The sequence below is a fragment of the Armigeres subalbatus genome, chromosome 3 (assembly GCF_024139115.2).
Source record: "Armigeres subalbatus isolate Guangzhou_Male chromosome 3, GZ_Asu_2, whole genome shotgun sequence".
Classification (NCBI taxonomy): domain Eukaryota; kingdom Metazoa; phylum Arthropoda; class Insecta; order Diptera; family Culicidae; genus Armigeres; species Armigeres subalbatus.
In genome coordinates this window covers 213,059,505-213,203,683 of record NC_085141.1, presented here as the reverse complement: position 1 = coordinate 213,203,683, position 144,179 = coordinate 213,059,505, and the positions used below count along the sequence as shown (strand labels likewise).

General features: G+C 41.1%; 6 protein-coding genes across 6 annotated transcripts in view; 3 read left to right on the top strand and 3 right to left on the bottom strand.

Moving 5' to 3' along the window:
- The first annotated feature begins 17,847 nt into the window (after positions 1–17,847).
- On the top strand, positions 17,848–18,516 carry LOC134225036 (turripeptide Pal9.2-like). The gene is made up of 3 exons (XM_062704792.1): positions 17,848–18,001; positions 18,072–18,254; positions 18,323–18,516. Exons 1-3 carry the CDS (start codon positions 17,974–17,976, stop codon positions 18,379–18,381), a joined length of 270 nt encoding a protein of 89 aa, XP_062560776.1. The 5' UTR covers positions 17,848–17,973; the 3' UTR covers positions 18,382–18,516.
- Positions 18,517–30,034: 11,518 nt separating this feature from the next.
- LOC134219352 (jerky protein homolog-like) lies at positions 30,035–32,233 on the bottom strand. Its single transcript, XM_062698070.1, has 3 exons — positions 32,166–32,233; positions 30,549–32,057; positions 30,035–30,495 (listed from the first exon to the last, which is right to left on the bottom strand). The coding sequence occupies exons 2-3, from the start codon at positions 32,044–32,046 to the stop codon at positions 30,035–30,037; spliced, it is 1,959 nt and encodes a 652-aa protein (XP_062554054.1). The 5' UTR covers positions 32,047–32,057; positions 32,166–32,233.
- Positions 32,234–50,225: 17,992 nt separating this feature from the next.
- Positions 50,226–80,234, bottom strand: LOC134225027 (ubiquitin-conjugating enzyme E2 L3-like). Its single transcript, XM_062704769.1, has 4 exons — positions 80,129–80,234; positions 79,797–79,892; positions 51,074–51,260; positions 50,226–51,019 (listed from the first exon to the last, which is right to left on the bottom strand). The coding sequence occupies exons 1-4, from the start codon at positions 80,153–80,155 to the stop codon at positions 50,868–50,870; spliced, it is 462 nt and encodes a 153-aa protein (XP_062560753.1). The 5' UTR covers positions 80,156–80,234; the 3' UTR covers positions 50,226–50,867.
- Positions 80,235–83,296: 3,062 nt separating this feature from the next.
- Positions 83,297–84,477, top strand: LOC134219264 (coiled-coil domain-containing protein 86). The gene is made up of 2 exons (XM_062697987.1): positions 83,297–83,591; positions 84,175–84,477. The coding sequence occupies exons 1-2, from the start codon at positions 83,371–83,373 to the stop codon at positions 84,464–84,466; spliced, it is 513 nt and encodes a 170-aa protein (XP_062553971.1). The 5' UTR covers positions 83,297–83,370; the 3' UTR covers positions 84,467–84,477.
- On the bottom strand, positions 84,468–128,644 carry LOC134219259 (DNA replication ATP-dependent helicase/nuclease DNA2). Its single transcript, XM_062697970.1, has 10 exons — positions 128,253–128,644; positions 125,612–125,959; positions 125,315–125,542; positions 124,148–124,784; positions 122,733–122,924; positions 99,387–100,060; positions 99,128–99,321; positions 98,627–99,062; positions 98,380–98,559; positions 84,468–84,824 (listed from the first exon to the last, which is right to left on the bottom strand). Exons 1-10 carry the CDS (start codon positions 128,502–128,504, stop codon positions 84,528–84,530), a joined length of 3,438 nt encoding a protein of 1,145 aa, XP_062553954.1. The 5' UTR covers positions 128,505–128,644; the 3' UTR covers positions 84,468–84,527.
- Positions 128,645–137,739: 9,095 nt separating this feature from the next.
- Positions 137,740–144,179, top strand: part of LOC134219236 (chorion transcription factor Cf2) — an 8,826-nt gene continuing 2,386 nt past the window's right edge. Inside the window, exons 1-3 of the mRNA XM_062697942.1 lie at positions 137,740–138,076; positions 138,140–138,364; positions 138,700–139,057. Coding sequence (XP_062553926.1) covers positions 137,945–138,076; positions 138,140–138,364; positions 138,700–139,057 — 715 coding nt within the window. The 5' untranslated portion in view covers positions 137,740–137,944. The remainder of the gene's footprint in view (positions 138,077–138,139; positions 138,365–138,699; positions 139,058–144,179) is intronic.

The following is a 144,179-nucleotide window of genomic DNA, read 5'->3' as shown; positions in this document are numbered from 1 at the left end:
GATTGGTGCTGGTGGGGTTTAGTGGCATTCCGGGAACCCCCGGAGAAGTGGCCCACTTTTCGATCTGATCTGAAAGCCATCTTGCGACGTCTCAAACTTCATTTTGCGAAACGAGTAAATTCTATTTTGAGGAACTGGAGTGGTGCTGGTCAGGTTTGGTGGCATTCCGAAAACCTGGTTTTCCCGGGAAAGTGGTGGCCAGCCGTGCGGTTAGCAGCGTCAGTTGTCTAGGCGCTTGCCGTAGAGTGTGAATTCGATTCCCGCACTAGTGAGGAGAAAACTTTTCGAACAGCGAAAAATTCATTAGTTGTTGTGTGGAAGTCCTGTCCGTTGTCTACTGCTAGATGTTAGAGTACACGTGCTCAATAAAGCGTACACGCTTAAAATCAATAACACAGAGATATGTTTGCTTCACACAAAACGGACCTAATGGAGAACAGCACCTAGATGAGCGACAGTTACACAGCCACAAAAATAGCTCGTGTGGTTTTATTCAAGCTTGGATTTCAGTATTTGGATCATCATGAAACAAGGAATCTGTACAAACGTTTACGGAAAGGACCGTTATCACGACCGTACGAGGCATTTTTGTGCCTATGTAACTGTCGCTCATCTAGGTGATGTTCTGCATTAGGTCCGTTTTGTGTGAAGCAAATATATCTCTATGTTATTGATTTTAAGCGTGTATTTCAAAGTTCCTGAGTGGTGTTGATCAGGTTCCATGACATTCCGGGAACCTGGTCCCCTCGGGGAAGTGGTCATTTTTTAATGTGAACTGAACTGAATAATATTTCGACATATTTTCAAGAATGTTTACTGCTGGACTAATAGTTCAAGATCCGAACTACATGCGCTGTAGCAAATACTCTCGAAAAATTGCCGAAAATGTCTTCAAAAACGTTAAAGGGTCGTTTTGCCCCCGGGGGTGCATATTACCCCAGTTTCCCTATTGGTATTTTAGAAAAAAAAACTGGATCTAATTGCATATATAATATCCGATATATTTGTCAAATCAATATCATCAGATATCAACGGTATTCGTCGACCATTGGTCGACGACCAATGATCGCAATAAAAATGTTATCGATATATTTATATAACTATAGGAATTGAATCAATTTTCCGGGAGAACATAGGACCACAGTTAAAATGATAATAGTTCGGATGTCCATTCCAGTACGAATCTATCTCTTTTGAGGCATTTGTTGTCCAGCATAAGTAGATTTTGCTTGGGAAAAAATGGAAATAAGATCCTCATTGATTATCTTGGGCGAACAAGTGGATACCCCTCGAAGAATATTTCTCAGAAGTAGATCTTAGGTTTTTATCGCTAAATATTAGCTTTTTATGCTAATATTTAGCGATAAAAGCTAAGCATTCTTTAGGCAACATGTGTTTAATGAATAGACATCGAAGAATAGATTATTCTACGATGGCGGCACTTGTAAATCAAAGTTGCCTACAAATAATTAGGAGGGAGATTATTATATTCCGGAAATACCCAGAGCACGAAGTATGTTTCAGGCAGATGGGCGCTGAACAGGAATAAGGTTTGTTCTAAGTCAAAAAACAGATTCTGTCAATGATTGGCAAAAAATGTTATTCTTGAAATCAATTAGATACCTATTAAATTATTTGTTTGCATTGTTCCAACAAATCCTAATATAGTAACACACACGCATCGTGACACCGCAGAGCCTAACTAATAATATGCAATTGCAAACGTAGAATAAGAATAATTAGTGATATGCAATGATGATCCAACACGTTATCTCCTATTAGGTATGCCAGCAAAGAAAGGAAAGTTTAGTTGAAACGGATCGTAATGATAGTGAAAAATACCGAAATAAACTGCCATTCTGTTCCCGAATTATTTTAGACATGGAACTGGAGTTCGTTGAATGTGTTGCAGCAATGTAGTGAAATTAGATCCAATAGTGCTTGTTTTGATAACCAACAGCAAATGACTGATGTAGAGCGTGAAGCAGAGTCGAGAAAAACGGTCGAAATGTCCATCCATGCATGGTGTGGCCGTTGTTATGCAATTTTAGGTTAGCTGGAGCTTTGATTCTTTCCCACCATACGATATAATTAGATGAAGTACAACAGTAAGATGAAAGTCGAGTAACAATTGAAAACTACAAATTGAAAATATATTTTTATTTAATTTATTTTGAGCACGGTAACCCCATGCTAATCTTGCTTAGCAATGCATCTACATAATTTATTCTTAATGAGGATATCTTCGAGACAGTTTTTCTCCGTTGGGCGTAATATCAGCTTTGTTTCAGATTCAAATAATCCAACATCAAAATTATTTCTCATAATTTATAGAATTCAATCTACTACTAAGTGCTTAAGGTTACAAAAGTAAAATTTAAGAAGCCTTTCCCGTAAGGACACACTCATAAGAATTCAATCAATAATTCGAATAATATGCCAAATATATTTCAATCATGCCCTACCCTAATTAAAGTCAACCAAAAAACAGCGCTTAACTGCGTTCAAATTATTGTAATGGATTGAAAATGGAGTGAGACACTATTTATGTGTTGCTGATTGAACATACCTCGGAACCAGTCATTAATTTAAAAGGTTTTATGCCCAACGGAGTAAAATGATCCAATTTATATAAGTCTTTTAAGTGGCTTTCGTTCTTTTAGTCTAGTTAAAACATATTTGTTTCCGATATCAGAAACGTATTCATTACAATTGCGCACCAACAAGTTCTGGTGTGTGACTTAAGTTACAATTTCAATACCAAACTAATTGTATTTTTTTAGTTGAGTGGCCTTTCGATTAATTTTATTCAGCTTTTGGATGGAAGCGTATACATCAATTTGAAAGGAATTTCTACTAGAAGAAAGGTTACTAAGTCTAACCGATACCTATTTATGATGATAAACCAGTTAAGCATATACAAACAATTACAAAAATATACTTAAAGGCGAAACACCGATAGTACTAACACATAAAACACCTATTTAGTGACTAGATTCGTTAGAACAAACGTTTTCCCTTCTTCTAAGCAAAAGCTTCGTAAAGGTAGTGTCCCCCCATGTCATCCATGAAGCACAGTACATCCTACTGTAGACACTAAGTGCAACTGTGCACAATAAAATATGTTTATTATCCAATTACTCGAGAGAACCATCTCGTGTTTGAATCATGCCGCCTCAGTAGTTAGTTTTTTCCTTTACGAAAGTTATAATTAGATTACACAGCGAGAATACGGATATGCGCAAATAAACTGCCTGATGTGTGTGTAACATAGCGATTGGATACTAAAATGATGATAAATCACGGAAGTGTGAAAAGGTATGAATTGTTGACGATGTGACGAGTTGCTGGAAGCCACAAACCTAACATATATGTACCGATAAATCGGGTAAATTAGACAAGCGGAACAAAGAATCAAGTTCTAAAAATAAAACCAATAAAACATAACCTACCGGCAATCTAAGAATGGTCGATTATTGCTGAGGGGATTTAATTGTTAGAAGGTCTTTTGTTGAAGCGAAGGAAATATACATTGTTATGGTCATTGATTTGAATGCGAGACATGTTTAGTACGTAGAGATTGAATATCAACATTAATTAAATACAGCAAAAACAATATCGATGTATATTTATACACTTTATTGAATAAACATTTTGAATGAATTGTCACAATTGTTATCATATTATATATCACATTTTACCACTTCATCGGTCAATTGCCGTCAGAAACCGCCACATAGCACTTACTCTCATATATTTGAATCTGCATATACCAACACCAAATCTTGAGACGGAAGCTTTTCGTCTCGTAGCGTAGCACCTACTTTTTTTAATTTATTGAATCGTCTTCGATGGTATCGTACAGACTAAAATTAAACTACATTCTTAATCATAGTTTCAAAACAATGCTTGGAAGTATTAAAATCAAACAAATCACACACAACGTTGAAATTTATCAAACAGGAACTTAAAGGGCTGTTATAGCCATAATTTGTCAAGTGCATGAAGACAGCGACGAGAGAAGCGTGCCGTAACCTACGACTAGGAGCGATGAGTTGGGACTCCGAGAGAAGATCCGTGCAATCTATGTATATCCTTTGAGGATGTCGTGGACCAATAATCTTTTTAGTTTTAATCGTCTTCTTGGCAAAAGTTCAAGATCCACCAGCTGACAGCGAGCAGGATAGTCTGGTTAATTTGCAAGGTCGTTCCACGGTAAGTGACGAAGTGCAAAACGGATGAATGATTTTTGAATACGTTCAATACGAATGATTGGCGAAGTGTGGCATAGATCCCAAACAGGGACAGCATACTCAAGAATGCTACGCACGAGGGCGCAGTACAGTGACTTCAATGCATATACTGTAAACTGCGATGCATTACGACGAATGAATCCGAGAACTGTCCAAGCCTTAGGGGCCGTACACTAATTACGTAAGCATTTTTTCTGGGTTTTTCGAGCCTTCCTCCCCCCCATGTAAGATTTTACCCATACAAATATTTTTTTATCTATATGAAGCGTAAGAAAATGACAGAACCCCCCTCCCCCCATAAGTGCTTACGTAATTAGTGTACGACCCCTTAGCAGTAATTATACAAATCTCGCTTAACTTTTCAAAAGGACCTAAGTAACATTTTTTTCATGAATTAATTTGAATAGCGCAATCAACAGAACAACATGAACGCTTTTGATTGCAGTACTCAAATTAAATCATGAAAAAAATGTTACTTAGGTCCTTTTGAAAAGTTAAGCGAGAAATATGCTCACTGAAACGCAGTATAAAATCCATTACGACTCCCAAGTCTCGGATAGAAGCGACACGGTCCAGTTCCATTCCATCGATGGTATAGGTAGTTGAAGATAGGCATCGGCAGAAAGTGATCACCTTGCACTTCTTGATGTTAACGGACATGAGCATGAGCATGAGATGATCGTATGGTTCGTAGTTGCTACTCAGTGATTGACCAGAACTAGCGGAATTGCACAGGAAACCAAAAGATGGGACTTGGGATTAGCACTCCTTCCTTAATGTGCACGTTCCGAAAGCTCTACTTTTAATGGGTCAATAGCGGCGCCGGCCACGTCCTTACGATCATCGAGGGAAGGGAAAAAATGTTATTGTAATAACCGTTGTTTTAGAGATCGACGAATCGTCAAATTATTTGAACTGATATCTCGTCAATAAATATGACGTTTACATAAGTTACTGAAAATCGACAGTCAAGTTTGCGATCGTCATAGGTAGTTCGAAGTTTGACTGAGTTTCGGCAAATCCATCTGTCAAACATTTAGGCTCTAACGTGCGTTGGAAAAGAAAAACACGTGAGGAAGCAAGAGCAATCGGAAAATAGAATTTTCTTTGGTAAGATTTCATTCTGATTTCAATTTCCTGTACGGGCAGGAAGCTATATAATCTGTTAAAAACTCACACATTTTACGTCGATTTTGACATTGGAAATAATGAAAGTTATGTCCGTATTAATTTTAACTCCAGCTGTAATTTAAACAAGATCGATGGAAATTGCAAGGAAATTGCATGAAGGAGTCAAACTAAACACATTATTCATTCATTTATTTAGTCTACATATAAACAGATAACACTGAATCAACAATTTGACGCCACAATACACGGTTCGAGGCCGCATCTCTCCATCCTCGAATACGCCCCACGCTCCCCAAGTCATTCTGCACCTGGTCTGCCCATCTCGCTCGCTACGCTCCACGTCGTCTCGCACCTTTTTTTTTTTTTTTTTTTTTACAAGGGAGAATGCATTTACACACTAACCCAGTACACGTGCATTGTAGTTGCCAAACTACCACACGGAAGTGTACTGGAGTGTCGGACTCGACCATACCGGTAATACCGACTAAACTCCCTTGGGCTCCACCATCGTTTCCCCCAGGAACTACCTCGCAGTACTACTTCTGGGGGGACGGCAGTACTAAGCGTACTCGCTCATTATCGCTCACACAGGCACTCGTCCCACGCGAGACTGACTTGGGTTCACTATTCACTCCATTTGAGTCTTACTTGGATGCTCTCCCGGGCGCTCCGCTGCCATGCCTCGAGGTGTCAATAGCGGTAACTGCCTGGGCCTACAGATATTACGCTACGACACTCCTGCCTCAGCACGAGCAGATCAATCACACCACTGCCGAAGCAGACCACACGCTACCCTGCCGAAGCAGGGACACTCCCCATGCACCACATATGCACAACTGTAGGTGTGTGGGTACAACCCACTGCTACCCTGTGTAACGAAGTAGAAATGTCCCGAGCGGAATATTAAGACGCTTCTACCACGATATATGAAGCGTTCTACGATGTGTTAAGCGTTCTATGCCGACGGCGTGGCACTGGGTTTTCGGGGTTTTAGTTCAAACACTCAATTACGATTGGAATAAGACCTTTTTATTTATGTAACACTATTTAGTTCTTACAATTATACTTTTCTTCTACTATGTAACACTTGTTTCTTATAATTACACTTTTTCCCTAGAAATTAAACTCAAATATTATCCATTTCAACGGATTTCGCACTATTTTCCGTATGAAGTTTTCACAAGTTTCTAACACTTTTTGTTTATCGATCCTTATTCTGAGACTCTAACACCGATTTTCGATTTTACCGCGACGGACTTTTTAACTGTTCACTTATGTTTTTTCCCAAAGTTAATTAATTTAAACTTAGATCTCGATTCGTGCACTAGTCACGAGTGTCGAGGTGTCTAAGGGACAACCCTGATTCAATTGGAGTGTTCGGTAGGCCGGCTAGGGAAACCTAGAAAGCGCCGAATTCCAATAAAGGTGCTGCTGAATATTTGGGACTGACCCCGAGCTCAATTGGAGTATTCGGTAGGCCGGCTAGGGAAACCTAGAAAGCGCCGAATTCCAATAAAGGTGCTGCTGAATATTTGGGACTGACCCCGAGCTCAATTGGAGTATTCGGTAGGCCGGCTAGGAAAACCTAGAAAGCGCCGAATTCCAATAAAGGTGCTGCTGAATATTTGGGACTGACCCCGAGCTTGGAAAAGCGCACGGTATTTATAGTCAATCCGAGTTCTGAATTTCATAATGATTTCATGAATTGCATCAGATTGGACTTTGGACCCCACGAAAGGTCCAAGAATCCTTAAATAACGTAACCATTTTCCTCATCCCACATTTATTTGTTCAGACTATGTGGTTTTAATTTCAACTTCGTAAATATCCTCAATTTTTTAGCTCCCATTCATTACTCAACTTTGCATTCTTTATGGATGCTCCCTAAAGTTCTTTTGCACGAAATGCTTGATAAGCTTATTTGAAAAATCCATAAATTCCTGAAACAATTTCTTTTTATTCCAAATTTTACAATAGTTATTTAATTTCTTGTCATAGATTAGCTAATTCAGCCTTAATATTGGACTTCCATACTTTACGAAACTTTGCCCCCTTTTTTGGATGTTCCCTTTGAAATTCTCTTGGAAAAATTCTGTTCTCTTTCCACTCTCTAAAACTCTCTTATTTCGAGCACACATTCAAGTGGCTACTTCAATTTACTAATGTATTAATTCATATATTTTTTGTATAAAATGAGTATCTCTAAGTCCTGCCCCTTTCTTTACACCTAAACTTGAACATTGCTGTCTCACAGAGTAATGTTCAACAAGTCCCAAATGTTTCATAATGCATGATACTACTAAACCAACGGAGTTGTGAAAACATTCACTTAAAAATTTGTATGCGAACCCAGCATGGGTTCTTTGTAAAACAGCGCATCATACCGCCGAGCTATTAACAGCTACCGCTTGTATTACTCTTTGATTTTAAGTATACTCTTAAAAATCAATCAATCCATATTTTCTCTTTCTTTCAACTGGGCTTTGAATTAAATTCCCTTTCCTAAAGAATCATTACCCCTTCGGGTCGGCTCTTCCTTTTCCGAACCACTCAGACCCCAATATCAATATTTCCTTTCAAGTTTATATTGGTAAGAACAAAATCATGTTCTCTCTGTTTTTCATACTGGGCAACAAACCCCTTTATATCAATACACCTGTATACGTGTATGTAGATTCAATGAAGACTCTTATTGTCTCTATCATTTTGGCTAGGTTATTATTCCGCGCTCCTCACCCAAACAAATTCTTTCCTAAGTGTCCTATACATATGCGCCAATGCATCATCATCAATGACGATCGCGACTATGTACCGCTATATCGTGCACTGTCCAATATGTGAGCACGTTTGAACATGTCAATCCACCGCGCTCCAGTTAAGTAAATCTGACTAAGCTGTTTTCGACGGTTTCGCCAAACCGTGATAAGGGTATGCGATATTTCACATAACTTTTAAATTGATGAAAAGTAAATTAACCCAACAATTCCTACATGCAACATTTTTAATTTATGTTGATTGCTTAAATTACTTTGCGTTGAGTAATTGAATATATTCGGCCTTGTTTTTACAATATCTCACTGCCATCAGTATTTAAAATTGTTTTAGGAAGGTGTCGGCACATAAGGCTGTGCATATCCTTCCATCCCATCGAGTTGAGCATATATAGAAGATTTTGCTCAATTGTTTGCGCCGGAAAATCCGAGTTAATATATCGACCATTTCAATTTAACGGTCAAAAGTAACATGAATTATACTGTCAATAGTGATTTTATGCCACATTGACCCTTAATAACGTACTTGTCGTTCCATTACGTTGGGAAAGGTAATGAACGTTTTCCCTGCGTACAATAATTGCCACTAATAAAATTGAAATATGATGCTCCGTATGTGAATCGCCGGGCGTTGGCCCCTCACCAGTGGCAATGTTTTTGCCCTCTTGTATGTATATTATTTCGTATGCATGATCGTTTATTTTAATTTGTTTTGGATCAGCTGATCGCAAGTAAATGGGTCAGCTGAGTCTGTCTCAAAGTTTTACGCTTTCTTCTATGTTTGGCTTGAATATTCCTACGATATATCCCGTGATCCGATATGAGGAGTGATGAAGGATCTTAAGGCCGTTCACCTGCCGCCGAAGCAGCTTCTCCAAAGACCATTCACTCCATGTGACCCTTTTTCGGGTGCTCACTCTAACACTCCACTGCAATGCCTCGAGGTGTCGATGGGATACCTCGACTCCTACCTCAGCATGTGCAGTCCATACTCAGACTTCTGCTGCGCTTCGAGGTGACAATAGCGGCGGCGACACGCTATGACACTCCTGCCTCAGCACAACCAGATCACTCACTCCCTGCCGAAGCAGCTCACGCGCTACCCTACCGAAGTAGGTACACTCCACAACTCACTCTAACACTCCACTGCCATGCCTCGAGGTGTCGATAGCGGTATGTAGGGACCAATCAACGATACTACGCTACGACACTCTTACCTTAGCATGTGCAGTCCATACTCAGACTTCTGCTGCGCTTCGAGGTGACAATAGCGGTGACGCGCTATGACACTCCTGCCTCAGCACAAACAGATCACTCACTCCCTGCCGAAGCAGCTCACGCACTACCCTACCGAAGTAGGGACACTCCACATGCCAATTGGCACTCCCTGGGCTTGTGCTTTGAGCGGCACACGGTCGCTTTGATAGAGTCCGCTTACGGGCACTTGTGGTTTTTTGGGAGGGATTTTAGCAGAGCCCACTGCTAAATCCCACCACGCCCTAGGCAGTTCTCCCTGACTCGCAGACAGCTGGGGAGGGGTCGTCAAGCCCTTGGACATCATGCTGTCCCTGCTGTCCCTGCTGCCCCATCGTCTCGTACCTGCCGGATCGGAAGCGAACACCATCTTTGCAGGGATGCTGTCCAGCATTCTTGCAACATGCCCTGCCCATCCTACCCTTCCGGCTTTTGCTACCTTCTGGATACTGGGTTCGCCGTAGAGCTGGGCACATTATACATCGTTTGAATAATCAGGAATCTACTGACTGGTCCTGTTCTCTATGGAATTGTGGAAAATGTAACATTAAATGGCTGCCAGAGAGAATCTTGTTCATTTTGGTAGGCAAATCAGGTATCATGTAGCATTTTCATATAGTTTTTCACACAAAAATGACCAAAAATAAAATCGTATTGATTAACCCTTTTTTTGTTTTGATTCATCTGAAAATAAATAAAAATAATTATTTACTGAACTACTGTCGAGCATTTTACGACCAATCGGTAATTCAAACTTTCACCGAGATTTTAACCGAGATATCAGCTGTTGGTTTCTCGGCAATTTATTTTGCCGGCCTCGGCGAAAAAAAAAAAGTGTGCACACATGTACGCAGCAATCCACGTGGTTTTTGGCGCTTTGTCAATTCTAAAAGCAAAAACCCATCGATACCGTTTACGTTGACGATACGGTTGCTTCGACAACTTCGGAGGCCTGTGAGCTGTTTGCAAGACAATTTGCTAGTGTTTTTACGACTGGATTTGCTTCTCAACAGGAGGCTGACAATATTACGGCTGATGTCCCCAATGGTTTGGTTGATCTGGAAACATTTGTTATCACACCAGAAATTGTTGTAATGGCGGCAAAAACTGAAATGCTCCTTTTACCCGTGACCGCAGTTTACCCGCAGTGGTGTTTCGACGCTGCGTCAATGCCTTGGCTGAACCGTTATGTGACATTTTTAATCGGTCGTTTGAACAAGCAAACTTTTTCAGCGTATGGAAACAATCGCATATCTGCCCCATTTTTAAGGATGGCGATCGACGGAATGTTATGTATTATCGCGGAATAACAAATTTGTGTGCATCGTCAAAACTTTTTGAAATTATTGTGAGGTGTGCTCTATTGGATCGAGCTTAGAATTATATTTCCTTTGATCAGCACGGATTCATGCCAGGTAGATCTGTAACAACGAATCTGATCCACTTCACCTCAAATTGCATTGCTAGTATGGTGATCAAAGCACAAATGGACGTTATCTAAACTGATTTGAAAGCAGCGTTTGACAAAATTGATCATACAATCCTTCTGTGCAAGTTATCTCGCCTTGGTGTATCTTCCCGATTTGTGTCATGGTTCAGTTCCTACCTATCGGAACGAGTTTTGCGGGTGAAGCTTGACAACAGTATTTCATCAGCGTTCTCCAATAAATCCCACAAGGCAGTAATCTGGGATCGCGTTGCTTTTGAGAGCTGATTGCAAACTAGTGTATGCTGACGATTTAAAGCTGTATCTTGTTGTGAAATCCGTGGATGATTGTTAGCGTGTACAAAGTTTTCTAGACCAGTTTTCCGAGTGGTGTCATTGAAATAAACTTGTAATCAATGTTGCCAATTGTCGTGTCATCAAGTTCCATCGAATTTTGTATCCCATCCGCTTCGACTACAATATCGCAGGTGAAATTCTGGGAAGAGTTAACCATGTCGTTTGATTTATAACGCCCAACGATCGAGTCACATGCCACTAGAAGACTAGGATTTATATTCAAAAAAGCCAAAGATTTTAATGACCCGTACTGTTTTAAAGCATTATACTGCTCACTCGTTCTACAAATTTGAACCGGCAGCGTGGAGCATTATAGGTCAGATGCGTGGCAGATTTTAAAGTGACTCGCCGATACAAAAGTGCTGTTGGCGGTGGCACACACCTCTAGGAGGAATCGAATCCAACAGAAATTAAATTAATTGCCTGCGAGATTTGGTTTCAGGACGTGTGGACAGGGGATTAAATTTGATTTCGTTTTAAATTGATTTTTGTTCAGTTTGATTTTGTTATGTTTGAAATTTGAATTGTAATGTTTACATACTGAAATGTTATTTAAAACGTTGTGGATTTCCATATTTTTCCAATGACAGTGATATTTTGTAAAATTTAGAAAAGTTTACGTAGACTTCAAGGGGAAGGCAGTTGGGAAAAGTCTTCGAATGTCTACTAGGGGGAAGGGGGTTTGAAAATGTGAAAATTCAGTCTACGTGGTTTGTGCACAACCCCTTAGCTGAATACTATAGAAGTTAGAATACTAGGTTCTTTTGTCAGTCTGGTATGTTTACATCCCCACCACAAGTGTTTTTCAAGAGAACAGATAGCATAGATTGGGATTTTTAAAATGTGAATAATCATGTAAGCATTCATTGGTGAATAAACTGCCCCCCAAAAGTCTGAAATCTCGAAAGGCTAAAAGTCTCACAAGGCTGTGAAGTATCAAAAGGCTGAAATTGTGGAGAAATGAATCCCAACCGTACGGTAGAGTACAACTTTAGTGGAGAAATAATAAATAATGAACAAAAAATAAGAATTAAAAAAAATAATAAAGAATAAGGATTAAGAATAAAGGTTAAAGAATGACACAGAAAAATAAATAATATAAAATAACGTAACAAGGAAAAAAAGATCAAAGAAGAAGGAAGGTAGATGAAAGAAGGAAGGAGAAAGAAGGAAGAAGAAAGAAAGAAGAATAAAGAAGGAAGAAGATCGTTGGAAGAAAGAAGAAGGAAAAAGGAAGACGGGAGAAAAAGAAAGCCAAAGAAAGAAGGAAGTAGAAAAAAGAAGGAAAATAGAAAAATTGAGAAGCGAGAAGTAAAAAAAAAGAAAGAAGGCAAAATAAGAAAGAAGAAAGAAGAAAAATAAGAAAGATGGAAGAAGGAATAATGAAGAAAGAAAAAGGAAAAACTTTCTATCACTCATCCTCTCTCACCCACTCAATAATTTACTCTCTCTCTCACTCGCTCTAACTCACTCGTTAACTTACTTACTCTTAATCATTCTCACTCGCTTACTTACTCACTCGCTCTAACTCATTCTCACTCTATCACTCTCACTCACTTACTCAATCTCACTCACTTTCACTCATTCACTAACTCTCACTCACTCAGTCTCACTCATTTACTCTCTCTAAAGCCCCAAACGCAATTCAGCGGAACAACGATGCAAACGGAAAATTCGACACAAAATAAATTTCAAATCTGCCGATTTCGTCGCCGTTCCGCTGTATTGCGTGGGACCTCAACTCACTCGTTCACTCACTCACTCACTCAATCTCTCTCACTCACTCTCTCAATCTCATACACACTATGGTGGTTCAAATAATCGATTTTGCTCCACAGTGCTCATTTGATTCTATACCATGTTCTGAGTGTCCTCTAAAAATTAAACTCATTTGGTTAAAACTGATTTAGCACAAGCCGTTTCATGCTTTGCAGTTTGCATGCAAATTAGTATGGGGAATTTTTTTTTTCATCATACTGTTAATGACATTTCCCCATTAAGCGCAGATTAAAAAAACCTACATAGCTAAAAGGAATACTCAACAGCTTTAACCCAACGAAAACCGCATGTTGATTAATCGCCCTAATAATTAGTAATCGATTTAAGACAGGTTGCGAATTTTTAGTCATGATCTTTAAACTTCTATGAGGGCATCACTGAAATGTGCAGTGCAACATAGTAGCCTGAATTTGTGTGTGCTATCTTTCGTGCCACGAGCAGCAATGTTGCCTGTTGATGAGTTATGCAATTAGCTCCAGAAAACCACGGTATAGATTGAATTCGATTACTAATTATTGGAACGATTAATTGAGATGTGGTTTTCACTAAGTGAAAGCTATTGAGTATTCCTTTTAGCTATGTAGGTTTTCTTTCTGCCTGCGCTTAATGGGGAAGCGTCATTAACAGTATAATGAAAAAATAAAACTTCCCCATACTAATTTGCATGCAAACTTGAAACAGCTTGTGCTAAATCAGTTTTAATCCAAATAAGCTTAAATTTTCAGAGGACACTCAGAACATGGTAAAGAATCAGATGAGCGCTGTGGAGCAAAATAAATTTTTTGAACCACCCTAATATCCACTCATTCACTCAATCTCACACATAAATTCATTCTCACTAACTCACTAATTCTTACACACTCACTCCCACTCAATCAGTCACTCTCACTCTCTCACACTGATTCATTCTCACTCACTCACTCCCACTCAATCACTCACTCTTACTCACTCTCTCTCACTCACTCAATCTCACACACACACTCTAACCAGGCCGGTGGTGATAGCGGGGGACTTCAACGCTTGGGCCGTGGAATGGGGAAGCCGATCCACGAATCAACGGGGGCAGATCCTGCTGGAATCACTGGCCATGTTGGATGTGGACTTGGCTAATGTCGGTACCAAAAATACCTACAGCTGGAACGGTGCCGAGTCGATTATCGACGTTACGTTCTGGAGCCCTGGCCAAACGAGTAGTTCGAACTGGAGGGTAGATGATGGCTACACTCACAGCGACCACCTGGTGGTTCGCTACAGTATCGACTATACGACCAGCATTCAGCGGACGGAAGAAGGGGCGAGGCCTAGTCCTCGTATGTGGAAGACATCATACTTCGACGACGAGGTGTTTAAGGAAGCGCTCCGCCGCGAGCACAATACTCTCGGTCTGAGTGGCGAGCAGCTGGTAACAGTACTCTCGCGTGCATGCGATGCCACCATGCCTAGGAAAGTCCACCCTAGGAATGGGAGACCACCGGCTTACTGGTGGACTCAAGCAATTGCGAACCTGCGCCGCGCCTGCCTACGGGCAAGGAGGCGGATGCAGCGAGCACGCACAGAAGAGGAGCGTGTTGAACGACGGGTGGCGTTCGTGGCTGCTAGAGCCGCTCTGAAGACTGAGATTAGATCAAGCAAAAAGCCTGCTTCGAGGGCCTGTGTCAAAGTGCCAACGCGAATCCATGGGGTGACGCCTATAGGGTCGTAATGGCCAAGACACGTGGGGCGATGGCCCCTACAGAGCGGTCTCCAGAGATGCTGGAGAGGATCATCGCGGGGCTCTTCCCACGTCACGACCCAAGCCCCTGGCCTCCCTTCGTGGAGCTGCCAGGAGCCAGGGTGGCCGACGAGGGAAAAGTAACTGTGGCGGAACTTGCGGGGATTGCACAGTCTCTTAGTGTAGGTAAGGCGCCAGGACCGGATGGTATCCCGAACCTGGCCATTAAAGCGGCCATTGCCGAGGCTCCCGAGATGTTCAGATCTGTCATGCAGAGATGCCTGGACGAGCGAGTCTTCCCTGAAGCATGGAAAAGGCAGAGCTTGGTCCTATTGCCAAAGGCGGGAAAACCACCGGGGGATCCGTCGGCATATAGACCAATATGCCTGCTTGATACGGCGGGGAAGGTGCTCGAGAAGATCATCCTCAACAGGTTGTTGATACGCACGGAGGGTGCGGATGGTCTATCGAGTAACCAGTTTGGCTTCCGAAAGGGTAAGTCGACCGTAGAAGCTATCTTGTCGGTTAGGGGCTGTCCATAAGCTACGTAGACTCTTGAGGGGGAGGGAGGGGTTTCGGAAAAGTCTACGTTAGTCTACGAAGGGGGACGGGGGGTATACTAAAAGTCTACGTAGACTTTTTTAACATTTCATACAGCAGCTTTGTGCAAAGTTCACTTGTTTGATTTTTTAAAGATTTTTTCCGTTTTTTTTTGCAAGACTACTATCTCTTGAATTTCTCCAGAGAAATCTTATGGATTTCACTGAAGTAATAGTCTGAACTACGGCCTAAAAATATCATGATTTCAACAGCAAATTATACTGTGTTCTGTCCATAAAAACTTTCAAATTTTCGCATGGATTATATTACAGATTCCATTAAAATATCTTTTGGCTTTTCGGCAGGAGCTTCTTTAGAAACTACAAGTGATTTTTTAGAATTTCCACGGAAAATTATGTCGCACTTCAAGATTTTCTGGGAAATCCCCGGGATTTTTATCTTAATTTCGGTAATTCATCAAAAATTCAACTGATAATTCTCCATAATTCACATCGAAAATTATTCGGAAAAATCTTTGGAACGTCCATAAGATTTTTTTTTCAAATTTCCTCAGGATAAGGCTCTTATTTTGCAAAAGAAATCTCAAAATATCGTACCGTTTCGGTTCAAATTTCGAACTGGCCTTTTTAGAGCCCTGAAACTAAAGTTTTCATTGGTTTTTCGTACTGTGGATCAAGATTGCAAAATAATTCAAGCTTCTATAGAAAAAAATACATAAATAATTCCAAATGGCCATGTAAAAGCGAGTATTCGGGATATGAGCCATGTTCGGAATTTGAGCCAAAACGGTAGGAAACCATTCTGAAATTCAACGGGAAATCATTTTAAGTTTTTACGGAAAATTACTCGGCATTCTAACGGGAATACTTTTGGAATTAAAAAACAAAAGTGTGGTTTCAACGGATGATTATTTAGCAGGATATTGCATGGGATTTTCAAGAAAAATATCGGAATTATCACGGAGAGTTATTTGGAGTATTACCTGGAAACTTTAAAGGTTATCAATCGAGAAATTCTACGGAATTTTCCCGAAAAACTTATTAGAATGTAGACTTGACATTCTCAGAATTTCAACTCGAGATTTTTCGAAATTCTGAAATTTCTTCGGTTTTCTACAAATTTGAACCGGCATGAAGAATTATAGGTCAGATGCGTGACAGATTTTAAGCACTGGAGCGCCAATGCAAGTGTCAAAAGACGCTATGGACAAGATGATTAAATTTGATTTCGTTTTGAATTGATATTTGTTTTGTTGGATTTTGTTCAGTTTGATTTCGTTATGTGAATTTTACTGTAATGTTCACATTTGGAAATGGATTTGAATAGCTAAATTGCTGAAGACGTGGTGGATTTCCATATTTTTCCAATCACACATGATGTTTTGTAAAATTTGAAAAGTCTACGTAGACTTCAAGGGGGTGGGGAGGGGTTTCGGAAAAGTCTACGAAAGTCTACAAGGGGGGAGGGGAGGGTTTGAAAATGTGAAATTTCGGTCTACGTGGTTTGTGGACAGCCCTAAGAAGAGTATAAAACTTTAAATGCATATAGCGAGCAAGCATGAAATGTGATACATTTTTAAAGCCAAAATGTTGATTGAAGAGATATGTATTAGGGTCGCTAAAGTAAAAAGAAACTTAATGGCTACCATCACGGTGTCTTTGTACGAAGTCGCTTATTTTCAAAAAATCTTCTTCTTATTCAATGGCTCTACATTCCAACTGAAACTTGGCTGTTGCTTTGCAACTTAGTTTTCTTTCAGCATTTCCTCAGTTCTTAATTGAAAGCTTTTCTATGCCCGCCATTGAAATATCACGTAGGTGCAATTTTAAAATGTTCTATCGGGGGTCATTTTTCCATACATTTTTGGGGGGCTTAAATCGGTAATCATTTGGGATTTCTATAGAGTTTGCACCAAAAATAGTGAAAAGAATGTTCTAGATCCCCCGATAGAACATTTTTAGTTTACCCACGATATGAAAGAGGAGATCATATACTTTTGCGTGGTGAGAGTTCCAAAAGTACTTAGTTTTGAAAAATAATATTTCCCCATAGAAACACCGTGATAGTGATTATCTCCTGTATTACGTTAAATAAAACAATATGATTTGAAGTATATCTTAATTCAGCAAATTTAGTGTCGTCAGTCGTCGGGAATTTGTGCTACTTATATATTGCTCTCGTATTGCCGAACGCATTAGTGTCCTATGTAACATCGCAATACCGATGATCTAAAATAATTTCAGAACTATGTATTTATAAGCTGCTTCTATGTAACTACAACGAAATAAAGAACTATGATTGATGTAATAGGGAAGGAACCTCAAGTCCGAATAAATGGCATGAAGTCATTTATTCCCAAGTATATTCGTGAAAAACTGATCATTGTATTCTATTAGCCAAACATCTGAGAGTGAAGTGAACACATGAATATGATATTTTACATCTTTTAAAATGACTTTACCACTTTGTACCATGTACCTAACTCTGTTAATGGTTAATCACTCTTGCTTTTACCTATTTCCTGCTAAATGATGAACTTGTGAACCTGTGAACTTCATAACATGAGCCAACTATTCGATCAACGGTAAACCGCATATTATAATGATTATTGTTCTCTTTTTCTGCTACCTACTTGAATGACCGTAACGAGATTTAGTGATTTGTAGAATTCCATCTCAGTTGGTCGTGTTTCTGTTTATTCCCGCAACAACGTTCAGACAACCAGTCGTCATGCGTTTGGCAATCGCTGTTCTAGCAGGTATTCCCATAAACGTATTCAAGCTATTTAACAATCTGATTTTTTGGTAATTTTTTGAACTTCAATACAGTTATACTTGTTATCGGAGTCGTCCAGGCGAGTCCTGCCAAGGAAAAGCCAACGAGCAAGTGTAATGCAGCGTGCACAGATGACTATACGCCGGTATGCGGCGGGGTCAAGGGCAGCAAGGATAAACCCATCAGTTTTGGAAATGAATGCGTTTTGCAGAAGTACAACTGCGAGAACAAAAAGAGTAATAACTTGCTTTTGGATGACTTCATCAGCCGAGCGAAGCTTTAGTTTATTTTCCTACGATTTCAGGTTTGAATGTGCTGTCTCAAGGTGAATGTCCCGGAGGCGGTGGCGTGAGACTGCAGTAAAGAAGAGAAGCGGAAAAAAATTGAGGGCTGAATATCGCATGACTTCTAATCACACAAAAATTGCCTATAACGCACATTTTTCTACTCGTTCATCAATTATGTATGTTTAATAAATCGGGCAAATTATTAATCTAAGTCATAATAGATTTTTTTTCTTGTCACAATACATATCTTGTGTGCCGAGTACGATGCCTGTTTAGGGAGTAGAGAACATTTCCCAGGAGAAACGAATTTATAAAATTACCATATTAACGAACTAGCAAATTGAAGAATTACCTCGTTTATTAGTTAACTAACGATCCTAACTTGGATTTATGAGACTTTTTCTGCAATGCTGGCTTTCATGCTAGAAGCTGCTGGATTTTATGCTAGAAGTTCCTATTTTAAAGTAGGTAAATTTCTATTCTTAAAAGGAAAAGTAAATGCTTCAAATTAAGATGCAATTTTCAAACGATTCTTATTTGCTAAAGAGTTTTTATCAATTGATATTAATTTAACCCTGTCCCGCCCATGGTGTCTGTGGAGCACCAATAAATTGTGCACCTTCTATTATATAACCTTCATCGAATTGTTTCAACAACAAAATGCAATTTTTGGCACATCTTTATGGTTACATTAGACTGCAAATATAATCAATTTGAGTACAAATAGTCAAACTATTGAAAACAATCAATGAACTATTGATTTACAATCAAAAACTTTTTTTGTATCTACCAGGGGTAAGGTTTGTCACTAGAGTCACTTTTTAACGGCATTTTTCTCTACCAGTGATAAATGTTTTGGGATTGCTATTATACAAATTTCCAATAACTTTTTTACAATTCGGATGATCGCCTTAGTATCTCACGACTAACATTGTTATCAGCCGTTAGCAAGGATCCAAGGTAGACGAATTCCTCGACCACCTCGAAGGTATCCCCGTCTATCGTAACACTGCTTCCAGGGCGGGCCCTGTCACGCTCGGTTCCGCCCACAAACATGTACTTTGTCTTTGACGCATTTACCACCAGTCCAACTTTTGTTGCTTCACGTTTCAGGCGGGTGTACAGTTCTGCCACTTTTGCAAATGTTCTGCCGGCAATGTCCATGTCATCCGCAAAACAAATGAATTGATTGGATCTGTTGAAAATCGTACCCCGGCTGTTACATTCGGCTCTCCGTATGACACCTGAGACTCTCTTAGACTTACGGGCTTGCTCTCAAGCCTCAAGGCGGATCAACAACTCCCGGTCAATAGCTCAGTAACATGAGACCCCTGAACTGTGTCGCAGGGCCGGCATGCTACTGGGTAATTCGGAGGGGCTACGCGGAACAACGGGTGTGGAAACTGTGGAATTATTTGAATATTTGACTTGTGTAATGGGTATGACTATGGACGTTTATTAAGGAAAGCCAATTAGTAGGAATACAATTTATTTGGGGTATTGTGGGTTTGAATTCTTCAGGGTGGTTTTCTGTTGTTCGGTACGTACCGGTGGTTTTACTTGACGACAGCAGGTGAGTTGGTTGTCGACGGCGGCTTGGTAGGAAGATGGCGGTTTTGTCGCTTTATCGGAAGGTCTGGTAGCTTGGCCAGAGATGGCGGGTTGGTGGTTTGATCGGCTCAGGGCAATGGCGGGATCACGGGTTACCTTGATCGGTCGAGATGGCGGCTTGCCACTCACTGGGACGGTATCAATCGTAGCTTCGGCGTACCCTTTGTTAACGCAATCGACGAGACCACGGACGAGACCGTATTGGCCACGTCGAGAAGGGTTCTCTTCGGCGGAACGGTGCCGGAATTGTCCTTGGTGATTCCAATGATTTGTTGTTGTGCTGTGTTGTGCTGATCGGTCGACTATTATTTTGCTCTTCAGTCTGACTTGTATTTTTTGTTGATTTTGTAATTTGAAATCGCAAAAAAAAAACGATTTTAGTTAAAACTCGTGATTTCAATATCTCATCACCTATATCTGGCCGCCGTATCGTGTGAAAACTAGAAAATATACTTGTCATAAGACGAGTTAATACAATCCCATTGAATTCCACCACTTAATTGTATCTTGACAGATACGTATTTCGACCTCAAATGTAAGGCCGTCTTCAGTGTCTCGTACTTGACACTAAAGACGGCCTTATATTTGAGGTCGAAATACGTATCTGTCAAGATACAATTAAGTGGTGGAATTCAATGGGATTGTATTAACTCGTCTTATGACAAGTGAAGACATTCCACTAAAAAGCTCAAAATAATTTTCTTATTAGAAAATATAGTTCCTTCAAGATCGCTATGGATTGCAGGAAGTGCCACCAACCCGTCATAACGAAAGAACAGCCTCACATCTATTGTAATGGAACGTGCGCCGAAGTTTACCACGCCACTTGTGTTGGGTTGAACAAAGAACAACTTGCTGCTGTGTCGCCGCCGTACAGAAACAGCTTTTGGTTGTGTAATGATTGTTTTACTGAGTTCGTACAGTGGAGGACAGTGGACAGTGGAGGAATGAGAAAAAGGAGAGAAACGTATCAACCGCAAACGTTCAAAAATCTGTGGGTCCGAAATGCGTACTTCATGATGACATTATTGAGCACAAGGCAAAAGTTGATTCAATAATGTCTATGCTCTCTTCGAATGGAGAATGCAACTTGGATACTGTTATGAAACACTCTACTCCAAATCAAATCGTTTGTAGTGATCCGTTTACATCTGGTTCATCAGATCAAACAGCTCTGGATGATTCGGCGAGAGTATCAAATAGTGCTAATGATAGTTTCGCATTGTTGCTTACAAATATCGAAAGCAGTGTCTCTGAAGACGACGTTCAAGTGATGGTATCTAGATGTCTGGGTGCCTGTCATACTGAATGCAAAAGTATTAGGAAATTAGTACCGCGATGGGTCGATACCAGCTCTCTAGATTATATCTCATTCAAAATTGTATTGAATCGGAAATGGAAATCAATTGCTATAATGCCGTCTACGTGGCCAAGAAATGTTAAATCTCGTGAGTTTAGGCAGAGACAATGTAGGGGAACTGTTCCGATCTCCATCTCACTGTACATATATCCATCTCATCGCTAAACAAATAAATACGGCACCAAATTCGTCGCTTCTTTTTGTCAACATGCGTGCTCACTGCTGAAAAAAATCACAAAAATAATAAACAAACCAAATTCCTTTCCTTTGCTTTGTTTTGCATGGGATGGAAATAGGAGCTATGAGATGAAGTGGCGAACCGTTCCCCTACCTGGAAACCAGATGATAGATAATTTGCTATATTTTTGTATCGATCACTTATATTGTTGTTTTTCTTATTATATTTAATGAAAAGCAAGGCGTCTAATTTTATGTTGTGTTTTGAAGTTGTGAGTAATTTTAACTGTTTAGTGATGTTAGATACTGCCAGTGCCAAATTTGTGAAGCTTATTTTTATTAGAATTAGAATTACTCAATTAGTCCAGCGGTTCTCAACCTGGGGTACATGTACCCCCGGGGGTACCTTCGCTGACCCCAGGGGGTACCTCGGAAGAAAATGCGTAATGGCGGTCATATTACAATTCCAATAAAAAACTATTGGTAAAGTTTAAATAATTGTATAAATTTATGTTCCAAGAGTTTGAATTGTACATAATATGCATAGCAATTAGTAAATCAAAACATCGAATCATATCCACCACAGCCAACACTATGTCTATGAAGGGCTTGGGTACAGAAGATAAAAAAAAATCTTCAAAAACAATCTACTTAATCGAAACAAAATTATAAAAATTTGTTAAGAATATACTCCTTAACTAAAATATTAAAGCCGAAGGTTCAGAAACCTTGAAGCATCAAGGGAAAATAATTGAAATATTAAATTTGAAGGTGGCTCCGAATTCTTTCAGCCAACTCCCATTTTCAAAAGGGTCGGAAACCCAGTTTCAGGAGGCTCAGAAGCCTCCTTTTCAAGAGGCTCAGAAGCCCACTTTCAGGAGATTCTTAAACCCCCTTTCAAGTGGCTCGGAAACTTCCTTTCGAGGGGCTCGGAATTCTTTCTTGGAGAAGCTTGGGAGCATATTTGTAAAAGGCTCAGCAACGTCATTTGAAGACGCTCGATGCCTCCTTTTAAGAGGCTCGGAAGCCTCCTTTCAAAAGGCTCATTTTCAAGAGACTCGAGAGCCCCTTTCAAGTGGCTCGAAAACTTCCTTTGGATGGGTTCGGAAGCCTACTTTCGAAAGGCTCAGAAATGTCACTTCAAGATGCCCAAATTATCATTTCAAGAGGCTGAAGAAGGCTCAAGAAGCCCCCTTTTAAGTGGCTCGGAATTTTCCTTTCGAGTGGCTGGGGATTCTTTTTTCAGGTAGTCTACTTTCAAACGGCTCAGTTACGCCATTTCAAGATCCTCAAAGCCCCCTTCCAAGAGGCTCGAAAGATTCCTTTCATGTGACTTGGAAGCCTACTTTCAAAAGGTTCAGAAACGTCATTTCAAGATGCTCAAAAGGTTCGAAAGCACTCTCTCAAGATAATCTTATGAGTTACGTTTATTAAAATAGGGGGTACCTCAATGAATACAAAAACACGAAGGGGTACCTCTGAAGAAAAAGGTTGAGAACCGCTGAATTAGACTAATACTAGTCCGTTGAATTAAGAAATAATAAAGAATAAAGAATTAGACCGAGCTGCAACGCTCGATCGATCGATCGTGCTGCGCGAGGTCGCTAATCTAGCAGATTATATAATCGAACAAAAGGTCCTGAGGACCGGAATGGTTTTATACGTCTGCCTCAGGGCATTTCTGGTATTATTAGTTACCTGAACAAACTATATGGGCCACAAGATGTCGTTCACTTTCACCTTATTTCACTTATTTCACCTTATTTCACTGAAGCACTACAAAGGCCCTCTCACTCACGACTTAATTGCACGAACGCCAATTTGCAAATGAGCAATAATTTTTACCCCAGGAGGAATGCAGACCTTTTCCCTTTCCATCGAGTTTTTCCGCCCAATCATCCATACTTCCATTATCTTTATCCACTCCTTCCATGTTGACCAACATGTCCTTCTCCCCCTTTTACCACAGTAGATACTCATTACCCATTCAATCCTTCTTGCCCATTATTTGGTTTTACAATTTTCACGTTACAAGTTTTCAAATTACAAATTTATAACAATTTTTATATTAACATAACATTAACAATAACAATTTTTATATTAACATTTTGTTTTCGTCTAATCCTACTAATTCTACACAATTTATATTCCTAAAAACACAACAGTTTCGAAACAAGACACACAAATTGAAATTAAACCAAAGAGATATGTAACTAAACGGTTACACACCTTCTAGCACACAGTTTTGCACACCATCGACCGTTGCTTTGATCAGTCTGGTAAGCTTCCCAGCGAAGCTGTTCTCGTCCATAATTTTCCATAGCTCTACGCGGTCTATAGGGGAGACTGGGTAGACTTGATCCCCTTTTCTAATTTCCGATGTATCACAGCCAAAAATAAATAAACACGCGATTTCCACACAAACGCTCTAAGAAATATAGTATTAAACTTTACTGATGTATGACAGTCCTTAAATTATTGTTGTTATTGATACACAATCGATTTTTTAGAGTGCTGTCAAAAATCTACTTTTAAAATATTCGGGGGAAATTGATCCCTCTCCAAGAACTTGCTTTGATAAAATTAGAAAAGTGTCCACAGATTTTTTAAATATTTTTCCTTCAAAATACGCGCAATTTTCGAATTGCAGTGCGTATATATGAACGATTTTTGTTATTGAATTCTACAGCACATGCAATTTTAAAATTTGGGGAGACTTGATCCGATTTCTATGATATCTATGCAATAAATAATTTTTCCTGACAGCCCTTCATCAAATCTGTCAAATCTACAAAAAATTAGAAGCCTGTGAAGAGATTTATATTTTTTTTATTTTTTCGCCAAATTTTTGTATGGGTGACTAATGGGGCATCAAATGTCCCCATATTGAGGTAATAACTTTAAATCCAAATATCCAAAAACTTTGATGGAATGTTGACATTTTCATCAGTACAAATCATTAAGCACATTTATGGCTTTGTGCTGTGAAAAAACGAAAGCATTTGGTCATTGTTATGAAAAGTTATTCAAATTTTGCGTGGCCAATAAAAAAATCTTTAGGAAGGTCAAAACATACAAACCGCCCTGCAGAATAAATAAGGTTGTCAATCCAAAAAATAACTCACCACATAAAGTTCATTTGTCTAGAGGATCTATACTAAAATATACGCTAGAACAAAACTACTTTAGTTCTCGATAAAACAGGGGGTGATCAAGTCTCCCCGGGGATCAAGTCTACCCACCTTCCCCTACTGTCGTATGGCGCCTTAAAATCAACGAACAGTAGGTGCGTTGGGACCTGGTCTTCACGGCATTTTTTTAAGTATTTTGCCGTACAGTAAAGATCTGGTCCGTTGTCGAGCGGCTATCAACGAAGCCGGCTTGATAACTTCCCACGAACTCATACACTAATAGTGATAGACGTCGGAAGATGATCGCTGGTGATCGCTCGAAAGTTCTCACATTACAGCTTGTAGCCTTTCTTGTAGATGAGGCATATGCCTTCCTTCCACTCCTCCGGTAGCTGATCAAATTCCCAGATTCTGACTGTCAGTTTGTGCAGGCAAGTGGCTAGCTTTTCCGGGCCCATCTTGATGAGCTCAGCTCCAATACCATCCTTACCAGCTGCTTTATTAGTCTTTAGCTGTTGGATGGCATCCTTAACTTCCCTCAAGGTGGGGGCTGGTTGGCTTCCATCGGCCGCTGAACTGACGTAGTCATCTCCTGCGCTGCCTTGACTTTAACTGTCTGTACTCTCAGCGGCATTCAAATGTTCCTCGTAGTGCTGCTTTCACCTTTCAATCTCCGGCAAGATGCTCCCATCCTTATCCCTGCACATTTCAGCTCGCGGCACGAAGCTTTTGCGGGATGCGTTGAGCTTCTGATAGAACTTGCGTGTTTCTTGAGAACGGCACAGCTGTTCCATCTCCTCGCACTCCGCTTCTTCCAGGCGGCGTTTCTTCTCCGCAACGCAACCAGTCGAGCCCATATTTTACATGATGTGCTTATCAACTATCTTATTGACATTACATCCCCACACTGGGACAGAGCCGCCTCGCAGCTTAGTGTTCATTAAGCACTTCCACAGTTATTGACTGCGAGGTTTCTAAGCCAGGTTACCATTTTGCATTCGTATATCATGAGGCTAGCACGATGATACTTTTATGCCCAGGGAAGTCGAGACAATTGAGGAGTGGAATAGAACTTGACTAAAACAATAGAAATTGCAGACAACTGGACACCAATTTCGTGAACATTGTATGGACTAATGACATGATTGTATCTTTATGGATAGGGGCAGTAGGGGCAATATGAGCCACCCTCATTTTGTATTTTATCATGTTTTACCATGTAAAAGTTATATGATCTTTAATAGAATGCTTCACATATGAATGGACGTAAATCCGAATTAAAATTCAATTCAAACATAAAAATACACTTGAAAATGTAAAATTTCGCTGCATAGGCAGAATTATTGAATTGAAATTTTTAAATAAAGTTTTGACACAAAATTGTTTAAAATACAATTAAAAAATGGATCACAATGAAAAGATCTATTATAATTGAATATTGTGCACACAAGTTTCTACTGATACAAATCTGAATTTATCATAAAACTTGTTTTTTCCAAAATGACCAAAACTCTATGCTAGATTATTTTAATGATTTATTGAATTAGTACTTGAATTAATTCATTGTGAAACAAACATCTTCATTCAAAAGTGTTACTTGGACATGGCATCAGTACCACTTGTTGTCAACATCGACTGCTATTATGTATTGAATGTCGGCTACAAGGAAACACGAATTCAACTTTATATGTTAACTACTTGGGAAATATTTTTGTACGTGCTGAGCTTCCATTATTTCAGGGTGTCGACTCAAATTTGAAATTAAAATTCCCTGACTTTCCCTGACTTTCCAGTAATTTCTCGAAAAATTCCAGGTATGATTTTTTTCAAATTCTTAAGCATATGAAAATCCCTGCATGTTTAAATCCTTGAAGACCAAACGAGTTCCTGAGTTATTAGAAGCCTATTCACTTGTAGAAGCAGAACATTAAGGTGGTTATACAACAAAGCCACAAATCGGCCATCTTGGAAACCACGTGCTTTTTCTAGTGATTTTTCAAGAGCACGAATTGAGAGAACCACAACGCCCATGGGGATGAAACATCGGTAGATTGTTTACTTACTTATGCTAAACAATCGACTTTAATTTCAGCATTGTACGAGAATTATTACGCTAGATTTGAACTTTTTATAATAGGAGTAGAAAACCGTGATGAATTTAAAATTCACCACATGGCTTGATTGTATAATCACCTTAAGGTTTTGTAATAAATGGTAGGTAATTCTGGTAGTTCACAAAGATTCTAGTAAATGCGCAGAGCTCCCGAAAGGTTATTATAATTTAGCATTACACACATCTCTCCAAAATTGTCTCCAAATAATGCTATAAACTTTCTGTTGACCTCATCAACCTTCGGGAATTCTCACGATTTCTTTAGAATCGCAATAGACCTACTTTTACAATAGGCTACTTTTTCAAATCGATGAAATTTCATATTCTTTCTGGAAATTTATGTGAAATCTTGTACCTATCTTATCTTTTGACAAGACTTTGGAACTCTTTTCAAACAATCGTGGGAGCTTCTAGAAATCCTTTAAATTCCGTAAAAAAATCCTTACGGATTTGCGGGTATTATCGGGAACGCCAAAAAACCTTCTCTGAAGCATACTTACGGAATAAGAATGCTTATTCACTTTCTGTGGGGTGTATGGATTTCTGATAATCATCATTTATTGCTTGCAATCTTACAGATATTCAAGAATTCCCACAATCTCACAGAAATCCATTCAAAACTTACAATAAGTCCAGGAAAACATTATAACCACAGCGATACTTTAAATATTTTGGTTTGAATATGCTCAGGTCCTTCGGAGAAGAAGTGGCATAACTAGCCTCAAATGCTAGGGTGAGCTACATCTATTCCATTTATTTTATCGAGTTTTAGTTATTTGCCAAAACTTCCAAAGTTGATCAATCGTTTTGGAATTACAGCATTGTTTTTTTTTACAGGAAGTTCAATTACTATCAACTCGATGTTAGACTTTTTCAACAACTACAACAAGCGAACTCGAGGAAAATGTTTGAAGATTCCTTGGCATATTTTTTGTATGAATCCCTCCACAAATACATTCTAATTTGAGTAAATGCCATACAATCTATTAAGTTTTTTGAAAAAAAAAAAAACTACTGAACATTTCTTATTTTTCAGAGAGAGTTTTGAAGTAATTTGGAAAATTTTGAGAAAGAAATAATTATAATTATTTTCAGAAGACATTCCAAAGTACACAGGATTCTGTTTTTTGCTGGTGATTTTGGTAATTTGGTAAAATATTTGGTAAATTTGGTAAAAGACGATTTTTTGCTGGTAATTTTGGTCGTTCAAAGTGCCACCAAAGTCTTTGCATTATGTTCAAAAAATACTAAATAATTCAAAGAAAAATCACATGGTTATTATTATGCGTTAAACATTTAGGATGAATTAAAAATTGAGAAAATGTAAATCGTGTGAAAACAGAATCCAGTGTATCTCACTGAAGTAATTTCTGGACAAAATTCTCAAACATCAACCAGAATATTTCCTGATAAAATTGTTTTGTTAACATCAAAAGTAACGTTTAGTGATGAACTTATTTTATACATACAAAATCACTCTAATAAATCTACAAAAAATCAAAGCAGCGAATGTAATACTGAAAAACTTAGTTGTACGAGAAAGGCAACATTGCCGGTTTTTAATAATGTTTTTGGTTTAAAAAAATATAAGTAGGCAATGTCTAGAGATAAACATAGCCATCTGTTAACATGACTACAATTTCGCTTGTAGAGTAAATATGCAAATAGTCGCAGTTTGAAAAGTTCACAACAAATATCTCACGGTTGCAAATATAATTGAACGTAGCATTGTCTTTGTCTTCTGTAGATAATACAAAGATTGTTGAAAAGTTTTGAAACCGTCTGATTGATGTGATCTTCTTGATTCTGTCTGTTTATATAAAATGACTTTAAATTTTCTAGGAGAGCGCCATGATTGTGGAGTATGGAGTAACGTTTTACCAACGCAACATGCTTACATGCGGTAGACCATATTATGCTTTTATCCACTTTAATTCTCTCAACATGCTCAATAATTTGACCACCTAAGTGCCAATGTCTTTATAAGCCCATCATCAAATGGAAGTTCATGAGATGGTTTTTAAACCTTATCTACAGAATCTTGTTTGTGGCACTTTCAATCGTAGTATTCGACGTTTTCTTGAAATAAGCCTTAAAATATTAAGTTTTTGGTTGCAAGTTGAAATTTTTTGATGATTGTTTGTTGAACGGTTCTGAACTATGGCCCATTTAGGCCTTTCGATTCAGTTTCGATTGCTTCCACTAGATAATTTTCATGCATTTAAGTGATAAATTTACATCAAAAGATAATGGGATATTATTGGTTTTTCATTGGAGTCGAATACTTGCAATATAGTCAGCATTTAAAATTAATTGTGATGTATCGTATTTCCTACAATCACATCAACATAATTACATTACGACTAAAGCCCCAAACGCAATACAACGGAACGGCGACGGAAACGGAAAATTTGACAGTTAGCCCATATATTTTCTGTCAAATTTGCCGTTTCTGTCGCCGTTCCGTTCACTACTAAAAATCCACACATAGGGTAAAATGCCCAATAGTGGACCCCCTAGTAGCGAAATTTTGCTCTTTTTGTCATAAGGAGTAGAAATTTTCAAAATATTAATTCTGCTTGACATCTAATACCAAGTTCTGCATCTCCTCTTCACGATACATACATAAAACACTCAAATACACGACGTTATTCGTTGAAATTAACATTTTAAAGTCTGACTGAATTCGCCCTATAGTAGACCCCCTGGGGGTCCATAATAGGAATTTGCTTCCCTATAGTCGACACTTCATTTGATTTTTATGTTCCGTTTCGGGACGTTCTTCTTCCATATCATGGACCCCCCAAAATATTCCTATACAGTGCCCGTTCGATTATTGCAAGACCGATTATTGCAACGCTTTTTAATTGCAAGTTCGGTTATTGCAACGTGTTGCAATTAAAAAGCAGATAACCGTCACTTTATCGTCATTTTAAGCGGGGGGCTTTCCAATGGCATACAAGAATTGTTGCTAGTTGAAAAAACATCATTTTTTATTTCTCTGAAAATTTGCAAAAACCTTCAAAAATAGATACAAAAATCAACTAATAAAGGATACCAACAGCTTTGTATCTCCGGTAATGTTGTAAGCAATAATTGGAGCAATGCAATAAATTCAAGGTAAACTTTTAACACTTTACTTCAATTATTAGCTGATTATTATTCTTATTATTATACTTCAATTGTTAGCTTATACATATACCTTTTCCGATACAAACATGACCCCTAAATTAAAGAAATATAGAGACATCTGTTATTTTTTATTAAACAGCGCATTGCACTTTTTATTGAAATCATTCGATATTATCACAACAACAACATTTTCTTGGTGAACAAATCACAGATTTCGTTTCTTCCATTCGTTTTCAATGAGTCTTGTGCGCATTGCCTTCAGTTGCCATACTTCGTTCGAATCATTTTTCATGTAATCAACCAAATAATCAATTGAATCGATAGCTTTTTGAAACTTAAATTGCTGAGATTCTTTTGTAGGTGAATTTTTAACGTCCCCATCCATGGTCTCATCTTCAGGATCATCAAGCCATTCCTCGTCTTCATACAGGGTGTTATTGAACTTGCTTATTGTAGACTCCACAATTTCAGTATCTTCCAAAAACTCAGTAGTATACCACGCTGGATTTCCATCAGAATCGCGTACCTTATCCGTCAGCCAGCGCTGGAGTTGATCGTCATCAGTTTCCGTTTCCGCCAATTTATCAATTGATGTTATCAGACTTTTGATGTCCTCCAAGTAATTTTCATCGTACAGGTCGAGAGAATCGTCTTGCCATTGTGCTTCTGGAAATTCGTCGATAAGTTTCTTCCACGAGTGTTCGATGGTGTTATTTCACTCCATGCTTCTGCCAGCCAGTCGATGCTTTTCCGCAATGATACCTTTTTCAATCTATGCTCAAATGGCAAATCCTCATTTTCCAGAATCAAGTACATCATAAGTTTTCTCTTGTACCTTACTTTAATTGCATTTATTATGGACTGGTCCATGGGTTGGCATTCCGAGGTAACATTGGGTGGCAAATAGATCACCTGTATTAGTCCGTCATCGCTTCGTAAATCGTCGCACCCATCGAAGTGAGCTGAACAATTGTCCAATACCAATAACGCCTTAGGTTCAAGGTTATGTTCCGCGGAAAATTTACGAACTTCTGGGACGAATTCTTCGTGAAAGAAAGATCGAAATAGTTTGCGTGTCTGCCAGGCTTTCTTTGAGTGGTAGTAAGACACTGGCAGCGACTTCATGGAATATTGGGAGAACTCTCTTGGGTTAGCTGCTGTGCCAATAAACATCAGCTTCAATTTCATTGTGCCATCAATGTTACAACAAGGCATAAAAGTAAATCTGGTTTTATTTAATTTTCTACCAAAGGCGCGGCATTCATCCCACAACGCTACCGTGCGGGATGTTATCATCTTAACAAATATGGCAGATTCATCTGCATTATATACCTGAGATTTAGAGAGGCCCATTTCCAAGATTTTGTTCAGAAGAACTGACTTAAATGAATGATATGCAGCTACATCAGCAGACGCCTTTTCGCCTGCAGCCTTCACCACTCGCAAGCCATATCGCTTTCTGAAGCGACGAAGCCATCCATCGGAAGCCAAAAATTTACGATTAGTGTAAGTTCCATATTTTTGGAAGTCCTGAAAGAACAACTCTGCTTTCGCTTTCAATATGTCTGGAGGCACAAGCGTATCCCGTTCACGTTCTTGAAGAACCCAGACATACAAAGCTTCCTCCAGCAAAGGAAAACATTGTTCTTTTAATGTTTTGCGGTCTTCCACTCCATGCTCTCGATTCCTTTCTACAGTTCCCTTTATAGAGGTTTTGTTCTTTACGTACCTGGAAACTGATGAAGTTGCCACACCGAATTTCTTCGCAATCACTTCGAACGATTGTTCTCCTTTTTCCGCTTCTTCGATTATCTGCAGCTTCGTTACCAGCGTTTTCCTATTATGTTTCCGTTTGACACCAGCACCAGATGTTCCGGAACCCCCGGCGGAACTTGCGCTGGCTATTGGTGCGGTTACTTTCGGGTCGGACGTGGAACTGGAAGTTGCAATAAACGACGAACTAGCGACTGATCCGGAAGTTGAAGCAAATACGAGTTCTGTTGCAAAAGTGGATGCTGTTTCAGATGACGAGCAAAACGCCGATTCGGATGATGTTTTAGACTCGGTCTCTGTTATCCAGTCTGGACGCACAACCGGGGTTGAGCTGCGAGACGAATCAGATGCTGGGGCCGAAGCTGCGCCGGACACATGATTTGAGGCTGTTCCGGATGCCGTTGTTCCGAATGAAGTGTCGGATGGTTTGTTATTTGCATCCATTTTCGGTTGAGCTGAAAGAGAACAACGTCTTATTGTTCCTGATCGTTTACCAATTTTTTCTATCTAAGCCTAAGAAATCGTAAATCATTAGGGAATTATGCAATATATTATTTACATACCTGCAATCCGTCGATTCGTTGAAACCACTTTGATGGGCACTGATAAAAATAAACATTGATATGCCCCTTCGCTCTTTTGACATTCGATTTGGTATCTGTCAGTTGTTGCAATTATCGAATGCCATTCGTTAAATGCAATGTAAATATTTTGCAATAATCGAACGGGCACTGTAATGGACACTCTCGTGTTTATTTTTTATAGAATTGTAAAAAATCATTTAATTTTACTTTCTATGGCATTTCCATTGCATGTAATCAAATCATAGGACTGTAAGGTAGGTTCTCTCGATGGAATTTCATAACAAAATGTTTACATTGTGCTGTTATAATGAAAAAAATGGCTGGAGGGTCCACTATTGGGCACTTTACCCTATCTATTGGCAAAAATCCATAGATTTAACTTATGATGTATATCAGCGCACACATAACCATTCTCCACGCGAACTACTAATAAAATATATGTCCAAATAAACTTTATGTGTGGTCTCGAATTAGCAATTATTTAGTTTATGTGTGGTTCTATATCGATTATATTAGGGTGGAGCTATTGCAAAAATATATAACGGCGACACATATATCTTATATAGATATTTTTGGCAGTGTTGTATTGCGTTTGGGGCTTATAACTATAGACACTATAGGTTCCATAGACGAGCGCAGGAACGGTTGGGTAATTTCGATTAAGTGTGTTTTTACACTTTTTCACAGTGTACCACGTGAATTTGACGTCACACGCTCCGTTGCTTGGATTGCAATAGTGACGTCATGCTCGTTTGGCTACACTGACAGTTCGTTTGGCAACACTCACCTTCGCCTCAGCTCGTCTATGGAACCTATAGACGAATCCAAGTAAAAATAAGAAGAAGACACACGACGGTGTTAACTTTGACAGATCCTACAGCACAGCATGGGAAGATCATTTTAAAATGCTTATAATAAATTCTAGACAAAATGTAATTAAAATCTGATTGAAGTATGATACGGAAAAAGTTCCGAACTGTATGATAGATATATTTTTGGAAAATATTCAAAAAATTAAGATAAGCTTCCGAATATGTAATTCAGAACTTTTTCCGTACCCTACATTAATCAGATTTTAATTACAATTTCTCTAAAATTTATTATAAGCATTTTAAAATGATCTTCCTATGCTGTGCTGTAGGATCTGTCAAAGTTAACACCGTCGAGTGTCTTCTTCTTATTTTTACTTGGATTCGTCTATAGTGTCTATACTTATAACTCTCTCGATTGGTGATTGAATATTTGACCGAACTTTTAGAACTTATTTTGTTTGATGGGAACATGACTTGCACGCCACTAATGAAGAAACTGCAAAAAAAAATAAAAATTACTCTGACACAAAACCACTAAAACTAAATAGGGGTAATGACGGCTTTGGCAGGTTTTGTTCTATTATTGGCAGGGGGTTTTTTATGACTGATTATGCTCAAATTTGGCCCAAACATTCATTAATGAGTATGCACACATTATGTCATCGCTTAAGAATGTTTGCTTCACGTTGTGTATGAAAGCTGCCCTGCAGTTCACGAATGACTTGCATACTAAGGCATTTTTCAATTCAACTTTGGACGGGAAAACCTCCGTCTGTGATCTTGTATCACAAATGTATTTCAAAAAATTATCACTACCTTTGCCATTTGAAATTAAACAAGTTAGAACTGCTCAGGAAATCAGTATTAAAGGATGCGCATACAAGATTGAGACGTTTGTAACTAGAACGGAGCTAGAAACCATTAATTTATACGAAATAGTAGATCTACTAATAACAACAAAGAACGAATTGTTCATAATAGGTCGGCTATGGGAAATAGGAGGATTTGATGAACATTTTTTGGCTTATTCTGTATCGGATGTAACAGATGCATTCCATGTTCTTGGTATAGATGGTATCGACGGGCCTCCAATTATGGTTTACAATGTTAACAATCGACAACTATTTCGAAAAAAATCTGATTTTTATATTGCCTGAAAACAAAAAGGATTTCATGAAGAGAAATAATCTGTAATTTGACTTGAAGAATTCAAAACAATTTTAATATTTTCCTTTATAACTCTTGTGTTTTATGATTTTATGTTCGCAAAATCCTAGATCAGATAATATAGCATAGTGCAATAAAGATGGAATATAATTAGGAAGATTTTTTGTATTTCTTGGAAGTTCGATAAAATTTGCATTTACATCACATAACCACTCATGTTATGAACGATTGAATTTATTTTTATCGAACTTTTAAGAACCGTTAAGACTATTATTTATAATCGCATTTTTAGTAAAAAAAAATAACATTCATTTTATAAATAATACCAATTGAGACGACTAGCGAAGTTGTATATTTCTCGGAATCCGTACATCCGTACCTAGCTTAACTAGTGGTGTGATAATCCAATTTGTCACAGCGTTATATAACGCAACACTATATAGTGAAGATGGGTTAAACGTACAGATTCCGAGAAAAATCCAGCTTCGCTTGTCGCCCATTCCGGTTTTCAACTTAATCGAGAATATTGAATTACATTTAAACGTTTCATAACATCTATTTGTTTTATTTTTCGTTTTATAAGTATATTTAATAATGATTATCAACCAACTTTATATGGTACATAGAAGATAATCATAAATCCCAGGTTATGAGTAATACAGTTTGTACAGTTTTTTATAAAACCCACACATAGAATGTATTGTTATGAAGCAGTTGCAAAAATCTATATCGCTCACACATAAACATGATATGGACTTTTTCCTCAGTGTTACATATCAAAGAATATTGTGGCCAAATTTCATAAAATTCGGTCGACAAAAACCCCCCTGCCAATAATAGAACAAAACCTGCCAAAGCCGTCTTTTCCCCTATGCATTTTTTCTTTATTCATGTGATTTATTAAATTTAAATAATAAATCATAAGGGTGGACTTTTCATAAAAGCTATTTGGATCAGGCCTGAACAGTGACCATTTGAGCAACCTCTGTTATTGATCTAAAATAGATTAATAGAGGCAAATTAGATTACCATGAGGAACATGAAATATGCCCGAAGTAGACGTGCCAATAAAATATGCTTCATAGCTTGAATTGTTTTTAAATCAATATGAATTACAGTTTTGTGATTTTTTTCCCTGACCTCAATCAAAATTCCCTGACTTTCCCTGACATTCCAGGTCCAAAGTGAAATTCCCTGACTTCCCAGGTTTTTCTAGGTAGTCGACACCCTGTATTTGTTCGGTTTATAACTGACTGACTGTAGGAAAAAAAGCTGACTGACTGTGGGAAGGAAAATATATCGTTATGATCTCAATACGACCCCCGTGCGCATCATTCTCTATAGCAGCGGTTCTAAACCTTTTTCTTGAGAGGTACCCCTTCGAACTTTTGCATTTATTGAGGTACCCCCTCTTGAAGGTAGCAAGCATCTTGAGAGAATAATTCCGATCCCTGTGAAGGGAGATTTCTGAGTCTCTTGATAGGATCTTCTGAATCTCTTGAAAGTAGGCTTCCGCAGCTCTTGATAATAGGAGTCTCAGCCGCTTGTAGAGACGCTTTCCAGTCTATTGAATGGCGGCTTTCGAGCCACTTATAAAGAAAGTTTTGCATCTTGAAAGGACGCTTCTGAGCCTCTTGAAAGTATGCTTTCAAGCCTCCTGAAAGAAGAATTCCGAGCCTCTTGAAGGGAGGCATCCGAGGCTCTTGAAAGTATTCTTCCGGGCCGCTTAAAACGAAGCTTCCAGGCCTCTTGAAAGAAGGCTTCCGAACCTTTTGAAAGGAGGCGTTCTAGCTTCTTGAAAGGAGGCTTCCGACCCTCTTGCGCAAAGGCTTCCGAGTTTTGCCTTTCTCGTATACTAAGTATATATAAAGGCTATATGATCGTTCCAGAAACAAACTTTTTATAGAAGGCCCGGAGACCCATAGTGTTATATACCGATCGACTCAGCTCGACGAGTTGAGGTGATGTCTGTGTTTTTTCTTCTTCCTAAGCAATGGAGAGGAAATCTGCTCAACAGACATCCTGGGTTGTTCAGAAAGTGCGGGGTTAGAGACCACCTCCAACAGCAAACGAGGGAGGCAGGACTACATCCCCGACCCGCTAAACCGTTTCCATTGCCGCCAAGCCCATCATCACTTCGGTACAACCAGAATGTAATGCTTCAAAGGGGGGCAGTGCACAACGCACCCTCGAGGTTAGCTGTGTGTCCTTGCAGCATCGAACATCGTGACTTGCTATTTTAGAAGAACACCATGGTATCGTGCCAGCGCATTGCCGGCTTTCCAGGTGGCCTTACCACACCCTATGTCCTCGGAAGGTGGGCAGGGTCGACTTCGCGCCTGCTTCCCTCTGCACGACTGGTAACAAGAATGATGATGCCGCGTGCACCCCAAATTGACCTTTCTGCGATAGGGTCTATTCACCAACCCACAGAGGGACTTGCCGGCGCGGTGCCTACGCCTGCCCCAGCCTTGACAATGATCCCTTTCCGTCCTCGGGCTCAGAACCCGCCCTGTTGACCGACGCGAAAGCGACGATACCATGTTCTTCACGGGGCCACTTGTTCGATAAAAGGATCGAGTTTGACCACAGGGCACCGGTATGACCCATGAAGCCGACTCCAAACCCTTGGACCACCTCTTATTTGCGCCTGAACTAGCCATTCCTCGAGTCCACGCGCAACCTTCTGCTCCGAGACGATTTGGACGATAGCCGATAAAACGGCGTTCCAGCCAACTTCATCTTTACACATCCTCTAGACAACACACTTAACTCATTTCACAGTATTCGGTAAATTTTACCGAAATCTCAACAGCAGAACTGTTCGGTAATTATTTTACAGATTTTTTGTAATTTTTTCTATTGTCCAACTGTCAAAATCACCGAAAATCAGTAAAATTATTTACCGAATAGTTCTGCTGTTGAGATTTCGGTAAAATTTTACCGAATTCGGCGATTTATTTTAAGAGTGTAGGTTGTCCGGGGTAGTGTCCAGACCACATGTGGCAAGTATGTGGTCACGCATTGTGCGAAAACGCGGGTACACGAACAACACGTGTTCCACCGTTTCCTCTAAACCTGCGCCCATCGGACACTCGGACGAGGCCGAGTGTCCGAACCGGTGTAGATACTGTCTGAAGCAACCATGGCCTGTAAGGACCTGGGTCAGGTGGAAAGTGATTTCCCCACCTATCTCCGGTATCAACCTATGTTTTTTTTTTCTTCCTAAACAATGGAGGGGGAATCTGCTCAACAGACATCCTGGGTTGACCAGGAAGTGCGGGGTTAGGGATCACCGAGGGAGGCAGGACTACATTCCCGACCCGCTAAACCGTTTCCATTGCCGCCAAGCCCATAGTCCCTTCGGTACAACCAGAAAGTAATGCTTCAAAGGGGGCCAGTGCACAACGCACCCTCGAGGTTAGCTGCGTGTCCTTGCAGCACCGAACATCGTAACTCGCTTTTCTAGAAGAACACCATGGTATCGTGCCAGCGCGTTGCCGGCTTTCCAGGTGGCCTTACCACGCCCTATGTCCTCGGAAGGTGGGAAGGGTCGACTTCGCGCCTGCTTCCCTCTGCACGACTGGTATCAAGAATGATGATGCCGCGTGCACCCCAAATTGACCTTTCTGCGATAGGGCCTATTCGCCAGCACACAGAGGGACTTGCCGACGCGAGGCCTACGCCTACCCCAGCCTTGACGAGGACCCCTTTCCGTCCTCGGGCTCGGAACCCGCCCGGTTGACCGACGCCGCGAAAGCGACGATACCATGTTGTTCTTCGCGCGGCCACTTGTTCGATAAAAGGATCGAGTTCGACCACAGAGCATGACCACCGGTATGACCCATGAAGCCGACTCCGATCCCTTGGACCACCTCTTATTTGCGCCTGAACTAGCCATCCTTGAGTCCACGCGCCACCTTCTGTGTTGCTCCGAGACGATTTGGGCGATAGCCGATAAAACGGCGTTCCAGCCAACTTCATATTTACACATCCTCCGAACTAGGTTGTCCGGGGTAGTGTCCAGACCACATGTGGCAAGCATGTGGTCACGCATTGCGCGAAACGTGAGCACACGAACAACACGTGTTCCGCCGTTTCCTCTAAACCTGCGCACACCAAACACTCGGGCGAGGCTGAGCAAGCCAGCTGCGTTACCTGCACTTTGATTTTGCAGCACGCTTAAACGCCGGGCACATCGAACCCCCCATGGGGTGCTTGCTGTTCACAGCTTTGCTGGAACAAATCAAACAATTGGGAGGGTTGGGAGGGCCTTATGTCCCTCCAATCCGCAGCGTCGGCAGAGATTGCTTCTGTCAGGGCCTTTGCAGTCCCATTGCTTGTGCCCCGGTTCCAGGCACTTGAAGCAAACTTCGGGTTGCTCGTATATGCGCACAGGGCATACCGACCATCCCACCTTGACGCTCCCTAACTTGACTACCTTGGAGGCGTCCGCTGCAGATAGCCGAACCAATGCTACCTGCGTCCCTGCCGGACCTTTCCGTAGCCGAACGGCTGCGGTGGTCGTCTCCACTTTACACTGTCGCCGCAGTGCCGTGACGAGCTCTTCGACTTCAGTGATCTCGTCCAGGTCTTTAACCCTTAGATTCACCTCCGTCGTGAGTGCCCTCACCTTGACCGTCTCGCCTAGGACCTCCTCCGCCAACTTCTTGTAGGCGGCGCCCTTTTGCGAGACGCCCCGCTTCAGCTCGAGTATCATCTCGCCCATCCGGGTACGTCTTATTCGACGTACGTCGGCGCCGAGTTCACCGAGCTTGACGTCACTCCTCATCACCTTCAAAACATCCGAGTACTTAGCCTCGTCCGCCGTGATGACTAGGGCATCGCCCCTGGAGGGATTGGCGCCTACCCTAGACTTTTTGCTACCCTCATTCGCCTGGGCCTTCTTTTCGGCCCTTGACGTCTTCGGTTTCCTCTTGTTCTTGACCAGGGTCCAGGAGGCGTCACCCCCCTCTATTTCCCTTGTCTGGTGGGGCTGAGAACTTTCAGCCTGCCGTAACCCCTTATCACCGTCTTTCCTGAGTAGACGGACCTCTCCAGGTCCTTCCTCCCCCGGTTTTGGAGGTACCTGACCGGGGTTCAGCTTCCCAGCCCCACTACCCTTGTTCGGGGTAGTAACCCTCCGCGTTTTGGAGCGGCCCCCAGGGAGCTCATCCCCTGGAGACTGTCTCCCCCGTTTTTGTGTCTGCTCCGTTGGAGCAGTCACCCCCGACGTACCCGCAAATACTTGATCCTCAGTCTGGGTAGACTTTGGCACCACCGTCTTCGCTGGCACGCCTTCGGTCGATTCGACCTTGCCCGAGTCCGCGAATCCTTGGGCCTCAGTCTGGGTAGACCTCGACTCCACCGATTTCACGGGTTTACACTTGGCAGTCCCGACCGCCCTCTCCAGCTTGGCGTCCAGCATCGACTTTCGAAGTTTCTGCAAGCTCCTCTTGAGGTCCTTGCTGATATTATGCTTCGATGACGCAAAGTCGATGATGGCGTTCAGCTATTCCGTCGCCACCTCGAAGGCCGAAAGCCCATCGCATTTGCGGTTCATCGCCTCCACAAGCCATGGGCCGTCAATAACCCTTACCGGCGTTTTTATAGCCGAGAGGAAGGTTGAGTGACCCACGCTGGCGCTGCGCACTGAGCTGCCGACTATTGCCTCTGGCCTCCTAGGCGGAGACCTGAACAACCCACCTCTTGCGAAGGGGTTGTCGCCTACACTACTACCACTAATTGAAGAATTGACTTGGTTTTCCATTTTGGTCCCACGAGTTGCTCGGGGAAAGAGGTCCACCACGCCAGAGCCCAGCATGACGCGGTAAGGGACAATTACTGTGGAGGGTGCCCAGGTACCCCACAGGCTCCGTTAAAGGCCTAGCTTATTATTTCACCCCCCTGGCCATGCATCCCCTCGGCACGGGTCGCTTGACGCCTTGGGATTAGGGGTTAGGGACGTTGGTCGCACCCACTCACTCTAGCTGATGTCAGAAGGACAACAGTGCCCAGGCTGCACTACCAGAGCTAAGTACGCAACCCTTAGCTGGCGGTCAATTGTCATCGGAAGACCCGTGGAAGCGTGCGATTGGAACTTGTGAGGACCAGTGCTGAGTAGGTCGCTCCTTCCCAGATGTCAATTACCATTTCGCAGCCCTGTCTACAATAAGGCTGCGGGGAAGGACTGTAACCGTTGGTCCCAATTTTGTAGCTTGTTGGCTCCTCCACAAGCATCCCCATGTCTCGTCCCCCACGCCAGTAAGAACCAAACGCCCAGTCCGTCCCTAATGAAAGTAGTAGGACAGCCTTACTGGTGGCGATCCCAGCTGTCCGAAATAAAAAGATTCGGCATTATCGTGAAAGGCATAGCCCTTGTTTCATTCATCCCCACCCACACTGTACTTTCTGCGGTTTGAGTCTGGACAACCACCCGTAACGGTGTTGACCTAATCAATACCCTGCGCGGAAGTGCTGCCAACATTTACGAAGATGTGAAGAATGACTCTTCAGTTTTTCGTAAGAGGCATAGAAGAGAAAACGAAATAAGACCAAAAGAAAGATTAAAAAAAACTCAGGTAAATAGACCGTCGAGAGGGAGTCGGGGTTTCTTTTCTGTCGAACTACGAAGGCAGTTGTAGTGCGCGCCGCTGTGATCATTTAAAACTTTGTTAAAAGGATAAAACTTAAGAAAACTTGCATGCATATGAAGTGAATTAGTGCTAAACAAAAAAACAGATGCTAAAAAGTTCCTGTGAGAGACTTAAAAGCTAATAGTACGGTTAGTTACAAGTGATAGTACGGTGTAATTCTAAAGCTAATTGTAAAAATTGTATCTTTTGTTACTAGTGAAACAGATAATAGCATCTCTTTAGAAGCCAGCTCACCTTCAATAGGTGTTAATTTGTATAGAAGAAAAGGTAAATCATATTGTACAATGTGCTTAATTGATATGGGAGAGTGGTGTTAAATGCGCTAGAGAGAGTGATAATATGGTGTGCTAATTGCTACGGGGCAGGCCCGATTCTGCTTCCGGGCCTTTTCTTTTCTTTTTGTGCCCACGGGTGTGACCCCGGAGGACATTCTATTCCGCAGTGCCATCCAGAAACTAGTTCGCGATCCCAAAACTGGAAGAAACTAGTTGGCGTGGCTTGTGTCAGTTTTCGGTGAGGCAAAGTACATCAGGGAACGGAATCAATCACCGTCCGAGCCGCCATCGCGCCCCCTGGGAACGCTATCCTGTGCAAGTCGCCATTGCGCTTGGCTGGTCGCCGGCAATCATCTTCCGACCGACATCGATTGGCCGCAGCCAACTGAAACCGCCATCTCGCTTGCCTGGTCGCCGGCAAGCATCTTCCAGCCGACATTGATTGGCCGCAGCCACCTGAAACCGCCATCTCGCATGCCTGGTCGCCAGCGATCATCTTTCGACTGACATCGATTGGCCACAGCCATCAGAAACCGCCATCTTGCCTGCCTGGTCGCCGGAAATCAGCTTTCGACCGACGACGAATAACTCTCGACCTTCAGCAATCGCCATCGCTCCATTTGGGACACAGGCCTACAGAACGAGTGGCGAATACGCCCCCCCCCCCTCCAGCACGCGAAGGGGAAGTGGACCCGGGTATCCAACTGTAAACCGTCTGGCCATCTCTAGAACCCGCCGCCGGTGCTCACCACGTCGCACACTCTCCACCGCCCAGCCATCTACGAACTTCCAAGACGATCCGAAGCAATCAGGCTCACGAAATCCTCGCATACCGCTGGAGGTCATCCATCGCCATCGACCCAATGCTAGCCGACGAGACCATCGCTGCCTGACAACCCCCGTAAAAGCGCAAGTACACCATTTCTCTCTCTCCATATAATATGCCCAAGGGGCGAATAAAATCATAATGTTAAGACAAAGTATTGAGTCAGGTCATTTATGAGCAGCACTCCCTCATTGCATATGCATGGTATTGTTCCGTTCCGTACCTGAATGGTATTCAAGCCTTGGTCTTGGTAGTTCACCTGGATAAGACTCCGTTACCTCGATTTTGGTCCACCTTGGTCGATAGAACCGGTTGGCTGACACTTCTCCGCAAGGTTTTCAACTTTTATCGCTCCTGCTTAAGGTAAGTGAAGAGTGGGGCAGTGGGTAAAACGGTGCTATACAATTAAACGACCCAGTGCTCGACAATTTCCCACACTCAATTCCTTCTGAGCAGCCGAGAGGCTTACAGGACCAGCTCCCGGCTGAACTTCTCAAACATGGCAGTGAGCAGCTTTATGAAGTTCTGCACCATATTATGTCGAAAATATGGGAAGACGAGGAAATGCCTGCTAGCTGGTTGGACGGCCTCATTTGCCCTCTCTTTAAGAAAGGGCACAGACTGGAGTGCGCCAATTACCGAGGAATAACCCTCCTTAATTCGGCGTACAAAATTATGTCCCGTATTCTGTTCAACAGATTGAGACCGCTTGAAGAGTCCTTCGTCGGCGAATACCAAGCAGGTTTTCGTGAGGGCCGATCAACGACGGATCAAATGTTTACCCTGAGACAAATCCTTGATAAATTCCGGGAGTACAACTTGCAGACACATCATCTGTTTATTGATTTCAAGGCGGCGTACGATTCAGTGAAACGGAATGAATTATGGCAAATTATGCTTGAACATGGTTTTCCGGCGAAACTGATACGGCTGATTCGTATAACGTTGGACGGATCGAAATCAAGTGTAAGGGTTGCGGATGAAATATCGACGTCATTTGTTACCTTAGATGGATTAAAGCAGGGTGATGCACTCTCGAACCTACTGTTCAATATAGCGCTCGAGGGAGCGATTAGGAGAGCTGGTGTGCAAAGAAGCGGTACCATTATCACAAAATCGCATATGCTCCTGGGATTTGCGGACGATATAGATATTATCGGAATTGATCGCCGCGCCGTGGAAGAGGCTTTTGCGCCTTTTAAGAGGGAGACAGCGAGGATTGGACTCACGATCAATACCAGCAAAACGAAGTACATGGTCGCTGGCAATCAACGTGGGTTCATTAGTGGTGGTGGTAGCGAAATAGTGCTGGATGGTGAAAAATTTGAAGTGGTAGAAGAATTTGTGTATCTTGGAACATTAGTGACGTGCGATAATGATGTTACCCGCGAGGTGAAAAGGCGTATTGCAGCTGCAAATAGGGCTTATTACGGACTTCGTAACCAGCTTAAGTCCCGTAATCTGCAAACGAAAACAAAACTCGCGCTGTATACTACTCTGATTCTTCCGGTGGCTTTATACGGCCATGAGACATAGACGTTAAAGGAGGCTGATCGGAGAGCTCTCGGAGTGTTTGAGCGTAAGGTGCTGCGGACAATACTCGGCGGTAAACAGGAGAACGGTATCTGGCGGCGTCGCATGAATCACGAATTGTACCAGGTGTATAAAGGGCTGGATATTATTAAGCTTATACAACACGGCAGACTACGGTGGGCTGGTCACGTTGTTCGTATGCCGGAAGAACGACAAGCGAAGATAATATTTAGTAGAGAACCCGGAAGAGGCCGCAGGCTTCGTTTAAGGCCGCGTACACGATGGCTTTTTGCAGTTGAAGAGGACCTGAGGGCGCTCAATGTTCAGGGCGACTGGAAGCGATTGGCCCAGGATCGAGTCCAGTGGAGAAGGATACTCCATTCGGCGTAGGTTCATCGAAGAGCTGTAGCCCATCAAGTATCAAGTAAGTACTTAAGCCATAACATACTCAGTTATTAAATTGAATTTCAATACCAAATTCATAACCAATTATTATTATTATTCGTTTGGTATTGAAATACCTAAGCATGTTATCCCTCAGGTATTCTGCATATAAGTTTTTGGTATTATTTTTTGATATTTTACCTCTTATGCAAGGCTAGTTCATACCAATTTCTGTTATCGAGGTCTTCGCTCCTCCTCGGGTATTTAGTACAGTTGCTGATGAAGAATGTGTATCCAGTATTTTGCGCTCGATAATGGCGGCCAAGTGAGTGCCTTTTTGACATTCAAGAGGTAGAAAATATTTACGTATTTCAATCACAGTAGGCTTTGATTCATTGAAAAACATTGGCACTCATCCGGTATCAACAAACAAACAAATGTCAAATATTTCTCTACGTTATTCCAGGATTTGGTACTTTTCTTGTGGATTTTTTTTTGCAATACAATTTGCAATACAATTTTTACAATTTTATTTTCTAGGGATGAAGCCACTAAAAGACAACGAAACAATGATGATTGTAATCAGTATTTTTCTAAGGGAAATTAAATTTATAACCGAGCACCTGGGTGAGGCGTTAGCCAGGTTGTGTCAGGCTGGATTCACTACGCTGAACGCATTCAAATAAACTTCGTTTGCCCTATCCAGATGCCTCCGGCCCCCCAGTCAAGAAATACTTTAAAGGAAATGTTAAGCATTGCGCTCAATGCTCTACCTACGTGCACATCGACACATATTGTACTCCCACTTTTCTCACTGACTGCACAATAACGTTCCGGAAGCATCTGTGCCACAATACTCCTCTAGTAAAGCGACGGAAGTATCCTTGCAGCGGTGGACTTAAGGCACCTCATATTAAGGTTAAGAATTGCAAATTTAGGCCTTTTGTAATTTGTGAAAAAAAAAACATTTTATGGGTACCTTAACAAATATCAGCACAACTTTATACAGTTAATATTGGTACGTGGCCGGTCAATTGTAACAGGTCTAAGATTCAGTAAGTGGAACATTTAGCTGTCTGCTAGAGGTTTAAGAATATTCGCAGTGATGTGGGGGCCGGAGGCAGCTGGATAGGGCAAACGAAGTTTATTTTAATGCATCCAGCGTAGTGAACCAAGACTGACATCGTCTCGCACAGGAGCTCAGTTGCAAATTTCCTTTCCATTAGAAAAATACTGATTAATCATCATTGATTTGTTAATTTTTTGTGGCTTCATTCCTAGAAAATAAAATTATATTATTACAAAAAAAAATCGATCAGAAAAGTACCAAATCCTTGAATAACGTAGAAGAAATATTTGACATTTGTTTGTTTGTTGATACCAGATAAGTGCAAATGTTTTTCAATAAATCAAAGCCTACTGTGATTGAAATATGTAAATATTTTCTACCTCTTGAATGTCAAAAAGGCACTCACGGCCGCCATTATCTAGCGCAAAATACTGGATAGCCGCCAGACATTCTAAATACTCACGCTCCTCTAATGTGGACGTGTACTATGCACATGTGGAAGTATTGGCTTGAGAAATGGATTGCGAGTGATTGGACTATGCGTCCAATTTGGGAATCTCGAGCTCGTTCAGTAGCCGCTAGGTTGCGAAGGTCGACGGAGGTCCTTCATAGCTTAGTTGGTTAAAGCACCAGTCTAGCGTACTGTAGGGTCATGGGTTCGAGTCCCATCGAGTTAAGTGGTTACCTCCAATACATTTTCCAAATCAATATCTTCCACATAACGTACATATTCACATATGAGTATTCATAACATTGTAAATTAACGTCCAAGTCGGGTGGTTTAATCCCCGGAAATAGGCATTAACCTTGATTGAACATGTTTCTAACATATTTTCCAAAAAAAAAAACAAGCTCTTTTAGTGGAGTGGCTTCAACTGTCTAAGGCGAGTTTAGTACATTTTCCAAATCAATATCTTCCACATAACGTACATATTCACATATGAGTATTCATAACATTGTAAATTAACGTCCAAGTCGTGGAGTGGAGTGGAGTGGCTTCAACTGTCTAAGGCGAGTTTAGTACTTTCCATTTAATTCCACTACGTTTTGTAATCTTTACAGATACTTATTTCAACCTCAACTGTGAGACCATCTTCAGTGTCTCGTACTTGACTCGATATTTTTCAACATTTTGTTTAGATCAGGTAGATCGCATTAAAGATTTTTTAAATTTGCTTATTCGACGTTTAGTCCGTTTAATCTGTGGTTCCACAGCTCTCCATACGCTGTTCTGGTTCAGGAGGGCAGGGTTCAATTCATCGGTATGATCACAATACGACCCCCGGCCGCAGTGACCTAGTGAGCAACAAGCTTGAGTCGTCTGCTAGTATTGTTTATCACATGGAGAGCGCAGCCTTGATGACAGTCTATTAGGAATACAACTGGTTAACTTTCGAAAAAAAAACAAAAAGTTTGTCAGTAACAAACACTGTTGATGACAAAAGGTATGTTTTAGGCGTTGCTCGATCCCTGATCTTGAACGTAATATTTTATTTACTTGCTCAAACTAAGGCCGGAGTGATATGTGCAGCACATAAAAGTCTTCCCCATTCAGCTCGGTTCATGGCTGCACGTCGTCCATCACGCAGTACAGAACAAGATGAATACACAGCTAGGTGTTGCAGTCTGCCCAATTCCGGACGAGAAGAAGGCGGGGGTGAAAAATTCATTTTCGGTGCAAAACATAAACAAACCGGCTGGCTCTCCCATCCAGTTTTCCGCGAGCGGTAATGGCCGCCAGCTTGCCTGCGGGTTAGTCTCTGATTTGACGTTTCTGGAGGTCAACTGCACCCACCGCTCCGAACATTCTGACCAATGTTGCATATAAGAAGGTGCTGATTCAGTGAATTCAAGCCTTCTTATATACCACATTGATCAAAATGCTGGAATGGTGGGTGCAGTTGACCTCCAGAAACGTCAAATCAGAGACTAACCCGCAGGCAAGCTGGCGGCCATTACCGCTCGCGGAAAACTGGATACTAAAATCCAAGATGGCTGAATCGGGAATTTGGCAGATTGGAACACCTAGTGGTGTATTCATCTTGGTACAGAAGGTCCGCAAATCGTTCGAGCATTACCGACAGCTTTGTGCAGAAAGCACAAACGGACGTTGTATATACGGACCTATCTGCAGCTTTCGATAAAATTAACCACGCTATCACGGTTGCGAAATTGGAAAGACTTGGCATTGCTGGTTATCTTTTGCGCTGGTTCCATTCATATCTCACCGGACGGAGACTGTCTGTTACGGTAGGCAATTCTCAGTCCACTGAATTTTTGGCAACCTCAGGCATTCCTCAGGGAAGCCATCTTGGCCCCTTGATATTCCTCTTGTATTTCAACGATGTAAACAATGTGCTTCGAGGACCGCGACTGTCGTATGCGGATGATATGAAGCTCTATGCACTAATTCGGTCTATCTCTGACGCAATGGACCTACAACAAGATATTAATTCATTTGCGGCTTGGTGCACATTGAACCGGATGGTTGTCAATCCTAGCAAATGTTCCGTGATCTCTTTCATTCGTGTACATCAGCCAATAATTTACAACTATGAGCTCAATGGAATTGTGATGCAACGTGTGAACTGTATAAAGGATCTTGGTGTTATTCTAGATACGCAGCTAACATTCAAGCATCATGTCTCTTACGTGATCGAGAAGGCTTCTAGAACATTAGGATGAATCTTTCGCGTCGCCAAGGGTTTCACCGATGCTTATTGCTTGAAATCACTGTACTGTTCGCTGGTTCGATCTACGCTGGAATATTGTTCCGCTGTATGGCATCCTAATTACCAGAACGGATCAGTAAGAATTGAATCTGTTCAACGCCGCTTCATTCGTTTTGCTCTTCGCTTGCTTCCATGGCGAAACCCATTCCGGTTACCAAGTTATAGCAGCCGTTGTCACTTGATTAATCTTGAAAGCCTACAATTGCGGAGGCACATTGCACGGGCCATGGTCGTTGCTGATACGCTCCAAGGCAGAATCGACTGCCCTGAAATTCTGGAATCAGTAAACTTGAACGTTCGACCTAGGGCACTGCGAAATAACGGAATGCTGAGGATACCTTTTCGAAGAACGAATTACGGACAACGTGGAGCGATAGTGGGTCTACAGCGGGCATTCAACGAGGTTGCCCCATGTTTTGATTTTAATCTATCCAGACAGACGATTCGTCGTAATTTTACAAGGGCTTATTCTGCCATGTTTCATAATTAACGATGATTTTATTATAATTACTATTATTAGTATTAATTAGGATAAGCATCATTAGGACCTAAGTTGTCTGTTGATGAATCAAACAATAAAGAATAAAGAATAAAGAATAAATCGTCCTCTACCCACCTTGCTCACTGCGCACCTCGCCTTCTTGTGCCAGTCGGATCGTTGTCGAGACATTATGACTGTGCCCAGTCCTCTCTCAACAGCTGATGCAAATTGTGGTTCATTCGCCTCCTCTACGTACCGTCTGCCATCTGCACCCCACCATAGATAGTACGCAGCACTTTCCTTTCGAAAACTCCAAGTGTGATGTAGGCTGCCTCCATATTCTGAAAGTTACGTGCCATAATATCTATACTTGCTACTACCATACTTACCAATATCTACCATACTTGCCAATCCCTGACCATCGTATTACCCCCTCCAAAGTGATGTTGATGTTCTGCGCGTTTCAAAGTGACTCGAGATTTGAGAATGAATGAATGTTGTCCTTTTATGATTTTGAAACGCAAGCGAACCTATCGGTGGAAGTCAAGCTTTACTGAACAACGAACAAACAAATTCAAACTTACATTTTTCAGTTTTATAACAACTGAATAAAAGGTAACAGGCTGAACTTAATTAAACTATGATTAGCTCTGTATGGTTGTACGTTTACGTGTACGTAAATGGCTACCGGTCGGAAATCATCGATTTCAGTTTCATGACTTCCGCTCTGCTCGCCAAGGTACCGTGCTGCCAGTAACTTCTTACGCTAGGTGTTCATCGGCCTGACTGACATGACCAGTTTCCGACAACACCTATTAGTTTATCCGGAAATCCGTCTACATGCATTAGTTGCCATAGCTGGTCTTGGTCGACTATATCGTATGCGGCTTTGAAGTTGATGGATAGATGATGTGCGGATACGTTTCGTTGTATTCGCGGCATTCCTGCAATATCTGGCGTACGGCGAACACTTGATCCGTGGTAAAGCTTTCGCACATAAATCCCGCCTGGTACTGCCCCACGAACTCTCTTCCAATTTCGGTTAGTCGACGGCATAAAATTTGGTAGAGTACCTTGTAGGCGGCGTTCAGCAAGGTGATTTCGCGGTAGTTGCTGCAATCCAGCTTATTGCCCTTTTTGTAGATGGGGCACACGACACCTTCTATCCATCCCTGCAGCAGATGCTGATCCTCCCAAACCTTGGTAATTACCCAGGGCAGCGCTGTAGACAGTGATTCACCAGTGTGTTTAAACAGCTCTCGTGGTAGTAGTAGTAGTTGGTCAACCCCAGAGGCTTTGTTGTTTTTCAGCGGGTGAGCGTGCTCCCAGGTTCGCCAATATGCCGCCATCGTTGTCTGCCACATCGCCATTCAAGTGCTGCCGCTCAAATATCCATCTATTAGTTGCGCTCACTAAATGCATTTTATTTGATTGTTAAAAAATGTAAAAAATAAAAGAGCAGATTTTTTGCCAATTGTGTAGGACATCTCTGCCGGCAGGGCAGCTGCAGATAAAATGGTGCGGTTTTTTCAAAATGTTGGAGTGTGTCTTCTGATACTTTGAGAACGGCAGTCTCGGGAAGTTGCTGCAGCCACAAAGATTTTAGGATTTTCTGATCCATGATAACGACAACTATAATAGCTAGATCGTTCATTTTACGGAGCAGAATGGTCCAATTTTTCCAATTGCGCTCAATATGTATTAATTTGTGTGTTTGCTTATCCTCTCGTCGGGGCCACTAAGGAGCGTTGAATAATAAAGCTTAAAAAGAGCTCCAGTTTTTTTTTTTATACGAGACGAGCCAGCCCAGGGCTGAAAGTCTCGCTAATAAATACAAAAAAAAAACTTCAGTTCTATGCTACATGTCAAAGAGAAAGACGAAATCAAAATGAAATTTCTCGCCACTCGTTTCGCATCAATTGGCGCTTCACTCTTTTATTTCAAGATAAAATGAGTTTGATACTACTAGATGGAGAATTATCATATTATCAGTCAACTTGAAACCCCTGATCTTCGTACTTACCTTTTCATAATACGTTTTCAACATTAATTTGTCTATAAATGTGTGTACAAAGGATTATTTACAGATGCAGTACAGCAACGGTTTTAACATTTGTTCGCTATATTTATTGAACATATTCTTTTTTTCTAATTATAGTTAGAACGCAGTTTTGCTGTCACAGACGTGTTACATAGTACATGATTTAAATCTAAATTAAATGCGTTACACATTTTCATTCTATTCACTTCAGTGTGAGTTTTAAGTTATTACATTAGTTTTCTTATAACTTAGGTTGCTTTAGTTATTTCACTTCGTTCTTTTTTGTTAAAGCATGATTCACTTATATTATTGTTAATCATCGAGTTTAATTAAAGAAAAAGGAATCTTATAAGCTTAACAACTCTCCATAACGCACTAAGCTAAGCAACGGTCCATTTAATTTTTAATGCACTCTCACAGCAAAACACATAAAATGAAAAATGCGAAAAAACAGCTCGCGTATCAAGCAAATAATAGAGAAGAGGAACGAACTTCATCTTTTCAATTTATTATCATTTGTTTTATTTTTACGTTGACTCCGCAACAAGACAGCTTAACGCCATTATTGTTTTAAATAAGGAATTTTAAGGAAAAAGAAATACTAGATGAATTTAAGTATACACAACAATACGCATGAGCTTGATCGTGTATTGTGATTTGGATTTGCTTCTCGGACGTTGATTATGTATGTGTGGGAAGGGAAACTTATTCCGGTCGTTTTTCGCTGTGTTTCCGAGTGTATTCTTCGGCGTTCTTGGTAAACTTTTTGCGGTCCTTTAAATATTCCTCTGCTAGATCCGCACGAAGTGGATGCTCAGGTTCTGGATCGTTCACAAGTGCTATGAGAGCTTGTATTACTGGAAATCAGATAGGAATTAGCTTTGCTTTAAATTTGTTTGTGCTATCCATACCTTGATCAGTCTTTGTTGCTGGCTTCCAGTTTTCGGCGCTAATAATCGGCAAGCACACTTGACCTTTCTCATCTATGTTAGGATGGTAGATTTTGGTTTTAAAACAAATTTTTGGTGGTTTAAAGGGATACTCAGCAGGGAACGTCACTTCGATTCTGAAAGCACCTTTGTTGTAGGGTGCATTTTCCTGAAAATAAAGAAACAAAATCTATAATTTATCTTAAGCTACAATATAGAACCATTTATCTGATCAAATTGACAACGGACTACTTGTTCAACATTTCACAAGTAATAAGTAGTGTGAATATTCGTTTTTTTTTTCATTTTAATGTAATGGGCTACATGTGAAACAGCTCAGCTAATAGTGAATAAGTTCGTGGGAAGTTATCAAGTCGACTTCGTTAGTCGTTTTCTGTACGGCTAATGCGTTAAATATTTAGCACCAATGCACCATCTCTTCATCAATTTCAATGACAGTATAGACCGCGGAGATTTAAATTTAAAATCAGGAACTTAGAGGTTGTCCATAAACCTTGTAGACTAAATTTTAATTTTTTAAACCCCCTCTCTTCTAGTAGACTTTCCTGAACCCCCTCCTCACCCCCCTTGAAGTCTACGTAGACTTTTTCAAATTTTTCAAAACTTCATATGTGTTATGCTACAGGGCTGACAAAAGTCATTCTCGTCGTATGAAGAAAGCGAAAAAAAATTAGTCTTCGTCATAACATTGCACGACGCAACACCTATTCGTTTTCTTCGCGCTGCATGCGTACCACGACGATAGTCGCACAGCCAAAAGTTATGACGATTTTCGTCGTCACTTCTTCACACAATTCATTGCACGTCATAATAGACGGACTGGTTAAAAATATAATAGCGTCTCAATTAAACAAATAGTAGAAACTTTGGTAACACAAATGTATCGATAACATTCATAACGCTTTCTTACGTTGCTTCAAATTCATTATTACAAAGAATTAGTAAAAATCTTCGCATGGCAGCTGCCGCTTGAAGAATAACGGTATGAAGTCTTCGTTCTTTGATGTCGTCATGACGATTTGGTTACACGACGAAAGCTAACGTCGTGCGCGTCATTGACGATGTGGAGAGTAGCAATGAAGACACTGCAACTCGTCGCTACTGTGGCATTTCGTGCTATGACGATGACTATTGCAGCCCTGGTTATGCATGAGCACAATGACGCATTACTATCTTATTATGATTTATTGTCAACAGGTGGAAAAGACACCCCAATGACCACTATCTTAAAATAAATACATTAACTACGTAAATACGTTAACTTATACTCAAGAGCGAAAAATATGCAGAAAATTACACTTATTAGTTTCTCGCGACACATTAAAATCAAACACAGAATAACACATATTGGATAAATGGGACATGCTTCGGACCGGCTCATGTAGGCCATAGTTAGTTCTGGCAGCAGGGAGATTGATGAACGAGTGTGATCGGAGAATACGGCGGCAAGTGTTGATGTCCAGCAAGCTGAGCAACGTAGGGCAGTCGATGTTTCCTTGCAGAAGATCGCCGATGAAGCAGGCCTTAGCCACGTTACGCCTTGCATCAAGACAGTCGAGGTTAATAAGCTGACAACGGCTGCTGTAGCTTGGTACGTTGAGCGGATCTCTCCACCTAAGATGTCGTAGAGCAAAGCGCACGAATTTTCTTTGGATAGCTTCGATGCGCTGAACTTCGTTTCGGTAATACGGAGCCCAGACAACTGACGAGTACTCCAAGATCGGGCGAACGGTTGCACAAAACAGTGATTTCAGACAGTACACATCCCGGAATTTCTTGGCCTAGAGAAACAGGAAGCCTAGTTGTGAAGACGCCTTCGAAACGATATATGCTACATGATCCTTGAATGTTATTTTCGAGTCGACCAAAACTCCTAGATAATATGTTTAATATGTTTAAGAAAAACGCTCAGAACTAATTTATTACCAAGGCTAAGTTTTCTAGCTGTTTGATAAACGTTAACCCATTTTAGAAGCAAAACGTTCAAACGTTGAATATTCAGCGCAATGTTGCTGTCGGTGAGTTTCACATCGTTTTGAAGTTTAGAGGACCGCTGTCCGATAACTGCAAAACTGTTGCAACTATTGAACTGCAGTTAAATAACCTTCAGCTGTTGAACGTCTAGTATGTATAATTTTGTTACAATGTTATTTTTAAGTAGCGATATAAGGAATGGTATTGAATATCGAAAATTATTTTCTGAATGACTTAACAAAAGTAGATACTGTGATTAGGAATCAATAAGATCATATTATCTAAAAGTTTATTCTGGTTGAAGCTTCCACCTCCAGGAATATAGCTCAGAATATCAAACTATATATCATATTACTTGGAGACCAGAATCCGACCTTAAATTTTCTCGAAATGTGAGGCTACCTAGAACACCATATTCATTTTTAGAGCAGTTTTTAACATCTAGTTATTCGACGTAACTGTCGAATATATTACTATCGACATCCAATATTAACTCTATAGAGGTCGTCTTCCAACTGGGATAAATTTTCCGCAATAATTTAGTCTGCATGAAATTTAAATGAAGTGAGATTTTGGACGTTTCGCAATCACGCAGCAAGAAATACATGGAAGCAAAATCTGCTTACAAGATTTCCAGGGTACCTATAAGGCCAATGTTGGTAGAATCTTGTTCAATTATCAATCATCGAAACCTCATGCGCGAGCTAATTCGCTTGCGATCTGTAGGCAGAGAATCACGCTTGAGTTTTTCACACAGAATCACAGCGTTTCGCTCATTTTCCGAAAAATGATTCCGCTCCCAAAAGCATCAAAACCCAATCGAAGAGAATTTTATGTTTGGATTTACTATCCATTGTTCCAAGCAAAGAAAGTTAAATTGATGAACACATCGAAAAGAACATGTTGAAATCATGCAATTGCGAGACAACATGAACGATGAACGATTCTCTGGGCCATGAGTCAGGTGGTATTTTACTCGCGCTTGATTTGAATTCCTGATGAGATTTGAGAATTTGTGTTTTTCTCCACACTGTAGCAATGCTTGATAAAAACAAACTATAGAGATAATTTTGTCTGAGTTACTACAAAAGCACATTGTAATCTTGACTTCTATGATCCATATAGGGTGGTCGGTATTGGCCATTTTTGTCAAATACCGATATTCGATATTTGATGGAGTCAATACCGGTAATACCGGTAGAATACCGGTTTTTGTGAAAATTTCAGGTAGTAAAAGAAAAACTTTCGATTTGGACTTTTGAATGAAAAACAGTATTTATTGACAAACTTCAAATGTTAAAATCATTGCTTGTTGAGCTGGGCGAAGCGAAACTTAAGTAAACATTAAGGGTCTGTCTCATTTGGAGAATTAAACTGAAATTAAACTTAAAAGTGACATTTCAATAATTATCGAATAACCCTGCTCGCAGAGCAAGATTACTTTTGACAGATATCGAATCATTTTCCATCGATGTCCTATTGGAATTGCTGGGTAGCACCAGCCATTCTTATAACGGGGTGATTTTTTAATTTTCGAACTGTCACTTTTAAGTTTAATTCTCCAAATGAGACAGACCCTAAGTGTGCGACTCATCTTCCAATCCGCCTTGGATTTTTTTAGCAATGTTTGCAACTACTGAAAATGCCCTCTCCCAATCCGCATTGGATTTTGTTAGCAATGTTTGCAACTACGGTGAATGCCCTCTCTGGTTCAACCGAAGTAGGACGAATGGTTCCAAGACTATCGAAAATCAGTGTCAAATACACTCAACCCTCTTTTTACGTCACTTATTGGGGGGACATAAATCGAATGTGACGTAAAAAGAATTTTTGCTAAAATTTCTAGTATTTCACTTAATTTATTGATAGTGAGGATACTTACAAATACATTCACTTGCGTCTTACATGAGGTATTGTAAGATCTATCCAAATCCAGCAGATGTTATAAGATCTCCAAATTGTCCTGGAGTTTGAATCAAATGGTCTACCGAATCAACCAAAGCCTTCATGATGTCCCAAGTCGTGGTATCAACTCTATTATGCCCTCCGAGGATTTGTCTTTCACTTGCGTCTCAAAACAAGACATATGAGGTGTTGTAAGATCTCCAAATTGTCCTGAAGTTTGAAACAAATGGTCCACCGAATCAACCAAGGCTTCCATGATGTCTCCAGTCTCGGTGTCAACCCAATTTTGTCCTCCGATTATTTGTCTTTCACATCCGTCTTCAATTCTTGCATGTATGAAGTTGTAAGATCTCCAAATCGTCCAGGAGTTTGAATCAAATGGTCTACCGAATCAACCAAAGCCTTCATGATGTCCCAAGTCGTGGTATCAACTCAATTATGTCCTCCGAGTATTTGCTTTCACTTGCGTCTCAAAACAAGACATATGAGGTGTTGTAAGATCTCCAAATTGTCCTGAAGTTTGAATCAAATGGTCCACCGAATCAACCAAGGCTTCCATGATGTCCCCAGTCTCGGTGTCAACCCAATTTTGTCCTCCGATTATTTGTCTTTCACATCCCTCTTCAATTCTCGCATGTATGAAGATGTAAGATCTCCAAATCGTCCTGGAGTTTGAATCAAATGGCCTACTGAATCTACTGAGGCTTGCATGATGTCCTCAGCCGCGGTATCATCCCAATCATGCCTTCCGAGTATTTATCTTTCACCTGCGTCTCAAGTCCAGGTATATGAGATGTTTTAAGATCTGCAAATTGTCCTGGAGTTTGAATCAAAAGGTCTACAGAATCAAACAAGGCTTCCACGATGTCCCCAGCTTCACTGTCAACCCAATTTTGTTTTTCGAGTATTGGTCTTTTACTAACGTCTCAAATACAGGCATATTCAATATTGTAAGATCTCCAAATTGTCCTGGAGTTTAAATCAAATGGTGAAATGAATCAACCAAGGCTTCCATGAAGTCCCCCGCCACGGTATCATCCCACTCATGCCCTCCGAGTATTTGTCTTTCACTTGCGTTTCAAGTCCATGTATATGAGATGTTTGTCCTGGAGTTTGAATCAGGTGGTCTACAGAATCAAACAAGGCTTCCACGATGTCCCCAGCCTCGGTGTCAACCCAATTGTGTCTTCTGAGTGTTGGTCTTCTACTAACGTCTCAAATACAGGCATATTCGATATTGTAAGATCTCCAAATTGTTCTAGAATTTAAATCAAATGGTCTATCGAATCAACCAAAGCCTTTATGATGTCCTAAGCCGTGGTATTAACTCAATAATGTTCTCTGAGTATTTGTCTTTCACTTGCGTCTCAAAACAAGACATATGAGGTGTTGTAAGATCTCCTAATTGTCCTGGAGTTTGAATCAAATTTTGTAATGAATCAACCAAGGATTCCATGGTGCCCCCAGCCGCGGTATCATCCCAATCATGCCCTCCGAGTATTTGTCATTCACTTGCGTCTCAAGTCCAGGTATATGAGATGTTGTAAGATCTCCAAATTGTCCTGGAGTTTGAATCAAATGGTCTACATAATCAACCAAGGCTGCCACGATGTCAACCCAATTTTGTCTTCTGAGTATTAGTCTTTTACTAACGTCTCAAGTTCAGGTATATGAGGTGTTGTAAGATCTCCAAAATGTCCTGGAGTTTGAATCAAAAAATCTAATGAATCAACCAAGGCTTCCATGGTGCTCCCAGCCGCGGTATCATCCCAATTATGTCTTTCGATTATTTGTCTTTCACTTACGTCTCAAATCCAGGCATATGAGATTTTTTAAGATCTCCAAATTGTTCTGGAGATAGAATCAAATGGTCTACCGAATCTACTGAGGCTTGCACGATGTCCTCAGCTGCAGTATCATCCCACTCATGCCCTCCGAGTATTTGTCTTTCACTTACGTCTCAAGTCCATGTATATGAGATGTTTTAAGATTGGCAAATTGTCCTGGAGTTTGAATCAAATGGTCTACATAATCAACCAAGGCTTCCACGATGTCTCCAGCCTCGATGTCAATCCAACTTTGTCTTCTGAGTATTGGTCTTTTACTAACGTCTCAAATACAGGCATATTCAATATTGTTAGATCTCCAAATTGTCCTGGAGTTTGAATCAAATGGTCAATCGAATCAACCAAAGCCTTCACGATGTCCTAAGCCGTGGTATCAACACAATTATGTTCTCTGAGTATTTGTCTTTTTCTTGCATCTCAAAACAAGACATATAAGGATCTCCAAAGTGTCCTTGAGTTTGAATCAAATGGTGTAATGAATCAACCAAGGCTTTCATGGTGCTCCCAGCCACGATATCAAACCAATTATGTCCTCCGATTATTTGTCTTTCACTTACGTCTCAAATGCAGGCATATGATACGTTTTAAGATCCCAAATTGTTCTGGAGTTTGAATCAAATGTTCTGCCGAATCAAACAAGTCTTTCACGATATCCCCAGCCGCGGTGTCAACCCAATTTTGTCTTCTGAGCATTGGTCTTTCACTTGAGTCACAAATTTTAGCATGTAAGATGTTGTAAGATCTTCAAACTGTCCTGGAGTTTGAATCAAATGGTCTACCAAATCAATCAAGGCTTTAATGATTTCTTCACTCGCGGTATCAACTCAATTATATTCCCCGTGTGTTTGTCTTTCACTCGTCTTAAATCGAGGCATATGAGGTGTTGTAAGATCTCAAAGTTTTCCTGGAATTTGGATAGTTTGCGAATTGCGTCTCAAATTCTGACATGTAACATGTTGTAAGATCTCCCAATTGTTCTACAGATTGAATCAAATGGTCTACCGAATCAATCAAGGCTTCCATTATGTCCCCAGCCACGAAGTCTAGACTTCAGATATTTCTTCGATGACCTGGAGTGGAATAATTGTTAAATGCGTATCTAATATGGATCTATGGATCAGAATGGGATGAACCATTTGAAAATAATAATCCTGTAGACCTAAGAACCAGTACTCCATGACTTTCTTAAATTACCTGGAATGGAACAATAGTTGAAGAGGTATCCAATTTAGTCCTATGGATCAAAACGGGTATGAGCAAGTTTTTTTAAAAGAGATAACAGCCTTTTGGTTACGCGTGTTGACCGTAAAGCTTATATTTCAGGTATGGATGATATTCATGGATGATCTGCAATGGAACAATAGTTGAAGCCGTATTCACTTTAGTTCTATGGATCAAAAAGGGTATGGCCCATATGAATTGCCGAATTTAGTCACAATCAAATTGCTAGAACCATCCCTACAAACATTTTAGTTTTATGTAAAAGCAAATAATGGTTTTCATGACCGTTATAGAACTAAAAATGTTCCTTAGGATAATTGTCTGACTTGTGCTGCGCAGGTTGTTGCTGGGGTTACTGGGGACATCATGAAGGCCTTGGTTGATTCGGCAAACCATTTGATTCCAGCTCCAGAACAATTTGGAGATCTTATAATAACTCATATGTCTGGAACTGGAACGCAAGTGAAAGACAAATACCCTGGAAATATAATTGTGCTGATACCACGACATGGGGCCTCATGGAAGCCTTGCTTGACCAAACTCCTGGATAATTTAAAGATCTTAAAACATCTCATATGTCAAGATTTGAGACGCAAGTGAAAAAAAAATACTCGGAGGACATAATTGGGTTGATACCGCAGCTATGGACACTATGGAAGCCTTGGTGGATTCGGCAGACCATTTGATTCAAACTCCAGGACGATTTGGAGATCTTACTACATCTCATATGTCTGGATTTGAGACGCAAGTGAAAGAGAAATACTCGGAGGACATAATTGGGTTGATACCGCGGCTAAGGACATCATGGAAGCCTCGGCTGATTCGGCAGACCATTTGATTCAAACTCCAGGACGATTTGGAGATCTTACTACATCTTATATGTCTGGATTTGAGACGCAAGTGAAAGAGAAATACTCAGAGGACATAATTGGGTTGATACCGCAGCTACGGACATCATGGAAGCCTTGGTGGATTCGGCAGACCATTTGATTCAAACTCCAGGACGATTTGGAGATCTTACTACATCTCATTTGTCTGGATTTGAGACACAAGTGAAAGAAAATTATTCGGAGGACATAATTAGGTTGATACCGCAGCTACGGACATCATGGAAGCCTTGGTGGATTCGGCAGACCATTTGATTCAAACTCCAGGACGATTTGGAGATCTTACTACATCTTATATGTCTGGATTTGAGACGCAAGTGAAAGAGAAATACTCAGAGGACATAATTGGGTTGATACCGCGGCTGAAGACATCATGGATGCCTTGGTTGATTCGGCAGACCATTTGATTCAAACTCCTGGACGATTTGGAGATCTTACCACATCTCATTTGTCTGGATTTGAGACGCAAGTGAAAGAAAATTATTCGGAGGACATAATTGAGTTGATACCGCAGCTATGGACATCATGGAAGCCGTGGTGGATTCGGCAGACCATTTGATTCAAACTCCAGGACGATTTGGAGATCTTAATACATCTTATATGTCTGGATTTGAGACGCAAGTGAAAGAGAAATACTCGGAGGACATAATTGGGTTGATACCACGGCTGAGGACATCATGGAAGCTTCGGCTGATTCGGCAGACCATTTGATTCAAACTCCTGGACGACTTGGAGATCTTACCACATCTCATATGTCTGGATTTGAGACGCAAATGAAAGAAAATTATTCGGAGGACATAATTGGGTTGATACCGCAGCTATGGACATCATGGACGCCTTGGTGGATTCAGCAGACCATTTGATTCAAACTCCAGGACGATTTGGAGATCTTACTACATCTTATATGTCTGGATTTGAGACGCAAGTGAAAGAGAAATAATCGGAGGACATAATTGGGATGATACCGCTGCTATGGACATCATGGAAGCCTTGGTTGATTCGGCAGACAATTGATTCAAACTCCAGGACGATTTGGAGATCTTACCACATCTCATATGTCTGGATTTGAGACGCAAGTGAAAGAATAATACTCGACATAATTGGGTTGATACCGTGGCTGGGGACATCATGGAAGCCTCGGTTGATTCGGCAGACCATTTGATTCAAGCTCCTGGACGATTTGGAGATCTTACCACATCTCATATGTCTGGATTTGAGACGCAAGTGGAAGACAAATACTCGGAGGACATAATTGGGTTGATACCGCGGCTGAGGACATCATGGAAGCCTCGTTTGATAAGGCACACCATTTGATTCAAACTCCTGGACGATTTGGAGATCTTACCACATCTCATATGTCTGGATTTGAGACGCAAGTGGAAGACAAATACTCGGAGGACATAATTGGGTTGATACCGCGGCTGAGGACATCATGGAAGCCTCGTTTGATAAAGCACACCATTTGATTCAAACTCCAGGACGATTTGGAGATCTTACTACATCTCATATGTCTGGATTTGAAACGCAAGTGAAAGAAAATTATTCGGAGGACATAATTGGGTTGATACCGCAGCTATGGACATCATGGAAGCCTTGGTGGATTCGGCAGACCATTTGATTCAAACTCCAGGACGATGTGGAGATCTTACCACATCTCATATGTCTGGATTTGAGACGCAAGTGAAAGAAAATTATTCGGAGGACATAATTGGGTTGATACCGCAGTTATGGACATCATGGAAGCCTTGGTGGATTCGGCAGACCAATTCATTCAAACTCCAGAACGATTTGGAGATCTTACTACATCTTATATGTCTGGATTTGAGACGCAAGTGAAAGAGAAATACTCGGAGGACATAATTGGGTTGATACCGCGGCTGAGGACATCATGGAAGCCTCGGTTGATTCGGCAGACCATTTGATTCAAACTCCTGGACGATTTGGAAATCTTACCACATCTCATATGTCTGGATTTGAGACGCAAGTGAAAGAAAATCACTCGGAGGACATAATTGGGTCATTGCCGGAGCTATGGACATCGTGGAAGCCTTGGTTGATTCTTCAGACCATTTGATTCAAACTCCAGGAGGATTTGGAGATCTTACTACATCTCATATGTCTGAGTTTAAGACGCAAGTGAAAGAAAAATACTCGGAGGACATAATTCGGGTATTACCGCATTTATGGATATCATGGAAGCCTTGGTTGATTCGGCAGAACATTTGATTCAAACTCCAGGAGGATTTGAAGACTACATCTCATATGTCTGGATTTGAGACCCATGTGAAAGACAAATACTCGGAGGACATAATTGGATTGATACCGCGGCTGGGACATCATGAAAGCTTGGGTTAATTCAGCAGACCATTTGATTCAAACTCAATAGCAATTTGGAGATCTTAGAACAACTCATATGCCTACATTTGAGACGCAAGTGAAAGACAAATACTCGTAGGACATATTTGGGATGAAGCCGCGGCTGAGGAGTCTAGGGAATTCTTGGATGACCAGGAAAGGAACGGCTGCTTAAGGCATATTGAGTTTGGTTTAATAGATCATACAGAGCATGAACCATTTAATAAAAGAGATAACAGCCCTTCGGTATCGCGGGTAGACCTCAAGACCTATAATCCAGGGAATTCTTGTATGACCTGGAACGGATTTTGGTTCAATATATCAAATTGGGCATAAACCATTTTTTACAATAGATAACAGCTCTTTCGCCACGCTTGTAGACCTTAGGTCCTCGGTTACGCGTGTAGACTCCAGGAAATTCTTGGATGACCTGGAACGGAACAATTGTTGAAGGCAAATGATGTGTATACTAGAGATGGGCGCTCCGCTCAGGAGCTGTTCCAAAGATTCGCTTCCTTACATTGAGCTGATGAGCCATGGATCTTTTTTAAAGAAGCCCAGCTCAGCAGCTCACTTTAAATTGATGAAATCATTATCAAACACGCGCCTAGAGAAACTCCCTCGAGCGTACGCACTCGAGTACGCGCGCTGTTGTATTTTGTACAGCACAAACGAAAATACCACGCTCTCGGTACACAACACAAGCGAGCTTGTATGAGCATTCCAGTCCAGTACCGCGCACGTGCTGATCGTTTATTATTTGCACCTCAAGCACCATCAAGCCAAGCGACAGAACCATCTAGCCAAGCAACAGAAATCATTTCTGCTGCAGAGAGGAATAAGAAACACACAAGCAAAAATAATCTAGCTTGCCGCCTATTTCTTAACCCATACCCACATACTCGGCGCTACGAACGAACACACAAAAAAAAACCTAGTAGTGCGGTAGCGAACGAACCGTACTAAGCAAAAGATCCGAAGATCAGAACAACTCTCAGTTCCGCTCATGTCGTCGTCAGTCTCGAAATTGCTGTGACATGGAAGCAAGAGCTGCGCCACTAGCTCAGATCCGTGAGACACGGATCTCGATCCGGATCAGTCGCGACCGATTCTAGCGAGCGAACCGTGTGGTTCAAACGAACTGAGCTGGGTGCTGTGTCTTGCACGGAGCGGATCTTTTACTTGCGACGGGGTTGCCCGTCAGCATACTGCTACATGTGCACTCGGTTTGTTTGTAGCACCGTGCTCTGTATTTTTTTACTCTCTTGTTTTTATTTCTCTCGCATTTCGGGAACCAATATAGATGAATGGGCTCGCTTGTATGAAAATGTCAACTACGCGTGGTTAGAAGGGTTAGAAGCGCGCGCAAACAAGGCATTGATTTACTGCACCCAGTATGAAGAGAAAACTTATGACACGTGATATGGTTCATATACATATCAGAGACTAGGGACCGAATTATTTAAATTAACCAGTGGCGTTTCCCTAACCTCAATCTACCTGTGCACTGGACTTAAATTTAAGGATTTTTTGTGCGGAAATGTATAGAACAACTAGATTTTGATTAGTTTAAACGACTCTGATAATTTTATTTTCCATTTGGGCTGCAGAAATATCAAAATTTTCATTTTTCGCATCAGTGCACAGGTAAAAAGTGAGGTTACGCGACGCCACTGAAATTAACGATTTGAGAAACGTTATCAACAAAATGTAACTTAGAATTATGAATAGAAAATAATGTTGAGTTAGTTTTTGTATAGAAATAAATGTGATAGTTCTAAATGAACTCCTAGACTTCAAAACTAGACGGTCAGAAAAAGCGTAATAAATGTTATTAGTTTAAAATTGTCGGTTTTTCAATAGAAATTATTACCTCACTGTAGCTAAACATTTTAAAAATTTCAAAGAAAGGTAAATAGATGAATGATGAACGAATGAATAAATCAATGAATGACATAAATTTTTCAAATTTTTGAACAATAATTAAAATAATAATATTATCAATTATGTTTTATTATATGTAGCATTAAAGAACTGAAGAGCTGATCCAAGGAGCTGACTCTTTTCAATGAGCTGAACGGATCAGATCCGCTCACTGCAATGAGCTGTTTTGCCCATCTCTAGTGTATACAAAGCATCCACTTTGTTCTTTGGGTTTCTAAGAGTGCCTTCTCATAGGCTTACTTTTGGATGTCAATAATGTTTCAAATTCTTTTTACGTCACGTGCCGTAAAAAGGAGGCCGTAAAACGAAGTGACGTAAAAAAAACTGCCGTAAAAAGAGGGTTGAGTGTACTTGCCCTTTATCCCTTCCGATTCATAATAGGAGAATTCCTTACGGATTGTATGCAAGGATCCTGGCGTTAACGTATTTGCCACCAGCAACGTAAGTGTTTTGCTTTGCTACAGTCTCTTCACTACTTGTTCTTTAACCGATAAACCAGAAAAAAAAATCCATAGAGACATCTTCTTCGTACCGATCGTCAGGTATGATCATTGTCTCTGTTTCAACGATCGCATCAGGAATCATAAGATGCTTCAAGATCCCATACGCTTGCTTAATCAAAGTAGCTTTGGATGCCTCGAAGAAAATGCCAAAATCGTTTCTGATTAATTGCTTCACGGCATAATTATTCAAAAAAAAAAAATGATCGGCGTATTTGAATCGTCTCTCTTGGATTTATTCCTTTAAAGTTAAAAGCATCAAAATAGTGGCTTGATTTGATAATTGTTCCTACGTAAATTGGGACGCTACGGACATATTTTTGCAGAAAATCGTTTTTCACAGGTGGTCTCCGGAAAAGAACTACTATGGCTCGTACTTTTTCACAATTTCATACATTGCGGGAAAATTCTCGACGATATCAACAATGTTCATTGAAGAAAAAGTCATTCGCAGTGACAGATGGCTAAGATAATAAATTAACAAGTATGATTGATGACGATGTTGATCGTTGTTTGTTGTAACTAGAGATGGGCAAAACAGCTCATTGCAGTGAGCGGATCTGATCCGTTCAGCTCATTGAAAAGAGTCAGCTCCTTGGATCAGCTCTTCAGTTCTTTAATGCTACATATAATAAAACATAATTGATAATATTATTATTTTAATTATTGTTCAAAAATTTGAAAAATTTATGTCATTCATTGATTTATTCATTCGTTCATCATTCATCTATTTACCTTTCTTTGAAATTTTTAAAATGTTTAGCTACAGTGAGGTAATAATTTCTATTGAAAAACCGACAATTTTAAACTAATAACATTTATTACGCTTTTTCTGACCGTCTAGTTTTGAAGTCTAGGAGTTCATTTAGAACTATCACATTTATTTCTATACAAAAACTAACTCAACATTATTTTCTATTCATAATTCTAAGTTACATTTTGTTGATAACGTTTCTCAAATCGTTAATTTCAGTGGCGTCGCGTAACCTCACTTTTTACCTGTGCACTGATGCGAAAAATGAAAATTTTGATATTTCTGCAGCCCAAATGGAAAATAAAATTATCAGAGTCGTTTAAACTAATCAAAATCTAGTTGTTCTTTACATTACCGCACAAAAATCCTTAAATTTAAGTCCAGTGCACAGGTAGATTGAGGTTAGGAAACGCCACTGGTTAATTTAAATAATTCGGTCCCTAGTCTCTGATATGTATATGAACCATATCACGTGTCATAAGTTCTCTTCATACTGGGTGCAGTAAATCAATGCCTTGTTTGCGCGCGCTTCTAACCCTTCTAACCACGCGTAGTTGACATTTTCATACAAGCGAGCCCATTCATCTATATTGGTTCCCGAAATGCGAGAGAAATAAAAACAAGAGAGTAAAAAAATACAGAGCACGGTGCTACAAACAAACCGAGTGCACATGTAGCAGTATGCTGACGGGAAAACCCGTCGCAAGTAAAAGATCCGCTCCGTGCAAGACACAGCACCCAGCTCAGTTCGTTTGAACCACACGGTTCGCTCGCTAGAATCGGTCGCGACTGATCCGGATCGAGATCCGTGTCTCACGGATCTGAGCTAGTGGCGCAGCTCTTGCTTCCATGTCACAGCAATTTCGAGACTGACGACGACATGAGCGGAACTGAGAGTTGTTCTGATCTTCGGATCTTTTGCTTAGTACGGTTCGTTCGCTACCGCACTACTAGGTTTTTTTTTGTGTGTTCGTTCGTAGCGCCGAGTATGTGGGTATGGGTTAAGAAATAGGCGGCAAGCTAGTTGGATTATTTTTGCTTGTGTGTTTCTTATTCTCTCTGCAGCAGAAATGATTTCTGTTGCTTGGCTAGATGGTTCTGTCGCTTGGCTTGATGGTGCTTGAGGTGCAAATAATAAACGATCAGCACGTGCGCGGTACTGGACTGGAATGCTCATACAAGCTCGCTTGTGTTGTGTACCGAGAGCGTGGTATTTTCGTTTGTGCTGTACAAAATACAACAGCGCGCGTACTCGAGTGCGTACGCTCGAGGGAGTTTCTCTAGGCGCGTGTTTGATAATGATTTCATCAATTTAAAGTGAGCTGCTGAGCTGGGCTTCTTTAAAAAAGATCCATGGCTCATCAGCTCAATGTAAGGAAGCGAATCTTTGGAACAGCTCCTGAGCGGAGCGCCCATCTCTAGTTGTAACGTTAGCTTCGTCCATGATGCTTACTTGGGCAAAGTTACTCATGCGCGCATTTAATTGATGTATTTCATGCTCGATGAGTCTTTACTGCGTGTTACCAAATATTTGTCCCATCTATGCTGGATTTTCTGTTTATATGGGACAGATATGCGATTACAGGCAGTTGAGTTGATGAAAGTAGGTCAAAATTATTCGAGATTTTTTAAACTGACAGCAAAATTGGAAAAATCAAAAATACCGGTATTTTCCGTCTCTAACACCGGTATTTTCGGTGCCCAAAATTGGCCGGTAATACCGGTATTACCGGTTTCGGTACCACCGGTTAGACCACCCTAGATCCATATGATTGCCTTACAAAACGTTTGCTTCAGTAAAAACCTTTGAAAATACTGAGAAAAGCTAATTATGTATTCTATTTTTCTTTATTTCGCAAGATATTATCTAGAAATAAGTTAAATGCAGGACGTTTCGCGGGACGCTTTTTAGCGCGGGACCAGGGTTTGCAGAAATCACTCTCAATAGATAACGAACAACGATAAAAGAGAGGCAAAAACTGTTCCGAATCATAACAAGCCATGATAACAATTTTATCAAACTTGTATACAAGTGCGAGAAAACAGAATCGGATAGGCAGCCCCCACAGAAAAATGGTGATTCTCACTTTGTTTTCGCTCCTTTCGTGTTGGTTACTGCACAGGTGTGCCGAACAAATTGAAATGCATCATCAGAGCCAGTGCTCCCCACATTTGGAGCTTTCTAAAAGAAATTTATCATGGGGTATCGCATCCCGAATCAGTTCTCTATCATGACAGCTTGCGAAAAAAGTCTCTCGCGGTATGCTACATATCGTATATGTATACAGAGATGATAAGTGAGAGACTTGCTCTTTCTCTTTAGGATTCAATCCTTGCGCGGGACAAATAGTGAAAATGCGGGACTGTCCCGCGAAACGCGGGACGTCTGGTCACATTATCCTTGACTGTCGATTCGCGTTGAAGCTGGTTATCTTCCAAAGCGTAATCGAATAGGAAGAGCGAATGTTTGCGGCCGAAAAATATGACAGAACATTCTGCGACATTTAATGTCATTCGGTTTATGCGGCATCATTCAGCACACACTTCGAATTGTTGTTGCAGGAACATAATAATATAGCTTCATGTCGTCGGCATACGATAGTTTAAGGCATTTGAGCACAAAATTAACGTCGTTCATATACAACAGGAATAAAAACGGCCCCAAATGGCTTCCCTGTGGAACGTCAGACCAAACCGGAAAGGGCAGTGAAATGTGATCTTCAATTTTAACCGCGATACTCCGTCCAGTTAAATAAGATTGAAGCCAACCGAGCATGGAGTTATTGTAACCTGCGGCTACCAATGTTACTCGCGGCTCCTCCGCAAGCGATGGTTTCCTGTCCTTCAACCCACCGTGTAATAATCCCATCTCATGTTAGTGAGAAGATGAGATCCTTCTCACTAAGATAAAATGGTAAAGACCAATTGCATATACGCGTCACTCAGTCATTCATTTACAGCGGTTTGAGCGTGAGCATAAAAAATAGAACGCTCACCACTTCGTTCATTTGCTCTCCGTTGTCTCAGGAGAGAATGGTTGCCAAATTGAAAGAACAACATCGGCTTGGTTCGTTGTTCGATCGTAATTAATTATTAAATAGCTCAGCTTGATTCCGAACGAGGATAGTCTGTCCGTGACCTCCTACGGGAATCGTAGTGCGCACCGGAAAAATTAAAATTAAATTGAAGTGGTAACCAGTTAAACCAAGTTAAACTGAAGAAGATTTCTAAGTGCTAATCTCGAAGTTAGTGTGTGGTCTAGACAAAGACAATAAGTAGTACGGAAAACAATAGTACGGGAATAATTGTGATAGTACGGTCAGTTATATAAGGCATTGTTAGTGGCAGCCATTGCTAATTTATATGTTGTTCGCATGTTATTATAGCTTAAAGATCTAAACCACCACACGTGGCAAATCGTTAATCAACCAAATTGTAAAATCATCATTATCTACAAGAAAAAGGTAATTCGCTCGTATAAATAAGTAGGAGTAATTGGAAAGTGACGTCATAAAGGGGGTACTAATTATATCCGCAGGTCCGTTTAGTGGCCTTTTTCTTCTTTTTGTGTTGCTTGGCAGGACGGTAATTGCTGGAAGTAGGTTCTGTGGCTTTCCGACGCGCACGGGCATCCCTCACGTCTAATCGAGGTCTGTGGACCGACAGTGGGCATTCCATCGCCCGAGCAAACGACCATCTTGTCGCCCCGGTAGCCAACAGCCGGCCGACGAATCAGCCATCGCTATTAGCCAGCTGTGTGCCCGTTTCAACCAACCATCGTGTCGCCCGGTAGCCAAAAGCCGGTCGGCAATGCCGTCATCGCATCAGTCACACGTCCGCTCAGCCAAGCAACCCTCTCGTCAGCCTGCCGAGCCGCCATCGCTGTAAGCCACCAGTTCGCTGAGCAAACCTCCTGCAACCAGCATTGTTTTCTGCCAAGCCGGTGGAGCGAACCAGAAGGTCCACGTGTCACCATCGCATCGCTGCCTACGCTGAATCAACGTCCGATCGTCGCCACGACGGTGAGATTGGAGTCTATCCCGTGGATCTATTCACCGATCAAGTGATCGGTCCCCGAAGCAGCTGCTACCGGCAACCATTCGCCGATTCCGGTCCTCGGATGCCGTCTACCAGCGACATCATATGCCCTAAGAGGCCAACGAGTGATAAGTACCCCTACATTTATATGACGTCACTATAGAAAGGCCAACGTAGGCCAATAAATAAGCATGTAAAATGAAACAAGTTGCGTAGGTAGCATATTCTTTCTAGAGCAAGCACTCCCTGAGGTTTCTTCTTCTTTTTGCTTTATTGTCGTCCTCCGGACTCACAAAGGAGTCGTCAAGCCTCGCCCGCAGAGGTCAGGTACTGTCTTATTTCGGTAAGCTTTTGAGCATTAAATTTTGTCACGATATCTTTTGGCAACCTTTCCGCTTTGTCACAGCAGAGAGCACGTGTTGCGCTACTCACGTGTGTATGCTCCTACTGTAGGTGAAGGGCTAGTGTGTGTGTGTGTGGATCAAAGTTAACGACCCTGTTATTGTCTTCCCTCCCTAGCCTCGCAGTAGCTAGTCCCGGGTAACATTATTAATGCCTAATTTGTTAAATTTGTTGTCTTGTCGAATGTTGCTGAAAGGTCTGTATAAAGGTAGCCTCACACCTCGGGAATTTGGTTCGCGGATTTTTTCCCCATGCATTTTTGCATATGCGATGTTTTCGGAATTTGGACACGGAAAATCAAAATCCCGGCCCCATTTAAAATACACGGGGCTCAAAATCCGCTGGAAAATTTTCCCGAGGTGTGAGGCAGCCTTAAATGGCATCCATAGGTTAGTAGTCGTCGATCGATTAGGCATAAACCCGTGTTGGTCGTTCGATATGTAATGTGCATACTTCTGAACCAGTTCTTTGAGAATAATCAGCTCAAACAGCTTAACAATGGCGCTTGGCGCAGCTATTCCCCGATAATTTGAAACAGTCCTCTTGCATCCTGTTTTGATAACTGGGAATAAATATGACTGTTCCCAGCAGTTCGGAAACAATCCGGTTGTTGGAGATTAGCCAACCAATTGACGGGTGAATTTCCGAGATATTAATACAGGTGAGGAACGACCGGAACGAGAGGATTTATGTTCTTATCCTAGTATTAATATATTCCTGCAATGATATTACATCTTACAGACTACAATCGTTACAATGTAAATAACGGTTTTACACCGTCCTGAATCAAGTTCAATGTTGTTTTTATCTATTTGCACTTACGTTTAGTCCCGTTTGTCCTACGTTTACGGGAAGGAATCTAGGCTTCGAATCACCGGGGGTCGTATATGCTACTACTCACAAACTAGTGCTGTGTGACTAAATAAATCCGTACTAAAATAGCCGTTGAATAAGTTCATGTAAATAGTTCGATTAATAGTAGTTACCTTTGCACGTAGATATAGATATAGAAAGGATTTTAGGTTAAGTATTTAGATACTTTAGCCAAGCACTGTGGAATAGATATTTAGTTTAGAATAACAAGATTTTAAGGCATGTTCAATTTAGGATACTACCTAGTAAACTTCTGTAGATTAGCACGATTTCTTGATTTCACTTCTTTATAGAATAAGTATAATTTAGGAGCTAAGGAGCTATGAGTTTAGTTTTAATCTTTCAACGATAAACTGCGTGTTTTGATTCTCGATCGAATACAAAGCTAGCTCTTAGAAAGGCATTCAATCATGGGCAATATAATGGATGGGAAGGTGTGTCATAATCACTACTTTGCACCTATGTGTGTTTTGGGTGATAGGGTGCGCATTTACGCTAGGGGCGTATTCAACACTCCCCAGGTACGCTGACCATTGGATCAGCTTACTGTTGTACGCATCTTACATCTAAAACGGCCAGCTTTGATACAGGACGCTCGAATACCCGTTGACTGTTCTCACGGTTGCTGACCTTACCTGCTTATCTTTACTGTTGATGTTAGTTTGGATGACCTTACCTTTGGGCCAACACATTCTGGGTAACTTCGGATCTGCGATGACAACTATATCGCCAATCTCGATTGGCTTCAGGTACTCGTACCATTTAGTCCTGCGTGTGATTTCTGGCAAATAGTCACTCAGCCAACGCTTCCAGAACAGGTTAGCTAGTTGTTGAGACATTCGCCAGTTTCTTCGTAGCATTTTACCTCTGTCGTCCAGAGCACATAGGGGCTTCGTCCCGTCAGATGACCCCAGAAGGAAGTGATTAGGGTAAGCGCAGCTGCAGATTCGTCATCTACCGGGACGTGTGTTAGTGGCCGAGAGTTAACCGTGTTCTCGATCTCAGTTAGAAGATTTCTCAGGATCTCGTCATTGGGCTTATGCAGGGGCGAATTTCCATTAGGTTGCGCTTCACGGTACCAATAAGGCGTTCCCAACTACCGCCCATGTGTGGCGAAGCTGGTGGAATGAACTTCCAAGATATTTCAGTGCTACTAAACTCCTTCATAATCTCGTCCTGATTGATTGTCGTCGCAGCCTCTAGTAATTCGCGACTAGCGCCTATGAAGCAGGTTCCATGGTCACTGTAGATGGTCTTTGGTGTACCTCTGCGTGCTACGAAGTTACGGAGCCCCATGATGCAGGAATCGGTACTCAGAGTATGCACCACTTCGATATGGATGGCTCGAATGGTTAGGCATGTAATCAACATTCCCCACCGTTTCTCAACGCGACGGCCTAAGGCAACTTCGATTGGGCCGAAGTAATCGATACCGATATGGGTGAAAGGCCGTGCAAATGCATCGAGTCGTTCCGGAGGGAGGTCGGCCATTATTGGAGGCCTTGGTACGGCACGATGATTCTTACAGTATTGACAGTTGTAGCGTATCTTCGCATACGTCGCACGTAGACGAGGTATGCAGTATCTCTGTCTGAGTTCATTTATCGTGGTTTCGTGATTTATGTGGTGGTACTTATTATGATAATGTGAAATTATGAGTGAGGTGGTGTGGTGGTCACGTGGGAGAATTATCGGGTTTTTAGCGTCTTCGGTTGCTAAACTGCAGGCACTTATCCTTCCTCGCATTCGCAGTAGACCTTGGTCGTCTAGCCAGGGAGTCAGTTTGAACAGTGGACTGGCCTTCGGAATGCAGTTTGTCGGTCCATTCATGGAGTCCTTGAGAGCAGCTATTTCGGATGGGTAAACTTCTCGCTGGGCTTGACGTATAACGGAACGTTCGGCGATCTGCAACTCCTCCGTAGATAATGTGTCGCAGATAATGGATTTCTTCTGTATTTTTCTACGACAGTTTCCGATAAAACGATGAACGAACGCGGATATCGTGATTAGCCGCTTCCAACTAGAGACGTGGATTGCCGGACTCGAGATGGCGTGGTGAGTTAAAAGACGGGGGCGAAGCTCCGTATCCGTCTGGCTGTTTCTTGCTAATTGAGATGGCCATTCTTTCTCTGGTTGCTGCAGGAATTGTGGTCCATTGAACCATCTGGAATCTGTAGTCATATCTGGCAGCTTTCCCCACTTTGTTCCTTCATCTGCGACATTGAGCTTTGTGGGAACCCAGCGCCATTGATCTAGTTCTGTTGCTTCCAATATTTCGCTGACTCGGCATGCAACAAACGGTGTGTACCGGCGATGATCTGAGTATAACCAACAGATTACATCCCGAGAGTCAGAGTGATAGAACAGTTTGCTCACATTGAACGAGAGAGAATCGAGTACAGTTCGGGAGAGTCTTGTTCCGATAACAGCTGCCATAAGCTCGAGCCGTGGGATCGAGTGATATTTTAGCGGGGCGACTCTTGTTTTGGCAGCGACTAGACAGCAGTGAACGGCTTCATCTTGAACGAATCGAAGGTAGCATGCAGCGGCCATACCATTCTCGCTAGAGTCTACAAATGTATGTAGTTGTACCTCGTAGTATTTCGGGGCTAGCTGGGGACAAAAACACCGTTTTATTTGAACTTGCTCTACCAAGGGCAGCACGCTAAGCCAACTACACCATTTGCCAAAGGCATTGTCGTCAATCTTCTGGTCCCATTTGATTCCGCTTCGCCAGATTTCTTGCAGAAGTATTTTCAAAAACATCAAGAATGGTGCGATAAGGCCTAGCGGATCAAATATCGTCATTAGAACTCGTAGAACCTCCCGTTTCGTAGGTCGGCGATTACCTTCCCACAAGTCTGTATCGTAACGATCCCATTTGACCTTGAAGGTGAAGACGTCTGTAGAGGTACACCACCACATTCCAAGTACTTTTTCTGTTGTCATCTGTGGTGAGAGGTCTAAGCTTTTTTCCTCGTCGGTACTTCCATGCATGCATTCCAGGACACGCCGAGAATTACTGGTCCAATTTCGGATTTCGAACCCACCCTGTGAGTGCACGAACTTCACGTCCTGAGCTAGTTTGATGGCTTCCTCTTCAGTGTCCACGCTAACCAATATATCATCTACGTAATGTCTGTTCTCTATCACCTCCACTGCTGCTGGATAGTCTTGAGCAAAGCGAGCGGCGTTCAATCTCATAACATACTGGGCACAGCTAGGGGAGCAGCAAGCATCAAAGGTCATCACGCACATCGCGTAGGTCGCTATCTGGCCGTTATCGTCTCTCCAGTAGAAGCGTTGACACTGTTGGTCTTCATTCCGGATGAGAACTTGATGAAACATCTCCCGTATGTCACCTGTCAGAGCTATGGGGTGCTCTCGAAATCGAGTCAACACAGCAAACAGGGATGAGGAGTTTTCTGGGCCTTTCAATAACGCTGAGTTGAGTGATGTCCCAAAAGCCTCAGCAGCCGCGTCCCAAACTATTCTCACCTTGTCTGGCTTGTTTGGGTTTGTTACTGGGAACATGGGAAGGTACCAGATGCGATGAAATGATTGGCGTAGCTCGTCCTCGGATAACTTTCGTATGTAACCTTTGTTCAGGTGTTCGGATGTTCGGAGGGAGAAAACTCAGTATGTTTGCGAGTGCTTCGTCCTTCTTCATGCGCTTCTCGAGACAGTAAAAACGTCGTATAGCCATCGCTTGGCTGTCCGGCAGACGGATTGAGTCGTGGCGCCAGAGTAAACCGGTTTCGTAGCGTTGTCCTATGAGCTTGGTTTGTGATTGAAGAAGAGATTGTGCTCGTTGATCGTCAACAGACAGACTTATTTCCTGTGGCTTCATAATCCCCATGCTGTCCAGTGCAAAATACTCTTTAATAGTTTGGTGCAGATCGTCGTCGGATTGTCGATAGTTCTCACTAGAACCTATATGGTAGACAGAGTGCACCGGACTGGTTGCAGATTCTGCTGTACCAGCACCACACACCGTCCAGCCTAATCGAGTTTTGATAGCTACAGGATCATTCGGCTTTCCTTCGCGGCACTTGAGAGCGATGCTGAGATGCTGGTTCTTCAGTCCGATTAACATTCGAGGTCGAACGCCATGGTATGAGTCAATTGGAATTCCCTTTAGATGAGAGTGTAGTGAAGAAAGCTCCTCCATATCCATAGTTTGATGTGGAAGTAGAAGTTCTTTACGGTACGCACACCGCTGATGGCGAATCTTTTGGACCCATTTCGTGAGCCGGCTATTTCTAGCTCGATAACCTTCGACTTAACCTCTTGACGCTGCGTTCCCCGGTCCAGTGTAGACAAAGGGATCTTATTTCTCCGTTCAGCTGTAGCTCGTGGGCTAACTCTTCGTCAAGTAACGTAAGATCAGAACCGTCGTCCAGGAATGCATGTGTGCGAATTGATTTATGCGCTCCGTACAGCACAACGGGAATATAACGGAAAAGTATGTCGCTTGATTTTGTCTGATGCGTGTGGCAGCTGTGCGATGTTGAACTAGGTCCTGCTGCCGGGTTCTCCCCGCTCGGGGCGTGCTCTGATGACAATGTTGACGGTGAAGATGATCCTGAAGTAGTTTGTAGTTGCTGTTTTTGATCATTGTGCAACAGCATATGATGTTTAAACTGGCATCCGTTTCTCCCGCAAGGTTTGGCTTTGCATTCACCGTCGTGACGAGAGAGGCAACGACGACAGAGTCCAAATTCTCTCACTATGGCCCAGCGCGAATCACGAGAAAGTTCCAGAAAGCGCTTGCAATTGTCTATTGATTTGCAAGTTTCACTGCACACACGGCATTCGTTGATGTTCCTTCTGTTGTATGGGCGCGATGTATGGTACTCAGGTAGATTGCTCTCTGAGTGGGCGTTCACAAAGGCATTCCCTTTCTTCGCTCCACTTCTCTCACTCTTCATTGTTGTAGAATGGGTGATATTTGGAACGGTCACTGTGCTGGCAGCTTCCGCAAGCGAGTAAACCCAATTACTGAATGATGCTAGGTTGACACTTGGAAGGGAAACCCTGTGCTGTGCCCAGTTCAGTTTAATTGTGGGAGGTAGCTTGCCCACAAGCTGGTGTAGAAGAGTTGCGTTGTAGAGGTATTCGTCCAGGCCGCAGGCATCTACAGTTGCACAAAAGTTCTCCACGCTCACGGCGAAGTCCACCAGAGTTTCAAGCTTATCCTCTCTTATGGCCGGTAGGGAGTGGATTTTTTCTATGAGCGTATGAACTATGGATTCAGGCTGTCCGAACATCATCTTAAGCGTTTTCAATACACCAGGAACGTTAGAAGGATGAACCAAACGGCACCTTACAGCTTCGAAAGCACGGCCTCGAAGACTTTTCTGCAACCGAAATATGTTTTCGTCGTTCGTGAAACCACACATGGCCGTTGTGTTATTGAATGTGGCTATAAATAGAGGCCAATCCTCGGGATTACCGGAAAACTGGGGCAGATCCTTGGATATAGCCTGTCGTGCTGCTAACTGGTTTCTAGTTAGTGAACAGATTTCTTCTTCGGGTTGTGGTGCGTGAGCGATGCACTCTGGAATACGCTGCTGGACGTTACGTTGTGCATTCACAAATGTTCTAGTTCGATCGTTGCGTTGTTGATTTCTAGTTACGAATGATTCAGATGCAATTGATTCTTCAGGTAACGAACGCTGATCCTCCGGTTGTGAATGGTGACTTGATTGGGCTTGAGGTATCCATTTTCTATGGCTTCCGATTCGCTGTACATGTTTGATCCGTCATCACTTGCTAGCTCTTCCAGTAGTTTGTATTTCTCATCCAAGTATGCTTGTTCCTGTTCAATCTTCTTTTGCTTAAGGATCCGTTCTTCTTCAAGTTTTTGCAGTCGCAGTTTGGCGAGAGATTGTGTAGATCTGTTAGAGGCACCGGAAACTATTGAATTACTTCTTCCGCTGTTGTTTTTCGGTGGGCGACCGTCCGTCTCCTTCAATAATTCCTCGGCGCTAGTTTTAGATGGCGGTTTTTACTAATGATCGCAGGAATTGCGTATTCTTTCAGTGTTAACTCGGCGATCTGTTTTACCTGCTGCTGATCTTGGGAGAGATGATCCGGTATATCCGTTTTTCCTTTCGATGACTTCTTCTTCTCGTTCTTTTTAGGTTCCAGCCCCAGTCCTGTCTGACATGGATTCGACGATTTGGGTGTGAGCAGATCATTCGGCTGCGAACATTTGTTGCTACCACCAGAAACCTTGACAGTCTGCTTCTTCTTTGTACCACCGCAGGAAATTCCGCCGTCTCTCCGACTTGGTAGCTTACCAGGAACGTTCAGTGATTGCGCGCAGTATACACAGTCCCAAGGATTATTCTCGATAGCTTGAGTGACGCCAACGCAGGTAAAGTGGTACCATTTGAGACATGTATCACACCTCACCATCTCTTCGGTGTCGCTTGTACGGCAAACTCTGCACGACTGTCCTGGGAAGGAGGGTTCTGGTTCAATAGTTTCACTTGTGACCACCACTTGCACACCACCGATTGCACCTTTTTCACTACCACCGGCATTGCTGCCTTTATTTGACCGACCTCGATTCGACATACCGTATCTGACCGCGCCGACTCGTAAACGAATATATTAAAATGTTGGAGATTAGCCAACCAATTGACGGGTGAATTTCCGAGATATTAATACAGGTGAGGAACGACCGGAACGAGAGGATTTATGTTCTTATCCTAGTATTAATATATTCCTGCAATGATATTACATCTTACAGACTACAATCGTTACAATGTAAATAACGGTTTTACACCGTCCTGAATCAAGTTCAATGTTGTTTTATCTATTTGCACTTACGTTTAGTCCCGTTTGTCCTACGTTTACGGAAGGAATCTAGGCTTCGAATCACCGGGGGTCGTATATGCTACTACTCACAAACTAGTGCTGTGTGACTAAATAAATCCGTACTAAAATAGCCGTTGAATAAGTTCATGTAAATAGTTCGATTAATAGTAGTTACCTTTGCACGTAGATATAGATATAGAAAGGATTTTAGGTTAAGTATTTAGATACTTTAGCCAAGCACTGTGGAATAGATATTTAGTTTAGAATAACAAGATTTTAAGGCATGTTCAATTTAGGATACTACCTAGTAAACTTCTGTAGATTAGCACGATTTCTTGATTTCACTTCTTTATAGAATAAGTATAATTTAGGAGCTAAGGAGCTATGAGTTTAGTTTTAATCTTTCAACGATAAACTGCGTGTTTTGATTCTCGATCGAATACAAAGCTAGCTCTTACAAAGGCATTCAATCATGGGCAATATAATGGATGGGAAGGTGTGTCATAATCACTACTTTGCATCTATGTGTGTTTTGGGTGATAGGGTGCGCATTTACGCTAGGGGCGTATTCAACACCGGTAGTCAATGAAAGGTTGAATACTGCAGCTAACGGCTTTGCAAGCGTATGTATCAGCGCAGCGTTTCACAATAATAGACGCAATACCATCCGGGCCGCATCCAATTGAAGTTTTTCAATTCCTTAGTAGCTGTTATTACATTATCATCGGTAACGAAGAACGGCTGCTCAGCGGCTTCGAAGCGGGGAATATTCCTGGTAGCGTTGGCTACAGTCGAGATGTTCATTTGTAAAGACACTACTGAATTGAGAACGAAACAAATTGACCACGTCGTATGTAGTTTCGGCTTCGCATAAACCATCTGTCATCGAAGAGGGCAGTCCTGATTCCTTCCTTCCGTGTTTCCACAGCACTTTTGTGTTCCCTTAAACGAACCTTAATTTTGCGGCGGGTCTGACCGATGTAGACTGCAGAACAGTCATCACAGGAGATTCGGTAAACTCCTGACTGCTCTTCTGATGGAACCCTATCCTTCAGGTTACACAGTAAATCACGTAAAGTGTTTTCGCTTTTGTGTACTACCTGTAGTCCCTGTCGTCGAAGTGCGGTCTTAATTGGGTTGGTTATTCTGGGATGAAACGGTAGACTTATTCTTCTATTTTTCTCTGCTGCTGGTTCCAGTGTTGTAATTTCCTGGCGGTGCCTTTTTCGTTTGTGTTTTCGGAGAATTGTTTCCACAAACTTCCTGTCGTACCCGTTCATTTCAGCTGCGTTGTAGATTTTATTTTCTTCTTCTTCGAATTCTGGTTTATCCATGGGTACGTTGTACTTAGGGTTATATCGTTATGTGAATCCGCGCCAAATCCGCGAAAATCGCGAAATCCGCGTAGTTGTAACAACCCTGTATATATCTATTTTACACAATTTCGAGAAAACAACAAAAAACTGTTTTTGAACAAATTGGCACCGAATCTTTCGATTTCTTCGATACAGATCAATAGTTTTTGGAAAAACTCAACACCCTGGGGCACTTCCAGTACAAAAATTGCGAGCAGTATCAATGGAACATATACAGTCGACTCGATGTTCTGTATCTCGATATCTCTCGCTATGTCGATGGTTTCCTCGGTCTCTTCAATCTACATACCAACATATGGACATTCTATATCTCGATAACCTCCGTATCTCGATATCTATCTATCCCGATGTGTTCTTATAATATTTTGTTCTGGATTCGCTCTCCTTATGTCGATATGTTCAAATTTGTAGGCTACTAGACCATCTTTGGACAATAACAAACATATCAACAACAAGAATCGACATTATTGTGGTCTAATCGTTTTACATAGCAACGAGCTTTTTTTGAATCTAGTACCCATTTCAATTTTCCATCTATTCCTCGATCTCTCCCTATCTCGATAGTCTCTTCAATATCTAGATGTGAGGAGGCGACTGTTTTTCAGCATGCAGCTAACAAGTGTGTAACATCTCACACTATTTCTGATGTGTTTCGTCCCCGTAAATTGAATTTTGGAACTCTTTTTAAGAATAAATGAAAAGTCGGGACAAATTGAGGATTTGTTAGAATACAACATCAACATACAATACAATACGACGAAGCAGTGTAATAAGGCGTAAAAATTGTACTGTTCCGTTAAATAGCATACGTATGGTCAGTCTATCGATAAGAGCAGACATTTTTTTCTTAGATCGTTAATGAAAGTAATAGTTCCGTTTCATTTCGAGTACCGGCTACATAAATCACTTCAGTTAATCATCCGGAAAGTGGGTAGCAAAACGATAAGAGAAATAATGTTGATCGCGTTAGTATCCTGGACCAGCCTATGGATAACGGAATCTATATATAAATATTCTAACTATTATAGGCCAGCCAGACAGTACAGACTGAATAACATATAACTCAAATTATCGGCGAAAGAAACTTCATCAAGGTAGTTGAACTACATGTTCAATAAATATGATGTCCCATGCTTTTATTATTTTCAATTTGGTTCGAAACCATTAATTTCCAATAGCAATCTAGATAGGAAGCAATTCAATACTGTTAACTAGTGTCACACATTTCAGTGAAAATGCTAATGCTAGAAATAGAAAAAATGCATACTGTTGACATATGTGCTGTGCAACCAATATTGCCGTAATCACAAAATGTACGTAATCCGCTGAGAATAAAGCCGATAATCTAAAAAGCTCGGATTCTCTAATCTTTTATGATTCAAACAATTCGTCACCTGAACCTAAGATGGAAGGTGTAACCAGTAACACAAAAAATAAAGGGTATCGCTGTTGACATTGACTGTTTTCTACCGAAATAAATAGCTTAACCTTCAACTTTCAACCATTCGATGGGGAAATAAGTGCAAGCGGTAGAAGTCAACAGCGGGTAAGTGGGGCATCGCTTAATGAGATTAAAATTATCATTTCCGTAATCAACGCAAGCATATCGGTAAAAATCATCACTTCACGTTTCGCAACATATGGCCCTACGTATTTGGGCCGCAATGAAGGATGATTTCTTACCGTTGCTTTCAATGAGTTTTTTTGCTTTCTTGTCTCCCGCATAATGAGTCAGAAAACCCCGAATTCGTCAGACAGTACAGAACGGAGAATCACTTACCGGAACGATCAACCCGGACCATAACAATAAGTTTCCTTCGTCAACGATTATGTCCCTGAATGATCTCAAACCGGATGCACGGATGTCAGCCAGTTCCTGAAAACGGCACAGCACATTAGTAATGTAATTTCAGACCGAAATCTTTTTTTCTTCTTGATGACTGTTGCAATCCTTTGGATGTTTAAGAGGCAAAAATGTTCATTTGAGGGCACAAATTATCACTCATTTTTAATGCGGTATGATGAATAAGTGTTTAAACACTTGTTCAGTAGAGCTTTTAAAACTTTTTAGCACGTAATTTTGGTAGATAAATGATTTATTTTCAAAATTACCTTTTGAAGTCTTCGTGTGGCTGCCATTTTGGACGTCGCTTCTGAAAAAAAACTTATTTTTGAGTTTCAGCATTCATGTTTTTGACATTGACATTTCGATCTATAGTGGCGTTGGAAAATTTACCGAACTATTTTTGGAATAAAAGCCACGGGTCCCGAGCTCGTCCCAGAGTGTATACACGGAGAAAAGTGAAAAAGATAATTAGCTTTCTCTTTAGTCCTTTCTGAAATTTTTCAACTTTTAAGCCCCAAACGCAATACAACGGAACGGCGACGGAAACGGAAAATTTGACAGTTAGCCCATATATTTTCTGTCAAATTTGCCGTTTCCGTCGCCGTTCCGTTGTATTGCGTTTGGGGCTTTATTCTTTCCAATGATTAAAAAATATGCCCTTTTAAGCATTGAAATGTTTTTGTGAAATATATTCACTAAATTGATTTTCATATCCTCAATAATATTCTTGGAACTTGTCAAAAATATTAACTCCTCTTGCCTCAAGTTCTGCGAGCTAATAAATTTTTTTTTTCATCGCGTTTTTCAACAGATCAAATAAAAAAAGTTTATTGTGGTGTTTATTCATGGCGTTACAGAATAACATGGTTTGTAATCATATGGGCTTATTACCAATTTTAGTTACCAGATAAAGATTGTCGCTGTCGTCGCTTGGTCCGGAACATCTTTTGCTGGCGAGGATAGGGGAGCTAAATGTCAAAGAAGGAAAATACATACGATTTGATAGCTTGGTACCCAACATGTTCCGGACAGCAGAACAAAGGGAACCGAAGCGAAATCTTTATCTAGTAACTAAAATATCTTTTGTGGTTCTGTATCGATTATATTAGGGTGGAGCTATTGCAAAAATTTATAACGGCGACACATATATCTTATATAGATATTTTTGACAGTGTATGTTTGGAATTACCCATAGGTCTATAGCTGGGTGGTGCGGATAGAATCGATTTGGTTGTCAAACTGAAGCCAAATTTTTCTATTAGGGTTTCGCCGACATTTCTCACCAACACGAACGCAGGTTCGAGGATTGAAAATTTTGAGTAGTTCCACTTTTCACGAAAAATGAGTAAGATTTCAATAAGACTGCAGTAAGACTGCAATACAATTTCACTCAGTCTCTGAGTGATTTGAAACGGGCGTGCGACCTCGCTAATCCGACGACTCGTTAGTCCGGATCTAGCTAATTGGGTCCTAAAGCCCTACCAATGGCCCTACCTCGATTATGCTTGCAAACGATAGTGCATCGGTCAAGAATACTTGTACCGTTGATATAAAAATTCTGGTAAAATTCTAAATCAGTAAAATAATATTTTTGTGTTTAAGACATTTTAAGGCAAATTTCGGGCTGTGCAACATTTCAGAACGAATGAACCACAGACAAACAGACGTAACACTGATGAAATTCCCATCGCCCATGCTTTGAACGGTCGTTTTAAACTAAACTGATTACTCGTTTCACACCTAGAGGCGCGCGCATCGTTTACCTTTGGATTTGACATCTACCACTAGCGCCTTCTGTTGACATTGTCGTACTAAATAACATTTCGTGCAACATGCACGCGAGATGGTGATAAAGTAACTGGGCGATGAATTGTTCAGGAAATTGTTCTAACTGTTACGTCTGTTTGTCTGTGGAATGAACCATCAGCCCAAAACGTCAGCCCCATATATTAACTGTCAAAGGTTGAGTCAAGTGCCCTGCGGAGTTTTGCTAGTGCGTTTGAATCCGTACGTCAAACAAGAACAAAAATGTCGAGGAAGCATTTTTTTTTATCTATTTTTCAATTTCAAATTAAACAATGTTCTTTTCGATTTTTGAGTCTAAAGAAAAACTGACACGTTTAGAATGATTACCTTCATCGTTCCCTGAAAGAAAATCGAATATCGATTCTTCATTTTAGGACCCAATTCGTAATTTTCCGGATTAAAAAATAGTGCTGTCCAATGAGAGCTTGAAGTAGCTCGAAGTTTCTGCCTGTCCTGCTCATGCCCATTTGTTGACAAAAAAGAACGAGTAGGACGGACATGTACGTACAGGGGGAGGGGGAGTCAATGATTTGTGACAGTTTTTGACAGGAGGGGGGAGGGGGTGGAAAATGCCGAAAAACGATGGACGTATTTTTTTAACGACCCCTATATAATATTTACAAGCGAGGATAAACATAAATACTTTTTTTTAATTAAAGGCTAGTATCGACTTAAAAAGTAGAGAGGTTACGGAATTTTGTTCAATATTACCAAGGGGAATTTTGACAACTGATCTGCATGGAGCAAATTGTCACTTTTACGTACGGAATAATCGAGCAGAATATTTTTCCGAAAGTAAAGTGACAGCTCTCATTACTTTACGTGGGAACCTTACAAATGCCAATTTTGTTTTTTGTTCTTTTTGTGTGGATACTGTTGTAAGAATTTTGTTTCGATTCTTCACTTTTCCGATTCAGTGAACGGAATTTAACATGTGATTGAGATAGGAAAAGAAATTTCTTTTGTACACGATACCTGGGTACTGCGGATAGAGCCGCTTTTCTGCGCTCAAGCGAGCAGAGGGATATTTTGAAATCACTCCCATAAACAAAATTATTTTGCAGTTACTTGGCTGTCAAATATTTCCCGCTCTTCGAATTTCTCTTTCCGCGCTACATGAGAGCGCACAAATGCGCTAGACTCTACATGACTTTACGATTGTTTACATACATTTATGCTCCAATCAGCTGCTGAATCTCGTGAAATTTCGTAACGAGTGCTTTTTAGTTGCATTCCCACTAATTTTCCACTCGAAATATAATGTGAGAATATTTGTTACAAAGAATATAAAACTCAAACAAAGTTTATTTTTATTTTTTCCCAAAATAATAACAATACTTCTCAATATTAGATCAGCAACGAACATAACCACAATCTTCAATGTTTGGCTCCGGCACAATAGAAAATTTTGGCTTCAGTTTGACAACCAAATCGACTCTATCCGCACCACCCAGCACGATACCAACCTTAATTCTGAAACCCTTTTCCCGGCCCGATTTGCGGTTCCGTGTTTATTGAATTTTACCGACAGGGCCTTACCATATTTTACTGTATGTCGTTCGCGTTTGTCCAACTGTGCGGGAATTAATTATTCGACCTGAATATAACATACCTGTTTTGATTTTCACTTTCACAACTTCCAATCCAAACCCAATTAAAACTCGCACATGTGTTTTTGTTTCGATCCGTTCGGTTTACCAAAATGGATCATGCACCGGATATTTCCAATATTTTATTGAAAATTAGCAGCGAAAGTAGAGCTGCAGCGGCTTCCGCACAAAGTGATAAGAGTGATACCGGAAAGGAGAAAAATAAACCGCCGACCACAGCATCTAAAAAGCATGCGAAGCCTCCAAAGCCGGAACACGACATTCCTCGGGGTCAACCGAAGTCCGGTCGAATATGGAAAACTCAAAAAGAACGGTAGGTCAGATATTTGCGATTGAAACATTGCACATAGAAATACTGAAGTCTCATACTTTACGGGAAGGCGTCTGAACTGAAGTAAAACTGCGTAGGGTAATAATAATGCTGTCCAATGAGCAGCTCGAAGTAGCTCGAAGTTGTTCCTGTCACGCTCATGCCCGTTTGTTGACAAAAAAGAACGAGCAGGACGGGAACAACTTCGAGCTACTTCGAGCTGCTCATTGGACAGTACTAATATTTATACTACATATAGGTACGTTATTGGTCTTGGCTTGTTAGTGTGGAAGGCTCGGGCAGGTATCTTCTAACTAGGCAACACATCTCGTTTCCGTTGTATTTCCATAGTTTGACTGCAAAAGTTTTACACCATGTGTGTTCTATGCATTTTGAATATCATAAATACCCATTGAAGTCAGGATAATTTTCCAGGCCGCATCAAGATTCGAACCATATCCCTCTTCTGCATGGTGTTTTCAGTTCAGCCACAAAAGACCCCGAAACACTAGATTTACATCGATTAAAACAGCTTCATAAAAGATTCCACACCGATTGTTTTTTTTTCCCTATTTTCTTTCGACAGGTTTGCGACGGTTCGGAAGTCGGTCAAGGGAAAGCCACAGGCGAAGCATTTTGCCTATCGTGAAGAGATGAAGCAGATCAAGGCGCTCTCTCGATCTATCAAGGAAGAGCGCAAACAGCAGGACGTGGAGAAGAGAGAACGGCGCGACGAAAACAAACGGCGTCGGATGGAGAACGAGAAGAAATCGGAAATTGTTCAAATTATTAAAAATCCCGCCAAACTGAAGCGGATGCGCAAGAAACAACTTAGACAGATTGAAAAACGGGACCTAAGTAAAATAAAAGTAGTTTAGCTGAGTAGAAATTGGCAGTGTGCAATTCGAGCATTTATTTGCAATTCGAGTCCGATAATTTCTATTCGCAGTCATGCAGTGAGTCCAGTGTGTTGAACACACCGCTCCATTCGAATCCGAGGCGATGGTCTTGGAGTACTATCTTACCTGGGGTTGAGATACACTTGAATAAGTTTTTAAACGGTGTGTAATTCTCAAGACACTCGGTATCACCAATGACGATCAATTTCTTTTTGGCTCTGGTTATTGCTACCGTCAGTCTCCTATAATCCTCGAGAATTCCATATTGGCTTGGGGCGTTAGATTTTGTTCCGGTTCCATCGGGGTTATTTGATTTTGTACAAGAATACAATATAATCTGCAAAGAAACAACAGTTTGGGATTTGATACATCTATGGCAAGTATTTTTTGGAGGATGACCTCCATTTAAAACCTAAAAATAATCTAGATTCATCATTATGTCACGTTACTAAAGAAATCATGCTATTCAGGGTCTGTCTCTTTTAAAGTTTTTGTTACTTGAAGATTTACTGGCGGGACTCTGAGTAGAAAGTGGTAGAAACTTATGCATCAAACCTTTGATGATACAGCAGTTTGTCAGCCGTACACTGAGCATATCCAAGAAGACGCTGAGTTGCAACTGAATCGAAGGGAATTACGTTCATAAATAGTCTAATGCTAACTAATTTCGTAATTTTTTAAAGTCATTTTTGACATTTTATTGTCAAAATCAAATCATTTTGTCAGTTTTGTTCTTAGATGTCTTTTGTCATTATGGGCGCTCAAAATCTACCGAAGCTATTTTCTTGGACTCACATGGAACATGTTGCCCAATGCTCCATCGTAAAAACTGAATCTGAAGTTTTTCTTTTATCAAATAGGGGTGATCGGGCAATATGGGCATCTAAGAAAATTGTTCCGAAAATCTCAAAAAATCATCATTCAAATGTAGTTGACTACTAGGGAATATTACCTTTCATATAACGTCGATGAATGATAAAAAATGCGTTTGGAAATTGTTGGAATGCACTTGAAAATGTATTGATTTGAATGTGTGTTCCTGACTATACGGGGCAATATGAGCCACCATTTGGGGCAGTATGGGCCACGTTTTTTCGGAGAGAAAAGTGTCGTATTATTGATGAATATGATATTCCTATTCCTACAACAGTTAAGACTTTTTTTAGTCTATTCCATACAAAATGAGAATAATAAACTGCACAACAACGGACCGAACCAATTTGCCACTTTTCACCGTTTGCACAGCAGACACATTTCAATTGGGCAATGGTCATTTTTTTTATCGCAATTCGCAATAATACGGTGTTGTAATTTATCCGTATCAAACATAAATGCTAATATTCTTGAACTTGTCCGCATATTCAAGCCTAATATCTTGCCGTGCCGTTCTCAAGAAACACGCAAGTTCTATATCAGAAGATCAACGTATCCCGCAAAGGTTTCGTGCCGCGAGCCGAAATGTGCAGGGATAAGGATTGGAGCATCATGACGGACGAACGTGTGGTGATCGAAAGGTGGAAGCAGCACAACGAAGAAAATTTAAATGGCGCTGATAGAACAGGCAGTGAAAGTCATAGCAGCGGATGAGATGATTACGTCAGTTCCGCGAACGGTGGATGCCAACCAGCCCCCATTTTGAGGGAAGTAAAGGATGCCATCCAAGCCCAATAAAGCAGGTGGTAAGGATGGTATCGGTGCTGAGCTCATCAAGATGGGCCCGGAAAAGCTAGCCACTTGCCTGCACAAACTGACAGTCAGAATCTGGGAAACTGAACAGCTACCGGAGGAGTGGAAGGAAGGGGTCATATGCCCCATCTACAAGAAAGGCAACAAGCTGATGTGTGAGAACTTTCAAGCGATTACCATCGTTAATGCCGCCTACAAAGTGATATCCCAAATCATCTTCCGTCGTCTGTCACCATTAGTGAATGAGTTCGGCAGGAAGTAATCAAGCCGGCTTCGTTGACGGCTACTCGACAACGGACAAGATCTTTACCGCGTAGAGCTATGGAAAATTATGGACGAGAACAGCAATACCAGACTGATCAAAGCAATGGTGGATGGTGTGCAAAACTGTGTAAAGATTTCGGACGAACACTCCAGTTCGTTCGAATCGCGCCGCGGACTAAGACAAGGTAATGGACTTTCGTGCCTGTTGTTCAATAGAAGGTGTCATGCGGAGAGCCGGGGTACGATTCTCAACAGATCCAGTCAATTTATTTGTTTCGCGGATGACATGCACATTGTCGGCCGAACATTTGCAAAAACGGCAGAACTGTACACCCGCCTGAAACGTGTAGCAACAAAAGTTGGACTGGTGGTGGTGAATGCATCGAAGACAAAGTACATGCTTATGTGGGAACCGAGCGCGACATGACCCGCTTGGGAAGAGTGTTATGATAGACGGGGATACCTTCAAGGTGGTCGAGGAATTCATCTACCTTGGATCCTTGTTAACGGCTGAACATAAGCATCACATCCTTATGTTCTTGCTCCAAAGTATTCGAGATAATCATGAATGACGTTTTATTCAGTGCCAGTAAAGCGTACATCTCTACTGCACAGCACGGCTTCTATCCAAAGCGATCTGTAGAAACGAATTTAATAGAGTTTGTTTCGCTGTGTGTTCGTACCATGGACTCCGGTGGTCAAGTTGATGCAGTTTATACGGATTTGAAAGCAGCGTTCGACCGCGTCGATCATGGAATATTGCTTGCAAAGTTAGAACAACTTGGAGTTAGTCGCCATCTAGTGTGCTGGTTCAAATCATATCTGTCGAACCGTTTGCTTTCTGTGAAAATCGGTTCTTCACAGTCTGAATACTTCTCCAATACTTCTGGTGTACCACAAGGAAGTAATCTGGGGCCTCTCTTGTTCACGCTGTTTATCAACGAACTCTCCCGACTTCTACCTCCTGGTTGCCGTTTGTTTTATGCGGATGATGTTAAAATGTTTAAGATTATCAACAGCATCGAAGATTGTGAAGAACTGCAATCCCGTGTGGATAGAATGGCGAACTGATGCTCTGCTAATCTCCTGACGCTCAGTATTCAAAAATGTAATGCTATTTCCTTTTATCGGAAACACAAGCCGATAGTTTTTGACTATTGTATCTCTGGTACTACCCTCGAAAGAGTGAATAGGATTAAGGATTTAGGAGTCACACTGGATCAAGACATGACATTCAAGCCACACTATAACGACATCATCGCAAAAGCTAATAGGCAACTCGGATTCATTTTAAAACTATCTGAAGACTTCCGGGATCCTCATTGCCTAAAATCTTTGTACTGCTCTTTAGTTCGTTCTATCCTTGAATTTTATGCTGTAGTTTGGAGCCCTTTTCATAGCGTCTGGATCTCAAGGCTAGAAACCGTGCAGCGTAGATTCGTGCGTTATGCACTTCGGCACCTTCCATGGAGGGATCCCGTTCATCTTCCCGCATATGAGGATCGATGTAGACTACTTGGTATTGACATTCTTCAAATGAGATGGAATAGATCGCAGGTTGCCTTCGTGGCCAAAATCGTGACTGCTGAAATTGACTCTCCGGAACTTCTCATGAGGTTAAATCTTTATGCTCCGGAACGAACAATGCGTCAACGAGATTTCCTGCACCTTTCTCCGCGTAATCGAATGTATGGCATGAATGAACCTTTCCGTGCTGCTGCGGCTGCTTTTAACAACATTTATAGGCTATTTGATTTTAATTTACCATTGACCACTTTTTTAAGAAGATTGTAATCGTTTAATGTACACTTGTTTAAATTTACTATATTCATTAAGACTACCAAATGTCAGATGAATCTATACAATAAACATAAACATAATGTTTGTCGTGAAACACGAAGGCGCATCATCCGTGGAAGACGGACTTACTACGGGCTCCAGAAGAAACTGCGGTCAAAAAAGATTCGCCACCGCACCAAATGTGTCATGTACAAGACGCTGATAAGACCGGTAGTCTTCTACGGACATGAAACATGGACAATGCTCGAGGAGAACTTGCAAGAACTCGGAGTATTCGAGAGACGGGTGCTTAGGACCATCTTTAGCGGTGTGCAAGAAGACGGTGTGTGGCGACGAAGAATGAACCACAAGCTCGCACAGCTCTACGGTGAACCCAGTATCCAGAAGGTAGCTAAAGCCGGAAGGGTACGATGGACAGGACATGTCGCAAGAATGCCGGACAACTAGTGTTCGCTTCCGATCTGGCAGGTACGAGACGACGTGGAGCGCAACGAGCGAGGTTGGCAGACCACTTGGACGACAGACAGACGACTTGGCGAGCGTGGGGCGCATTCGAGGATGAAGAGATGCGGCCTCGAACCGTGTATTGTGGCGTCAAATTGTTGATTCCAGGTATCTGGCACCCTCAATCCTACCCACTACGTTTGACAATAACCAACATCTTTGAGTTTCCCATTGTTCGGTTGAAATTGGGTTTCCCACTGACAATTCTATTTTGTAAACAAACCATTGTTCCGAACTGATTTTTCCCAAATAGACGTAAATATTTTTCACCATTTTTCGAGAACTTGTGCGAAAGTATGAATGCGAGGTGCGTTTGAACAAGAATATTGATGCCTTTAATAAATTTTCATATTTCGATCGGCACCAAGCGCTCTACTTCGCCAAAATATCACGATATTTGAAACATATTTTCAATGGGAAGTTTTCGATGACTTTGATTACGTCTTCGTGTTAAATTAATCGATGATTTTGATGCTGGCATCAAAAACATGGCCGCTTCGCAGACCCCTGGTTGATTCAGTATTATCTGTTTAGATGTAAACTAAATAAATGAATCAATAAACACTGATTAATGACGTTTCAGTGTCTTATAAACTGGTTTCAAAAAAGTTGTTTTTATGATGCATATATTTACCATATGGGGCAATACGGCCACTCCCTCGGGGCAAGACGAGCAAGGACCAAAAATATATATTAAAAGTTTGCTGAATTTATTTAGTGACACATTTCTTGCACTTCAGGGGATTATGTTCAAATGATGCTTCGCTTAAAAATGTCGTATTCTATTTTGATTTGTTGACCACTGGCTCTACAACAATATCTGAATTTGCCTAAAGCTAATTTTTACGATTAAAACCATATCCGTTATTTTAAACCATCTCTGATTCAGGCAGAAACTATTTTGATGATTTTTTAAATGCATTTGAGGGTTAGTCACTTTTAATCCTGGAGTTGTGACCTTGTTCCTAATACAGTTGGCAATACTGCCCAAGCCGACATATATCCAAAGATTTATATTCTTTTGATCATAATTACTGTAAATCTCCTAAAATTAATAATGTAGATAGGCTTTAGTTATATAAAAGCATAGGTAAATACTAATTAGTGATAAAAATAAGTAATTTAGGCTTGAAACTTTAAATTATGTAACTACAAAATTATAAATAACTTCGAATTTCAACTTAACCATCTTAAAATCAATATTTCAAAAACAAGTGAGGTTGTCAAAAAGCGTTTTTCAGTTGTTTAGCCCTTTTACATTAGTGTTAACTATCCCTCATAAGAATAATGTGAATATAATGCTCACTTAAGTCATAATCAAGGTTGGCTGTCTTGCCCCATATGGCGATCTTGCCCCACTTTCCCCTTCCCTGAAACTTTCGGAGACCATGAGGACCATAATTCTACCAATTATACACTTCAAAAATCCATGGCAACCTAGCTTAGCTTGCTTGTTAGACAGCCATAATCGATTTTCACTGGTTAAATATTCCTCATCCTCGCAACAAGCTGCATCCGACGCAGAACCCTGTGCCATTGTTTCCTATTGAAAATTGGCCAGATCGGACTATGGGCTCGGAAATAATGGCCAAAATACTATTTTTCATATAAAAATTGCGTTAAAAAATGTCATTTTCAGGCACTTACCCTTAACCGATTTACTCGCTTTACCGATTTACTATTGATAATTGGCCAGATCGGACTATGGGCTCAAAAAATACGGCCAAAAAAGGCACCATCACCGCTGGGGATTAATCAGTTTTTTCTTATTGGTATTAATTATTTTGAATCTCCTGTGTTAGATTATGTCGTGATTAGCATGAACAAATGTTTTGCTTTTCTTGTAATAGGTATTTGGTTTTTGGATTTTTAACTAGGGTTAAGGCAGGTATTTTCGTCTTTTCATCATAGTCTCGAAAACCAATAAAGCATTGGCGTAAATAAGGGGGGGCTAGGGGGGGCTTAGCCCTCCCTATAGGATTTGATAAGTTAGTTAGCAGTGATATCAGTTTTCAACATATAGCATAATGAATTACCTAAAAAGTGTGAAGATAAAAGAGTTATCTCTCATATTCACTCTATCATACTTAATGAAATGAGTGGAAAAAAAATTAGCTTGTTTCTGAATTCTGAGAAAGATTCCCATCAGCATCCGAGAAGGATTCTCATCAGAATACGAGAAGAATTCTCACTTCAATCTCTAAAGAATTCTTTTCGGATTCATCGAAGTATTCCAATCGTAATCCAGAAGAAATCCTACTGGATTCTTTCCATTATTGTTAAGCAATACCCTTGGGAATCTGTGAAAAATACCCTTTAAAATCCATGGAGGATTTGCTTTAGAATCTCTCGTTGATTTGCTCCGGAATATCTCCAGATTCGTTTTAAGATTGATTTAGGAATTCCTTGACAAATCAGAATCCTTCGGCGATTTGCTTCGTAATCCTTTGAAGATTTAATTCGGAGTCTCTCGACGTTTTGCAAATGAACTGCGCTGGGATCTCTAGACGATAAGGAATCCGGCTGACGATTAGCTTCGAAATCCCGCGAAGAATTGCTTCAGAATCATTCGACGTTTCGTTTCGGAATACATCGACGGATTGATTTTGTTCAGAGTATCTCAACGAATTTTTTTTGGAACCATTCGACGATTTGCTTCGAAATCCTTTGATGATTTGCATCGGAATCCCTCAAAGATTTTCTTCAACATCCTTGGGGGATTCCCTTCGGGATCGGTGGAGGATTCTTTTCGAAATAACTGAAGGATTAATTCGGAGTCGCTCGACGATTTGCTTCGGAATCCTTCGACGATATATGCGTCTTCATCCCTGGAACATTGCTCATGAAATACCTGGAACCATCATATTGAAATTCCTGGAGGGTTTTCGACGAATTCCCCTGAAAAATTCCTGAAATATTCCCGTCGAAATTCCTGGTGGATTCCCTTCATGATCCCTGGAGGCTCCCATCGGTATTCTTGAAGGATCCCTGTCGAAATATCTAGAGATTCCCATCGGAGTCCCTGGAACATTCCAGTCAGGATCACTAAAGGATTCTCATCAGAATTCTTGGAAGATTCTCGGCGGAATCCATGGAAAGCTGCACAATTTTTTTTTTCATTTGAGGTAGATAGAATATTTCAAGACAAAATTTTCAAAACGACTTATCTGCTTTTGTAAACAAAGATTCAAACGACGATTTGACGAATCTGATAGCTCTCCCACGCAAACCAACACCACCAATAGGTAGGTGAAGGTTTCCGCTACCTCGTTACGTCGTTTGAATCTTTGTTTACAAAACCAGATAAGTCGTTTTGAAAATTTTGTCTTGATTTATGAAGTATGCAAATATATCCACTTTCTGACGCTAGTCGAGCGCAATTAAAACATAGACTGTGAGTTGTGCTCACACGTGCACGTGCTTGAGAAAAGAGAATAATATGAATGAGTGTGATTGATCCGCAATTGCCTTAGGTGGTTGGACTGCATTTGTCACATTACCGCTAATAATTTGATGAGGTGTTGAAATGTTCGAGAATTTTTGAAAAGAGGGTCAATTTCGAGAAAAAATATAAAGGGGCTATAGCCCCCCTTAGGCATCGGAGGTAGTTACGCCAATGCAATGAAGGAGACACTTTTTTGACAAACTCATTCGTATCAAATCTTAAGCTCAGGAGATACGTTCTGCTATAGTGGAGCTCTAGCGAATGGATATTGCTTTCGATGGTTTTAGCCCCTCTGACGATGGACGGAAATACCTGCCGTGTCCCTAATTGCATTTTTCCCAAAGGCCCGCTTGGGAACAAAACTGCAAAAAAAAAAATTGTTCACTGATAATGGGTTTTCCAGCTAGGATGAAAAATGTAACGTACCTTGTTTTGATTTGTTTTACATAAAACTTTTTTTTTAATCTTTGATTTTTTTTTGTTGCCGAAATTGTGCTTGCAAGGCCATGGCAAATATATTGCCACCAATGCACTATGGAGAAAAGGGTGGCCATTAATCGAAAAATTGACTATCTTCAATTTGTCTAATTTATATTATAGCATATGAAAGTAGGGGTGATCGGGGCAATATGGACCACCTAAGGAAATCGTGCCGAAAAGCGCTGAAAAGCTCAAAAAACATCATTCAAATATAGTTGACTTATACTAGAGAATGTTACCTTTCATATTACATCGATGAATGACGAAAAATGCGTTTGAAATTGTTGGAATGCACTTTTGAAAATGTATTGATTTCAATGTGCCTATACGGGGCAATATGAGCCACCATTTGGGGCAGTATGGGCCACCCATCCAAAATGCTTATTTAGACGAAAAAAGTATCGTAATAAGGAAGAATATGATATTCCTACAACAGTTTGGAGTATTCCATACCAAATAAAATTAATAAACCGCCCAACAGCAGACTGAACCGATTTGTCACTCGTCACCGTTGGAACAGCCACATTTCAATTGGTCAATGGTCATTGTTTCTGTTTCGATCGCAGTAATGCGCTGTTGTAGTTTTTCCGTAATGATTCTTGTATTTGACTACTGAAATTTGAGCTTTTTCGCATTTTAAGGCCTGATACCTTGATCTGTGCAGGTATGCCCATATTGCCCCATAGAGACTGGTTTTGGAGAAAAAAAGTTTTATGATAAATTTAGAATTGTATCAATATAAACATGTGTGCACAATATTCAATTTTAATATATCTTTTGATTGTGGTGTATTTATGACCTGTATTTTAATCAGTTTTGTGTCAAAACCTTATTTATAAACTTCAAATCTTATAATAATTTTGCCTATACCGTGACCTGCCCTAATTCCGCGCATTGCCTACCCAACTAACAATTTTGGTGCTAAAAGCTTCAACTTCTAGCCTTTGGCTGTATACTATTTGAATAAAAGCAGCCAATGCTGAATAAAAGAAAAGCTTCTGTAAATAATCCCTTAAACTTCAACTCGACTATTACCCAAATATTTATCAGCTAGTCAGTTTGTGCCAAATATATTTCATCTTTTATCGTTTATGCAGCTTTCATATAGTCATAAAACAGCTCTGTCTGAATTAGCAACAAAGCTTATCGGTTAAGAGCTCATGTATGTAACTGAATTGCTTGTTAGCAACTTCCCATATTACGGTGAGTAGCATTCACAATGAAAACGTTTTCGCTGTTGTTATAGCACTAACAATATAGCGTAATGGCGCTATAAATGAACTAACGAAGCTTTTAGGCAACTTCTGTATCTTTGAAGATTACACAACGTTTAAGTAAACCTTATACTGCTTCTTTTAATAGCTTATCAGTATGGAATGTCAAAACCGTAATGTTTACATTTGATTTTTGTTGCCGGAGCTGTGTATGAGCTATTGATTTCTGTAATGCAGCTACAAAGGTTTTTACCTGCTCTTATAGCAACTGACAAAGCGCTGTCATTGATGCTAGCAGATAGTGTAAGAAAACAAGCCATTTGGAAGCGATATTTCTGTTGACGGCTACTGTTAAACGATTAGCAGCAGAGTAGCATCTATACAGATCGAGAAAATGTTGCCTAAAAACAATTTCAGCGATTGATGATGCATAAAAGTTAGCCAACAGAACATGCTGATAAATGTTTGAATAATGGTTGAAATAATGCTGAAAGCTTAATTTTTAAGCTTATGTGCTCTTAGGCCTCTTTCTAACGTTTATACAGCATGAATCCGAAAATAGCGTTAGCAAAATAACCTATAGGGTATGCGAAGAAGCACATCCATAATTTTCTTTATTTTTTACATATGTCAAAGTGACGGTGATGACAGAGCAGCGGCCATTGAATCAGGAGATCAGGAGTTCGAATCTAGGTAGCAACAAAATTGATATTGCAGTTTATACAAAAAAAAACATTAAATTAACTCCGAAATTTACTCTCCTCTCAAATAATATTTAATCAAATTGAATTCAGTGGCTGTATAAAACTTATTTAAAAGATTCAAAAAATCTGAATAAGCGCCATTGAAGCGAATTATATTACTAAATGGTTTAGTAAAGATTGAGAAAAAATTGTGTAACATGCTGTAAAGTAGTTGTGCCGGCACGTCAAAAACAGCTGAATAGATTCGCCAGATTTGCTGGTAAAGGAATTGAATAGAAGTTTTTGATCATATGTATAGCACACATATTCAGCTTGAAGCCGTATAAACGAGTTGAAATAACATTTACATTGACATTAAATGTTAGTTGGGATGCGTCTTCATCCCTGGAACATTGCTCATGAAATACCTGGAACCATCATATTGAAATTCCTGGAGGGTTTTCGACGAAATCCCTGGAATATTCCCCTGAAAAATTCCTGAAATATTCCCGTCGAAATTCCTGGTGGATTTCCTTCATGATCCCTGGAGGCTCCCATCGGTATTCTTGAAGGATCCCTGTCGAAATATCTAGAGATTCCCATCGGAGTCCCTGGAACATTCCAGTCAGGATCACTAAAGGATTCTCATCAGAATTCTTGGAAGATTCTCGGCGGAATCCATGGAAAGCTGCACAATTTTTTTTTCATTTGAGGTAGATAGAATATTTCAAGACAAAATTTTCAAAACGACTTATCTGCTTTTGTAAACAAAGATTAAAACGACGATTTGGCGAATCTGGTAGCTCTCCCACGCAAACCAACACCACCAATAGGTAGGTGAAGGTTTCCGCTACCTGTTGGTTTGCGTGGGAGAGCCATCGGATTCGTCAAATCGTCGTTTGAATCTTTGTTTACAAAAGCAGATAAGTCGTTTTGAAAATTTTGTCTTGATTTATGAAGTATGCAAATATATCCACTTTCTGACGCTAGTCGAGCGCAATTAAAACATAGACTGTGAGTTGTGCTCACACGTGCACGTGCTTGAGAAAAGAGAATAATATGAATGAGTGTGATTGATCCGCAATTGCCTTAGGTGGTTGGACTGCATTTGTCACATTACCGCTGATAATTTGATGAGGTGTTGAAATGTTCGAGAATTTTTGAAAAGAGGGTCAATTTCGAGAAAAAATATAAAGGGGCTATAGCCCCCCTTAGGCATCGGAGGTAGTTACGCCAATGCAATGAAGGAGACACTTTTTTGACAAACTCATTCGTATCAAATCTTAAGCTCAGGAGATACGTTCTGCTATAGTGGAGCTCTAGCGAATGGATATTGCTTTCGATGGTTTTAGCCCCTCTGACGATGGACGGAAATACCTGCCGTGTCCCTAATTGCATTTTTCCCAAAGGCCCGCTTGGGAACAAAACTGCAAAAAAAAATTGTTCACTGATAATGGGTTTTCCAGCTAGGATGAAAAATGTAACGTACCTTGTTTTGATTTGTTTTACATAAAACTTTTTTTTTAATCTTTGATTTTTTTTTGTTGCCGAAATTGTGCTTGCAAGGCCATGGCAAATATATTGCCACCAATGCACTATGGAGAAAAGGGTGGCCATTAATCGAAAAATTGACTATCTTCAATTTGTCTAATTTATATTATAGCATATGAAAGTAGGGGTGATCGGGGCAATATGGACCACCTAAGGAAATCGTGCCGAAAAGCGCTGAAAAGCTCAAAAAACATCATTCAAATATAGTTGACTTATACTAGAGAATGTTACCTTTCATATTACATCGATGAATGACGAAAAATGCGTTTGGAAATTGTTGGAATGCACTTTTGAAAATGTATTGATTTCAATGTGCCTATACGGGGCAATATGAGCCACCATTTGGGGCAGTATGGGCCACCCATCCAAAATGCTTATTTAGACGAAAAAAGTATCGTAATAAGGAAGAATATGATATTCCTACAACAGTTTGGAGTATTCCATACCAAATAAAATTAATAAACCGCCCAACAGCAGACTGAACCGATTTGTCACTCGTCACCGTTGGAACAGCCACATTTCAATTGGTCAATGGTCATTGTTTCTGTTTCGATCGCAGTAATGCGCTGTTGTAGTTTTTCCGTAATGATTCTTGTATTTGACTACTGAAATTTGAGCTTTTTCGCATTTTAAGGCCTGATACCTTGATCTGTGCAGGTATGCCCATATTGCCCCATAGAGACTGGTTTTGGAGAAAAAAAGTTTTATGATAAATTTAGAATTGTATCAATATAAACATGTGTGCACAATATTCAATTTTAATATATCTTTTGATTGTGGTGTATTTTTGACCTGTATTTTAATCAGTTTTGTGTCAAAACCTTATTTATAAACTTCAACTCTTATAATAATTTTGCCTATACCGTGACCTGCCCTAATTCCGCGCATTGCCTAATACCGTGGATTTTATCAAAATTGATGAATATAGAGGTACTGTCTGTCATACACATCACATTATTTGGTGAAATACACAAATATATATCAGAGAATGTTAACAAATTATTATTGTGGGTATTTGTGACGTAAATTAGGCGCTAAAAAATAAATGTGAAAATGTATGGCTCGACCAGCCAAAATTTGCATCCGCTTAGCAAAACACTTAAAATTATAGTTATATTTCTAAGTCTTGTAACTTGATTTTTAAATGATATTTACTTCCAATATCTCATTGAGCCCAGTTTTACAGCTATAAAAAATGAGCTGGGTACTGAAATGGTATTTAAATTTCTTGTTTTTGCATTTTTATTGATCAAAACAATTGTCGCGGTATTAGGCCATCTTCTTCGCCAGTAGTGCCTAATACCGTGATTAGGCTATACCGTGAAGTTGATACTCAGAAAAATAAAACGTAACCATCACATTGAATACATAGACCACTAGACTATATCGTATAGGCATTGAAACATTCATATTAAATATCTACGACGTTTTATGCGTAGGATTACTAGGGAAGCATAATTCAGATGAATTACAAATTGCAATATATATTATTCCAATACTTCCTCAAAGAGAAACTTCTTATGGAAAACATGAAGATGGTATACATCTAATGAACATAATCGTTTTTATTGTGTCGTTCAGCACATACGAATACAATATCATTTATGCGATATTTACCACAGACTATTATAGACGTAAATATTTTTCCTGTGCAGTTTCCTTTAGAAATGAAGGTAGAGTATTTTTCAATTTATTGTGGACACGTCCTTAACCCCACGGTAATAGGGCATATCACGGTACAGCGAAAATTTACATTTTCAAGTGTATTTTCATGTTTGAATTGAATTTTAATGCGGTTTTCACGTTGAGGCATATGTGGAGCATACTCTTAAAGATCATATAACTTTTACATGATAAAACTTGTCAATAAGCTCAAAATGAGGGTGGCTCATATTGCCCCGTATGTTCATATTGCCCCTACTACCCCTATATATTCTAGATAAGAGAACCGTAAAATATTGAAGCGTTATTTTTATTTAGTCAAAAGATATAGACTGGCGAAGTGGAAAAAACTGATAAAAATAAAAAAAAAATCATTCCTAATTTCAGAGGCGTCGCGTGATCAATTCTTCAACCTGTGCACCGTTTGATTGAAATTAAACATTTCGAGAGCTTTTTCCTTGATTTTGTAATCCATTTCACGCTGCAAGTATTCTATTCCGTCTTTGAAAACAACGGGAAGGTCATGCAATGGTAACGCATTTGATTTTCTTGGTCCATAATGTAGAACTTCCTGAAGTCATCAAGTTCAGTCTGAATACTTACATCTTTATCTTTGCCTTGATATTGATCGACGGTACTGATCTCAATATCGAACCTTTTGTTGGTGTTTGCTACGCCTTGGCCTTCGTACAACCGAACGAGCAGGGTGAGGTAAAACCGAAGTAGATCCACTTGAGCTCGAAATGGTGAAATCACTCCTATGGCGCTTCCATCGATGCCAGCCTGCAATAGATTTTTTTTTCATTAGAAATAATTTTACTGTCCGAACGTATTTCATTAGAAACTTTACATCAATCAGTGCCATGATCGTGTAAAAAACAATGGCAGCTTCGCAATAGTTTTCATATATTGTTTTCGGTTCTTCTCCAGTTAGGCTGCCATCGAGCGAAGTGTAGGAGTATTCTCGCTTCCGCGTTGTGTTGTAGGCCATACTTCTTTTGAATGTGTTGAGCGTGTCGATGAGTACGACCGATAGTTCAAGTTGCAAGGCTGTCGTCTTCAGGAGCCACTTCTCTAGCTTATGCTTCTGTTGCATGGTCTTTATTTCGGGCAGTTTTATGGTGGAATTGGCAACTTCTTCGTTGGCGCACAGCAGTTTACCCTTGTAGGAGAATTCGTTGGCAAGCTTGGTGATAGTTTTATTCATACGGTACTGAGTGGGTAGTACACAACATGATTCCTCAGCATCCAGCCGAACAAACAGGCTCTCATCGGCACCCAAGTCCCTAGTTTGATATAAAATAATAACTGGTTGAGATTTGTAGATTAGTAAGAATAGCAAAAATCTTACTTTGCTTTGCGTGACTGTACCACTGGAGGCAACTGATCAGGGTCGCCTATCAATACAAATTTGTCAGACGATAAAAGCGGCCGGATCACAGCACTTTGAAATACCTGGGTCGCTTCGTCAACGATACAAAAATCAAAGGTGCGTCGAACAAGCAATGAATGATCGGATCCAAGACAAGTCACGCCTACAATGTTCTAAAATATCAAGCGAATATTGTGGACAACACGCAACATGATTATGACTGCTCAAGCATACTCACATATGAACTGTATACGGCAACAAGTTCTTCTGGGGTTGAACAGTTCTCCGTTAACCGAGCCTCACTGAACTCTTCCAATCGGGGATCGATTCGAGTCGTGGAGCCTAAACGCATGAACTTGATGTCGTACGGAAGCAGCCTTAAGAGTACGTTATCCACGGCGGAATGCGTGTTGCTGGTGATCAGAATAGACTTTTTCAAGGCTAGCAACAGTCGTATCAGTGCGATCACTGTCTGAGTTTTCCCCGTTCCTGGCAGACCTTTGAACAAGCAATAAGTCTTAGTTCCAATAGCGGTGAGTACCGCTATTTTCTGATGCTTGTTAAGATTTTGCAAAATATTTTTTCCTTCTTCTTTAATCTCGGCGGGTACGGTCTTTGTAAAAGTTGGCTTCTCCCGATCAATAATGATGCGCCTCAGTATGTCAGAACGTTCCGTATTTTCCAGCAAAACGCCCACGTTAGTAAGGTTGAATACCATCTGCGTTCGCGACCGATATTTATCCAAATGGAACATTTCTTCCGAATAGTACTGGCTAAGATCACGCTCCAGGCTCATAGTAATTTCATGCTTGCTAACGCTCACCACGCGGCCCGCAGCAACGGCTATTCGTTTGTTAGTGCTACAAATTAAATACTCATTCTGCGCGAAAAACGCAGATAAATATTCAATAGCTGAAATAATGTTAGGCATTACATACACTGTGTTCGGTCAGATTATCCTTACATAACTTAACGTTCTATTAACATTTCCACAGTTATCAATTAAAAGCTTACGTGTCAGCCGACAAAATGCCGCTAGTGATCAACAACGATCTGTTAGAGGCCACCAGGAATCTTAAATTCGACAAGCCACCGGGTCCTGATGGGATCCCAAGGCTTGACCTTGCAATAATTGATACATAATAGGTTTACGGGTTGCCTTTAACGCTGTCTGGACGAAGGTATTTTTCCAGACCGTTGGAAACGTCAGAAACTACTGGAACTGTTACTACTGGAAAAAACCTTCTGCATATAGACCAATCTGTCTACTCGACACGACTGGTAAGTTGTTAGAAAAGATTATATAAAACAGGTTAAAGGTTTATACTGCGCAAAAAGCTCCCGGCTGGTAAAATTGATGTGTTTGCGGATGAGGTTATATTAGAAGTCACTGGATACACTTTCGAGGAGGTCAGTCTAAAAGCTTCATATGTGATCATAGGGTTGAAGACTGAGTTAACTTAACATCAAACGACGGAAATTTTGATGATGCACAACAGGTATGTTTTCCGGCAATCGGAGGTCACTTCAATTAAAGTGGCGGAATTTAATGAAATAGGGTAATTCGCCAAATGTTGAACGGCTAATTTCTTCGCCTATTGTTGAACGCACGTGCATTTCTTATGGGAGTTCAACAATAGCCGACAAAATTAGCCGTTCAACATTTGGCGGTTTCCCCTATTACACTTTTGTTTTCTAGCTTTGTAAAACGTGAAACTTGTAGTTGGGTGGTGCATATTATAACATTGAAACTAACGCAAATATTGATTTTTCTTCTTAACAGATATATGTTTCTAGTGATTCATCGTAAAATGCTGCACACAGCTATTCCACCTGGTCCGGTTCATTTGTGCTGCTCGGATCTGATTGGTATTTATCTGCTAAAGGTTCTAGTGTCAATAGTGTATGAATGCAATGTATATTAAATAAATTATTCAATAAAACTTAAAGTAACATGATTTACAAACAAGTGTTTGAAATTGAAAATGATGAAATGATGGAAAGAGAAGAAAGGAAAGGGGAGGCGGGAATGGTTTAAACTTTTTTTGTTAATGAAAATTATTTTCAATAGAAAAATATTCAACTCTCGATTTGACAGTTCTACAACTTTGTTTTGAAATTTCTTACTTTTAATTTTAGAGTGGAATGCAGCTTTTGATCGACGATTCTTACAAAAGTTGTCGTACTTTTATTTTGAACATATCTGACTTTCTACGAAAAAGAACCAACGCAACCTTTTATTTTTACCAATGGTTTTTTTAATTTTATTAATGATTTTTCTTTCTGTGTAGAGGCAGTTCAATAATTATCGAATAACCCTGCTTGCAGAGCAAGATTACTTTTGATAGATTTACGTTTTAATGGTTTTGGGAGGTGCACCAGCCATTTTTAAGACTGGGTATTTTTTAAATCTTCGAACTGGCGCTTTCAAGTTTAGGGTAAATTTTGCATTTTGAACCCCTAGAGGAAGTGCTACCCAATATCCGCTTATATCTTTCAAATGAGACGTATGATACAAGCTAAAATCACATAATTTCATAGATGAAAGTCTTATTTATGAAAAGGAAGTTTGAAATGGGCATCGGAGTGCAACATATTTTGGACCCCGAAATGTACACATTTTGGACACCCCCCTTTTAGGCTACTCAAAAATGAATTTTCAATTTGCACAGGTAATTTGAGCTCCAGCAAAGTCTTTTTCGATTGACATGCTTCAATGAGAAGATTGCAGCGATTCAAATTTGCAATTTGCAATTGCAAATTTAAAACGGAAAGCAGTACGGGGTTGGACTTTTCTCATACTGCATATCAAGTGTGATATCACAAAATAAAATTTGAAATCGAAATATTGCGTTTATTATGCAGTAGAAGGAAAGTCCAGCCCCGTACTGCTAACCTTTTTTAATTAAATTGCTCCTAAAATTTTTGAAAAGAGTTTTAAAAAACTTCCCGTATGTTTCCTCGTGCATTTTTTTTTCAAATATTATCCTTAGACTTCTTCATCTTCATGCAACCTTTATTCGCCAATAATGATAAATTCATGAGGATGATGATGATCACTGCGATGACAAACGACACAAGACAAACGTCAAATAGATTGCACCTTACCAGAACATGTTAAATTGTGGCGGCTATCGAAATTAATTTATTGGTTTTTCCGATGATAATTTCTGCTGATTTTGATGATAATTATATTGTGGCAGCTATTACCGCAAGTAAAATGTTGACGAAAACAGAACAATGTAACTTAAGTTATTGAAATTTAAATTTTCACGATCGATTTGCGATACATAATTGAACACCTGCGCGAAATGTACGGTACAATATGAACGGAGCTTTAAACTTCAAGAACAGCACTAGCGCCACACCAACAAACGGTGGCTTCAAGAACTAGTGCTTGTTTCACGGGGTTGGAGGTCACAAGAACGACACAAGATAACCATACTCAACAAGACAGTGCAGAAATGTACCGAATCAGAGACTGTCCACGCTATGCCATTACAACGCAGAGTTTACACCATCTCCTGCGCTATGTGATACTGAACACGAGCTCCTGACATTTGATGTCTACAAAATAAAAACAATTACTAATTACACTAAATTTAACATTTTTTTGTCGATCTCGGCTGACTTCCGCGTTATACAATGATCACTCATGATAACGCACCAAATCAGGAAATAAATGCAGTGTACACAGAGTTTAAACCCTCTCTTGCGCTAAAAGTAAGTAGTGCTGAAAACAAATTTTCTAAGAATTTGATGCGTGGAAACTAACTGCTGAAATTGGTGCGTGGCAAAATAAGTTATACTATTAATTTAGTTAAACCCTGACTACACCACATTACACTGGCCCGTTTGGAGTCATCCAGTGGCAGTTTATAACCAAGTTTTCTTTTCAAATTCTATAACAATTCATCACGCCATATTAGCCATATGTACAACGAATGCTTGACTATTACTATACTAAGAATAGCAAAAGACCGGAAGTAATCATGGGGGCTAGCCGCCACCCTTTGAAGATCTTCTTCTTCTTCTTATTGGCATTACATCCCCACACTGGGATAGAGCCGCCTCACAGCTTAGTGTTCATTAAGCACTTCCACAGTTATTAACTGCGAGGTTTCTAAGCCAGGTTACCATTTTTGCATTCGTATATCATGAGGCTAGCACGATGATACTTTTATGCCCAGGGAAGTCGAGACAATTTCCAATCCGAAAATTGTCTAGACCGGCACCGGGAATCGAACCCAGCCACCCTCAGCATGGTCTTGCTTTGTAGCCGCGCGTCTTACCGCACGGCTAAGGAGGGCCCCAACCCTTTGAAGATACAGCTAGTTAAACATATAAAAACTTTGACCGTTTCCGATCCGTTCCAGTCGCCGAGCTACGAGAGCAGATATCGTTTAATAGATCTCGAGCTGCTCCGCACCAGAAAGAAATACATCAAGGGCATTGACGATTGCTGACACGCTTCAGGGTCGAATTGATTGTGAAACCAACTTGGAGCGAATTGATATTAACGTTCAGCAACGCACGCTTCGCAACAACGTAATGCTTCGGTTGCCTTTACGACGTACTAAATCTGGCCTGCAAGGAGGGGTTTGTGGCTTTCAACGGATCTTCAATAGAGAGGCAACGTTGTTCGACTCCAACAGTACACGTGATATTCTTCGTCATAAGTTTTCGTCATTCTTTTCAAACAGGTCTCTGTAATACTGTGAAGATGAATGTAGATTATTGATTGTTATTCCTGTTCTATTTTTATTTTGTTTTATTTTTATTTGCTGACCTGATTTGCATCTGTTTTTTTTGTTTTGTATTATTACCAACATTATTGCATTGGGGATTGGGGCTATCTTAAGCCTGTTGATGTATAAGAAGAATAAATAAATAAATATGATTTAAACCCCTAAAAAAAAGAATAAATAAATTTTTGAACGACTTTCTGCTGCGGAAGCACTTATTAAAATGTGGCATCTGCATCCAATCAACGAACATTTTTGTGTTTTCAATTGCATTATGACCGTACAATTCGTAGTTGCTACAACGTGAATTAGAACTTGCAAAATTGTACAGAGAACCAAACGAATGGAGCTTGAGATTCGCTACCCATTATTAATGTACACGTTCCTGAAGCTTAAATATTTTCAGTCAATAAAGACATCGGCCACGTCCTTGCGGTCATATAGTAAGGAAAGGATCAGCGATGTTAGAAAATCGCTTCTAGCGACCAACGAACATGTACACAGCTTATGTGAGATCTATTAGCATCATCGTCAGTAAGCGATGCTTTTGCGCTCTCCACCCTTATTCGTGCGAAGCGTTTCGGGTAGTGAGTTACCATGATCTCAAGAGAGCAAGATACACGTAAATCGGTGTCGTCTACACTCACAGCTTGTAACTCACGCGATTCAACGTTTATTGCGAGAGCACGCAAAAAGCCGTTACTCTCAATGTGTACAGTTGTAGACATCAAGTTAATCGGAACATGTACAACTTACGATCAAATCGAATCGAATCACGATCATTGCTGCAATGATCGTGATTCTTCCTTTCAAATCGGACATGTGCTTTCGCTAGGGGCTGCCCGTTCACATGCGGAACGGCATGTTCTTATGTTTTTTACGGTGCAAATAGAAGGAAACACGTAGGCGCGCGTCGAAAATACGCGGGCATAAATACCGTGCACTTTGCGCAGTTAAGGAAATACAAAATTGAATCAACTCTTACAACTTACAGAAAGTAGCTATCTGCCTGAAATAGTTTCCATGCTGTAGTATTATTATTATATTATTGTTTGAGAACTAAATTTAGTACAAAAATTTAAAATAAATAGTAAATTGAACTTCAAAGCAGATCCCTTATTATATGCCTAACTTTGCGCACATAACTTGGAAAATTTCTAACACGAAGCAAGCGTCTATCACACAATTTTTCATCCAAATTTTATTTTTTTGGCTAATACTACTATTACAATTTATGTTCATTCCATTTGTAGGCATATTTGAGCATATTTGTAAATATGAGGATGCCCGGCATTATTTTCTTATGATTCGACATACTTAGTATGTTTTCACGTCTGTTGGTGTATGTACAGCCTCATTTATGTACATTGGCCACAGCTAACAAAAGTACTTTTTTGCGTGAACTCTATTTCGACGAGGTATATCATAAATGTTGAAATTATCGAAGAAATGCGAGTTGTGCGCAAAATTAGGTACACTGTATTGAAAAATTGTTCCTAACATTGCGCATCATAAATTTTAAAGAGAAATGTAAATAACTAACCAAATTCTCATGAGATGGCTTCTACAATATTATAATTATTGGGTCCATGTGTAATCAGTTGTCAGCGAATGTAAAAATTTACAAAAAATACAGTTTTTCGGGTAAACCGTCACTTGTCATTTGTGCTAAGAACACGCCATTTTGGTCATTTTCACTGTTTTCAGTACAAGTTTCGACTATTAAAATGAAAAATATGTCATTTAACAGCGAAAAAATGCATGCACTGTTAAGATAACATGTATATTGTGCTGACAAGTAATAATTATATTTCGAAATTCAATTTAAACGCATTCTATTACAAAAATATCCGCAAAATGCGCAAAGTTAGGAGCTGCGCAAAGTTGGGTGCGTGCACGGTACTCGCCGGTGGAATTCAGGGTGCGCGTCCGCGTGACTCCTGCGTATAGTCTTTAACAGCTTAAACTGACATTTAAAAAATTCAAACATCCTTCTATTAGTTGCATATACTAAATGACGGTTATAAAGTTGTTAAAATAGTAAAACATAGAGAGTCCATTTCGCGATACAGTCGCGATTCGCTGGTTGGGCCACGACCTCGGCCCAACTAACGAATTTGGTTTTTTAGTTGGGCCAACTGACAGCCATTTGAACACGTGTATTTCGACTTGAACATCACAAATGATGTCCAGTGTCTCCCAATCCCACCCCCCTGGCGTCCTATACTACCACAAGGGGTTTGACAATAGCCACCATGTCCACGGACGGTAGCTCATTACCGTCCGTTGTTATTGTACGAAAATAAACATTATGTGTTTTGTTTACTATTTGTTTTGGTTAAATCTGAAAATTGTTTTCGAAATAATTTGCAAGATTTCCATCTTTGACCATGGGAATTATGTTATTTGATGATAAAATATAATAAACTAACGAATTGGAGTGAATCGATAGGTGAAATCAAACGCTACACGAAATCATATTTCGTAACTTGTTCTCCCGCTCCGAATCAAACAAAAGATATTATTATTATTGTTTATACTGTGATGAGCATCACAGTTGAAATGGTCCGGGGATGCAATTCGAACAACATTCAATAGTGAAATTGAAATGAAATAAATGGTGTGCAGAAAGATGTTTTAGGATTATATTTACATGCCCATAATAGCTGGTATTATTTTTGAATAATTTGAAAATATGTAGCCAACAATAGTTTGGATAAAATGTAGTTGCTTGTAAACGCACGATCCGGGAGAAGTACTTTTCAAAATGTATGCTGGACATATTCATGAAGATGTTCGCTACGCTGAAAAGCATGTCTTGCCACGGGGTTGCCCAATCCCGTTTTCCGTGTTTACATTGAATTTTGACGTATGGTTGCTTTTTAGTTGGGCCATGGCCCAACCAGCGGAGGCCCAAGTAATAAAATCCCAACCAGCGGATCCCGACTGTACTTTTTTTTATCCCGGAAAAAGATTAAAAACATAGTTTCCAATTCCCTCCAAGACGGCGAAGCCAAATACTTCCCGAATAATCCTAAATTCAAGTTAGAAATACTGCTTGTTCCGGGAAATCACGGTTTTTTTTTGTTATTAAAAGCAAAACTAAGTCCTGATAAGGGATCTATTTAATAGCAAAAATTCGTTGCTGAAAACAATTTGAAATGTTAGTGAGTTTGGTGCAATTTTGTTTTCGTGACGTATTGATCAACAATAGTTTGCATTGTGCTTCAAACGAATCACACTATGTCACAAACCGCAACACCAGCATACCAGCCTTCCCCTTTAAAAATTTGAATTTGTTGCAATTGTTTAATCAATTCAACAAGTCTTATGAGGAATATATTTGTTCAAGGATATCAACATCCATTTTTGGTAGCATAATTTTGTTTTATATTTTCATAGCCTTTTTTTAAGAAATAAGTTTCTCCTCTAGGTTTCATATCGCTTTCATAACACACTTCAAGTTTTTACCAATTTCGTTTCCAGGATTGAAGCAGAGGAGACATTTCAATTGATCATGTATTAATTTTTTCTTCGAAATCTAAAAATCGAGATTGCACTACATTTTTTCCTGAAATTAGAAAATTGTTGTTCCTCCATAAATTAGACCTGTGCGCCACCGCCATCTCTATGTGCAAAAAGATGATTATTTTCAGCACCAGTATTAATTTTATTGAGTTTTTGGATTACGGAACCCAGTAATTTCAACAGCAAAATTGTCATTACCAAGAGTTCGGCATAAACGAAAAGTTTAAATGAATATGAACATAACTGAGTAAGTCAGTAAATGAGGATTTGTTTTATGGAAACCTATTTTACTGACTTGTCCGTATATTCAATCAATGTTCATTTGCATAAAATAGAAGTACAAAGTAATGAAGACTTTGACAGTTTTTGATTGATAGAGATTGAATGAAAAAAAAAATCTCACTTATTATCATCATCACTTACGATATGTAGCATAATATGAAAAATCTCGCTTAACTTTTCAAAGGTCCTAAGTAACATTTTTTCATGAATTAATTTGAATAGCGCAATCAACAGACCAATATGAAAGCTTTTGATTGCAGTACTCAAATCAATTCATGAAAAAAAATGTTACTTAGGTCCTTTTGAAAAGTTAAGCGAGAAATGTTCAGTACGATAACTCAGGAAGCTTTGGCTATACTCCATGATAATTTCTTTTGAAAATTTGCGAAGGCAGAGGGCATCGATGCATTTCAACTTGTTTTACACAGCTATGCGATCTGTGGCTGAGTTTTGCAAAACACAAAAAAAGTTCACTTTTGGAAACGCAGGTCCAAGCAGCACAATTTACAAAATAATTTTTAGCTCAACGGGTAAGACATAAGCAACAAAACAAAATCGAGAAGCTCTACAACCGCGTTTAATATTTTCAAAAGGCTGGTCGACAAATTTTAATTTTTTACCGGTGACGCTGTATAAATTTCTACCGACTTTTTGTGCCTTTCAGCATTTTATGGATTTAATTATTCATTCAGCAAAACTAAATAAAAGTCGAAATAATCAACAGAACTTGTTACCGAGACTCGGGAATTTATTACTGACAAACGTTGTTGGTCTACAAACAAACTGGAATTTCAGTAAAAAATAAATTTTCCAGTTGAAACTCGGCCTACAAAATACCGAACATTGAAATGCTGGTTAAGTGTATATACATTTTTCAAAACAAAATCTTCCACATAATGTATATTTTCACATCTGAGTTTCAAAGCATTGTAAATTAAGAACACTAAGTGCCCATTCCTCTCGAGCTCATTACGCTATAAAACTCTCTAACCCTCTTTATTTTAATAACCCATTTTTAACAATAATAGGTCCAAACCTGCCAAAACCATTATTTTTCCTTCAAAAATTTGTAAAAATATTTGAAAAACACGGGAAAAAAATCTGCTATAACACATATTGTTCGGAGGTGTACCAGTTTTTTGCAGCAGCACTGTTTCGTGGCAGCTCAAACTAAAATTTTATTAGATTTATTACGTTTGAATACATTGTTTTTGTTGGTTTTACTCACAAGAATTGGTCTTGTTCCCTTCCAGCTATAACCGATCACTAATTTGTATTCTCCGGTGCTTCTCACCTTCTCAAGAGTTTCTAATTCCGTCTACACAAGCTGTAACTATTAATTATTTAAATGGCTCATAAACCTTTAAATCTTGCTAAATACTCACAACTTCACTCAGATTATAATTTCAACCTCAACCACTTTTCAGGTATTCGCCACCAGCAGCAACACCGATTCGCAAATCTTCAAATTACAAATATAAACAAACTCGTTAGTTAACTGAATTTCTTATCTTTACCTTCAATTCATTTACAGCAATTCCGAAAATTTCTTTATCTCCTTTGCAGGCACCGAACTTGATTTCAACTAATTAGAAATAATTTTATAATTTCCACTCAAATAAACTTGCTCTTTGCTAAATTTAGAATGGCCGTTTTCGCAACTTTTCTTTATCCCTCTTCACAGTTTGTTTTGGTTTTCATTCAGTATCAACATCTATCTTACTATCTAGGGAGTCACATTAAACAATACCAATAGTAAATACCAAATAGGTATGATCAACTCTTCATCTGCTTCATGCCAGTGTTGGTCGGCACACTGGGTGAACCGCGGTGTCAACATACCCCAGCCCGTAACATCCTGTGATTCCTTGAGAATACCTGGGTTTACCTTCAAATCTCCAACACCGCTAAGTTTGATACTGCACGCCGATATACACCTCGAGCTGTACGCACTATCGCCTGCCTCACTCGACCGTCGGGTCCTTTCAACACTTCTTCTACTGTTCCTCTGATCCAACTCTTTCGGTTTTTTCCATCGACGAGAAAAACTAGGTCGTTTACTTGCAGTGGCTTCTTCTCTTCGAACCATTTAGTCCGTCTGTTGATTGTTGGCAGATATTCCTTCAACCATCTTTCCCACATTTGGTTCGCTAATAGTTGAGAGCGTTTGTAGGAATCGCGCAGGGCTTCAGCTATATTCACCGTATGTTCTATCTTCGCATCTGCATCTGCAACGGATCCACGAAGGAAGTGGTTCGAGTGATTGCCTCGTCGTCAGCATCTTGAGACGCGTATGTCAACGGACGCGTGTTAACCATATCTTCTACTTCTGCTAGTGTTGTTGTCAGTACCTCATCAGACAGTGTTCGTCCATCATCTAGTGCTTTCATCGCTTCCTTTACCGACCTTACCATCCGTTCCCAGATGCCGCCCATATGAGGTGTCGCTGGCGGGTTGAAGTGCCACGCTGTCGCAGCATTCACTACTTTCTCTGCACACTCTCCGTATATTCTTTTCATTTCGTTATTTACCCTTTGAAACACGTTGCGTTGTCTGAGAATATTTCTCCGGGAACACCTCGTTTGCAGCTAAACCTCCGGATGGCCATCAAGCATGATTGTGTTGATAAACTCACAACAACTTCAAGATGTATTGCCCGTACAGCAAGGCAGGTGAATATTGCCACCCACCGTTTTTCTTTCCTACGTCCAACGGTGACTTCAATTGGGCCAAGATAGTCAATTCCCACTGAATTAAACGGTCGAACATAGGGCGTAACTCGCTGCGTCGGAAGTGGTGCCATCATAGGGGTTCGTGGACGACATCGATTTACTCTGCACCAAACGCATTCGTTCATAACCTTCCGCACAGTGGCACGGATGTTTGGAATCCAAAATCTTTGACGAAGTTCGTTTGTCACAGTCTCTCGGTTAGCATGACCGAACTTCTCATGATAAAACTGTATCACTTTCTCCGTTGCGGCATGTTTCCTAGGTAGAATTATTGGAAAGCGCTTGTCAATCGAAATTTCCCCCGACAGCTCCATTCTTCCACCCATCCGAAGCACACCGTCTTTGTCCAGCATTGGTGTTAGCTTGTATAGGTTACTCGTTTTCTTTACTGAAATATTCTTGGATAACGCACTAATCTCCTCTGCAAAACCTTCCAGTTGTGTTTGTTTCCATAGAAAAACCTCTGCCCTTTGAAACTCTTCTTTCGTAAGCCCACATAGCACTGACGGTAAATGCGCCAAATTTTTCTTTTGCTGATTCTTCGTGCATTTTACTGTGTGTATAGGTTGCTTCATCACTTTGCGTTTGCAATTTTCGATAAACCTGACTACATAAGCCATCACTCTTTGCAGTTTCATCCACCGTGAACATCGTCCGACGTCAACAATTCCGTGAAAAAATACGTTACCTCTGGCTTCTTCCTTTGTCTGCTCAATTGGTACATCAAGAGTTGGCCATTGATGTTCAGGTTGATAAAGAAACTGCGCCCCTTTAAACCAATCTCCGTCGCTACCTAACGTATCTCGATGCCACTTCGTCAGCACATCCGCTTGATTCAGCTTAGTTGGAACCCAGCGCCAATCAGTAGCTCGTGTCAGTTCTAGAATCTCTCCAATTCTAAATGCAACAAACTGTTTGTAGAAGTGTTGATCGGAGCGGATCCAGCTCCATACTGTTCGCGAATCTGTCCAAAGAACACATCGATTGATCTTTAATGAGTGCGTGTCTACCACCGTTCGACTCATCCGGGCTCCGAGAACGGCTGCCATAAGTTCCAATCGTGGGATCGATTGTCGCTTCAGTGGTGCTACCTTGGATCTGGACATAACCAGCGTACAACGAATGATCCCCCCGACGACAATTCTGAGATATGCAACACAGCCATATGCGTGTTCACTGGCGTCTGTGAAGATGTGCGCTTCTACTGCTTCAACATCCGATGACAGGTAGGTGCCAAGATAGCATCGTGGGATGCGAATGTTCTCTACCTCTGGCAATAGACTAATCCAACGTTTCCACATTTCCCAGCATTCTTCGTTGATGGTTTCATCCCAGTCGCATCCACTACGCCATAAACACTGTACGATGATTTTTCCATGAATAGTAAACGGAGTGAGGAGACCTAATGGATCGAAGAATCCCATGACACAACTTAGTACAGCACGCTTTGTTGGTCGTTGGTCACCATTGAAGTAAGGCAGATGCTGATCACGATGTTTTGTGGAGAAGGAAAACTCGTCCCTAATTGGATCCCATATCATTCCCAATACGCGTTCATGCGACGTCGTTTTATCTTCGGTAAAATGGACGGGAGAAATAGCTCCGTATTCACCCAAGCTTTGGAGTACTTCTGCTGAATTGGAAACCCAGTTTCTAATCTCAAAGCCACCCATTCGATGCACAAAGGTAACATCCTTCGCGCGCATAACTGCTTCTTCAACGGTATCAACGCTATCGAAATAATCGTCCACATAGTGGCGTTTAATGATTGCGTTTGCTGCTTCTGGAAATTGATCAGCGTAGTCCTGCGCGTTGTGGTTCTTAATATATTGGGCTGAACAGGGAGAACTTGTTGCCCCAAACGTTGCGACATCCATGACGTAAACACGAACATCATCTTTAGGATCATGCCGAAATAGAAAGCGCTGGAACTGCTTATCATGTTCTGCTATCTTGATTTGGTGATACATCTCACGTAGATCGCCACCCACAGCTACTCGATGCTCCCGAAAACCGGTAATAACGGTCACCAACGGAACCAACATATCGGGTCCTTTCAATAGCTGAGCATTTAGAGATACGCCTTGGACGGTAGCTGCGGCATCCCATACAAGTCGTATTTTCCCTGGCTTTTTGGGGTTCAGCACGACGTTTAACGGAAGGTACCATACTTTATCAGGATCTGTCGCAAGCTCTTTCGGGGTAGCTAGATGTGCATAGCCCTTCTTTTGATATTCGGTGATTTGCTTGCTAACATTTCGCTGCAAGTCTGGGTTTTTATCTAGCTTTTTCTCCAATTGCTTCAACCTGCGTAGTGCCATCGGATAGCTGTCTGGAAATGACGGGTTGTCGGTTTTCCACAGCAAGCCGGTTTCGAAGCGATGACCGATTCGTTTGGTGGTGCGCTGTAAAATTTCACGTGCCCTTTTGTTTTCTGCTGACTCCAATGAAAGTGACACTACAGACTCTTCTACCGCGTAATGAGTTTTGAGTAGGTCATGTAGGTCTTCATTTGTGACATCCCGGTGAAGGTTCATATATCCCGTAGACTCTGTTGTTCTTGATGTTTGCTTCGGTCCGTATACCGTCCAACCAAGTTGACATCGCACCGCTATAGGTTCCACCACAGTCCCAATCTTTGCTTCAAGCGGAGCGAATGAATGCAAATTATTCAGACCGATGAGCATTTCCGGCCGGCCATTGTATGAAGAAATTGGCAAATCCCTTAGATGAGCATATTCGCAACTTAACTCTTTTGCGTCTAGCGACTGTGATGGTAGCATTAGCTTATTTACGGTGTTTACCGTCGTCAATAGCAGCTTTTCTTTCGCTCCCAGCGCCGACACCCATACGTTCGTCCGCATTGAAGCTTTCTCAACTCGCTCTATTTCTGCTGTCCACTGGATGGTAAGCTTTTCTTGAACACCGACTACTCCTAATCGATCCGCTATCCTTCGCTCTACCAATGTTACCGACGCGCCTTCGTCCAGAAAAGCGAGCACGGTGATTGACTTCTGTCCGCTGTGGAGTCGTACCGGAATCATCCGAAACATAGTCATATTATTTGTTCTAATGTGTGCGCTGGTTCCAATTACGCCGTCAACTGGGTGCAGAAGAGGATTGTGTGCTTGTCGGCAATCCCCGACATTGCAACGCAGCTTGAACTTACACAATGCTTGTCCATGTTCATTCAAACACACCGACATAATTTCCACTGGTTTACAACTTGCATTCGCTCCGCGTAATCCAGGCTTTTAAAATCTTGGCAATAACGTAATCGATGATCTGTTCTATTACATACTCTGCACGGTTTCAGACCTTTACGTTCTTCCCTCACCAACTCGGGACTATTTACTCGCTGTTCCCCTTCATCATGATTGAAAAGTGCGCCCTTCGATCCGTTACCCATTCCAGAACGTCCTCCACTAATTGGCTTACTTGATGATTTGCATTCTAGGCTCACGTTGGCTTCACACACCTCCGCAACTATTTCGGACAGGAAATCGGTGAAAGTTCGCAGTGTTACCCTCTTCTTTCCTCTTTTGAAACGAACCCATCCAAGCTTTTCATTGTCTGGAAGCTTGGATACTAGGTCTTGCACAAGCAGAGGGTTGACTAAATGCTGTTTCAATTCCGCCGCCTCTAGATGCTCACACAATTGTTCTACCGCAGTCCCGAATGGAATGAAGCTAGCAAGTTTGCCAGTTTTGGGAGATTCTAGCCGACGAACTTTATCCAAGTGGCTTTGTAACAGTTGTTCTGGACGACCATACAGCTGGCGCAGCTTTGCAATTACTTTCGGAACTGATTTCGGAAGAAGCAGTTGTCCACGCACCATTTCTAAAGCTGGACCTTTCAGGCATTCGTGAAGCCGTACCAAATTTTCCACATCGCTATAACCACAAGCTTCATTTGATGCTTGGTACGTTCCATAGAACAGCGGCCATTCCTCTGGTTTTCCAGAAAATGTAGGCAATTTTCTACTGATACCACTTCTGGCGGCCATTTGAAATTTAGTTGGCATGCAACGGTTTTTCCCCAACCCGTATTGGCTGGATTTTCTCTTGCTGATTTTGGTGAGCTTTCTTTCCGTCTCTTCTATTGAACCGTCGGATTCCTCGCTGTATGTAGTGGGGTCCTCTTCAGCGGTTTCGTCTGCGTCGGTTTCATCATCAGAATCGGATACATCTTGTGATGGAACGATTGGAGTGCTTTTCCGCTTAATTGTTGCCTGTTCCGCTACCTTTCCCACCTCCGGATTACGCAACGGCGTCCGTACACCAGAAACGCCTTCGCCAGCATCGACGTCTTTCTTCAACTTATTCTGCTCTGTAGGGTATTTTAAGCCACGCATCTGTTCATCTAAAATCCTTAAATTCTCCTCGAAAGACTGTTTGTTTGCTCTCACACGATCCACTTGCGCTTTCCTTTCAGGATCTCTTCCTGCAGCAACTTCTCCTGCTCTTCTTCTTCTTCGTACATCTTCTTCTCTAACATCAAGCGTTTTCTTTCGATTGCCCGCTTGATTTCCCTTTCCTTCTTCTTCAAGGTCATTTCCGCCTCCAGCTCTTGCTCCATCAGCTTTTGATTCTCCTCCATGGTTTTGAGCTTTTGCTCTAGAGTGAGTACGGCATCAGATTTGACGCTGGAGCGGTCCGAGTCATCTCCGCTCTTCTTGGTGCGATTCTTCTTTTTCGCATGGCTTGCTGGCATTTAATTTCTGCGCAAAACCAGTTTTTTTCGATCTCTTTCTCGTCCGATATGCCGACACAACGAGTGTGAAACCACTGTTTGCATCCGTCACAGCTGATCATCTGCTCATTTTCAGTTGACACTTCATCACACGCCGCACAGGGGGTTTCTGTAAGGTCCAGGATTTGTGCAGTAGAATCGGTCATGGTACTGTTGAGGATATCCGATTCTCGTACAATTCTTTTTGAGGTTGTTCGGAGGTGTACCAGTTTTTTGCAGCAGCACTGTTTCGTGGCAGCTCAAACTAAAATTTTATTAGATTTATTACGTTTGAATACATTGTTTTTGTTGGTTTTACTCACAAGAATTGGTCTTGTTCCCTTCCAGCTATAACCGATCACTAATTTGTATTCTCCGGTGCTTCTCACCTTCTCAAGAGTTTCTAATTCCGTCTACACAAGCTGTAACTACTAATTATTTAAATGGCTCATAAACCTTTAAATCTTGCTAAATACTCACAACTTCACTCAGATTATAATTTCAACCTCAACCACTTTTCAGGTATTCGCCACCAGCAGCAACACCGATTCGCAAATCTTCAAATTACAAATATAAACAAACTCGTTAGTTAACTGAATTTCTTATCTTTACCTTCAATTCATTTACAGCAATTCCGAAAATTTCTTTATCTCCTTTGCAGGCACCGAACTTGATTTCAACTAATTAGAAATAATTTTATAATTTCCACTCAAATAAACTTGCTCTTTGCTAAATTTAGAATGGCCGTTTTCGCAACTTTTCTTTATCCCTCTTCACAGTTTGTTTTGGTTTTCATTCAGTATCAACATCTATCTTACTATCTAGGGAGTCACATTAAACAATACCAATAGTAAATACCAAATAGGTATGATCAACTCTTCATCTGCTTCATGCCAGTGTTGGTCGGCACACTGGGTGAACCGCGGTGTCAACACATATATCGGAAAACAATTCTCGGATAATTCGAGTATAAAAATCGAAAGGGAGGGACAAAATTTTTGTATCGTCCTAAATAAATCAACGAGCTTGTTGCTTTAAGTGAATGAATTAAATTATATTTTTCACATTGTTTTAGAAATTAAGGTCACAGATTTTACGTTCTTAACGTTTTTACTGATTTTGAAGGTTGCTATAAAATGATCATCTCTTTAAGACAGGGCACAGACTGGTGTGCGCCAATTACCGAAGAATAACCCTCCTTAATTCGGCGTACAAAATTATGTCCAGAATTCTGTTCAACAGATTGAGACCGCTTGAAAAGTCCATCGTTGGCGAATACTAGACAGGGTTTCATGAGAGCCGAACAACGACGGCTTGCTGGTAATACTTGCTGGAAACAGAAGTATATTACGCACTTATAGGATATTTTTTCCAATAACATGCTCGTATATTAATAATGGCATTCGCAAAAGAACAATTTCGGCATCATTTGTGTCCTTTTTGCTTTTTGATGCTGTTAGCTAAAAAAAATCCCAAATCCCAATTAGCATCGCACCTAGTTCGCACTTAAATTGAAAGCTACTCAGGAAGAAATTTGCTTTCAAATTTTAAAGACATTGCTTCTTCTCAAGTCAATAGTTTGAAGATTTTAAAAACTATCGAAGTTTTCGAAACTACAGGAAATTTAGCTGCAATAAGAAATAAAATGGGAACAAAGTACACATAATGTTAAATAATTAGTTGAGGAGCTTCAATCTACAGGGCACATAATTAAGCAAGCGCGCTCAACGTCCCGCATGTAGTCATGCAAAGCAAACAGAAAGACACTCACGCTCTAGGGGCAAATAGTTGTCATGATTCGTTCGTAGGTAGAACGGCTAGAGTAACTCATTTCTCAGAGCAAGACTCAGTCTTGCAATATTTTGTTATGTGCGAGTGTCCAAGTGTCCACACTCAATCGTGAAAGATGGGAACTCAATGTTGTTCGTAAATTGTACAGATCGCGATTAATCCGACTCTCGTTGCTCCTAGCGTCCGAGTGTACCTCTGCATCTCCACGTTTGTCTTGGGATAGGCCATGGTGTTAGTTACAAAGGATAATTTATCTGGATTCACTTCGGTAAGCGATGTGATCTAAGGGATGGGATATCTTTAGGTGAATTTAAAATATTCTACTCACTTTCCTTTCTATGGATCCGACGTGCCAACTTCAATTCTCGCCTCAAATACATTCAAACCAGAGGGGCGACAACGGATTTTTTTCATATGGGGTTTGGCAAGTATGACAGAACCCTCTTATTTGGCGCATAAATTTATACTCCAAGGTCAAAAAGCTCATATACTATCATAAACTGTCGTGGTATTTGTGAAAATTTGTATTGTTTACCATTTCACAAGAAAAAGTGGTGTCGAAAGCACATATTAAATTAAAGATGGCAACGAACAAAAATACACCAAATCCGTAAAAATGTAGTGTTTTCACTTTATTCCTTACGCGAAATATGCAGATAAATAATTATGTTAGTAGAAGAAACTCTGTGCTGAGCAGAAATAGTTGTTTCTTGCATTATCCAAACTTTGCGCGTTTCAGAAGCATCTCACTCACTGCAGTGTTTATTTTTCATAGATACAAAAATTTTTCATACGGCGTAGTGTTAGTGCCGTCGGCATTCGCTTGATTGGGGGCAACAAACATTTGATAGCTTAGCACCCGCCTGATCCAAACGCTCAAAACTTAATTTGTTTACCGGTCGCACGAAGTAGAACAAATTATTACAAATGACCGCGCGATCGTTTTGCGTACTTTTAGAAAACACGCACAAACAATTTTTATTATTTATTCAAACTAAGGCCGAAGTGGCCTGTGCGGTATATAAGAGTCTTCTCCATTCGGCTCGGTCCATGGGTACACGTCGCCAACCATGCAGTCTACGAAGGGTCCGCAAGTCATTTTCCACCTGATCGATCCACCTTGCCCGCTGCGCACCTCACCTTCTTGTACCCGTCGGATCGTTGTCGAGAACCATTTTCACCGGGTTACTGTCTAACATTCTGGCTACGTGCCCGGGCCACCGCAGTCGTCCGATTTACGCGGTGCGAACGATGGATGGTTCTCCCAGCAACTCGTGCAAATCGTGGTTCATTCGCCTCCTCCACTTACCGTCCGCTATCTGCACCCCACCATAGATGGTACGCAGCACTTTCCTTTCGAAAACTTCAAGTGCGCGTTGGTCCTCCACGAGCATCGTCCAGGTCTCGTATCCGTAGAGGACTATCGGTCTAATGAGCGTTTTGTAGATTGTCAGTTTGGTACGGCGGCGAACTCTATTCGATCGGAGCTTCTTGCGGAGTCCAAAGTACGTACGATTTTCATCCACTATGCGTCTCCGAATTTCTCTCATTTCATTTTCGGGGGTCACCAGAGAGCCCAAGTACACAAATTCTTCTACCTCCTCGATTTCGTCACCACCGATGCAAACTCGAGGTGGGTGGCTCACATTGTCTTCTCTTGAACCCCTTTCTATCTTGTACTTCGTCTTCCACGTGTTGATGACTAGTCCGATCCGCTTAGCTTCTCTCTTCAGTCTGATTTAGGCTTCCTCCATCTTCTTAAAGTTACGTGCTATAATGTCTATGTCGTCGGCGAAGCCAAATAACTGGACGCACTTAATGAAAATTGTACCACTCGTGTTAATCCCTGCTCTTCGTATTACCCCTTCCAAAGAGATGTTGAATAGCAGACACGGAAGACCATCACCTTGCCGTGACCCTCTGCTCGTTTCAAAGGGACTCGAGAATGCCCCTGAAACTCGAACTACGCACATCACCCGATCCATCGTCGCTTTGATCAACCGTGTCGGTTTATCCGGAAATCCGTTAAGAAAATTATTTTGAGCTTTTTAGTGGAATGTTTTCACCTGTCATAAGACGAGTTTAAACAATCCCATTGAATTCCACCACTAAATTGTATCCTGACAGATACGTATTTCGACCTCAACAGTAAGGCCGTCTTCAGTGTCTTGTACTTGTCGAGTCGAGTCAAGTACAAGACACTGAAGACGGCCTTACTGTTGAGGTCGAAATACGTATCTGTCAGGATACAATTTAGTGGTGGAATTCAATGGGATTGTTTAAACTCGTCTTATGACAGGCGGAAATCCGTGTTCGTGCATTACCTGCCATTGCTAATCCCGATCGATTGTATCATATGCGGCTTTGAAGTCGATGAATAGATGATGTGTGGGAACGTTGTATTCGCGGCATTTCTGCAGTTCTTGGCGAATGGCGAACACCTGGTCTGTGGTGGAGCGTTCGCCCATAAAACTCGCCTGGTAGGGTAAATGATGTATCTTGGACAAACGCAGGACATTCATTAGAAAATATATCGAGATTGAATAGTATTAAACAATTGAAAACCACCACCATATACATAACCTATGATTAGTCTTGTGTCTCCATTGCCCAATTTTTGAGTGAATTACGTTTACTAGGTGTAAACTGTGATATACTGCGAACTGAAATATTTTCTTTTTGGACATCAAATATATAATTTCGACATGGAAAATGCATATATTTTGGACAGAGTCATTTTCTCCTAATTTAAAAATGGCCACCTACAGATCTCAATGGTATTCTTAACAGGCGAACAAAATAAACAAGCGTTTAGACTCAGCGAAGAACTCAATAATACTGAATTTATTCATGAAAACTAATAACAAATACAGTCATAAAATAATGGTCACATTTGAGTAAATCAATTGGCACAATGGTTACACTGTTAATATCTCCCTTCAATTGATGATTCCTAATTGTTCTCTTAGTTTACGGAATCGTGGCGATGGTAATCCTTTTGTCAGAATATCTGCCACTTGTTCTTCGGTAGGCAGATACACCAATCGTATATGTCCCTTCTCCACAAAAAAATGTTGAATTTCGATATGCTTCATACGTTTGTGTTTACGAGGATCCTTTGTAACAGCGATGCACGGTTGATTGTATATAAATCTGATAAATCGGGCCTGGATGTCACCATCAAGTACATCAGACAGCCGACTAGCTCTCTGTACGGCTTGTCTGTTACCTCTTTTTTATCTCGTCCTTTCTCTAGCTTTAGTCGTGGTTCCATTGGAGTAGCGGTGGGCTTACAATCGCTCATTCCAAATCTTTCGAGCACACTTTGAACGTATGCTTGTTGATCGATCGTCATAATTCTCTCTTCACGATTACGCCGAATATTTAATCCCAGAAAACAGATCACTTCCTGTAGGTCTTTCATCTCGAACTCTGTAGACAGTCGTTTTTTTAGCATACAAATAGCCTTCTCCGAACTACTGGTGATCAAAATATCATCAACGTAGATGACCAGATACATCACCACTCCATTTTGTCGTCGATAATACAAACAAAAATCATGTTCACTTCTGCAGAAACCAAGCCCGCTGATGAAATCATGGAACCGCTGATTCCAGCTTCGAGATGCTTGTTTAAGGCCATAAATGGCCTTATTCAGCTTACATACAAGACCATTACCTCTCTCAAAGCCAGCTGGTTCACGCATATAGATGTCCTCATTCAAAAAACCATTCAAAAATGCGCATGTGACATCCATCTGATGAACATTCCAGTCCTCTGAATTCGCAAGTGCCAATATAATCCGTAAGGTCGACATTTTAGCAACTGGTGAATAAGTCTCTGAGAAATCAAAACCAGGGCGCTGGGAAAAACCGCGAGCCACCAGTCTGGCTTTGTACCTCTCGACAGTATTGTCGCTGTTTCTTTTCACTTTAAAAACCCACTTATTGTCAATAAGCTTCCGACCAGCAGGTCGCTTCACTAAACACCAAGTATTGTTTTTCTCGAGTGATAGTAATTCTTCTTCAATTGCACTTTTCCACGACGGCCAATCGCTCCTCTTCTTAAGAGCTTCGATGTCCGATGTTATATGTTCCAAATAATCTTCGGCGCACAAGGCAAACGCTATTATTATTTTATTTATTCAGACTAAGGCCGAAGTGGCCTGTGCGGTATATAAGAGTCTTCTCCATTCGGCTCGGTCCATGGCTACACGTCGCCAACCACGCAGTCTACGGAGGGTCCGCAAGTCATCTTCCACCTGATCGATCCACCTTGCCCGCTGCGCACCTCGCCTTCTTGTGCCCGTCGGATCGTTGTCGAGAACCATTTTCACCGGGTTACTGTCCGACATTCTGGCTACGTGCCCGGCCCATCGCAGTCGTCCGATTTTCGCGGTGTGAACGATGGATGGTTCTCCCAACAGCTGATGCAATTCGTGGTTCATTCGCCTCCTCCACGTACCGTCCGCCATCTGCACCCCACCATAGATGGTACGCAGCACTTTCCTTTCGAAAACTCCAAGTGCGCGTTGGTCCTCCACGAGCATCGTCCAGGTCTCGTGTCCGTAAAGGACTACCGGTCTAATTAGCGTTTTGTAGATTGTCAGTTTGGTACGGCGGCGAACTCTATTCGATCGGAGCGTCTTGCGGAGTCCAAAGTACGTACGATTTCCAGCCACTATGCGTCTCCGAATTTCTCTGCTGGTGTCATTTTCGGCAGTCACCAGTGAGCCCAAGTACACAAATTCTTCTACCACCTCGATTTCGTCACCACCGATGCAAACTCGCGGTGGGTGGCTCACATTGTCTTCTCTTGAACCTCTGCCTATCATGTACTTCGTCTTCGACGTGTTGATGACTAGTCCGATCCGCTTAGCTTCCCTCTTCAGTCTGATGTAGGCTTCCTCCATCTTCTCAAAGTTACGTGCCATAATATCTATGTCGTCGGCGAAACCAAATAGCTGGACGGACTTATTGAAAATTGTACCACTCGTGTTAATCCCTGCTCTTCGTATTACCCCTTCCAAAGCGATGTTGAATAGCAAACACGAAAGACCATCACCTTGCCGTAACCCTCTGCGGGTTTCGAAGGGACTCGAGAATGCCCCTGAAACTCGAGCTACGCACATCACCCGATCCATCGTCGCTTTGATCAACCGTGTCAGTTTATCCGGAAATCCGTGTTCGTGCATTAGCTGCCATAGCTGGCCCCGATCGATTGTATCATATGTGGCTTTGAAGTCGATGAATAGATGATGTGTGGGAACGTTGTATTCGCGGCATTTCTGCAGTTCTTGGCGAATGGCGAACACCTGGTCCGTGGTGTAGCGTTCGCTCATAAAACCCGCCTGGTACTGCCCCACGAACTCCCTTGCAATTGGTGCTAGTTGACGGCACAAACAAACACTGATTTATTATTTACCGTTCTGCACAACACAGAAAAAAGGATGATCGCGCGATCGTTCTGCATACTTTACGAAAACACGTACAAATAAGCCTTTACTTATTGCCCGCACTAAGCACAAGAACTAACTCGGATTTCTCAAATGCTCTGCTTCCTACCTGAAACAGTTCGATCTCGCACCATTTAATTTAATCACTAGTAACACTTTGGGTCTCCGATCCATCTATAAAAAGTTCGTTTTTGGAGTGAAAATATGAGCTTTCAGTAGAAATTTGTTGTACCAGAAAGGCAAAAATACAAAAATACCAAAGATTAACACGTAAACATCAACACCTACGCCGGAAAAACGCTGTCTGATGTATAACCTACCTGACAACTGGGAGACGTTCAGCGAAGGCGACGCGTTCAACGAGTCATTTTTATTCACGTTCAGCGCGAATGTGTGGAAATACTCATCTTCCGATTTGAAAACTCGTCCCGTTAATCGCAAATTGATGGTCGCACGTCCCATCTTATGCCTCGTTTCAGGACTTTTTGTCCAAAGATGTTTGATACGAAAATCTGAAAAAAGAAAATCATGTAGGACTTAATGTACTTAATTCAGTATCGTATTCAGGGTTTGCAGAAATCGCTCTCAATAGATAACGAACAACGATAGAAGAGAGGCAAAAACTGGTCCGAATCATAACAAGCCATGTTAACAGATTTATCAAACTTGTATTATACAAGTGCGAAAAAAAGAATCGGATAGGCAGCCCCTACAGAAAAATGGTGATTCTCGCTTTGTTTTTGCTCATTTCGTGTTGGTGCACAGCTGTGAAGAAAAAGTTGAAATGCATCATCAGAGCCACTGTTCCCCGCATTTGGAGCTTTCTAAAAGAAATTTATCATGGGGTATAGCCTGCCGAATCAGTTCTCTATCATGACAGCTTGCGAAAAAAGTCTCTCGCGGTATGCTACATATCGTATATGTATACAGAGATGATAAATGAGAGACTTGTTCTTTCTCTTTAGGATTCAATCCCTGGTATTACATGCTTGTCGAATGGGTGTTTATGTTAGGTTTGAATTTTAATTCGAAGCATTTGAACTGTTTCCTATAATAGGGGTTCTTTATTTACTCATTCAAAAAAAAAAAAAAAAATACGCCGGAAAGAATTAAAAATTGGCTTTAGTAATTATGTGATAGGCCTTGGTGAGAACAAAAAGATAGTTGGAGTTATTGTGAAATAGATTCTGTCATAGATTGTTAACGATATGACAATGATTTATTGTTGAAATGATATTTAATATTAAATTTTATTTATCATTTATCATTCTTAAGTCAAAAAACATAAAAAATAATCAATGTTGAAGCCATAATCTTCTATCTTCTATCTTCTTCTTCTTCTATATACATAAAAATGAATTTCTGTCTGTCTGAACCTTATAGACTCTGAAACTACTGAACCGATTGGCGTGAAAATGTGTATGCAGAGGTTTTTGGGGCCGGGGAAGGTTCTTAAGATGGTTCGAGACCCCTCCCTTCTTTGGAAAGGCGGGCTCCCATACAAATGAAACACAAATCGAGAATTAGTCAAGCAAATGGGACCAAATCTGGCATGTTAAGGTTTTTGAAGAGAAGATATGTTTCTGTGGTGGTTTGAGACCCCCCCCCCCCCCACCCCTTCTGGAAAGTACTGCAGAAAATTCTGCATAACTGAAGAACTAATCAGAGCATAAATCAATTTTAGGTGAAACGAAGTTCGTCGGGTCTGCTAGTACATATAATAATAAATACTTACCTTTCTTGGACTCTTCATCCTCAAGGAAAATCAATCCTGCCCATCGAATGAAGTAATCTATGTGTCGATCGCTGAGATGGCTCAACGAGTCATCGGCAATGAGCTTGATGGAATGACCATCGGGCAGCTCTTCTTTCTCGTATCTTAAATAGGCTGTACAAATGACGCTGTACGGACAACGGGAACATACATGCCGATTGTTCAACGGTTCCGGAAGTTGCAGGATATCTTTCGCCAAATCAAACTGCGGGCTGTCGGTGTTGGTTAAACCTCGCGAAAGGTAGTAGGCCACTTCATTCCGCAGCATAATCAAGTCACGTTTCATGTTCCGATTGCCTACCACCGATGAGCACTTCCCTTCTCGGAGGTAAAGCAAGATACCTTTATCCACGCGATGCCCAACGATGTTCATCATCATTTCATACAATACGACTTGGCCCTTGTGCTCTGCGGAAAAGCTGGCTCGTCCCGTTTTCAATTCCAATGGCATTAACTGCACTTGTTGGTCACCACTGCATTTCGCTTCTACTGTCACGTCGATTTTCCCCTTTAATCCCAGCTGGTGGCACCAAATATTTTCCTCGATGTCTTTGATGGCAACTATTTCAATGTCTGATTTCGGTTTCGTTGATTTGTGCTGAAAAATACAATGTGTTCATGAATTCGGTGGCAATTCACAAACACAATCGAATGTCTCCTATCGTTCAAATAAAAAAAAATGAAGAGCCAACTCCCTTGTATTCGTGCCAATTATTTCATGCAACGATAGCCCTGGTTTCCGATCGTTTGGTTGTTTTTATTTCATTTGGTTTCCTGGCAAATCTAAAGGTGAGTAAGCCGAAGCCCTCAGAAAGGAATAGGGGCGGGGCTAGCAAAGCTTAAATAACAGGACCTCACACTTTTTAGACATCCAGGTCGTTATGCCAAAGGGTGTTTATGTCATATGGGCTTCACTCGCGTAGGTGTTGTCTATGACACAGGTTGTAGACATCTAAGTTCAATCCCAACAAGCACCGGTATTACCTCTTTTAACAAAGATTGCTCAATTCGCTGATTAGTCTTTTTTCATTTTTCTATCACTGCTTCTTACATAATAATATTGAAACAAGAAATCAAATCAATCTTAAGCCTCTGTGAAGCAGGAGATCTGGCATTCATTCTACTTACCTCGTAGCTCACATGGACATGATTTTTGATGAAGTCATGAATCCTTGAATAGAACTGTTCAACTTCTTTCGCTGCCTCTACTCGGCTCATTTTGCAAGCATACAGCATTCGAGCCATGTCTTTGGAATTTAGAAATTCGCGCCCGACAGCAACGATATCAGCCATGTCATTCAACTTGTTCCTTAGGCATTTCTGTAGCAGCTCATGTACGATTGTGCCGACTGTCATCTGTTTTGAAAAACTCAATGCTTAGAGATTTTATTCATAACTCAAAGTGTGCCACATTGTGATACTTACAATTTGGCTATCCGCATCTACACCGCGGAAACGTTCTTGCAGAACACCACGACGTTGACAATATAATGCTCCGACAACGGATGTGCCCGATACCAGATAGTCCGGATCTGTTACGATCATTCCATCCTGTGCATTGATACGATAGAGATTGCTGGTTTTATCGAAAAAAGCTTTCAGTGAAATGGTGCAACCTATGGTCAGCTGTACCGACATCCAAGGCGGCTCTAGGATACATTTGGCCTTAGCGTTGGTGGCTTTGTCTTCCACAACTAGCGTCACTGTACCAATTTCTTTCCACAGCGACACGATTTTGCATCTTTTCCAGTTTGTCAGATCAAGGGTAAATTCCTGTATGCAAAGAAATGCAGAAATGCAACATTCGTTGCCATCATTATTCATTATTTATAGAGTATGCAGACTATAAGCTCATATGATGTATAATCAAGACCTTGATATGAACGATCATATGCATTACTTCCAACGAAAATTAGATGTGTGAACTTTGCCATCAGGTCACTTTATATCACATAAAAGCTTGTAGTCTTTTTTTGTTGGCATTACATCTCCCATTGAGACTTTGCCACCTCGCGTCTTAGTGATCATTAGGCACCTCCATAGTTTTTTTTTTCTAAATTGATTATTTGGCATGCTTAGGCACCATTAAATGGTTCAGGCAGGCTCCTCGGTGGACACAGCCAGGCTTTATTCGATGGTGCAAAAGATCGGGCAACTCGACCGTTGGCATGTATCCATTCTGATGTGTAGATGTTGTACGGTTGTACCTTCCAGCCTTACCAGGAGCTCCTAGACAGTATGATGCTGTTCGTTTGTTTGTTTATTAGAGACACTTCACATCGTAAGGATGCATTCCGGTCAGGGAGTATGTGTCTAAAATTTTGATTTACAACTAATTGAAAAGAAATTCAGAAAATTTTCGTCCTTTCCCTTCAAGAGAGAGGAAACCATCTCATAATCTTTCTTCTCATCAGCTTCGCCTTCTCCTTCTCTCGTCCTAATGAATAAATTGTCAGTCCCTTCTCCTGTGCAAACAAAGAATTCTCGCTTAACTTTTCAAAAGGACCTAAGTAACATTTTTTTCATGATTTAATTTGAATACTGTAATCAATAGATTTCATGTTGTTCTGTTGATTACGCTATTCAAATTAATTCATGAAAAAAATGTTACTTAGGTCCTTTTGAAAAGTTAAGCGAGAATTGTGTAAAGCATGTGGTACTGTAGACCGCTGTGTGTGCGACCTGATTTGTGATATCCGGTCAGCTATATGGGAAGATTCCAACAAAAACCGACGGATAACCATTGGCAGGCACTCTAGCGCAGATACCTGAGGGGATAAACTACCATGGGTCTACATTTCACAAAAAAATGAAGATAGGGCTTCCAATGCAGAAGACCACAAATCAGTTAAGGGATTTATGTTCAAAGTTTTTGGATCAACAGTATCCTGGGCAAGTCGCAAACAAGCTACAGTTTCCATGTCGTCAAGCAAAGCCGAATATGCTGCACTGAGCGCAGCTGTGTCTGAAGCAATATAGTTAGTTGAACTTCTGGAAGACATCAACTGCAAGGCACCGACGGATTCTCTTCTAATATATGAAGATAATAGAGTTTGCATAGGACTGGCCAAGAATGCTGCATCAAAGCGAATCAAACATATCGATATCAAGCATCATTTCATCAAGGACCACGTGGCTGCCGGGAACATCAAACTAGAATCAATTACTTCTACCGAGGAGCAAGCAAACCTATTCATCAAATCATTAGACGTTGAACGGTGTGGGGTTTGAGTAAAATGCCTTCATCGTGTCAATCGGCGAGCAGCAAGCCATGATTTTGGCTCTTCCAGTCAGACCTCCGCGGCGTGCACACGCATCCACGGGGAGTCGCCATCATAACTTCGTTCCGGCTATTTAGGGCCACACATTTTGGCGATCCTGCCAGGAGATTTTTTGAATCCTGTCGCTGATTTCATGAGGTGAGTTGAATTCAAGTGGTTAAATTGTGACGAGTGATATATTTCAGTTTGCAAAACCACAAGGCGCGTCTCGAAGACCGTCGGAAAATGGTTTGTGGTTTGCTAAATCACAAGACGCGTCTCGAAGACCGTCGGAAAATGGTTTGTGGTTTGCTAAATCATAAGACGCGTCTCGAAGACCGTCGGAAAATGGTTTGTGGTTTGCTAAATCACAAGACGCGTCTCGAAGACCGTCCGAAAATGGTTTGTGGTTTGCTAAATCACAAGACGCGTCTCGAAGACCGTCGGAAAATGGTTTGTGGTTTGCTAAACCACAAGACGCGTCTCGAAGACCGTCTTGATTAAATTTCTATTTTCTTAAATACGCAAAGTATGGTGCGTGCGCAGTAGGTACATATCCTCAAAATTAACCAAATTAGCTATCGATTTTATCTTTAGTATCTCAAATTCTTATTTTCAACAATGGCTGGTAGAGTTGAATATAGTAGGTTCGAACCTACCAAGATATCGGTCAAGGACCCACGGCTTTTCTTTCTATGAGAAAAGGTGTGATCGGATACTTTCGTCTTAGTTCCGGCCTAATGGAATCAGTACCACCTGGGTGGGTAGGAAATTTATCAAACGTAATCTTTCAGGTCAGAACTCACCTCAGTATCATGCAATGCAATAAAATCCAGATCGAAATTATCATCCTCATCAAAGAAACAATTCAAGTTTTCACCGAGTTCATCCATTTCGCTGGGTCGCTCCTTTTGATCCCTAGCAGCTACATTTTGCTCCTCCACGCATACTTTTTTCGCAATCGGTTGCGAGTTTGAAATCGCACTCACATTTTCCACATCAGAATCTTCCGATTCCAACTTATCTAAATTACGCTTCACTACTGTTTGCTTATCCATGAGAACAATAATTTCTTACATAAATTGTTTAAAAACATCTAAACGGTGTATTGGAAGAAAAAAATCTGTAGAAATTTAAAAAATAGTATGTTTATTCCGTTTCTTCGATGCAAGCGCGCCAAAAATCGGTTTATTTTGTAAACAGGGAACCTACGGTTTCACCGAAAGTACTAATCAATCCCGCCTGTTTGCACTGTTGCTGCATGTGGAAACATGTTATAAAGTCGAAACTCATAGTAATCGCTTATAGGGTCTGTCTCATTTGGAGAATTAAACTGAAATTAAACTTAAAAGTGACATTTCAATAATTACCGAATAACCCTGCTTGCAGAGCATGATTACTTTTGACAGATATCGAATCATTTTTCATCGATGTCTTATTGGAATCGCTGGGCAGCAAGGGCAGCACCAACCATTCTTATGACCGGATGATTTTTTAATTTTTGAACTGTCACTTTTAAGTTTAATTCTTTAAATGAGACATCCAATCATTCTTGCTCTGTGAGCAGGGTTATTAAATAATCAAATTTTGATAATCATTGAAATGTCACTTTTAAGCAGGGATGCCAGAGAATATTTTCAAATGTCTTCACAGTAGTTTAAATATGTCTTCAAATGTCTTCAATATAAAAATTATGATTATTAACGAGAAATTTCAAAATCCAATAGGTTTGTAAATTCAATCATGTCCTTGTTTTATAGATGGGGAATGATGTTTATTTTTTTTAACATTCAAATATATTATACTGAGTCTGGTTAAAATTCCACCGGACTTTTTAACTGAATTTCCATGTGGAATTCTTCCAAATTTATTTTTAAAAAATACCCTTTACCTAAGGTTTCAAAATTTACCGTGAAATACTTGAAAAACATCCAGACGAAATTTCCCGAAGAATTCCTTTTGGAACACCCAGAGGATTTACTGAACAAACTTCTAGAGAAATTTCTGAAGGAACTTCCGGAGGAATTGCTGGAGGATTTTCAGAAGGAATTCTTGGAGAAACTTAAGAAGGAATTCGTATAGGAACTTCGGGATGAATTCCGGAGGGATTTTCTGGAGAAATTTCTGAACGATATTCCTGATGAGGGGCCCTCCTTAGCCGTGCGCTAAGACGCGCGGCTACAAAGCAAGACCATGCTGAGGGTGGCTGGGTTCGATTCTCGGTGCCGGTCTAGGCAATTTTCGGATTGGAAATTGTCTCGACTTCATTTTTTTATTTATCATCAGACTAAGGCCGGAGTGGCCTGTGCTGCACATAAAAGACTTCTCCATTCAGCTCGGTTCATGGCTGCACTTCGCCAACCACGCAGTCTGCGGAGGGTCCGCAAGTCGTCCTCCACCTGATCGATCCACCTTGCCCGCTGTGCACCTCGCCTTCTTGTTCCCGTCGGATCGTTGTCGAGAACCATTTTCACCGGATTACTGTCCGACATTCTGGCTACGTGCCCGGCCCACCGCAGTCTTCCGATTTTCGCGGTGTGAACGATGGATGGTTCTCCCAACAGCTGATGCAACTCGTGGTTCATTCGCCTCCTCCACGTACCGTCCGCCATCTGCAACCCACCATAGATGGTACGCAACACTTTCCTTTCGAAAACTCCCAGTGCGCGTTGGTCCTCCACGAGCATCGTCCAGGTCTCGTGTCCGTAGAGAACTACCGGTCTTATAAGCGTTTTGTAGATAGTCAGTTTGGTACGGCGGCGAACTCTATTCGATCGAAGCGTCTTGCGGAGTCCAAAGTACGTACGATTTCCAGCCACTATGCGTCTCCGAATTTCTCTGCTGGTATCGTTATCGGCGGTCACCAGTGAGCCCAAGTACACGAATTCTTCAACCACCTCGATTTCGTCACCACCGATAGAAACTCGTGGTGGGTGGCTCACATTGACCTCTCTTGAGCCTCTTCCTATCATGTACTTCGTCTTCGACGTGTTGATGACTAGTCCAATCCGTTTAGCTTCGCTTTTCAGTCTGATGTAGGCTTCCTCCATCCTCTCAAAGTTACGTGCCATGATATCAATGTCGTCGGCGAAACCAAATAACTGGACGGACTTCGTGAAAATCGTACCACTCGTGTCAATCCCTGCCCTTCGTATTACTCCCTCCAAAGCGATGTTGAATAGCAGACACGAAAGACCATCACCTTGCCGTAACCCTCTACGGGTTTCGAAGGGACTCGAGAATGCCCCTGAAACTCGAACTACGCACATCACCCGATCCATCGTCGCCTTGATCAACCGTATCAGTTTATCCGGAAATCCGTTTTCGTGCATTAGCTGCCATAGCTGGTCCCGATCGATTGTATCATATGCGGCTTTGAAGTCGATAAATAGATGATGTGTGGGCACGTTGTATTCGCGGCATTTCTGCAATACCTGACGTATGGCGAACACCTGGTCTGTGGTAGAGCGTTCACCCATAAATCCCGCCTGGTACTGCCCCACGAACTCTCTTGCAATTGGTGTTAGTCGACGGCATAAAATTTGGGAGAGTACCTTGTAGGCGGCGTTAAGCAATGTGATTGCGCGGTAGTTGCTACAATCCAGCTTATCGCCCTTTTTGTAGATGGGACACACGACACCTTCCATCCACTCCTGCGGCAGAACCTCATCTTCCCAAACCTTGGTAATCACCCAATGCAGCGCTCTAGCCAGTGCTTCACCACCGTGTTTAAACAGCTCTCCTGGTAGTTGGTCAACTCCAGGGGCTTTGTTGTTAGGGGGCAGCAGGGACCATGTCCAAGGGCTTGACGACCCCTCCCCAGCCGTCTGTGAGTCAGGGGGTTCTGCCTAGGAGGTGGTGGGGTTAACAGGGGGCGCTGTTAATTCCCTCCCAAAAACCACATATCCGCAAGCAAACCTTATCAAGCGACCGTGTGCCGCTTAAAGCATACAAGCCCCTAACCCCGAATCCCAAGGTGTCAGGCGACCCGTGCCGAAGGGATGAATGGCCTGGGGGGTGAAACAATTAGCCAGGTCGTTAACGGAGCCTGTGGAGGTTCCACAGAGTGAGGGCTGCTTCGGCGGCAAGCGGGTGGCAGTGGGTGGTACCCACACACCCCCAAGTGGTGCATATGTGGTGCAAGCGAACGGGAGTTAGGGGTATTACTCGTAATACCCCCACAGAGTGAGGGACCGAGTGTATGGGTGAGCACACAAGTAAGTCTCGCATGGTACGCATGGTCGGTAGTGTTAGATTGACTGAAGTCTGGTGAGGCCTGGCAGGAGTGTCGGGAGGCAGATACCTCTGCGGCACCTCAGAAGTAGGGGACACGAAAGTCTCGCTGCGTCTGGTAGGAGTGTCGGGGGGTTGATGCTTCTGCGGCACCTCAGAAATCGGAGACATGTAAGGTAGTGGTGTGACCCCGTCCCAGGATGGGAGACCACCACATTGGCTGAGGACTACCTGGGCCTCGAAACGTCAATGGGTGGGTGCTACCGGCATAGTACCTTATGGAGTCCTATTGACAGTATCAAAGCCCGGGTAGGTGAGTGTTAGGCACGCTTGACGTGCCGGGTGTTCCACGCCCAAACGATGCACAGGAGGTGCACAGAGTGGATAAAATGGGAGACAGGGGTATTACAACCCCACTGAGTGAGTGACTGAATGTCAAAGAGAGTGGTGCACAAGTGGTGCAAGCGATTGGGACTGAATGTATGAGCGAGCACACAAGTTAGACTCGCATGGTACGTATGGTCAGAGTGGCTGCTTAGGCAGTAGTGTGATCCGGCTGTCAGGGCCGGAATGACTGAAGTCTGGTGAGGCCTGGCAGGAGTGTCGGGGGGCAGATACCTCTGCGGCACCTCAGAAGTAGGGGACACGAAAGTCTCGCTATGACTGGCAGTAGTGTCAGGGGTTGATGCCTCTGCGGCACCTCAGAAATAGGAGACATGAAAGGGTCTGCCTCGTAGCTGAGGTAGGAGCGGCATAGGAGCCACCAACCTAGGGTCGCCTCCGGCTTGGTAGACAAGTGGTGCCACCCTGTTGCAGGATGGGGTGAACACCACACTGAGTGAGGACTGCCTATGCTGTGAGATGGCGGCATGGGGTACCCCTGCAAGGTACCCGTTGTACCCTTGCAGTCATTCAAGCGGCATAGACAGGTGAGTGTTGGGGCACATGTGGTGCCAGTGTGTCTTGTGCACATGTGGTGCATTGGGAGTGCTAGGAGAGTTGAGGCGTATACGTGCACTTGTGTACGTCATGTAGGCGGCGCAATGCCTAATAGTCATCCCCGAAGTATTGCTTAATAGCGGGCCGAGGGAATGACTGGAGAGGAAGGTGTTGGTTTTAGTGGGTCGGAAGTGGTGATCCCATCCCCACACTACCTGGGTTCGCCTCCCCAGGTGTCTGTTTGCAGATTTCCATTACCTTCGTTAAAAAAAAAAAAAAAAAAAAAAAAAAAAAAAAGGGCTTTGTTGTTTTTCAGCCGGCCGATCTCCTCCTGGATTTCCTGGAGATTCGGAGCCGGAAGTCGCATGTCCTGCGCGCGTGCTCCTAGGTTCATTACCATACCGCCACCGTTGTCTGCCATATCGCCATTCAGGTGCTCTTCGTAGTGCTGCTGCCACCTTTGGATCACCTCACGCTCGTTCGTAAGAAGGTTCCCGTTTATGTCCTTACACATATCGGGCTGTGGCACGTGGCCCTTACGTGAACGGTTCAACTTCTCATAGAACTTTCGTGCGTTATTAGCGCGGTACAGTTCCTCCGTCTCTTCACGGTCTCGATCTTCCTGCTGGCGCTTTTTCCTCCGGAAAATCGAGTTTTGTCTGTTCCGCGCCCGTTTGTATCGTGCCTCGTTCGCCCTCGTGCGGTGTTGCAGCAATCTCGCCCATGCTGCATTCTTCTCCTCAACTAACTGCTCACATTCGCCGTCATACCAGTCGTTTCTCTGATCCGGAGCCACCGTGCCTAGTGCAGCGGTTGCGGTGCTTCCAATGGCGGATCGAATATCTCTCCAGCCATCTTCAAGAGATGCTGCGCCTAGCTGCTCTTCCGTTGGGAGTGCCACTTCCAGCTGCTGCGCGTAGTCTTGGGCTAGTCTACCGTCTTGTAGCCGCCCAATGTTAAGCCGCGGCGGACGACTCCGACGCGTGTTGATCACCGTCGAGAGTTTTGAGCGCAGACATACTGCGACGAGGTAGTGGTCGGATTCAATATTCGCACTGCGGTAAGTGCGTACGTTCGTGATGTCGGAGAAGAATTTACCGTCGATTAGAACGTGGTCGATTTGGTTTTCCGTTACTTGATTAGGTGATTTCCATGTGGCCTTGTGGATATTCTTACGGGGGAAGAAAGTGCTTCGGACTACCATTCCGCGGGAGGCTGCAAAGTTTATGCATCGTTGGCCGTTGTCGTTCGATACGGTATGCAGACTATCCGGTCCGATGACCGGTCTATACATTTCCTCCCTTCCTACCTGAGCGTTCATGTCACCGATGACGATTTTGACGTCCCGCAGTGGGCATCCATCGTATGTCTGCTCCAGCTGCGCATAGAACGCTTCTTTCTCGTCGTCGGATCTCCCTTCGTGTGGGCAGTGCACGTTGATGATGCTATAGTTGAAGAAACGGCCTTTTATCCTCAGCTTGCACATCCTTGCGTTGATTGGCTCGACTTCCCTGGGCATAAAAGTATCATCGTGCTAGCCTCATGATATACGAATGCAAAAATGGTAACTTGGCTTAGAAACCTCGCAGTTAATAACTGTGGAAGTGCTTAATGAACACTAAGCTGCGAGGCGGCTCTGTCCCAGTGGGGGATGTAATGCCAATGAAGAAGAAGAAGATTCCTGAGGATTTACTGAAGGAATATCGTGTGGAATTCCTGAAGAAATCTCTAGAGAAACTTCCGGAGGAATTCTTGGAAGTAGTTCTGGATGAATTCTTGGAGGAGCTTCTTGAGATATAGCTGCAGAAACTTCCGAGAGAAACCCTGGAGGAAATACCAGAGAAATTCCGTACTTAGTATACTTCTGGAGGCATTCTTGGAGAATATTTCGGCAACACTCATGGAGAATCTTCCAGACGAATTCCTGGAGAAACTTCCAAAGGAATTTCTGGGGAAGCTTCTGGAGGGATCACTGGAGAATCGCGGGAATTTTTGAAAATTCTGGGGGAAGTTTTGGAAGAATTTCTGGAAGAACTTCCGGAGGAATTCCTGAAAGAACTGCTGGAGGAATTCGTGGAGGAGCTACCGGAGTAGTTAAGGAGGATCTTCCGAAGGAATTCTTGGATGTTCTTTCGCTGGAATTCTCGGACGACCTTACGGAGGAGCTCCTAGAAGAAATTCCAAAGGTATTCCTGGAGGATTTTTCGGAGAAATTCCTGAAACTTCCGGACAAATTCGTGTAGGAAATTTGGGAGGAAACGCTAGAACGATTATTTGGAGAAATTCATAAAGGAATTAAGATAAAATACTGGAAGAATGTCCAAAGATATTTCTTGAAGAATTACCAAAGGAATTCAAGGAAGAATTTAGCGAAGGTGTGATATAACTTTCCTCCGGATTTCTTTTAAGAACATTTTCCCGTAGTAATTTACCATGGAAGATCTGAGAAATATCTATTTAACACCAAAACAATTTCAATTTCTTGTCGACATTCGTAAGAATTTTCTATGAGAATTTATTGAGGCAAATTTCTTGTGGAAATCAAAAGGGATTTTTTGTGGGAGCTCAGTAAAACTTGGGGAAATTTCCCGTTTATTATTTGGAGTATTTCCTTTATTTCTTTTTAACGGAAATTATTATAAATTTCCACGATAATTTTAACTGAATTTTCAATTTCAATTCTCTTAAATTTAGAAAAGAAATTCCTCATCGGAAATTCTCCTTATAAAATTCACGAAAAATTCTTTTAAATTTTCACTGAGAAGTCTTTCAAAAATCCACGGGATATTCAAAGTTTTTCCCGGCGGATATTAAGAGGAATGTGGAATGATGGTATGCATATGCCATTCAGAATGAATTTAGAAAAAAAAAACTGGTTCTAGCTCAACGGTTGAATAGATTAAATCTAGTCATAGAAGAATTAAGTCTATGTTTGCCGCAAATTAGGTCATTGCGTTCCGAAATGATCGAAATACCATTTTGAAGACGCCGCCAAGAAAAATACAAAATACTACCATCGGGAATTTTTCACCAGCGCACAGCACGAAGTTAAGTGTGTATGAGGTCTTAAATGCGTTGCAGTTATCAACCGGCTAGTGTGAATGTATTTTATGTTTGAGATTCTAAGCTCGAGACAAAGACTATAATAACTTTTGTAATATTTATATACCTAGTTTACAAATAGATCGCAAAATTTATAAGCTTAAAAGTAAGTAATGAAATTGTATTTTCTATTCGCTGGATTATTGATTGTCTTCAAGTGTCTTCAAATAAGTAGATAAGTCTTCAAATATTTTGAAAAGTCTTCAAAATATCTTCACGAAATAAATGTCTTCACAGAGATTCAAATGTCTTCAAATTGAAGACATGTCTTCAAATCTGGCATCTCTGCTTTTAAGTGGCTCTGTGGCTAATGGGTCAAACACAATTGGTATTGCCTGATTTTCTCAAAATTGCACGCGGCGAACCCTTCATGAAAGGTACCGCCGCGCTTTTTGCACCCCGTTTACTTGATTCTTATGGGTGAATAGCATTGCGGTGTATCGTATGGCGCGGCCGTACCTTTCGACAGTCATTCGCCGCGTGAAGTTTTGTGCAAGTACCCATTTGGGAACACTACAAACGCCGCGCAGTGTATCATATCCAGAAAATCTGACAATACGTTTGCGTGCGTTTTGACAGTTTTTCCATGGGAATCAATTGCGTTTGGCCCATAAGGCTAAGGCTCTGTCTCATTTGGAGAATTAAACATAAAAGTGACAGTTCGAAAATTAGCAAATAACCCAGTCATAAGAATGGCTGCCCGGATAAAACAGTACCATAGGCTCAATAGTGTAAACAATTGGATTACCATATGCTTTACGGTATACAATAGGATATATTGTGTTTTGACGGTTACACATATTGTATCAACACCGTGGATATAATACGTCAACATAGTTATCTAATGTAACAATACTTGCAATTGTTTTTGGACCATTTAAGTACATAAGTTTTAATTATTAATAACTTATGAAAACTTTATTCAAAATGCTAAACAATATTTACCCCATTGCGTAAAAAATGCATTATTTTTTTTTCTAAATTTGATTGTTGAACGTTAAAGTCGACATAATTAAGAAATCCAAAATCGTATTGTTTTACTATAAAAATACAGTTGAATCTAATGTAACTCGAACGGTTTTCTTCGGATATTTCAACAATATAATTACGATACACTCTATTGTTTGACAAAAAAAAGTGTATGAAAAAATCTCAGATTTTGTATAGTTACGATACTTAACAACCCGTACGCTCTAATGCGAAAACTTCATTTACAATTAATTGAATGGTTCATAACAATACATTCTAATGTATTTCTATTATTTCATCTACAGTATAATCTAAGGTCAATTTATTGTTTTTGATAGTAATGTTACAATAAATTGCATTGTTTTTCTATAATATTTTTTATTCGGGTGGTGCTACCCAGCAATTCTAATAAGACATCGATGCAAAATGATTCGATATCTGTCAAAAGTAATCTTGCTCTGTGAGCAGGGAAAAGATATTTTAGTTACTAGATAAAGATTGTCGCTGTCGTCGCTGTCCGGAACATCTTTTGCTGGCGAGGATAGGGGAGCTAAATGTCAAAGAAGGAAAATCCATACGATTTGACAGGTATGTACCACACATGTTTCGGACAGCAGAACAAAGGGAACAGTAGCGACAATCTTTATCTAGTAACTAAAATATCTTTTGAGCAGGGTTATTTGATAATTATTGAAAAATGTCACTTTTAAGTTTAATTTCAGTTTAATTCTCCAAATGAGAAAGACTCTATGAACGACAATACGGCTATTCGATCTCTGAGTCCGAATCCCTTATGAACAAAAGTATTGTTATATTCGGAAGCAGAATCATGTTTTGCTTAATTATTTTTACAATATTTTTAAAATCTATCACTAATTTTATTCTACAGTTTCAATAGTTTTTACAATAATATACTTTATTGATAAACACGTATATAAGCATTTGTGATATTTTATGCTGATGTGTATTCCAATGATTGCGGCACTTTTTCGTAAGAGCCGCAGAACAAACTATAGGATGCGATATTCGGAACGATAGCCGCAATAGATTTTGGCATTCCTCATGACGCCATATTTTATATGTTGACTGTTTTGCGTAAATTTTGTTTACATCTAGAAAAATTACAAAATCTTTGCATACAAGCTAAAATTTTGGTTTTCATACATAAAAATCGTATAGTTCGTAGTGTATTACAGCAGGGATATAATTTTGCTCGAAGCAGGAAAATAAAATTGACCAAAAACGGATCGCAAATATGGAGATGGGCACATTGAAAAATTTGGAGCTGGATAAAATCTGTCGGATATGTTTGGCGATCAAAAAGGAAATGCGACCGCTGTTTGGCGAAATGGTGGCAGAGATGCTGATGGAAATCGCTAAAATACAGGTGAACTATTCCCTCTGGTAAGCTTAGTTGAAGAAATGTGATTTATTTTCCTTCTATTTGTAGATTGAGCAAATGGACGGCTGGCCGGACAAAATCTGTATCCAATGCATCCATCAGGTCAGTCGCTGTCACGCTTTCAAAACTCGGGTCGAGAAGTCGGACACTGCCCTGCGACACTACATTAAAGGTATCACCGTGGTTACAGAGGGGCAGATGGCTAAAGAAGCGCTCGCTGTTGACGTTCCAAGGCCGCAGATCGCACCTCAAAAGATTCAACAGATTCATCCGGTAAGTCTAGTAACCGCTTATAAAAACTAAACATACAAAGTATGCTCGTTTTTGGTTGATAACTGTGGAAGTGCTCAATGAACACTGTAAGCTCGGAGACTACTAATTTGTTTCGATTCAATTTAGAGCAATCTGCATTAGTAAAAAGTTTGATTCACACTTTCTGATAAGGAGATGGTTGATATTCTAAGTTATTTTTTTTGCAACAACTAAAAAAAATTCTTTGCAAGGTGTTCAGATAATATTAACGTTGCTTGCTTGAAATCTTTGTGGTTTTGTTACTTGCTCATTATTTTGTGTTACATTGTAATTGTTAATATCAATCACTGTTTTAGGCTCCTCAGATTCAGGAAATACACATTCAACGGACGGATATACCAACAATAACAGAAGCTGCTCAACCTCCGACAATGATACTGACGAATGCACACCTCCTCGGTACCGGAGCACAAATAATCAATGCCGGCCACTTGCTAACTACGGCTACGGGCCAACAGATCATCCAAGCTCCCCAGTACCATGCGGCACAGATAGGGCAGTTTATTCAGGGACCGAATAACACGATACAGATGATTACCCATGGAGCGCCCCACCCGCAAATTTTGCAAATTCAACGGACGGCAGATGATCGATGCGAAATAATTGTTCAGCCAGACATGGCAGAGCAGCAACAGTATTATGAGGAAAATAATGGTAAGAAAATAGCATAGTATGATGTAATAATATTCAACCATTGTGACTTCTTTGTCAATTGAGGTAAAGGACGGGATGTGACGATGGAGATTTATCCGCAGTACTCTCACCCTATTTGATATTCCGGGAAAACCAGTTCGAGCTGTCATTTCAGCTAGAGTAGACGTTTTCTTAGGAAGCTTACCAAATTTTTCTTCGAAAACTTACTTATCGATAATTTAACTATCTTAGCCATAAAAGTGGACAAAGATAATCGCGCGCGATCAAATAATGTATCCGACGGTGGATCCAACATAGTTATCCGTAGGGCCTATGATAAATCTAATTCGTCGCAGCCATCCCTAACCTCAACGATGAACGACGCAGACCGTGACCAAGCAAAACGACGAAAGTACTCGAATGGTAACCTGCCACCTTCCGCTAGCAGCTCTAGCCAGCTGACACAACCGATGGTCGAGACGCACAATGTGTATGAATCCCTAGCCTGCATGGACGAGGACAGCGCCGGACCGAACAACGCACACACGCAGCAGAAAACAGTGTCTAACAGAGCAAAGGGAAACAGACTACCTCCGATTTCTATTATCAACAAAGGTACCAAACACATTCGGGAATTATTCAACTTGGCGAATATTCCACAAAGCAGCTACCACATGAAAGCGGTAAAGTCTGGCACCCAGCTTACGGTGAATGCAGAAAACAGTTTCGATGATGTCATAAAAACTTTGAAAGATTCTAACACGGAATTTTTTTCGTACACTCCATCAAATAAACAACCAGTTAGAATTATTCTATCTGGTCTATCGCTTTATGATTTGTCAGAGCTGAAAGCAGAGCTTAATTCGTTTGACATTCAACCGCTGGAATTGAAGATCTTCTCACAGAAGAAGCACGGCCCCGAAGATAGTGTTCTGTATCTACTTTACTTCGAAAAAAACACCGTAAAGTTACCTGAGCTGCAACGAGTCAAGGCCCTTTTCAACGTGATAGTGAAATGGAGATATTTTGTTAGGCGGCCTAATGACGTGGTGCAGTGCCATCGCTGCCAAAAATTTGGGCATGGGCTGAGAAATTGTAATGTCGCCCCACTGTGTGTGAAATGTGGAGAAAAACACTTCACAAAAGATTGCAGCCTCCCGAACAAGGCCACTTTGAAGGAAGGTAACGACCGGGATCGTGTCCGCTGTGCAAACTGTAGTGGCAACCACACGGCTAATTTCCATGGATGCCCAAGTCGCAAAGACTATATTAAACAGCTGGATTTCCATCGTCAACGAGTGGCTAAAAAGTCGAACAGGTACTCTGGTCCGATACGTGTATCTACCGGTGCCACATCGAATACTACCCAGGGCAGCAACCGAGTAAACACCGGACGTGCCACCTACGCACAAGTTCTGGAAGGCCCTAGGCCACAGATCAGTGGACAGTCAACTTCCCAGCTGTTCACCATTTCTGAATTTCTATACTTGGCGGAAGAAATGTTCCAGCGTCTGCAAAGTTGCAACAGCAAACAACAGCAATTTCTAGCTCTCCACGAGCTGGCAATCAAATTTGTGTATAATGCCTAACTCGTCCCCTCTACGTGTGGTCAACTGGAATGGTAGATCCATCCAAAACAAGCAACTAGAATTTTTTGACTTTTTACAAAGCCACAATATAGATGTAGCGGTAGTTACAGAAACCTGGCTACGTCCCAACATTTCATTCCTACACCCAAACTATTGTTGCATCCGATTTGATCGTGGCACAAATAACGACGCCGACAGAGGCGGCGGCGTTCTAATAGCAATACGAAGGGAAATTGGATTCCAGGAACTGCGAACAAAAAGTAAAGTAATCGAAACGGTCGGCATTTCCATTCACTTTGGCGAGCACAAATTAAACATCATTGCTGCTTACTTCCCGGGTAGCAGACGAGGTTCTGACTGGTCATCTTTCCGCCAAGACATCCGAGCCCTCTCGAACCATACTGACCCCTTCCTCATTGTTGGTGATTTTAATGCCAGACATAATCAGTGGAACTGCGCCACAAACAATAGAGCCGGAAATCTCCTTTTGCAAGAAGCTACTCACTGTGGTTTTACCGTGCACTATCCGGACACTCCTACATTCCTCTCTCATGGTAGAGGGCGTCCGTCTACCCTTGATCTAGTGTTATCAAATAACATACTCAACATGACCAAGCCAGTGACTCTCAATGAGCTTTCCTCGGATCACCTGCCAGTTTCATTTGAGGTCACACTTACTGAATTTACTGAAGAGCAAATTAACACTTTTCGCTGCTACAGCCGAGCTAATTGGATTACCTTCCAGAGAGTGATGAATGCAAAAATAAACCTGACAGATCCGCGGATATGCAATATAAACACCGAAAATGAAGTAGATGCGGCCCTCACTCACCTTAAGAACGCCATCACTGAAGCCGAAGCAGCTGCCGTTCCAGTAGCCGTCTATCAGCCATATGAAGTTGCCCGCATATCAGATGAAACTCAGCAACTAATTCGACTCCGCAATTGTCGCCGACGTCAATGGATGAGAACGAGGGATCCCATACTGAAGGAGATTGTTTCTTCTTTGAACGAGCGAATTCGCTACGACTGTACCCGGACACGTTTCAGCAAATTCCAAAGTACATTACTGTCCTTAGAACGAGGAGACAACAAGATCTGGCGTATAACGAAAGCTTTAAAAAACCACTGTAAGTACAGCCCTCCTCTTCGCAGCGGTGAGTTCTTGATTGCTTCCCCTGCTGAAAAAAGCAAACTTACTAGCTTCAAATTTTGAAAAGTCACATGACAACCAGCTCGCTGATGATCCTATCACTGCAGCTATCGTGCAAGACTCAATCGTACAGATTGACCAATCAGTTGTACCAACCGACAACTCTTGGCTGGTACAACCAAAAGAAGTCGATAAAATAATTCGAAAACTGAAGCCGAGAAAAGCTCCCGGAATTGATAAAATTAGAAATTGTCTGCTCAAGAAACTTCCGCGGAAAGCAAGAGTATTTATTTCCAAACTATTTTCTGCTTGTATCAAACTCTGTTACTTTCCACAAGAATGGAAACATGCAGTAATAGTTGCAATTCCAAAGCCAAACAAAGATGCCACCTTACCGTCCAATTACAGACCAATCAGTTTACTCTCATCGATAAGTAAACTGTTTGAGCGTATCATTTAACTCGCATTGAAAGTCACCTGGATACCAATCGCATCATACCGTATGAGCAATTTGGGTTTCAAAAAGGTCACTCCACTAATCACCAAACTGCAAGACTGGTAAAAGAAGTGAGGCAAAGATTTGAGGAAGGATACTCTACTGGGCTTATTTTGTTAGACGTGGAGAAAGCCTATGATTCGGTGTGGCATGACGCGGTTCTGTATAAAATGCTCCAGGCAAACTTCCCAGTTCGAATCATAAAAATTATACGGAGCTTCCTGAAGGACAGAACTTTTGAAGTCTCTGTAAAACGGTGTTCATCCGAACACAAACGTGTACCGTTCCAGTACCCCAGGGTTCTGTACTGAGCCCCACATTGTATAACATCTTTTCGGCGGACATTGTCAAGGTTGACGGGGTCCAGTACTATTTCTTCGCCGATGATACTGGATTCCTCGCTTCCCATCGGGAACCACAAGAGATCATCGAAAAACTTCAGAGAGCTCAAAATGCTATTCTTGAATATCAGCGTAAATGGAAAATCAAGACCAATCCAGCTAAATGTCAGGCAATTTTCTTTACTCGTCGGCGAAGTCCTCGGTATATGCCGCAGAATGAAATAACATGTGGAGACATCGACATTCCATGGTCAGAAAGTTCAGTATATCTAGGACTAACACTGGACAAAAAGTTAACTTTTGGACTGCATACCAACAACTGCATCAAGAAATTTAACAAGCTCACTAGAGCACTCTATCCACTCGTGAAAAGAAGATCGCAAACCGTATTCCGACCAACGATTACCTACGGATTTCCAGCCTGGTATAACTGCGCCCAAAGCCACAGGAATAAAATACAGGTAAAGCAAAACCGACTGCTTAAGATGATACTGGATCTTGAACCATCCCATCCAACGGTGGACGTCCACAGGATTGCTGGAGTCGAGCAACTGAACGATTGGTTTACGAGACTGCTGCCTAAATTCAACCTAAGCTGCTCATCGTCAACGAACCCGCTACTGCAAGAACTGGCAGTTTAGCTCGCTGTGATATTAGTTTATAAGTAGAATACTCCATTTCCCTTTTTTGTTTTTCTTAAACTAAATCAAATTCGAAGGTTTTTTTTTTCATAAGAACATTTTCCTTTCATAGCTAAATTATTAAGTTGAATGTAATTGAACAAATTGTGCATAGAACTATATACTGTTGCAAGAGTTTTCCAAATCTCAGTCAAGAAAACTAAACACAAAATGTATTTTCCACAGTTTAAAAACAAATAAAAATAAAAAAATATTCCGGGAAAACAATGTTTCCACATTATCTTTCTGATCAAAATTCCTTTCCCAAACCTCAACATATAATCGCTGGATTGTTTGCCTTTCTCGTACGTAAATGCTATAGGAACCAATCTTTTGATTGAAGGCTCGGAGACCCATGGTGTTAAATACCAATCGATACCGCTCGACGAATTGAGGCGATGTCTGTATGTGTGTATATATGTGTGTGTATGTGTAGAAACATATGAGACACACTTTTTGGTACTTAGCATTCTCCGCAAGTTGCAACCGACGCGGATTGCGGTCTAGTTGTTTATTATTGAAAATTGGCTCGATCGGCCGTTACGTTCCAGAGTTTTTGGAAAAAAATATTGTTTTTACTATGGGTCTTGGACATTTTTTTTTTTACAAAATCAGATTTTTTTCCAGCTGCAGCAATGCATTCAAATGACCGCAAATAGATGTAAATGGATGGAAATAACAATCACTAAAGTGTTAATTTGACTTCTCTTATGTGTTTTGTCTCCAGTAGTCTGGGGTCTCCAGAGCAAAGGCGTGGGATTTCCAATCCGGAGATGGCGAGCTCGATTCTCGGTCCGGTCTAGGATGTTTTCGGGTTGGAAACTTTCTCGACATCTGGGCATAGTGTATCCATTGTACTTGCCACACAAGATACATACTCGTGC

Bases quoted from the DNA above. Each gene is read 5' to 3' on its own strand.
- LOC134225036 (XM_062704792.1), top strand. From the start codon at position 17,974: ATGCGTTTGGCAATCGCTGTTCTAGCAG. The intron at 18,002-18,071 runs GTATTCCCATAA...ACTTCAATACAG, and splicing joins GGCAATCGCTGTTCTAGCAG to TTATACTTGTTATCGGAGTC. The intron at 18,255-18,322 runs GTAATAACTTGC...CTACGATTTCAG, and splicing joins CAACTGCGAGAACAAAAAGA to GTTTGAATGTGCTGTCTCAA.
- LOC134219352 (XM_062698070.1), bottom strand. From the start codon at position 32,046: ATGGATGCAAATAACAAACCATCCGACACTTCATTCGGAACAACGGCA. The intron at 30,496-30,548 runs GTGAAATAACAC...ACGAATTTCCAG, and splicing joins CTGGCTGGCAGAAGCATGGA to AAGCACAATGGCAAGACGAT.
- LOC134225027 (XM_062704769.1), bottom strand. From the start codon at position 80,155: ATGGCAGCCACACGAAGACTTCAAAAG. The intron at 79,893-80,128 runs GTAATTTTGAAA...TGCCGTTTTCAG, and splicing joins CCACACGAAGACTTCAAAAG to GAACTGGCTGACATCCGTGC. The intron at 51,020-51,073 runs GTATGGATAGCA...TCTGATTTCCAG, and splicing joins AGCAACAAAGACTGATCAAG to TAATACAAGCTCTCATAGCA.
- LOC134219264 (XM_062697987.1), top strand. From the start codon at position 83,371: ATGGATCATGCACCGGATATTTCCAATATTTTATTGAAAATTAGCAGC. The intron at 83,592-84,174 runs GTAGGTCAGATA...TTCTTTCGACAG, and splicing joins TGGAAAACTCAAAAAGAACG to GTTTGCGACGGTTCGGAAGT.
- LOC134219259 (XM_062697970.1), bottom strand. From the start codon at position 128,504: ATGGATAAGCAAACAGTAGTGAAGCGTAATTTAGATAAGTTGGAATCG. The intron at 124,785-125,314 runs GTAAGTAGAATG...TGTATTTTTCAG, and splicing joins ATGTCCATGTGAGCTACGAG to CACAAATCAACGAAACCGAA. The intron at 84,825-98,379 runs GTAAGTATTCAG...GTTTCTTTGCAG, and splicing joins ATCAAGGCAAAGATAAAGAT to ATTATATTGTATTCTTGTAC.